The sequence below is a fragment of the Rana temporaria genome, chromosome 4 (assembly GCF_905171775.1).
Source record: "Rana temporaria chromosome 4, aRanTem1.1, whole genome shotgun sequence".
Lineage (NCBI taxonomy): Eukaryota > Metazoa > Chordata > Amphibia > Anura > Ranidae > Rana > Rana temporaria.
The window spans coordinates 422595471-422739649 of record NC_053492.1 but is presented as its reverse complement, the minus strand read 5'-3'; the positions used below and the strand labels follow the sequence as shown (position 1 = coordinate 422739649).

Here is a 144179-nt window from a genome sequence, read left to right as displayed (position 1 = left end):
CGCCTTGCCTCAGATGACATTAAATGCACAACTTGCAATAATTTCACATCAGTTTTTGTACAGTACATGGGACCACCGGGGCTGATCCATGAAAAAATGGAGCAAAAACTGGACCATTGCCTTCACCGTCTAATCAGATGCCTTCCGTAACATTTCCATACAGTCTGATTGTAATAGATAACTGCTTCAGTATAAATGAATCTCCCTCAGACAGGACCCTCTTGCCTTTATTATTTATTTATTTTATCTGGTTGTGTAATATGTTGATGGGGAGAACTGCGCAAAGAAGGTTTTTCACCTTAACCATATCCCGTCTGGCCTATAGCAGAATGCAGAATGGCCTATAGGGGATCAGTTATCCTGACTGGGCGTCATATGATGTCCGGCAGGATAAGTCGCTAGTGCTTGTCCCCGGGGGCAGCCTAGGTAAACAAGGCAAAGCTTACAGTATCTGACAAAAGTGAGTACACCCCTCACATTTTTGTAAATATTTTATTATATCTTTTCATGTGACAACACTGAAGAAATGACACTTTGTTTACAATGTAAAGTAGTGAGTGTACAGCTTGTATAACAGTGTAAATTTGCTGTCCAAGACAATGAAAGAAAGAAAGTTACCGCTCCAGGTGGATTGTGTTAGGATGATCAGTATGGTCTCAGAAGATCAAGGGTGCTGGCAATGCACAAGGCAACAAATGGAAAAATAAAATATGGACAGCCGCACTCCAAAAAAACCTTGATGGTTGTCTTTATTTAAAAAAGGAAAAATGCACTACAAGTCACAGCACACAACACAGGAGTAAAAAAGCTGATGCGTTTCGCACTATAAATTAGTGCTTAAAGGGTCACTAAAGGAAATATTTTTTTTTAGCTAAATAGCTTCCTTTACCTTACTGCAATCCTGGTTTCATGTCCTCATTGTTCGTTTTTGCTTTGATGTTGCTGTAATTCCTCTCTGTTCTGGGCACTTCCTGGTTGTCTGTTTCCTGATCACCACAGTACTGGGAGATTTCTCACTGTGGTCACTAATCAAGGAGGTGTAATTACTGTGTGTCAGCACCAATCCAGTTTTGTTTTACAAAGCATCACTGTCCTCTATTGGCTCTTTGTCTCTGTACATCAGAGAACCAGGAAACAACAGCAAAAACGAAACTAAACTGTAGGTACATTATATGATTGGTTTTTATCTATTTTTAATCATTTTTAAAGGGAATCAGTTAACTAGTATGTCTCTATACCCTGTAAAAAGTCATTTCAGCTAAAAAAAAAATTCCTTTAGTGACCCTTTAACCACTTAAGGACCGCCTCCTGCACATATACGTCAGCAGAATGGCACGGCTGGGCACATGTACATACAGTTACGTGCTGTGCTATTGTCCAGCCGTGGGTCACGGGCGCGCGCCCGCTACCTGGTCCTAAGCTCCGTGACCAGGACCGTGGGACCCGTGGACCCGATTGCCGCTGGAGTCCCGCGATCGGTCCCCGGAGCTGAAGTTCGGGGAGAGCTGTATGTAGACACAGCTTCCCCGTTCTTCACTGTGGCGGCGGCATCGATAGTGTCCCTTTTATAGGGATACACAATGGATGACGTCACATCTACAGCCACAACCCCCTACAGTTGTAAACACACATGAGGTCACACATAACCCCTTCAGCGCCCCCTTGTGGTTAACTCCCAAACTGCAACTGTCATTTTCACAGTAAACAATGCATTTCAAATGCATTTTTTGCTGTGAAAATGACAACGGTCCCAAAAATGTGTCAAAATTGTCCGAAGTGTCCGCCATAATGTCGCAGTCATGAAAAAAATCGCTGATTGCCGCCATTAGTAGTAAAAAAAAATTAATAAAAATGCAATAAAACTATCCCCTATTTTGTAAACGCTATAAATTTTGCGCAAACCAATCGATAAACGCTTATTGCGATTTTTTTTACCAAAAATAGGTAGAAGAATACGTATCATCTTAAACTGAGGGAAAAAAATGTTTTTGTATATATTTTTGGGGGATATTTATTATAGCAAAAAGTAAAAAATATTGATTTTTTTTCAAAATTGACGCTCTATTTTTGTTTATAGCGCAAAAAATAAAAACCGCAGAGGTGATCAAATACCACCAAAAGAAAGCTCTATTAGTGGGAAAAAAAGGACGCCAATTTTGTTTGGGAGCCACGTCGCACGACCGGGCAATTGTCTGTTAAAGCGACGCAGTGCTGAATCGCAAAACCTGGTCGGGTCCTTTAGCTGCATTTTGGTCCGGGTCTTAAGTGGTTAATCATATCTATGATTAAGCACTAATTTATAGTGCAAAACGCATCAGCTATTTTACTCCCGTGTTGTGTGCTGTGACTTGTAGTGCATTTTTCCTTTTTTAAATAAAGACAACCATCAAGGTTTTTTGGAGTGCGGCTGTCCATATTTTCTTTTTCCAATTGTAAATTTGCTGTCCCCTCAAAATAACTCAACACACAGCCACTAATGTGTAAACCACTGGCAACAAAAATGAGTACAACCCTAAATGAAAATGTTCAAATTGTCTATTGTTAAAAAAAAGAAAATGTCCAAATTGGGCCCAATTAGCCCTTTTCCTCTCTGGTGTCATGTGACTTGTTAGTGTTACAAGGTCTTATGTGTGAATGGGGAGCAGGTGTATTAAATTTGGTGTTTTCGCTCTCACTCTCTCATACTGGTCACTGGAAGTTCAACATTGCACCTCATGGCAAAGAACTCTGAGGATCTGAAAAAAAAAATTGTTGCTCTACATAAAGATGTCCTAGGCTATAAGAAGATTAACAAGACCCTGAAACTGAGCTTCAGTACGGTGGCCAAGATTATACAGCGGTTTAACATGACAGGTTCCATGCAGAGGTTGAAGGGGTGGGGGGTTAGTCTGTCAGTGCTGAGACTATACGCCGCACACTGCATCAAACTAGTCTGCATGGCTGTTGTCCCAGAAGGAAGCCTCTTCTAAAGATGATGCACAAGAAAGCCTGCAAACAGTTTGCTGAAGTCAAGTAGACTAAGGACATGGATTACTTGAACCATGTTCTGTGTTCTGATGAGACCAAGATAAACTTATTTGGTTTATGAGTTTTGTTAAGCGTGTGTGGGGGCAACCAGGTGAGGAGTACAAAAGTGAGTACATGCCTAAGTTAAAATGTCCAAATTGGGCCCAGTTAGCCATTTTCCCTCCCCGGTGTCATGTGACTTGTTGGTGTAACAAGGTCTAAGGTGTGAATGGGGAGCAGGTGTGTTAAATTTGGCGTTATCGCTTTCACTCCCTCATACTGGTCACTGGAAGTTCAACATGGCACTTCATGGCAAAGAACTCTGAGGATCTGAAAAAAAAAGAATTGTTGACTACATAAGATGGCCTAGGCTATAAGAACATTGCCAAGACCCTAAAACTGAGCTGCAGCATGGTGACCAAGACCATACAGCGGTTTAACAGGACAGGTTCCACTCAAAACAGGCCTCGCCATGGTCGACCAGAGATGTTGAGTGCACATGCTCAGCATCATATCCAGAGGTTGTCTTTGGGAAATAGACGTATGAGAGCTTCCAGCATTACTGCAGAGGTTGAAGGGGTGGGGGGTCAGCCTGTCAGTGCTCCAACAATACGCTGCACACTGCATCAAATTGGTCTGCATGGCTGTTGTCCCAGAAGGAAGCCTCTTTGAAAGATGATGCACAGGAAAGCCTGCAAACAGTTTGCTGAAGACAAGCAGACTAAGGACATGGATTACTGGAACCATCTCCTGTGGTCTGATGAGACCAAGATAAACGTATTTATTTCAGATGGTGTCAAGCGTGTGTGGCGGCGACCAGGTGAGGAGTACAAAGACAAGTGTGTCTTGCCTACAGTGAAGCATGGTGGTGGGAGTGTCATGGTCTGGGGCTGCATGAGTGCTGCCGATGTTCTGCCGAGCTGGTTCCTCCTATCGAGATGGTTCCCTCCAGAGTGCGCAGGCGCAATCCAAGGCAACGGAGATCTCCGAGCGGGAACAGCTGTAGCCGTGCTCGCTCCCGATGCCTGATTATAGACACGCCGTGAAAAACAACGAGAAAAATTAGAGCATGTTCTTAATTTTTAATGGCCATTTTCACGTCGAGAAAAATGCTCTGGAGCCTACACACGATCGTTTTTAATGACCAACTAAAAAAATAAATTTTTTCACGTCATGAAAAACGGTCGTGTGTACGCGGCTTTTAAGTTTGTTTCACTGCGCGCTGTGTGTTTGTCTGAGGAGCGTGTGTTTGTTCTGTGCACAGAGAGGCCTGAATACCAGCCCCGGCCATGAATGGGCCTTTCTGTCAGGAAATGTATGAGTGAACTCTGGCCGAGAGTCAGGCCTCTTTCATCCCGCAGAATCGGCGCACAGAACACGGCCTGGACAGATGCATAGAAAAGTTACCTCAGAGCTCACATCTCCAGACGGCAACCCGCCAGCAGCTCTCACACTTTAAAATGATTTAATTTCCTTCACGAGAATGAGAGCCAAATTCTGTGACAGGAGGTTTCCGTGCCTCAGACGGGGAGAGACAAAAAAAACTTGGGTGATGCTGTGAACAAATGAACGGTTCCATATGCCCCCACCTCACCTTATTACTAATCATTATATGTGTTTTTGGTGACCGCACAGGCCACAGATAAAAAGCTGTACATAAGTGTCCCTCTTTCTTGTTAAAAAAAACAAGGGTCCCTCATTTTCCAAATTGCCCTGTGCTCCCCCCTATTTACAACAAAATCTACACCTGGCAGGCAGTAGTCTGGGCCTATTCACACCATGCTACAACACAGAATCACACTGTACTAACAATGCACGAAGACTAGTTACCATTATAATCCATGAAGCTGTTCACATTGCATTTGATTAAGGGTCTCCAAACTTTTTACACAACGGGCCAGTTTACTGTCTTTCAAACTTTAGGGAGGCTAGGCTAGACTGTGGCCAGTGGTAGTAGAAAATTACATGGTGTCAGTGGGAGTCAGGTCCCCATCTTTGGCATTAAGGTGGAGAATAGTTCCTCATAGTGGCCCATCATTGATGTCAGTGGGAGGAATAATACCCATTGTTGGTGTCAGTAGGAGGAATAGTGCCCCATCATTGGGTGTTAGCGGGAGAAAACACGTCCCGTCTAGGGTGACCACATTTCCAAACTACCATTCAGGGACACCCCCCTCCCTTCCCAAAAATCAGCTTGTGGTGTAACGAATCACAACACAGTGATTGGACACAAGGACCCAGATTCTCAAAGGGCTTACGACGGCGCAACGCAATGTACTCCGTTGTAAATCCTAATCTGGGCCGTCGTATCTATGCGCCTGATTCTTAGAATCAGTTACGCATAGATAACCATTAGATCCAACAGGCGTAAGGCTCTTACGCTGTCGGTTCTTAAATGCATTTTTTTTTCGCCGATAGGTGTCGCCGTCGTTTTCGCCGTTGTTTTCCCCATCGTGTATGCAAATTAGCAAAATACGCAAATTCCCGAACATACGCGCGGTCGACGCAGTGAAGTTTCGACGTTTACGTTTGATTTGCGCGGCATAAAGTTGCCCCTGCTATATGAGGGACAATCAATGTTAAGTATGGCCGTCGTTCCCGCGTCAAAATTAAAAAATGTACGTCATTTGCGTAAGTCGTCCGTGAATGGGGCTGGACGCCATTTACGATCACGTCGAAACCAAGGACGTCCTTGCGACGTCATTTAGCGCAATGCACGTTGGGAAATTTTAGGGACGGCGCATGCGCATTACGTTCGGCGCGGGAATGCGCCTAATTTAAATGCTCCACGCCCCCTACCCGGCTCATTTGAGTTAGGCGGGCTTGCGCCGGGGGATTTACGCTACGCCGCTACAACTTTACAGGCAAGTTCTTTGTGAATAGAGCACTTGCCTGTAAATCTTGCGGCGGCGTAACGTAAAGCAGATACGTTACGCCCGCACAGTTTTACGCCCAGATACGAGAATCTGGGCCAAGAGGCGGGATTTATGATTTCTCCAATCACAAGCAGGGGGCGGGGATTGTGCTTCTCCAGGCATTCCCGGCCAGGACAAGTACCGTCAGTGAGTAAAGCGGTAATGTGGTGGCCTTTTTTGGGGGAATCAGATTGGCCCGGGGGGGGGGGGGGGGCTGTGTCAGTTTCATTCCGGGACACTGTATTGTCCTGGAATGAAGGTGCCCGGGACAGACCTGCAAAATGCGGGACTGTCCCGGGCAATCCGGGACACGTGGTCACCCTAGTCCCGTCATTGATGTCAGTGGGAAGAATAGTGCCCATCATTGTTGTCAGTGGGAGGAATAGAATGGAAGGAACTATGGGTCACTATTGCTGACAGCGGGGATGAAAAATGTCCCAGGGGTCAGATAAATGCTAATCAATGTTGTGTGTTTGGCTTCCTGTGTGCTTCTTGACGTGATCTCTACGTCTGATCCTGTTTACTGACCTTTGCTTGTTCTTTGACTATCCCTGTCTGCCTGATACCCCTACCTTGGTGTGTTCTCCCATCTATTCCTGTCTGCTCCTTGCCCTGACCTTTGGGCTTATCTTCTGACAACCCCTTGTTGTCCTTGACTGCTACTTCCGCTCTGTCCACCCGAGCTGGTCCATGAGCCTGAGCTGAGTGACCCCAGGGGTCGCAACCTGGAGTCAGCTGAAGCCAAACCCATCCTACTACTAGAGGCTCTGGTGAACACCTGCTGGCTCTTAGACTCCGCACCACGGTGAATCTCATGCTCTAGCTCTCAGTGTGATCTGTGTTGGTGCTCCAGTGGACCTGCTTCCTGAACCACCCAAAGGTCCATCTGCAGCAGCCAGCTGTAGGGTCCACTACCTTAGCGGTGCACTCCTGACCCCAACGGTATGCATTTGTCGCCTGGCCTCAGGTAACCTGACACAATGGAAGGAATACTACCACATTGTTGGTGTCAGTGGAATGAATAGTGCACCACTGTTGGTGTCAGTGCAGGAATTATTGCCCCATTCTTAGTGTCAGTAGGAAGAATAGTGCCCCAAGGGCCAGATTAAACCAAGCAAGGGCCACATCTGACCCCCAGGACACAGTTTAGATACCACTGAATTACAGGGCCATGTGTTGAATTTCTGAAAACATAGGGCCAGATTCAGGTACGACTTACGCCAACGTATCTTCTGATACGCCGCGTAAGTTCTAGGATGCGCCGTCGTATCTATGCGCGTGATTCAGGAAACAAGGTACGCCTGAATTTTGGTTCGATACGACCGACGTAAGTCTCCTACGCCGTCGTATCTTGGGGCATATTTAGGCTGGCCGCAAGGGGCGCTTCCATTGATTTACGCATCGAATATGTAAATGAGCAAGATACGCCGATTCACGAACGTACTTACGCCCGTCGCAGTCATCTACGCCGTTTACGTAAGGCGTACGTCCGGTGTAAGTTTACCCCTCATAAAGCAGGGGTAAGTCATGTTAAGGTATGGACGTCGGAAACGTCGGAACAGCCGTCGTATTTTACTTTGTTTACGTAAGTCGTACGTGAATGGGGCTGGGCGTAGGTTACGTTCACGTCGAAAGCATTGAGCCGTCGTATCTTAGGGAGTATATGCGACAGGATTCTGAGCATGCGCGCGCATGCGCCGTTCATACGGCCATTCATTTACATGGGGTCACGACTCATTTTAATACAACACGCCCACTACCAGCCTACTTTGAATTAGGCGGGCTTACACCGGCCTATTTACTTTACGCTGGCGTAAAAATGGGAGCAAGTGCTTTGTGAATACTCAGCTTGCCTCTCAATGTTACGTCGGCGTATCGCATATGAGATGCGCTACGCCGGCACAAAGATACAACAATGGGCCAGATTCACGTAGAATCGCGGCAGGCGTAACGTATCCTAGATACGTTACACCGCCGCAATTTTTCATCGTAAGTGCCTGATTCACCAAGTACTTGCGATGAAACCTACGCCGGCGGCCTCCGGCGCAAGGCGGGCCAATTTAAATGGGCGTGTGCCATTTAAATTAGGCGCGCTCCCGCACCGGACCTACTGCGCATGCTCCCTTTCTTAACTCCCGCCGTGCTTTGCGCGCCATGACGTCGTTTTTTTGAACGGCGACTTCCGTATTCCCGGACGGCTTACGCAAACAACGTTAAATTTTGAATTTCGGCGCGGGAACGACGGCCATACTTTAGACAGCAATACGCTTGCTGACTAAAGTTAGGGCACCAAAAAAAAACGACTAACTTTGAGACAGGAAACTAGACTAGCGGCGACGTAGCGAACGCGAAAATCCGTCGTGGATCCGCCGTAACTCCTAATTTGCATACCCGACGCTGGTTTACGACGCAAACTCCCCCCAGCGGCGGCCGCGGTACTGCATCCTAAGATCCGACAGTGTAAAACAATTACACCTGTCGGATCTAAGGGATATCTATGCGTAACTGATTCTATGAATCAGTCGCATAGATAGAAACAGAGATAGACGGCGTATCAGGAGAAACGCCGTCGTATCTCATTTGTGAATCTGGCCCAATGTACCTGAATCTGGCCCATTGTTGCAACTTTTATACTTTTGCATAAATGCACTGAAAACGCACTAGCAACACTATATGCATTTTGATTAGTGCGTTGTTCAAGTCAAATCTCCATATTTCCCATGAAATGTTCTAAAATTAAAAGGAAGAAAACATAAAACATTTTGTGCTGTGATAATTGTAACACAATGCATTAAAAGAGAAGTATGGGAATTTTTTTTTTATGTTTATGTTTTTTTTTATGTTAGAATCATACTTACCTAGGTGGATGCAGGATTAGTCCAATGTCCCCCGCCGGCTCTAATGCCGCGTACACACGACCGTTTTTCTTGTTCTAAAAAATTACATCATTAAAAACGATCGTGTGTGGGCTTCAGAGCATTTTTCGGGATTTCTGAAAAATGGGCAATTTTTTTTCGAACATGCTCTATTTTTTCACAACGTTTTTAATGTTGTCGTTTTTCGGGTTGTAAAAAATGGTCGTGTTGGGCTTTAAAGACGTGAAAAATTCGCCCATGCTCATAAGCAAGTTATGAGACGGGAGCGCTCGTTCTGGTAAAACTACCGTTCACAATGGAGTAAGCACATTCATCACGCTGTAACAGACAGAAAAGCGCAAATCGTCTTTTACTAACACAAAATCAGCTAAAGCAGCCCAAAGAGTGGCGTCATCCGAATGGAACTTCCCCTTTATAGTGCCGTCATACGTGTTGTACGTCACCGCGCTTTGCTAGAGCTTTTTTTTTGTTCACGATCGTGTGTAGGCAAGACCGTTTTAACCACTTCTCTACTTTGGGTGTTTTTCAGATTTGGTGTTTACAAGACTAAAACAGTTTTTTTTTCTAGAAAATTACTTAAAACCCACAAACATTATATATTTATTTTTTTCTAACACCCTAGAGAACAAAATGGCGATCATTGCAATACTTTTTGTCACACCATATTTGCGCAGCGGTCCTACAAGCGCACTTTTTTGGGAAAAAAATCACTTTTTTGAATTAAAAAATAACACAGCAATAAATTTGGCCCAATTTTTTTATATATTGTGAAAGATAATGTTACGCCGAGTAAAATGGTACCCAACATGTCACGCTTACAAATTGCGCCCGCTCGTGGCATGGCGTCAAACTTTTACCCCTAAAAATCTCGATAGGCGACGTTTAAAAAAATTCTATAGGTTGCATTTTTTGAGTTACAGAGTAGGTCTAGGGGTATAATTATTGCTCTCGCTCTAACGATCGCGGCGATACCTCACTTGTGTCGTTTGAACACCGTTTTCATATGCGGGCGCTACTCGCGTATGCGTTCGCTTCTGCGCACGAGCTCGTCGGGACGGGGCGCTTTAAAAAAAAAATTTTTTCTTATTTATTTTTATTTATTTTATTATTTTTTACACTGGAAAAAAAAAAATGATCACTTTTATTCCTATTACATCCCTATAAACATCCCTTGTAATAGAAAAAAGCATGACAGGTCCTCTTAAATATTAGATCTGGGGTCAAAAAGACCTCAGATCTCATATTTAGACTAAAATGCAAAAAAAAAAATTTGAAACTGTCATTTTTTCAAATGACAAAAAAAAATGTTTCTTTAAGAGGCTGGGCGGGACTGACGTTTTGACGTCACTTCCGCCCAGCAGAGCTATGGGGACGGGCGAAGGAGATTTTTCCTTCAGTCTCGTCCCCAGTCACCAGCCGAACGGTCCCGATCGCCTCCGCCGCTACCGACGGCTACGGTAAGCGGCGGAGGGCGTGGGAGAGCGGCGGGAGGGGGGCCCCTCTCCTGCCGCCGATAACGGCGATCTCGCGGCGAATCCGCCGCGGAGACCGCCGTTATCGTTAACAGAACCGCTGACACTAAAGATTGATACCTCGGTTGTGGCAGCAGCTGCTGCCGTTACCGAGATATCAATCTTTAAAGTTAGGCCGTATAAAGACGTACGGCGGTTTGGAAGTGGTTAATGATCAAGTTGAAAAAAACTTTGTTTTTTCTAGAGCCTGAAAAACATAGTTTTTTACAAACCAATAAATTATCGTGTGTACGCGGCATAAGGCTGAGAACCTTTGCTCAAGCGATCAAACACCGCCTGAGCAAAGGGCTGATGACTGTCATGTGACCGGATCCTGACCATATGGTCACGATCTTTCCCGAGCCTGAACCAACTCTGTGTCATCAGCTGACAACGGGAACGATCTGCACGCCTGTAATCCACAGGAGAAGTACAGCCAAACAACCTTTGGTTGTACTTCTCCTTTAAAAACAGGCTAAAAAAAATCACATTGCACTTTGAGTAAATGTCAAGTACGATTCTAGCGCAACGGTGTAAACGGACCCTAAGTGCAAGACCAATTTTGCTTTAGCAGGTAAGGGTTTTTGTGGGAACCTACTGTATATTAAAGTGGATGTAAACCCCCCAAAAACATTTTTTTGATGTCACAATGTAGAGTATAAGATTTCCTATCATCTGTGACCAGTCTTGCCACACAGAGTTAATCCAGCTCTGAGCAATCCTCTTTTATTGTTCAGTGAAAATTAACTCTGTGTGGCAAGACTGGGCACAGATGATAGGAAATCCTAGGCTCCATGCACACTAGGAGCAGAAAAAACGTCAACGTTTTTAGCTTGAAAAACGTGGCATAAAAGACGCAAAATGAAAGCATATTGTACAAAGTTTAGGTGAGTCTATGAGAGTTTAGGGGAGTCTATGAGAGTTTAGTTTATAGGCGTTTTTTGCACTACACTCCCCTCTGCAAAAGTCTTTACTCCCACAACACACCTAAAAAAACGTTGCCACTTGACATTCAGAAGAGATAAGAGGAGTTTAGGAGAGACTGGCGTTTTTACAGCTCCTAAACTCCTCCAGGAAACGCGATAGAGAAGGGTTTTTTTTCCTGCCTCTGAACGTCCCTGACAGAAAACGCCTGTAGCAGTCAATAATGTGCAAAGACACATAGAGCACAATAGAAGTGCTTCTAGAGGCAGGAGAAAAAAACGTCAAACGCCTGTAGAATCGACATTTTGTGGGTTTACTTTAAAGCAGTAAAAAAGAACAATGTTGCCTAAAGCAACAGATCCTTTGTTACTTTTAGGTTCCTAATCCGTGTTAGAAGAGTGGTGGCTGGAATTTGATTGGTAGAAATCTAATGATGTCATGGTTGTTCTACGGTTTATTTTTATCTGCAGGTCAAGGCATGTAAGAGAAATCTCATTGGTTGCTGTAGGCAACATCAAACACCTCAGACAATTTCATGGTGTCGTGTTTATCCTCTGGTGCCATGGGCTTGCACAGCATGAGCTCCTGTGAGAGACCGCATAAGCCACATAAGTCCACCCAAAATCATATATCGTTTTTGGTGGATGGTGGAGAGGTAAACCACCGGACAGCCTCCTCCATCCCTCAGGGAATCTATTGGCAAGATCTATGCACACCCGCTGTGCCCATTATGACAGATTTACACCATCCATGCTGAATTTTATATCTATTTTATATTATGAAGAATGTAAAGAAGAGCATGAAACACACAAGGATGACTAGGAATAACCAAAAAACAAAGTTGGAAATTATAGCAGGGAGATTATAGCAGGGAGATTTCAAACCTTGGTGTCCTGGTTTGTTACATTAGTGCCCATGCATTTCTTCCACAATTTAACTCTTCATGCAAAACACCTAAAGGCCCGTACACACGATCGGATATTGTGTGATGGAAGGGTTTTGTCGGATAATCCAACCGTCTGTATGCTCCATCGGACAATTGTTTTCGGAATTTCCGACAACAAATGTTGGCTGTGTATGCTCTCAAATTGTTCGACAACAAATGTGTTCCGTCATTATCCGATCGTGTGTACACAAGTCCGTCGGACTAAAATTAAAAGTACAAACACGCATGCTCTGAACCAATGCTAACCATCAGACAACATTAGCAGAAGTTGCCCAAAGGGTGGCGCTAAAGAGCAGAAAAACCACGTAGTTTCGTGCATGTTGGCTGAAAAGGTTCTGCCGTCTGTATGCAGAACAAGTTCACAGCCAATGCCCTTCCGACAAAATCCAGATGGAAATCTGATCATGTGTACAAGGCTTAAGATAGCAGACATGCATCATTTTATGAAAATACAGCACTCCACAATGCACAGCAGTGTGTTTCTATATGTATATGTTATATGTATACTTTTTCTGCTCACCCAGGTGAGGATGATATTGTGCTCTGCATTCCACATATGTGCAGTGTGCCACTGGGCTTTGGGACCTGCTGGAGACCATTTCCCCATCTGTCCAGCAGAATGGATGGCAGTCGGATGTAAATGGACAGGTGGTCCGTTTACATCTGACCGCCCATACAGTACAGGGATGGACTGGCCATTGGGACTACAGGGAGTTTTCCGGTGGGCCGATGGCTCAGTGGGCTGGCTTCAGTGACAGCGGACCGCTGCCCCCCTCCGCTCCTCTGTCTCTCCCTCCCCGCAGTGATCACCTCCTCTCCCTCCCTGCAGCGCTCACCTGGGGGGAACAAAGAAGCAGGGGGGAGGACAGAGGAGCATGGGGGAGGGGACAGACAGCTGACTCAACAGCTATGGCCTGGGAGTTTCTCACTTCTGCCTAATCTTGTCCCATAAGGGGGGCACCGAACTGATTCCTTGCCCCGGGTGAAATAATGTCTAGCTTCCCCACTGGTACTGACTATAAAAGTACCAGTACCAGCCGTTCTACTCTAATAAAGTAGAACGGTTAGTGGCTAGTGAAGGGGGAGAGGGGGCATGGGTGGCCGGGGGGCTGCGGGATTTGTCCGACCGACATGGGAGAGACCTATCAAAGTGGGTCAGTCTGGATGAAGTCCAGGGCCAAATTTTTGTCCCAGTCAAGCCCTGATACAGTAGAATAGGCTGTGTCTGTGTCCGCTCTGCATAAGTGGAATGGACACAAACCCATCATCCGCCTGCTCAGCGAGGATCAACAGACAGATCCCATTCTGTACAAGCGGATCGCAGGTGGAGCCTGTTTCCACACTGTCCAATCAGCAGGCCAAAAAGGGGGCAGGTCAGTGACCAAGCTGTTTTGTTCCACTTCCCTGGAGATAAGTGAGGCCATCCACCTGGCTGTGCTGTCTGGCAGGCTGAAAGAATCACAAAATTAAATGAACAGATGTACAAATCTTTTGGGAGGTAACAGACCTCCATATCAGCATATACAGCAAGGGGGGAAAAGTGATGATGATGATTTTGTACGTTTGTTCACTGACAAAGAAATGATCAGTCTATAATTTCAAGGGTAGGACTATTTTAACATAGACAGAATAACAACAACAACAACAATCCAGAAAAACACATTTCAAAAAAGTTATAAATTGGTTTGCATTTTAATGAGTGAAATAAGTATTTGACCCCTTCACGAAACATGACTTAGTACTTGGTGGCAAAACCCTTGTTGGCAAACACAGAGGTCAGACGTTTCTTGTAGTTGGCCACCAGGTTTGCACACATCTCAGGAGGGATTTTGTCCCACTCCATTTTGCAGATCCTCTCCAAGTCATTAAAGGGTCACTAAAGGAAAATATTTTTTTAGCTAAATAGCTTCCTTTACCTTACTGCAGTACTGGTTTCATGTCCTCATTGTTCGTTTTTGCTTTGAAGTAGCTGTAATTCTGCTCTGATCTCCACACTTCCTGGTTGCCTGTTTCCTTATAACCATCATACTGGGAGATTTTCATGGTGGTCTAAGCTGTCATTACTGTGTGTCTAAAACTCCTCAGAACCAATCAGATTCATTTTAAAAACAAAACACTGCCCTGGATTTGTTTGTTTTTGTTCTGTGAGTCTTCCCGACTCACCTCTCACCCGGAACTTCATGTATGTCCTTTAAAACCAAAAGTGAAACTAGAGGCACATTATATGATAGTATAAATTCAATTTTTAATCATTTTTAAAAGCAATCAGTTAACTTTTATGTCTCTATACCCAATAAACAGTCATTTCAGCAAAAAAAAAATTTTCCTTTAGTGACCCTTTAAGGTTTCGAGGCTGACGTTTGGTAACTTGAACCTTCAGCTCCCTCCACATATTTTCTATGAGATAAAGGTCTGGAGACCGGCTAGGCCACTCCAGGACTTTAACCCCAAGATTTGATGGTACATGGCCCTGTCCATTGTCCCTTTGATGCAGTGAAGTAGTAATGTCCCCTTTGCAGAAAAACACCCCCAAGCATAATGTTTCCACCTCCATGTTTGACGGTGGTGATGGTGTTCTTGGGGGTCATAGGCAGCATTCCTCCTCCTCCAAGCACAGCGAGTTGATGCCAAAAAGCTTGACTTTGGTCTCATCTGACCACAACACTTTCACCCAGTTCTCCTCGGAATCATTCAGATGTTCATTAGCAAACTTCAGACGGCCTGTACATGTGCTTTCTTCAGCAGGGGGACCTTGCGGGTGCTGCAGGATTTCAGTCCTTCCCGGCGTAGTGTGTTACCAATTGTTTTTTTGGTGACTATGGTCCCAACTGCCTTGAGATCATTGACCAGATTCTCCCATGTAGATCTGGGCTGATTCTTTATCATTCTCATGATCATTGAAACTCCACGAGGTGAGATCTTGCATGGAGCCCCAGAACGAGGGAGATTGACAGTTATTTTGTGTTTCTTCCATTTGCTATTAATCGCACCGACTGTTGTCACCCTCTCACCAAGATGCTTGGTGATGGTCTTGTAGCCCATTCCTGCCTTGTGTAGGTCTACAATCTTGTCTCTGACATCCTTGGACAGCTCTATGGTCTTGGCCATGGTGGAGAGATTGGAATCTGATTGAGTGCTTCAGTGGACAGGTGTCTTATATGCAGGTAACAAGCTTTGATTAGGAGCACTCCCTTTAACCACTTAAGGACCGGACCTATATGCTGCTAAATGACCCAAGGGGTTTTTACAATTCGGCACTGCGTCGCTTTAACAGACAATTGCGCGTTCGTTTGATGTGGCTCCCAAACAAAATTGGCGTCCTTTTTTCCCCACAAATAGAGCTTTCTTTTGGTGGTATTTGATCACCTCTGCGGTTTTTATTTTTTGCGCTATAAACAAAAATAGAGCGACAATTTTGAAAAAAATTCAATATTTTTTACTTTTTGCTATAATAAATATCCCCCAAAAATATATAAAAAAACTTTTTTTTTCCTCAGTTTAGGCCGATACGTATTCTTCTACCTATTTTTGGTGAAAAAATCGCAATAAGCGTTTATCGGTTGGTTTGCGCAAAATTTATAGCGTTTACAAAATTGGGGATAGTTTTATTGCATTTTTATAATTTTTTTACTACTTATGGCGGCGATCTTCGGACAATTTTGACACATTTTTGGGACCAAAAAATGCATTTAAATTGCATTGTTTATTGTGAAAATGACAGTTGCAGTTTGGGAGTTAACCACAGGGGGCGCTGAAGGAGTTTCGTTTCACCTAGTGTGTGTTCACAACTGTAGGGGGGTGTGGCTGTAGGTGTGACGTCATCGATCGTGCCTCCCTATAAAAGGGATCACACGATCGATGCAGCCGCCACAGTGAAGAACGGGGAAGCCGTGTTTACACACGGCTCTCCCCGTTCTTCAGCTCCGGGGACCGATCGCCGCACTCCAGCGGCGATCGGGTCCGCGGGACCCGCGGCCCCGGTCCCGGAGCTTCGGACCGGGTCGCGGGAGCGCGCCCGCGACCCACGGCTGGGTACTAGTACAGGACGTACCTGTACGTACATGTGGCCAGCCGTGCCATTCTGCTGACGTATATGTGCAGGAGGCGGTCCTTAAGTGGTTAAGAGAGTGCTCCTACTGTCAGCTCATTACCTGTATAGAAGACACCTGGAAGCCAGAAATCTTCCTGATTGATAGGGGATCAAATAGTTATTTCACTCATTAAAATGCAAATCAATCGTCGTCTGTGTGTCTGTGTGTCTGTCTGTATTTTGTTTGTTGGGGTTTATTTTGGTTTATTTTATTATTTTATTGTATTTTCCCCTCTGTTTTATCTATTGGGAATTAATACATGGATCCCCGCGCACCTGTTCAGCTCGGGTTTTTTTCTTTTTGTTTTCCTCCTCCGCTGGGGTTGGCCCCTTGACTGGGCCGGATCTCATTGGGCATCTGTGGTCTCTTCTCCTTCAGTTTGGATGAGGAGATTCCTAGTTGTGCGGCTCCCCTTTCTATGTGCCTACGGGCCGTTTTTCGGTCGTTGTTAGGCGCTGGGATGTGGGGGCTCCTTGTTTAGTTGGGTCCTAGGACCCCAGGCTTTTGATGGAGGATGAGTATTCAAGTTGGGGAGGGAGGGCCCTCCCTGCCGGTTCAGTTTTACTATCTTAGAAACGGTACCTTGTTTTTTAGTTGCTCTATTGTGCCCTCCGCACTGTACTGATATATAAGCATTCATGGTGGACCATGTTTACCGTAAGTCGCACCTATGTTTATGTATACATGTTTTTTCCTTTTTTCAATAAATACAGATTATATAAAAAATGCAAATCAATTTATAACTTTTTTGAAATGCGTTTTTCTGGATATTTTTGTTTGTTATTCTGTCTCTCACTGTTAAAATAAACCTACCATTAAAGTTATAGACTCATATAGGGTCAAATACTTTTTCTCTCACTGCATTTGCTTGAGGTTCAGCTTTAAATAGAGTGCAAACTCCTAGTATTATAAGGCAGCTACTGTATAGCTGTGTTCAATAAAGCAAATTAAAGAGAAACCCCGGGATTGCATTGACTGGAAAAAAGAAAAAACATCTTTTAAGTTGTGAAACATTCCCTCGGCACCCAGCGTTAGCCTCCAATTAGCAACAATTAATCCAGAGAGATTCATTGACTTCACTTTACACAGACTTCAACGTGGGAGGTGATGTTTTCCCTGCAACATGAAAACATTAAATCACTATTTTCCAAGAGAGGTGCCCAAACATTTAGCTAACATGTTTTTCCTCACGCCTGTTCCTGACTCCTAACAGCTCTCAGACATTAAACAAAGCACTTTAATCCCGAGCAGCCAATGTCAACAGATACTGCAGTGGTGTTGGAAATAAGGTTTAGAAAAAAAAATGAAGAAGGCTCTCTGGATAAAATATTTTACATAAAAGCCCCAAGCAATTCTAAACTTAAATACAATTACTGGTAATTACCTGTAGCACTACCCCCGAAGGAGCCGCTGGTTGTTTTGGGATCGGCGTATTAAGTCACCCGGCAATGTGTCTAGGGGTGATAGCAGTGAGCCAAAACAGTGAGCGAATGTCCTGACAGTGAATAAAGGTCTTTCCAATGCTTTATTTCCAGACCAACACGGCCAACATCAACATTAAGTAGGAAGAACAGGTTGATGAAAGAAAAGAGGAACCTTGCGGTATCAGGCCTGGATATTAGTTGAGCAGCCCTTGCTCAATAGAGTACCAAGTTATAACTCGTCGCCACTCTCAGACAGAGTGGGTAAAGTGCCCCCAGACAGACGTCTCTCACAAGCCTGGCAGCCGAAGCGTCACTTAGGATTTTCTGGAAGGAACAGGTTTCTCTCACAGACCTGGCTCTAGAGCCTCTGCCACAGGCTAATTACTCTAGGTGAGCTAGATGGATGAACAGAGCGAATCCTCCCAGTGGATTTTTAGCATAGGTCACCGGGTGACAGCAAAGCGTACCTGTCAGCATTCCGGTCGCCAGATCCCCGAATCGGACGGCACCCAGCCTGGAATCCTCTCAATAGAACTGCGAACCCAGTAGATTTCTGGAGTCCCCTTTTACCTCCGGATGAGGGTTTGTGTAGTCTGCAATTTTGGCCTGGTGGGCCGCGCTGGCGTGGTCCATGGATGCGCGCACCCTGAAGGTGGATGCCGCACCTGGAACCGGGACCCCGCAAAGATTTTAGAACACATGACCCCTGACACAGATATACCCCTCCCCAGCATGCCTTGCCAGGGAAAAACTCCTCTAATTGGCTGCTGAGAAGAGCTCACTCTGCCAGAACCCCACTGGTGCCAACTGCTGGCCAGGGATGGTAACGCATCCCTGGAGCACAGACTGACCCAGTGGACCTTTCTGGAATGACAGAAGTCACAATTTAAATACAATTGTGAATGGGAGCAAAATAACTCTCCCATTCCCCACTAACTTTAGCGTAGTGCCCATACTGAAAGTAAGAAGGCGCTACATACCTATAATCTTTCTTGATGTTCTATTGACTCTTGTGTGACGATAGTGAGGTCTGACGAACCCCAAACTGTGTGGAAACAATCAGTCGCACCATGCCACCCTAAATTTCCCCAAAATTTGCAAGTGACTAAAAACTCAATCCAAGTTTAAGCAGCCGCTGCTCAACCGCTTCAGCTCCGAAAGATTTTACCCCCTTCATGACCAGGCCATGTTTTACTTTTTAGCACTGGGCTTTTAACTGGTAATTGCGCTTGTCAAGCGGCGTTGCACCCAAAACACAAATAGCGATTTCTTTTAGTGGTATTTGATCACCACTGGGATTTTTTTATTATATATGTTTTATTAAATAAACAAAAAAAGACCTAAAATTTGGAAAAGAAAAACAATATTTTATACTTTCTGCTAAAAAACATATCCAATAATAATAATAATGATAACAAAAAAAATGTATGGGGCTACATGTCTGTGTAAGTGTATATTGATTGTTTTGTGGGAAAGTTATAGCATCTACAAACTATGGTAAATATACAGGAATTTAATATTTTTTTAATATACTAGTAATGGTGGTGACCAGCAACTTACAGTGGGATTGCGGCGAAAAATCTGACACTAACTGACACTGGGTGGGAGATAGACAAACTGACTGACACTGACATCACACCTGTGACACTAATACAGGGGGTTAACATCTTGGGGTAATCAAGTGGTTAAGTCTGTGCCTAGCAAATGTGTGTAGTATGTGCTGCTTTTTACTAAAATTGAATGGATCCAAAACAGAACTCTTCTGTAAAGTAAAGCTGAAGAAGATAGAGAATAGCAGATTCAGGCGTAATGATAGGAAGCAGTCCTGCTCCCAAACGTAACACTTCTTAGCACCACTCCCGCCGGAGTGGGTTTAATGTACCCGGACAGGCCTCTCTCACTGACCTGGCAGCCGGAGTATCACTCGGACAATTGTAGGAATAAGTCTCTGCCACAGACCCTCCTTGGTGAACTTGAACTTGGGAGAAAGTCTCTGCCACAGACCCCTCTCAATGAGCCTCAGAAAGATACCTCTGCCACAGGTCCCCTCTGGGTTGAATTCTTGGAGATATGCCTCCTTAATCGAGTTACGTCTAGATCTCCTTCAACTTGTAGCCCAGGTACCGACCGACAGGTGATCAATCCCTCGGTGTCCGGCTACCTTGATCCCCGGTGGTTTATCCAGGCCCTTTTGGACCGCCAGCCTCTCAATGGCGCTCCTCAGACCGACTCCCCACCAAACAGCAATACAGCTTGGGATCTTCAAAGGTGGGAACCCAGTCACTCACTGGGTCCCTGTCGCTGTTCAGATGCTCCGGGTCAGCATTGCCCCGGAACAAGGAACACCACGTGGCCCCCCCCCCCCCCCGGCCAGGTAGTGATTGAATACAGTCGAACATAGCCGATCTATGGCACCTGCTGATAAAATCAGTGTGGGGGGTTGCGCAAGTGCCCTGTACCCTGGAGGAGGCAAGTATAATGTAGGCAGGAGTTCCTAAAGAGATGAAACCAGTTTAAGTCACAGTTAACAGAAAGCAGATAAGCTAGATGGACTTAAAGAGGTTGTAATCCTCTAAAAGAAATTCCCCCCTCATTAAAGACATGGAAGACAAAGTCATAATGAGCTAGTATGCTAGTATTCTACCGGGCTTGTGGGCTCCGGCACTGTGATTGGCTGGAACCACGATGACATCACTCCTGCGCATGTGTACGGGAGCCGACGTTCACAGCACGGGCTCTGAAGGAACAGAACACATGGGCCATTCCTTCAGAGTGCATGCATCAGTGATGTTCATAGGTGTGCACAGCCTATTGCATTAGGGTGTGCACCCCAAAGCTCAAACACCACTTGCATGTGTGTATATATATTATATATATATATATCAGTAGGGAAATGGGCGGTGTCAGTAGGGCAGAGATTGGTGTCAGTAGTTCATTTTTATTTTTATTTTTTATTTTTACAATTTTATTTTTTTATAATTTTTTACTATTTTTTTTTTAAATAAAAACTTTTTATTTTAATTTTTTTTTACATTTTTTGCTTTGGTGGGCTTTGGGGAAATATCAAGGGTCTAAACAGATCCCTGATGTCTCACTTTTGAGAGAGAGAAAGGAACTGAGGACAGAGATTCCCCAGTCCCTTTTCTCTGCAGCAAAGCAGCAGGAGGGAATCTGCGCAGCACAGGGTGATTAGGGTGTGCCCAGGCACACCCGGCACACCCTGTGCACACGCCTATGGTGATGTTACTGGCTGCATGCACTGGAAATATCTCCTAAACTGTACAGGTTTAGGAGATATTTTCAATACCTATAGGTAAGCTGTATTATAGGCTTACCTATAGGTAAACATTTGCAGAGGAAGTTTACTTCCTCTTTAAGAAGTATCAAAACAGCCAATTTCCCAGGGTCTTTGAAGGTCCTCTAATAAGGCCCTGAAAAAAATGTCCAAGTCTGAAGAATAGTTTACAGAATACACATCTGTCAACTGGTATACTGATCTATTTTGACTGATCTATTTTGATGTAGCACTACCCCCGAAGGAGCTGCTGGTTTGTTTTGGGTGGCATATTACCTCATGGCTCCTCCGCTACCTAGGGGTGTATGGTGTATATAGCAGTAATGGAATGTCCACGACAGGTGTCTTTTTCTGTGCTCTTTATTACCCAGCCGGGTAAAAACAATAAAACTTGTGATGAATAGTAGAGGTGAAGCAGAAGGAGAAATAGCAGATTCAGGCATAATAGTAGGGAAACAGCCCTGCTTCCAACGACACTTAGTCTTCTTTGCCACTCCAGCCGGAGTGGGTATAGCGTACCTGGACAGGCCTCTCTCACTGACCTGGCAGCCAGAGTATCACTCGGAACTTAGAGGAAAAGTCTCTGCCACAGACCCTCCTTAGGATTGAAATAGCGGAGATAACCCTCCACAAGGATCTCCTTCAGGTAGTTTTCAGGTTACCGACTGACAGGTGACCAACGTCCAACCTCTTAGTACCCTGTTACCTTGATCCCTGGGGGATTGTCGAGACCCTATTGGATCGCCAGCCTCTCTTGGCTTTCCTCAGATGGACTCCCTACCAATCAGCTTCCTCTCACTGGGAACACGCTTGGGATCTTCTCAGGATTGGGGACCCAGCCGATTACTGGGGCCCAGCCACAGCTTTAAATGTTTCCCGGACCAACGTGGTCCCGGAACCAGGAACACAGCGTGGCACGCGCACCCCGGCCAGGAAAGGCCATTTCGCTGGGCGCCGTGATGCAGTCACCCTAAAGGTGGTTGCCGCACTCGAAGAAGAAGCCAGACCAATGGCGTCTGTCTCATAAATACCCTCCCTGGGGAAAAGTACCCAAACCTCGACTCCACTGCTGCCACCTGTCGTCCTGGGGTGGGAACAGCACCCCAACAACGACAGAATGAGCCCACAGTCAGCCAAGCTGAGACAGAGACCCAAATTTGAACAAATCAGCTGAGGCAGAGCTAATTAACTCTCTGACCCCCTCTAAATTTAACTTAGCACCGGTACTTAAGTAACCAGGCGCTACACTGAATTCCCAGAGCCATGCCTTATTCACATTCCATAATGCCTATGGTGATGGAGTTACATACCTAAAAAGTTGTTGCACTAATGTATAGAAAGATACCAATCAGTTAGAAACCAAACACACTTATATTACAAGGTCCAGAAGGCTAATAATACATGTTGGAACTCCTAAGAGAAATATACATAAAATCTACATCATATTTGGTAACTAACAAATCATAATTTTATTCTGCTAACTATGTTAGATTTTGGATTTTTAAACCTTATATATGGGAATATAGATGGACCAAGGATAGATAAAGCGTTCTCTAATTGGACAGGGTAAGGGTTACAAGGTGGTGAGGTCATGCTCTCCACCTCATCCAATCAGAGAACGCTTTGCATTTGTTCAGTAACAACTGGCCTCCTGTGTTCGCAATGCATTAGGCTTGCCACTCAGCACGGGGCCCGAAAACAAGTGGAGATCACTGAAGTAACGGTGTCTACTTCAGTATTTTTCAGATTCCATGGGGTTTGGCCAGGTATGCTATTTATATAATTACATTGGTCCAAGATCAACTATGAAAAAATTTGCCACGATTGAAATTAATCTTTAAAATAGGAAAATAACGCAAGTGCTGCAATGTGTTGTAACAATAAATGGCAGCGTGCATGCACAACAGACATAACCCTAATGCCTATTACTAGTGTAAAGGAGCCTTTGCAGTGACTCTTGCTTTTGACCTTTTCTATCCCATCTAACAATACCTGCCACTTGTTATCGCTTGATATTTGGTAGTCAAAGAAGCTCTAACGTTCACTGACCATACTCCTTCAGGCGTCCCAAAAGGACACTTTAGTTACAAGAACTTTTAGCGCAACCTCTTGACACTAGTGTTGCTCATGAATATTCGTATTGCGACTATTCGGCTCGAATATGGCATATTCGAGTATTCGCGAATATCTCGAATTTCGCGGCCAATATTCGCTATTCCGAATATTCGCATTTTTCAATTTTATTTTTAAAACAGATCACATCCTATCGACGTCTAAAAGCATTGCTGGTATGATTAGAGACCCTGGGCCGAGTAGCTAAGCTGTGGCGATCCTTTTATGTTGCAGAATATTCGCAATCGCGAATATTCGATTTCCGAATATTCGCGAATACTTTCTCCGCCCTTCTTTTGCATCAGAGCCAATCAGAGTTGTCAAAATCTCGCAATCAATTTCGCATTCGCATTAGCGAAATTTCGATAAAATATCACCAATATTCGATTTCCGAATATTCGCGAATACTTTCTCCGCCCTTCTTTTGCATCAGAGCCAATCAGAGTTCTCCTACCACAGTTGTCAAAATATTTCACAACATTTTTTTTTTTGATAAAATATTCAGAATATTCGATTTCCGAATATTCGAGAATACTTTCTCCACCCTTCTTTTGCATCAGAGCCAATCAGAGTTCTCCTACCACAGTTATCAAAAATTCGCAATCATTTTCGCATTCGCATTAGCGAAATTTCGCACATTTCTTTTTTTTTATAAAATATCACGAATATTCGATTTTAGCGAATATTTCACGAATATTCTTCTATATATTCGTGATATATCGCGAAATCGAATATGGCGTATTCCGCTCAACACTACTTGACACATTCTTCGTTTGTCGGTTGCGGGTACAGAGGGCAAAAGCCTGCATCTCATAAAACACAGACTCCTCATTATAAAGTATTTCAAACATTTTATGATGCTTTTTATGTTTTATTTATTAGTTTCTTATTCTTGGCAAAATGCTAATCTCTGCTGGGATTCATGCAGTCATTTGAATAACACAGGATGAAATGCATGTTCTCTGCAAAACACAAACCAGATCCATGTGTTTTACTAAAGCCAGACTTACAAATAGGTCATCATCTTTCTTTGAAGCTGTGTTCTTTTGGAAGGTTATGTATCCCGAAAACAACATGTGGTTTTTACATCTCTACAGAAAAAAAAAGTATTTATACATCTTCAAAGATGTTTGATAAAGCCAGGTAAATATAAAGGCTTGTTTAACTCAACTTCCAGTCTGGTCACTATTTTAATAACTGTTTCTGGCTAAAGAGCCAATCCATCACCTTGAGCTGTTATCAGCTGTATAAAGGAAGGGTTGGGGATAATGGTGATATCATTGGCCAAATATGGTCATTGCTATCCCTGCCCCTTTGCTTACGTGTCTGAGGAATTCCCGCCATGTATGGTAAAGTGCCCTGATGGCAGCGGTTGCTAGGGATGTGGCGGAGGCAAGAACTTGCTGTTTCCTTAGGAACCAGCGATAACAGGAAGCTGTCGTATACAGGGTCGTCTTTAAGGCAGGGCAAAAGGGAAAAATGCCCTAACCCCACTGTTGTGGGGCCCAAAAGAGTTTCTTCATACTTGCCAACTATCCCAGTTTAAATTCCTCTGTTGTCAGGTCACCTGAGTCCTGGTGACAGATGCACCTCGTTGGATCCTACGGCTGACTGCTGCGGATGGAGCTTTAGGTGATTCAGGAGAGCAGGTATTCTGGAGCGCCAACACGGATCACACTGGGAGCTAGAGGATGAGCATTGCCACTGATCACATCCTCCCCTCCCCCAGCACTGCCACGAATCCCAGGAGTCCTTGGATCCATAGGAGTTCTCTATCTATTGATGGGTCCCCTCACCTCCCCAGTCCATGGTGTGCAGGCAATGAGGAGATAATGTGCAGCAACCTCTAGCCATCAATCAGTAAGCAGTAATAATGTGCAGTAACCTCTAGCAATCAATCAGTGAGCAGTATTGATGTACAGTAATCTCTAGCAACCAATCAACAAGCAGAAGTTATGTTCTGTAACTTTTAGCAACTAGTCAGTGAGCTGTAATGTGTGCTGTAACCTCTAGCAGCCAGTCAGTGAGCAATAATGATACGCTGTAACCTCTAGCAATCAATCGCAATCGCTGCCTACTCTGATTCAGTAAACTGATTTTATTTATTTATAAAAATGCTTATTAAGAGCGCAGTCATTACCCAAGGGCCTCGATGCGCTTAGCTGAGTTTAGCTGCAATTTATTGTATGTCTCAGAGCAGGTGGAGAGCAAAATTGCATAGAAAGGGGGGCCCAAGAAAATGTTTGCCTAGGGTCCAATCAATATTAACCACTTGGGATCCGCCTGCCGTCAATTGACGGCTACAGTGCGGATCCCAAAAGCCAAACCGCCGTCAATTGACGGCCGCCCCTTTGGGCGTTCCCCGCGCGCGCTCCAGAGCGCGCTGCGGGGAAAATCTGTGTTGGCCGTGTCCCTCGGACACAGCCAATTACAGATCGCCGCGAACGGCCAATCAGAGTGGCCGTTCGCGAGGCGATCTGTGCGGCCAATGAGAGAGGATCTCATATGTAAACATATGAGATCATCTCTCATTGCCGTTTTACACAGAGACAGCGGTGCTGTCTCTGGAGAGGAGACCGATCTGTGTCTCTTGTACATAGAGACATAGATCGGTCACCCCCCCAGTCACCCCCCCTCCACCTACAGTTAGAACACTAAGCAGGGATACATTTAACCCCTTCCTCACCCCCTAGTGTTAACCCCTTCAATGCCAGTCACATTTATACTGTAATTAGTGCATATTTATAGCACTGATCGCCGTATAAATGTGAATGGCGCCAAAAATGTGTCCGATGTGTCCGCCATAACGTCGCAGTCCATTAAAAATCGCAGATCGCCGCCATTTCTAGTAAAAAAAATAATTAAAAAATAATAATTCTGTCCCCTATTTTGTAAGCGCTATAACTTTTGCGCAAACCAGTCGCTTATTGCGATTTTTTTTTTTTTTTGTTTACCAAAAATATGTAGAAGAATACGTATCGGCCTAAACTGAGAAAAAAAAATGTTATTTTTTTTTTAAATTGGGATATTTATTATAGCAAGAAGTAAAAAATATTGTATTTTTTTCAAAATTGTCTCACTTTTTTGTTTATAGCGCAAAAAATAAAAACCGCACAGGCGATTTAAATACCACCAAAAGAAAGCTCTACTTGTGGGGAAAAAAGGACGTCAATTTTGTTTGGGAGCCACGTCGCACGACCGCGCAATTGTTAGTTAAAGCGATGCAGTGCCGAAAGCTGAAATTTCACCTGGGCAGGAGGGGGGTATATGTGCCCAGTAAGCAAGTGGTTAAAGACGGCCCTGGTTGTATACAATTATGGACAAAAATATTGGCACCCTGCATTTCTGTCAGATAATGCACCATTTTGCCCAGAAAATTGTTGCAATTGCAAATGTTTAGGCATTCTCATGTTTATTTATTTTGTTTGTATTGGTATGACAGAAAAAAGTGGAGAAACAAAAAGCCAAATCTCACACATTACAAAATTTCAAAAATGGACTGGACACAATTATTAATTATTGCCATCCTCAATTTAATATTTGGTAGCACAGCCCTTGGAAAAAATAACTGAAATCAACGATTTCCAGTTATCATCAGCAGCTTTCTTACACCTCTCTACTGGAATTTTTGACCACTCTTCTTTCGCCAACTGCTCCAGATCTCAGATTGGAAGGGTTCCTTTTCCCAACTGCTGTTTTAAAATCTCTCCACAGGTGCTCTATGGGATTTAGATCTGGGGTCATTGCTGGCCAGTTCAGTACTCTCCAGCACTTTGTCGTAAACCATTTCTGGGTGCTTTTTGACATGTGCTTTGGGTCATTGTCCTGCTCTAAGACCCATGACCTCTGACAAAGACCAAACTTTCTGACACTGGGCCCTACCCAGAATTCTTTGGTAGTCTTCAGATTTCATAATGCCATGCGCACAGTCATCCAGTGCCTGAAGAAGCAAAGCAACCCCAAAACATCAGGTGAACCTTCACCATGTTTGACTGTAGGGACTGTATTGTTTCGTTTAAAGGCCACATTTATTTTTCTGAAAACAGTAGAATGATGGGCTTTACTAAAAAGCTGTAATTTTCTTTCGTCTGTCCATAGTACATTCTCCCAAAAGGATTTTGGCTTCTTCATGCAAGGTTTGGCAAACTCCAATCTGGCTTTTTTATGTTTGTGTGTCATCAGTGGGGTCCTCCTGGGTCTCCTACCATAGTGTCCCTTTTCATTTAGATGGCGACATATAGTACGAGTTGACACAGTTGTACCCCGTGCCTGAAGATCAGCATGAGTTTGTCTGGAAGTTGATCAAGGTTCTTTATCCACCATTCCAACAATCTTTTGTTGCAATCTTTGATCAATTTTTCCCTTTCGTCCACGTCCAGGGAGATTAGCTACAGTGCCATGGGCTGTAAACTTCTTGACAATGTTGCGCACAGTGGACACAGGAACATTAAGATCTCTGGAGATGGATTGTAACCTTGAGATTGTCCATGCTTTTCCACAATTTTTGCTGCCCTTTCTCTTCTCCATGCTCCGTGTGGCACACAAAGACACATAACAGAATGGTTGAGTCAAATTTTCACCATTTTACCTGGTTGCCAGTGTGACTTCTATATCGTCATCACCTGTTATCCGACACAGATGAGTTTAATCACCTGTATCAGATAACTTTCTTACAATTTTAAGAAGGTGCTTATAATTTTGTCCAGTCCTTTTTGGAGTTTTGCGTGGAATGTGTCAGATTTGGCTTTTTGTTTCTCCACTTTTTTGTGTCCTACCAATTTTGGCCATGACTGTATAAAAGTGGTAAAAATACTACTTTTATATATATGATGCTTAGCTCCCACCGAACAGGGGACTGGATGGGCTGACCCGTCAGCTTATTTCTAGCCTACCAAGTGTACATGCCCAGACCTTTATCAAAAGCATCAATAGCACTAATAGGCTTCAGGGCCAGACTGAGGGGTAGGCAGAAGAGGCAACTGTCTTGGATGCTTCAGCAGGAATGGGGTGCAAAAAGTACAGGATCTCCCATCTATGCTACTGAAGTAGTTTACAGCTTTTTGGGTGGGGGACACACTTATGCCCCTTACACATGATCGCATTTTCCGATGGCCTAAAATCCAATGGAATTTTTCGCCGGAATTCCATTCAAGCTGTCTTGCATACACACTGTCAGACCAAATTTAGACCGTCCAAAACGCGGTTATCTGCCTCACTTCTTTTTTGATTGATTTCCCCCCTTCCTTCCAATCCCCTCTTCCCTTCCTTCCCCTTTTCCTACCCCTACACCAATCCCCTGTCCCCTCCCCCCTCCCTCTTAACATCTCTTCTTCCTTCCCCTTTCCCATCCCCCTTCCCTCCCCCTCTTCCCCCCCTCCTTGGTACCCATTCCTTCTACCCCCTCCCTCTCCCCCCCTTCTCTATCCTCCTTCTTCCCTCTTTGTTCCTCCTTCTCACTCACATCCCCACATTTATGTTTTAATTCTTCCATCACCCACATGCAGTGATTACGCGTGTTCACACATCCCCCATTTGCTCCAGGTTTGGCTCTGTGGATGTTAATCCATACATTTTTATATCTTATACAATAGACAAGTAGGTCCTTCCATACACGTGTCCCCCCTGGCTACCGTACGGGACCCTGTTTGGTTGCGCCCGCTGTTCTACCGTGGCGGGACTTTTTTAGGTGAGCAGCTCAGCCCGATGTTTCCCCCATTTATATATTATATATTGTTGTTGTTTTTTTAATCCAATTATTGATTTATTATTTAATCATTTTTAGATTTGCTCCTGATGAAGCGGTACACACCGCAAAACTAGTTGAGACTGTCATAACCTTCAACCCATCGTGCTGTTTCCCCCCCCCTGGGGACCTCTATTGTGGTGTTGTAGATGGTTATCATCATTTTAATTTTGTTTTTTCTTTTGTCTGTGCTTTAATAAAATGTATTTTTTGTTTTAAATATTTACTTTCACTTCTTACCTTTGTATCAATACCGTAATAGTCCTATTCCCCCCCCCCCCCTCCCCTTGGTTCTCTGGTTCAGGGACCTTAGATCCAATCTTTCTATATTCTAATCTCAAGGATGATGGTACCTTTTACTATAGTATTTACATATCTTACCCAAGAGGCTTTCATTCAAAACGCGGTGACATAAAACTCTATGACGAGTAGTGTTGAGTGGAATACGCCATATTCGATTTCGCGATATATCACGAATATATAGACGAATATTCGTGAAATATTCGCTAAAATCGAATATTCGTGATATTTTATCAAAAACATTTTTTTTGTGAAATTTCGCTAATGCGAATGCGAAATTGATTGCGAAATTTTGAAACATTCAATTTGACCTGCCCTTTGGAAAAAGTGTGGTTTTATGTAATGGACCCTGCAACTAACAACAAGGTATTAATAAAATAAATACATTATTATATAGATTTGAGGGTTTACTTTGACCAATTTGTATATTGATTAGTTTAATAAATATTGAATAACCATAGATTTGGAAAATACAGATCTCTCCTCTAGACTGACCTGTATTGAGTTAGGTAAAGATCAACCGCACACTGGGGCCCCTGATTCTGTTGAGTTAAAAAAAAGCCAAGTAAACCGTTTACGTTGACATCTCTTAAATGTCTTTATGTTAAACAGTTATTATTCTCATTAAAGAGGTGAAATGCAAATGATGATGACACGGGACAAAAGATGGAAAATTCTTTGAATATGTGATACATTGGAAAAACGCACAGAAACACTCCACTCTCTCCTATGACAACTGTGGTAGGAGAACTCTGATTGGCTCTGATGCAAAAGAAGGGCGGAGAAAGTATTCGCGAATATTCGCAATACGAATATTCGCGATTGCGAATATTCATCAACATAAAAGGATCGCCTCAGCTTAGCTACTCGGCCCAGGGTCTCTAATCATACCAGCAATGCTATTAGACGTCGATGGAGATCACTAGGATGTGATCTGTTTTAAAAATAAATTTGAAAAAATACGACTATTCGGAATAGCGAATTTTGGCCGCGAAATTCGAGTTATTCGCGAATATTCGAATATGCCATATTCGTAACGAATATTCGCAATGCGAATATTCGTGAGCAACACTAATGACGAGCACCGAAAAATTAAGTTCAATGCATCTGAGCATGCGTTGACTTCATTCTGAGCATGCGTGGGTTTTTTTCTCTGTCGGAGGACGATAACAATTTCCTATCTTTTTTTTTCCATCGGAAAAAAATAAAACATGTTTTATTTCTAAACACCGACGGAAAAAAGTCTGATGGGGCCCACACACGATCGGAATTTCCGATGAAAAAAGTCCATCTGACTTTTTTCATCGGAAATTCCGATCGTGTTTACGCGGCATTAGACCTTTTTGCCTTGGGTGTGAAAGAACATTGGGCCAGATTCACAAAAGAGATACGACGGCGTATCTCCTGATACTCCGTCGTATCTCTGTTTCTATCTATGCGACTGATTCATAGAATCAGTTACGCATAGATATCCCTAAGATCCGACAGGTGTTATACACTGTCGGATCTTAGGATGCAGTACCGCGGCCGCCGCTGGGGGGAGTTCGCGTCGTTTGCGTAAGCCGTCCGGGAATACGGAATTACGCTACGCGCGTCGCCGTTCGAAAAAAAATGACGTCACTTCGCGCAAAGCACGGCGGGAGTTAGGAAATGGTGCATGCGCAGTAGGTCCGGCGCGGGCGCGCGCCTAATTTAGATGTTACCCGCCCATTCGATTTGGCCCGTCTTGCGCCGGACGCATTTACGATACACCGCCGCAAGTTTCCAGGTAAGTGCTTTGTGGATCGGGCACTAAACTTGAAAACTTGCGGCGGTGTAACGTAAATGGCTTACGTTACACCAGCGCAAATGTACGTGAATCTGGCCCATTATCCCCGCCACTGTATGGTTTACAAAAGACGGTACCTTTTATATGGACAATGAGAAGACATGAATGAAATACAAACAAGGACAAAGAAGCAACAGCTTGGTTGGACTAGGAAAGAAATCTCCATTAATACAAAACAAGTGTGGGCTCACTTCCAATCCTCCCAGGCAATTTTTAAATTATTGTGCCATCACGAATTTTAACATTTTAACATTTGAAGTCCATTAGTGATAGATATTTGAAAGCGTTCCAGCACTGTTTTCTAGTTAATGCTCCTTTTTTGCTTAAGAAATGAGCCATGCAATCACAGAGATCCGGCCAAATCAATCCCAACAAAACACAGTGGAATTATTTATCAGAAAGTGTATTTCGTAAGAACTGTCCATATTGCCACAGAACTAGCAATCGCATCCAGATTAGCATTGGAGATGAAAAGTAGAACTTGAAGTCAAACTCCAGGGGATTTTTTTTTTTAAATAGATGAGTATAAAGATAAAAACAATAATTGCCATTCTCCCCTCTCAGGCCGGGTACACACGAACAAACATGTACGGTGAAAGCGGTCCGTCGGACCGTTTTCACCGTACATGTCTGCCAGAGGGCTTCTGTACGATGGTTGTACACACCATCGTACAGAAGTCCGCGCGTAAACAATACGCGGGGCGTGTCCGCGGTGTCGCCGCGTCGATGACGCGGTGTCGCCGCGACAATGACGCAGCGACGTGGGCGGCCCGCCTTTAAAATGCTTCCACGCATGCGTCGAAGTCATTCGACGCATGCGAGGGACGGCGGGCGCCTGGACATGTACGGTAGGTCTGTACTGACGACCGTACATGTCCGAGCGGGCAGGATTCCAGCGGACGGTTTTAAAACACGTCCAGGAATATTTGCCCGCTGGGAAAAGGCCCGGCGGGCAAATGTTTGCTGGAATTCGGCCCGCTCGCGCCCACACACGACCGAACATGTATGCTGAAACTGGCCCGCGGACCAGTTTCAGCATACATGTTTGGTCGTGTGTACGGAGCCTTAGGCCCCATACTCACGAGCAAACATGTCTGCTGAAACTGGCCCGCAGGCCAGTTTCAGCAGACATGTTTGGTCGTGTGTGGGCGCGAGCGGGCCGAATTCCAGCAAACATTTGCCCGCCGGGCCTTTTCCCAGCAGACAAATATTCCTGGACTTGTTTTAAAACAGTCCGCTGGAATTCAGCCCGCTCGGACATGTACGGTCGTCAGTACAGACCTACCGTACATGTCCAGGCGCCCGCCGTCCCTCGCATGCGTCGAATGACTTCGACGCATGCGTGGAAGCATTTTAAAGGCGGGCCGCGCACGTCGCCGCGTCATTGTCGCGGCGACACCGCGTCATCGACGCGGCGACACCGCGGACACGCCCCGCGTATTGTTTACGCGCGGACTTCTGTACGATGGTGTGTACAACCATCGTACAGAAGCCCTCTGGCAGACATGTATGGTGAAAACGGTCCGACGGACCGCTTTCACCATACATGTTTGTCCGTGTGTACCCGGCCTAAAAGTAATACTATAGTTTTTTTTTTTTTTTTTTAAATAACAAACATGTCATACTTACCTCCACTGTGTAGTTCGTTTTGCACAGAGTGGCCTCAAACATCCTTTTCTGGGGTCCCACGGCGGCTCTCTCTGCTCCTCCCCGCATCAGATGACCCCCTCTGGAAAGCTCTCTCCAAAGGGGGTTACCTTGCAGGCACGCTCCCGTGTTCAGCATTCGCCATCTCTAGTCGCTGAATGCAGGACTCAGCGCCGCCCCCCCAGCACCCGCTTCATTGGATTTGATTGACAGCAGTGGGAGCCAATGGCTGTGCTGCTATCAATCTATCCAATGAAGAACCAAGAACCCGTGGAGCAATGGTGGGATTGTGCCCACGGAAATTAGGGGGCTCGGGTAAGTAAAATAGGGGGGTTGGGGGGCCGGACACATAGACCCGGATTCACGTAGCACTTACGCCAACGTATCTACAGATACGCCGAGTAAGTGTAAATGTGCGCTGTCGTATCTATGCGCCGTGCCCATAGAACTAGATACGCCTGAAAATAGGCTTCCTCCGACCAATGTAACTTTCCTACGCCGGCTTATCTTGGGTGCATATTTACGCTGGCTGCCTCATTGCAAATATGCAAATGAGGGAGATACGCCGATTCACAAACGTACTTGCTCCCGGCGCAGAAATATACGCCGTTTACGTAAGACGTACGTCCGCCGTAAAGTTATTCCACCTAAAGGAGGCGCATCCCATGCAAAGGTATGGACGATGGAACAGCCGTCGTATTTTACGTTGTTTACGTAGGACTACGTGAATAGGGCTAGGCGTAGGTTACGTTCAGTGATTCGACGTATCTTAGGCCCATTATTTGCATGGGGTCACGGTTCATTTAAATGGATCACGCCCACCGTCCACCTACTTTGAATAAGGCGGGCTTATGCCGAATAATTTACGTTACGCTGGCGCAACGTAGGGAGCGAGTGCTTTGTGAATACTCTGCTTGCCTCTCTGTGTTACGTCGGCGTAGCGCATATGAGATGCGCTACGCCGGCAGAAAGATGCGCCGATCTACCTGAATCCAGCCCATAGGGTGCATTAAGGTGAAAAAACACAAATTATGGTATAACTCTTTTTGCGCATGGTGAGATCCAGTCCTGACATACAGTTGTGTTCAAAATTATTCAACCCCCCAATGCTGTAAAGGGTTTTAGGGAATTTAGTGTACATTTGTAATTGTATTCAGAATGAAATCCTACAAGGACTTCTTAAAGAACCATATGCAACTAAAATGACATCAATTGGTTTTGTAATACAGTAGTAAATGTTTATTTTGTGAATTCTTCATTTACACAATTATTCAACCCCTTAAAGACTACCACTCTGAAGAACAGAGGTTCATTGAAGTGTTTTCAATCAGGTATTGAAAACACCTGTGGATGTCAGGGAGCAGCAATAAAGCCTAATAAGCACCAATCAGGCAGCTTTAAAATGACTGTGATACTCAGCTCCTTCTAGACATTTACTGGTGTGGTTACAAACACGGTGAAGTCAAGAGAATGGTCCGGGAAGACAAGAGAAGAGGTGATTACTCTTCACAGGAAGGGCAATGGCTATAAGAAGATTGCAAAGATGTTAAACACACCAAGAGACACCATAGGAAGCATCATTCGCAAATTCAAGTCAAAGGGCACTGTTGAAACGCTACCTGGTCGTTGGCAGAAAGAAGATGCTGACTTTGACTGCTGAGCGCTACCTGAAGCGTAGAGTGGAGAAAAGTCCCCTTGTGACTGCTGAGGAACTGAGAAAAGATTTGTCAGATATGGGTACTGAAGTTTCTGCTCAGACAATATGGCGCACACTGCGTAATGAAGGCCTCCATGCCAGAACTCCCAGGCGCACCCCCTTGCTGTCTCCAAAGAATAAGAAGAGTCGACTGCAGTATGCAAAAATCATGTGGACAAACCACAGAAGCTTTGGGATTGTGTTCTGTGGACTGATGAAACAAAATTAGAAGTGTTTGGGCCCATGGATCAACGCTATGTTTGGAGGAGGAAGAACAAGGCCTATGATGAAAAGAACACCTTGCCTACTGTGAAGCATGGCGGGGGGTCAATCATGCTTTGGGGCTGTTTTGCTTCTGCAGGTACAGGGAAGCTTCAGCGTGTGCAAGGTACCATGAATTCTCTTCAGTACCAGGAGATAGTGGATAACAATGTGATGCAGTCCGTCACAAACCTGAGGCTTGGGAGACGTTGGACCTTTCAACAGGACAATGATCCCAAGCATACCTCCAAGTCCACTAGAGCATGGTTGCAGATTAAAGGCTGGAACATTTTGGAGTGGCCATCGCAGTCATCAGACTTAAATACGATTGAGAACCTCTGGTGGGAATTAAAGAAAGCAGTTGCAGTGCGCAAGCCTAAGAATGTGACTGAACTGAACATGACGAATGGGCGAAGATACCCGTAGATCGCTGCAAGACACTTGTGTCAAGCTATGCTTCAAGTTTAAAAGCTGTTATAACTGTAAAAGGATGTTGTACTAAGTACTAAGATTGAATGTTAATTGGGGGTTGAATAAAACTGATAATGATGTGAGCACAGAAAAGACATTTGTGGTTATTTCATTATAAATGTTATGTTATATTTGTCTGACCTACACGTGCCTCTTTGATTTAATTGTAAGCAGGATGACAGGATGATCAAAATCAATGTCAAACTGGGCAAAACAATCAATTTCAGTGGGGGTTGAATAATTTTGAATACAACTGTAAGTGGCAAAGCCTTGGCCTGCATCACCCCCAGGAAGGTTGCAGCTTAATATTCTTAAAACCTTATTTCTGCTTATAGTTTGTATCTGTATATGTACATAGGGACAGCCATGTTTGCTGATTATGAAGATAGACTGGACTTTCTGCTTTGCGTTGTTGTGCAGTTTTTATATACTGTTCTTCTCAGGCCCCGTACACACGACCAAACATGTATGCTGAAACTGGTCTGCGGGCCAGTTTCAGCATACATGTTTGGTCGTGTGTAGGCGCGAGTGGGCCGAATTCCAGCAAACATTTGCCCGCCGGGCCTTTTCCCAGCGGGCAAATATTCCTGGACGTGTTTTAAAACCGTCCGCTGGAATCCTGCCCGCTCGGACATGTACGGTCGTCAGTACAGACCTACCGTACATGTCCAGGCGCCCGCCGTCCCTCGCATGCGTCGAATGACTTCGACGCATGCGTGGAAGCCTTTAAATGGCAGGCCCGCCCACGTCTCCGCGTCATCGCCGCGTCATCGTCGCGGCGACGACGCGGACACGCCCCGCATATTGTTTACGCGCGGACTTCTGTACGATGGTTAGTACAACCATCGTACAGAAGCCCTCTGGCAGGCATGTACGGTGAAAACGGTCCGACGGACCGCTTTCATCGTACATGTTTGCTCGTGTGTACCGGGCCTCACAGTAAAAGCATATGAATCACTATGGGTAGATAAAGATGGAGCAAAGTAAAAGTATTCTGCTTTGAGGGAGTGTTTTATCTGATTTGAACTTCGGACTGAGCCGGCCAATAAGGGACCAGTCACTGCACTTGTGTTTGTAAATTTCAACTTGAGCTGTTGGGGTCTGTAAACAACAGTATCTACAGTAGAGAAGCAGCTAAGAGCCTGAAAACTTAAAATCTTTAGCTCCACCTGTTGTTTTAAAACGATAATGCAAATATTAAAGTGGATGTAAACCTGATTCATGAAATTTGACCTGGGACCATCTATAGTGTTTACTTCTCTCTCTCCAAAGCCCTGAGTCACGTGTCTTTCTACTGTTTCGTTCCTATGTTATCAGCATGATAACTTCAGACAAGTTCTTCGAGACGGGAGATAAAAACAGCCTGCAATTTGTGTCGGGGTGGGTTTTAGAAATAGATTAGCAGAGAGCTTGTCTTGTCACAGCACAACTCCCCTATGTTGAGTGGGTGTGTGTTCCTTTCCTCCAATCAGCTGTCACACAGTGTAAGCCAAGAATACACTTCTACAACTGAATGAGGAAGTGAAAATTCTAACCCGATGTAAGAATTCTAAAGGATATAGAAAGGGAAAGACAGCAGATATACATGTAAAACTTATGTTGGGGGGTTTGTTTCATCTCTCTGTGTCATCTGAGACTGTTCACTTCACTGGGTTTATGTGAGGGTTTACATCCACTTTAAATATTTAATATTTAAGTATTTAAAAAAAAAAACATTTCATGAATAAACAAATTATGTACATAACTGTGATACATTCTTTAAAATATATTTCTACATACATGTCATGTAAGTACCTGAGTCTGTCTTGATATCAGCCTCCCCTGTGTAGCTACACTAAAATTAGGAGAGGGAGTGGCAGCATTAGGAGCCAGTCAGGCTCTGCCGCATATACCTGTGCTGACAGGAGGAGAGAGCAAAGTGTTGACTGGGAAAGTTGATTAATTTTCAGTACGTGGCTTCTTAATGCCTAATCAGAAGGCTGCATGTAAGAAAGTGATCATTAAAGTCTTTGTTTCTCCAACATTTCATAATCCTGATATGTGTCTCCTGTACCATTTAGGCTTCATGTACACAGGACAATTCAAAATCTCTCTCTCTCCCTCCAATCCCTTTGTTTTCCTATTAAAACATGACTACACTAAGCATAAAAGCACAGTGTGGTCAGTTCCCTAGCTATGCTGGAAACCCAGCCTGCTCTCCTCCAATAATCAGACTTGTCCTGACATGCCTCCCCCTGCACAGCCATTCACTGGGAAGATCAGTGTGCTTTTGCTTCTCCTCCCTTCATGTCTTATGTAGCTGAGAACAGAGGGAATGTGATTACTTAAAAAAAAAAGGGAAAAAAATTACATTCTATTTCCCGCTTCCCCCCCCTCCCTTTTTATGGTGTGTTTTCCTCCCATGCCCCCCCTCCCCCCATGACTCGGCTCCAGTGAGCGAGAATAGAAGAGTTTAGAGAGACCAGAGAAGACTACTTATTTTTTAACCACTTAAGGACCGCCTCCTGCACATATACGTCGGCAGAATGGCACGGCTGGGCACATGTACGTACAGGTACGTCCTGTACTAGTACCCAGCCGTGGGTCGCAGACGCGTGCCCGCGGCGCGCACGCGCAACCTGGTCCTAAGCTCCATGACCGGGATCGCGGGACCAGCGGACCCGATCGCCGCTGGAGTCCCGCAATCGGTCCCCGGAGCTGAAGAACGGGGAAAGCCGTGTGTAAACACGGCTTCCCCGTTCTTCACTGTGGCGGCTGCATCGATTGTGTGATCCCTTTAAAAATTGTCCGAAGTGTCCGCCATAATGTCGCAGTCACGAAAAAAATCGCTGATCACCGCCATTATTAGTAAAAAAAAAAAAAAAATTATAAAAATGCAATAAAACTATCCCCTATTTTGTAAACGCTATAAATTTTGCGCAAACCAACCGATAAATGCTTATTGCGATTTTTTTTACCAAAAGTAGGTAGAAGAATACGTATCAGCCTAAACTGAGGAAAACATTTTTTTTTTATATATTTTTGGGGGATATTTATTATAGCAAAAAAAAAAATATTGAATTTTTTTCAAAATTGTCGCTCTATTTTTGTTTATAGCGCAAAAACTCAAAACCGCAGAGGTGATCAAATACCTCCAAAAGAAAGCTCTGTTTGTGGGGAAAAAAGGACGCCAATTTTGTTTGGGAGCCACGTCGCACGACCACGCAATTGTCAGTTAAAGCGATGCAGTGCCGAATCGCAAAAAGGGGCAAGGTCCCTTAGCTGCACTTTGGTCCGGGTCTTAAGTGGTTAATAAATACGCAGTGGTCGTATCGAGCTATCTTGGTATTGCACTTAAGAACACGGGAAAATTGTTAATTTGAATTTGTCGATAATTGCCATACTCTTACTGTGGGATCTTCATGGAAGGAGACTTTTCTGATATATCTTTCGCTTTTTACATTTGTACTGTCTTCAAAAAACATTCAATAAAATGTTTATGCAAGGAAAAAAAGGGAAAAAAATATATTTACAGTGGAACCTTGGATTACGAGCATAATCCGTTCCAGAGGAATGCTCATAATCCAAAGCACTCACATAAAGCGAGTTTCCCCATAGAAGTCAATAGAAACAAAAATAATTTGTTCCGCATTGACTTCAATGGCATGCAATACCGCTTGTGGCCAGGGGTGGGGGGCGCCAGAGAGCCTCGGAATGATCGGAAAGGCCAGAGGACAGCTCGGCTGAACTCGGAAAACCCTCGGAAAGGCTTGGGAACGGAGTATTTCTGAGCATTTCCAAACGACTCCCATCGGCTCCGGCGCCCCCGCCTCAGACTAACCGCGATACTGCACACTGCTGTCGCTTGAATCCTGCTCGTTTTGTGAGACAACACTCGCAAACTGAGTCAGGATTTTTTTAAATACAGTGCTCCTATTGCGAAACTCTCGTTAACCGCGTTAACTCGCAATCCAAGGTTTCATTGTATAATATTTTTTATATCTATACACAAATGTTTTGCCTTCCATTTCTATTTTAAACTGAATGGGTTGTTTTACAAGGTGATCATTTACAAACACTTTTAAAGCAGGGTACTGTGGTGATGCCTTCTTAGAGGATGGCTTCCTGCACTCACAGTATGGATTCAATCTTCTGGGTTGAATGACACAGGGCATTACTCAACCTGTAGAACTAAGGGCATCTAGAGGTGGAATTGAAGTAGTGCAGGAGGCAGTGCTGACGAGGAGGTGAGCTATCATTTTTTGTGTTACAACACTTTGGGCATCTTAAAAGAAAAGAGTTGGGCTTTGAGGGAAAACTCAATGAAAATGACTTTGTTTAGCAGATCACTAATTTTCTTTTCTTGTTGCTCCCTCACGTTTATATGAAATTGTCTGGCGTCTGAACCTTGGTTTGTTACACGTGTGCACGAAAGCCACCAAAACCGCTGCAAGTCATTTCTTTGCTATGGCAATCACTTGATTAATGGAATCCATAACAAATGCAGCACATGAACGAGATACAGATGATTCTAATAAAAAATAATATTATTAACTTAAAATGTTGCAGGGCTGTACGGAGGAGAGAGGAGTGGTGGGGCTGGTGAAGTACAAGGCATTCGAGGACAGGCACCAGTCCTGTGTTTTATTCCCTGCGAATTTGGTAGAATCGAGCCCAATGGTTATACCTTAGACTTATGGGGCCAGATCCACAGAAGAATTACGCCGGCGTATCTATTGATACGCCGCGTAATTTCAAAGTTCCCGCGTCGTATCTTTGTTTTGTATCTACAAAACAAGATCCGACTGCATCTGGGCTCGATCCGACTGGCGTTTGTCTTAGTACGTCGTCGGATCGTAGGTGCATTTTTCCAGCGGCCACTAGGTGGCGTTTCCGTCGAATTCCGCGGCGAGTATGCAAATTAGCTAGATACGGCGATCCACGAACGTACGTCCGGCCGGCGCATTTTTTTTTTACGTTGTTTGCGTTCGGCTTTTTCCGGCGTATAGTTACCCCTGCTATATGAGGCGTACTCAATGTTAAGTATGGCCGTCGTTCCAACGTCAAATTTTGTATTTTTTACGTCGTTTGCGTAAGTCGTTCGCGAATACGGCTTTGCGTAGAATGACGTCACCGTCGTAAGCATTGGCTTGTTCCGGGTTAATTTCGAGCATGCGCACTGGGATACCCCAACGGACGGCGCAGTTAAAAAAAACATTATTTACGTCGGGTCACGCCCCCATCACATTGATTTGAATTGCGCGCCCTTACCCCGCCAAAGTTACACTACGCCGCCGTAACTTACGGCGCAAATTCTTTGAGGATAAGGAAATTACGCTGTAAGTTACGGCGGCGTAGTGTATCAGAGATACGCTACGCCGGCCGCAACAATGCGCCGATGTACGTGGATCTGCCCCATGGAGTTTTCAGAGAAAATTTAAGTTTTGTCTGATAGGAGACTGAAAAATCGAATGTCTGCTGATAAATAGGGCCCATTGCAGTGCAGCAAACCTGCGTTGTGTTAAGACAACTCATTGATTTGAATAGCTGCTTTATGCACCACAAAGGACCTAGAATCATACCTACACATTTTTTGTATTGCAACATGTGGTAGCGCATTACCATGCGTTGCATTACAACACAGTTGGGTTGTGAAGGTGTGTTGGGGTGCCATTTGTTACCGTGCAATGATGTAATGGAAATTAAAGTAACATTTGTAATAATTTGGAAATAAAAGTGACAGACAATCTTTCTTCGGCTTCAGCACACATTAAAGAGGAAGTAAACCCTCTAAAGCCTTTCTTTAAAACCAAACCCCTGCAAGAGAAAGGCATAGCATACTAGCTCATTATGAATTACTTACCTGAGATCGAAGCCCCAGAAGCAAATCTTGTTCCTCACCTCCACCGCCGCCATTGATACCCGAGTTACTTCCGGGTATCGCGGCTCCGGCGCTGTGATTGGGAGCCGTCACTAACGGCACGTTGTCTACGGCGTGCCTGCGCCGATGTCTAAGGCATGCATGCGCCGTAGACATCGGTGCAGTCTTTTCTGCAAATATCTCCTAAACCATGTAGGTTTAGGAGATATTTGTTGCACCTACAGATAAGCCTTAATCTAGGCTTACCTGTAGGTTAAAGTGGTCTGTATAGGTTTACAACCACTTTATCGGCTAGTTTACACTTGCTTCAAAACAAGGCTAATCAAAGCCCTGTCACTAAATAAAATGGTCAGCTTACAGTCCTGTTTATACCTTGCTTTTGCTTTGCTTAGGTTTCGCTTCAAAAATTATACCCCCATGTCACTTTAGTGGTGCTTCAAAAGCGATTTCAAAGCCTCCATAGAATTCTATGGCAAAGCTCACTTGAAGCCCCACTGAAGCCTCATCGAAGCCCCACGAAGCCTCACCGAAGCCCCACCAGAGGTTCTTCAGAGCTTCATCAAAGCTCCATCAAAGCCCCAACAAAGCCTCATTGAAGCCTCATCGAAGCACCAAGCAAAAGCAGGTGTAAACAGGACTGTAAGCTAACCATTTTATTTTGTGGCAGGAGCTTTGACTGGCGTTCAGAGAGCTTTAAGTGTAAACTAGACCTAAGAGTGGGCACACAAACCCCTTGACGCTGTAATGCAAATATGCGGCCTTTGGCTTCAAGGGGTTGTAACGGGGTGAAGCCTGCAGCTGTACACATCACCCCGGTACTGTTTTTTAGAGTCGATGGTCGGCTTTCTTGTAATAACAACCGATGTGGCTAAGCTACCGCTCGGCTGTTGTGAGGGGATGTTCCCCCTCTCCCGCCACCTTCTGCTGCTCTGGGGGGCTCTCCCTTCCCCCTGGGAGGCCTCAGCCAGGGCCATTTGAAGGAATTTGGGGGCCCCAAGCATAGAAAAAAAAATGTCACATTTTCAAGTTGAGAAGCGGGGCTTACTGAATTTTTTTAAGTTAAGGCCTGGGGGGGGGGGGGGAATTGCTGCCGAAAACATGACTTAATTTGTTAGGATATCTTACAATCTTCTCTAGCCTGCATACACGTGTATGGGCAGCACTCCTCTCCCCACCATCCAGAATACCGCTATACCCCCGCTCAAGACAGTCTACCTTTATCCTCGGCAGAGCCTAACAAGATGCCAGCCATTGCCGCACCGCTGCTTACTCCTGCGGTCTGGTCGACCGCGCGGAACAGGAGATTCAGTTTGCTGTTCCCGGGCCGGACTGAAAGGAAGTGAACACTCAGTGTGTGCACTTCCTGTCAGTCCGGCCAGGAACAGGAAACTGAATCTCCTGTTCCGCGCGGCCGACCGGACTGCAGGAGGAAGCAGCGGTGCGGCAAGGACCCGCCCTGCTGGGGCCCCTGGCCAGCTTGGGGTCCCTGGCCAGCTCGGGGCCCTAAGCAGTTGTTTGGTTTGCCTGTCGGGTTCCGACGGGCCTGGCCTCAGCCACCAGCCGGAACGTCCGGGAGACCTGAACAATGCCAGTGTTCTGTCATAAGAGCCAACTCGTCAAAATTGCCATTTACGTTACTTCTTTAAAGCATTTTATTAATTTGCAACTAATAATACTTTTTATACTTTTTATTTACAGTGAAACTACTAACACTGATCAAAATAGAAAGATTTTTTTTTCATTTCTTTAAACCTTATCTATAGATTCTGTGGAGAATAATTTTATTTGTGCAAACAATATTGCCAAAGGAAAGCCTGCCTTTGTTATCTAAAGTAATGCAAAGTTATCACTGAAAAAACAGGCCCATAGCTGAAATGTAAAAGTTGCTTTGGTCCATGAGGTGTGTACAATTACTAGAGCTAAAGTGCTTAAAGTGATTGTAAAGGTTAGTTTTTGAAAAAAATAAACATGTTATACCTACCTGCTCTGTGCAAAGGTTTTGCACAGAGCAGCCCCGATCCTCTTCTTCTGGGGTGCCCAGGCTGTGATCCTGGCTCCTGCTCTTCATTAGGTGCCCTCACAAACAGCCGCTTTCCATGGGGGCACACGTGCGGGCACGCTCACGAGTCCTGCTGCTGCGTCCATTGATACAGACAGCAGGACTCGGCCTTGCCCCCCCGCGCCACTGGATTTGATTGACAGCAGAGGGAGCCAATGGCTCCCGCTGCTATGAATCTATCCAATGAGGACAGAGACAGCAGCTGCAGTCACTGGGCTCGTGCACATCGCTGGAGGGGATGGGCTCATGTAAGAAAGAAGGGGGCTCTGGGGGCTGCTGCAGCACAGAAGGTTTTTCACCTTAATGCACATTAAGGTAAAAAACCTGGAGACTACACCCACTTTAAATTCTGTCCAATTTAAAAAAAATATATATATATATATATATATATATATATATATATATATATATATATATATATATTAGTGACACTGTTAAGTTTTTCCTGCTATCCAGAGCTCCATCATAGAGATTTTCCCTCACTTACTCATTCCAGCTAATCCTTAAAGGAGTTGTAAAGGAAAAAAAAAATTGCCTAAAATTAATGTCTGCAAGGTAGACAGACAGAATAGTGTAATGATTCTGTTAAAAAAACTAGTAAATACCTATTAAATTCCTTCATCTATATCACCTCCGGCATTCTAGTTTCTGTTCTCTCATTCACTTCCTGGTTTGCTTTGCTCGTTCATGTAAGAACTACATTTCCCAGTATGCATTGCGGCACGCCCAAGAATTCACACCTCCTTGAAGTCTCTAACACGTAGAGAGCGTCCTGCCGCACAGATGTAGTTCCCAGGAGGGGGTGAGCACGTCACTGACCTCCGCAGTAAAGCCTCCCTTCACTGTGGTCAGTAAAATCAGACAAGCAGGAAGTGAACAGAACAGAGAAGAAATAGAGCAACTTCTGAGCAAAAACGAACAATGAGGAAGTGAAAAGAGGAATGTCTGCAGGTAAAGGATGCTTATTATGAAAAAAAAAAAATCCTTTACAACCCCTTTAATGTAGAAGGGCTATAACCCTTGTCATTTTTTAGGTTTTTTTCCCATTTGTTTTCCCTATGGGGAGATTTCCCTTTAATTTCTGTCCCATAAGCAAAAGAGGAAGTGAGGAAATTCCTGGTTGTCACCAGAACTGGTGTCTCCATTGGAAGACTTCTCTCTATTCTGGTGACAACCCAAAATTGGATATGTTCTGTTACTTTCACTTTTAATGATAATGGTAAATCTTCTTAATGCTGGTATAGACATAAATAAAAACTGACAGGGGTTGTAATCTTCTAAATACTGCCTTTCCTGATGACAACAGATGTCGAAACACGTAGGGCAGAGCCAATGAGTGATGTCATCCCACACAAGCATGCCCCGCTCCCAGACTGAGCTCGCAACTGGTTCTTGGGTGTTGCACAATTACTTGAGAGTTTGATCCCTGTGTCAGGAATGACACAACAGATTGTAAGTGTAATTTCACTGTTTTCATAATAAATTATTTATGGTTTTATGCGATGCGTACTCCTTCCTCTCTTCCCTTATGATGAATGCCATGGAATATCGGTGTGACTGATCTGAAGTGGTGGCAAGTGGGGTCCCACATTTACTATATGAATGCAGATTGGAAACGATTTAATCAGATTTGAACTGTGTATGCTACCACAAGTTTCTTATACAGTACCTTTGTTTGGGTGATTATACGGTTCCCTGAGAGGGTGGAGGACACTGGGTGCATAATCTTTCATTTCTTTTTGCACAACTCTACTACACTATATGATTCAAGCACTTTTTGCAGTTTTTTTACTTTTTTTACATATGATAATTACAATGCCCTGTACACACGATCGGAGTTTCCGTCGCAATAAACTCCGATGGGTTTTTCCGACGGGATTACATTCAAGCTGTCTTGCATACACACGGACACGCCAAATTCCGACCGTCAAAAACACAGTGACGTACAACACTACGACGAGCCTAGAAAAATGAAGTTCAATGCTTCCGACCATGCGTCAAATTGTTTCCGAGAATGCGTGTTTTTTTCTCCGTCAGAGTTCCATACAGACTAATGGAATTTCCGATTAAAAAAAAAATTCCGTCTGAAAAAAGAGAACATGTTCTCTTTCTAACTAACTACCGTATTTATCGGCGTATAACACGCACCCTAACTTTAAGAGGGAAGTTTCAGGAAAAAAACTTCCCACAGCCCCCTGCGTATAACACGTAGGCACAGTTTACCCTCTATTTTCAGGGTAAAAAAGTAAGTGTTATACGCCAATAAATACAGTAACTAAAAAGTCCAATGGGGAATATCCAATGAAAAAATTCCATCTGACTTTTTCCATCGGAAATTCCAAACGTGTGTACGAGGCATTAGAGCAGGGATCGACAAATCCCGGTCGCCAGGTCGCCATGGCGACTAGAAATAGTGTCCTGGCGACTTGGCTTGGAAGGTGGACATCTGGTGGTGAGCCGTTGGTATTACAAGTTATTACCACCAGATGTGAGCTGGCGCCATCTGGTGGTGGCCGTTGGTATTAAAAATTAAGAATTACAAGTTAAACAGCAATTCTAATGTCATTTTTCACTATTTTCACTGCCATCTCCTTCCCTCTAATTAGAACCCCCAAACATTATATATATTTTTTATCCTAACACCCTAGAGAATAAAATGGCGATCGTTGCAATACTTTCTGTCACGCCGTATTTGCGCAGCGGTCTTACAAGCGCACTTTTTTGGGAAAAAATTACACTTTTTTTATTTAAAAATAAGACAACAGTAAAGTTATCCCCTTTTTTTTTTTATATTATGAAAGATAATGTTACGCCGAGTAAATTCATACCCAACATGTCACGCTTCAAAATTGCGTTTGAACACCGTTTACATATGCGGGCGCTGCTCACGTATGTGTTCGCTTCTGCGCGCAAGCTCGTCGGGACAGGGTGCGTTACATTTTTCGTACAGTTTTTACACTTTTATGGACTGTCTAGATTGATGAACTTTCTTTATTGAAGATTTTTCTCTTTATTGAGGAACTTTTCTCTATTGATAAAATTGGATTGTTCCCATTCCATTGCTGAATTTAGACTATACACATATTTCATTGTTTTAGCACTTGTACTTTATAAGGTCAATATAATTTTTATTTTGTATTATTGCACTTTTTGTGAACATATATTTTTCTTTGGACTCACACATTAGTTGATATTATTGGGAGAAGTGTTTTGTTTAGATTTGTATTTAGTTGAGTAACATACAATTTAGGTCTAAATTAGCGGAGCGCAGTTGCTGAGTTGTTTATTGATCTCTCTGCCTTATATCTGACACTAATAATAAAACTGTTTTTCCCTCTAGTTATGAACTCTCTATGGAGAGACTGTGGTCCCTTTCATTGCCGACTTCTCCTTCCGAAAATGCTAGCAGCCTGGCTGGTGTGGTACTTCCATACTTTCTGGGGCACAAACATGGAAACGAAGATCAAGATGGGGATAACTGGCTTCATTCTGTCCACATGTTTGTTCCAGGTCAAATTATTAGAAAATATTAGAACTAGAAACAGCCAGGCAACTAGCATTTGCAGAAATATGTCAGCATTGGCACTGCTTTTATTTCTCTTGGTTTTCATTAAAACCATTGTGCAGATTTGCTTCACCATCCTGCCATCTAGTGGCCACAGTCAGGTTTGCAGGTCTTCCAAATAAAGGTATCAAAATTATTGGTAATCAATACACTGTGGCCCCTGACACCCCTTAATTTTCATATAGGTAGTGCTACAAAGTGTACACTTTACAATTTGGTTGCATGATTCCTTTAGATATAGCAACATTATGTAGTGCAAGAGCCTGTTTGATTAGACATACTGTAGAGACTATAGTGGCGGCTGGTTCTATATTTTTTGTTTTCTCAACAAAAGTGGAGTTACTCTTTAAAGCTCAACTCCAGACACAACAAAATAATAGCCTTGCAATGGGGCTCCCTGGCAGTGCAAGGGAAAATGCTCCTTAGTCTAGGATACGTTGTAATACTTAGCTGATTGGCTCTAGCAGGCTCCCTCCAGTTGTGCGGCTGGTTCTACAAAACATTCTCTCTAATGAGCTCCCAGTCATAGTTGCACGCCTGCTTCCTCCAGAGTTATTAGTCCTGCATTGTACAAAATGACACCAAGGGACCACTAGTGACAATGGGCACAGTGGAAACAATTAAAGGGCACAGTGACATGCCCAGTGGCAACAATGGGCACAGTGGCATCAATGGGCACAGTAGTGACAATGGGCACAGTGGCGAAAAATAAAGGGCACAGTGGTGACAATTAAAGGGCACAGTGGCGACAATTGAGGGGCATAGTGGTGACAATTGGCACAGTGGCGACAATTGAGGGGCACAGTGGCTGCGTTTGATGGCATGGCACAGTGGTGACAATTGATGGCACAGTGGCTGTGTTTGATGGCATGGCACAGTGACTGCGTTTGATAGCATGGCACAGTGACTGCGTTTGGCACGACACAGCGACTGCGTTTGATGGCATGGCACAGTGACTGCATTTGATGGCATGGCGCAGTGAGTGCATTTGATGGCATGGCACAACGGCTGCGTTTGATGGCATGGCACAGTGACTGCATTTGATGGCATGGCACAGCGGCTGCGTTTGATGGCATGGCACAAGTGACTGTGTTTGATGGCATGGCACAGTGGTGCGAATTGTTGGCATAGTGACTGCATTTGATGGCATGGCACAGTGGTGATAATTGATGGCACAGTGGCTGCATTTGATGGCATGGCACAGTGACTGCATTTGATGGCATGGCACAGTGGTGCGAATTGATGGCATAGTGACTGCATTTGATGGCATGGCACAGTGGTGATAATTGATAGCACAGTGACTGCGTTTGATGGCATGGCACAGTGGTGATAATTGATGGCACAGTGGCTGCGTTTGATGGCATGGCACAGTGGTGACAATTGATGCCACAGTGGCTGCGTTTGATGGCATGGCACAGTGACTGCATTTGATGGCATGGCACAGTGGTGACAACTGATGGCACAGTGGCTGCATTTGATGGGCACAGTGAAGCTGCAATTTTTTTCTTTTACGTTTGCGCTCCCCTAAAAATTTTGAGCATCAGCCGCCACTGGACCACTCACAGACCAGAGCTTTGGGGAGAAGAGGAAAGCAAATTGAATATTTTAAAAATGAACTTTCCTTTTCAATCTGCAGCACCAGAGCCTGCTGGAGTGTGGAGTTAGGCTGGAGTTATACATTGTATAATGTAGGGCCAGCCTTAGGCAGGCTAAAAATGGTGCAAATTTCTTTCCTGCAACCACGGGTTGCAGGAAAGAAATTTGCATGATTTCTCCATCAACATAGACAGTGTTGACAGGGAAATTCCTCCTGCTAGAAATTGTCTTCTCCCCAACGGGGCAGGCAGGGGAATCCATCTCTGCCAGGAGAAGACAGTGATTATCACAGCGGCTATAGCAGGCGCTGTAATAATCACAAGCAAATCCAGCAGGCTGGTTGTACCCAAGTTGATTGATCTTTCAGCCTGCCCACTAATAGTTTGAATCTCAGCCGGTTCAGCATTCGAACTGTGTATGGCCGGCCTTAGGGTAGGTAATATGGCTAGTTTCTCTAAAGCAGTGGTTCTCAACCTTCTAGTGCCGTGACCCCCTGATAAAAGTTGTGGGGACCCCTAACCGTAAAATTATTTTTGTAGCATGGGTTGTCAGCACCCAAGGCAAGACAAGTAATTTGCTCTTCTAACCCATGAACATTTAGCGCTCCCTGAGTCCCTTCCACTCGTACAGTATTAAAACCCCTTATGGTACATTTGAGGATGTGCCACTCTTTCTCTTTGTTCTTCTTTCTTTCCCCCGCCCCATCCCCCTCTCTAGCCGTCTTCCGCTCCCTTTTTCTTTGTTGCCCCTCTTTTTCTCTCCCTTCCATGTAATCTCTATTTGTATTACTTCTCTTACCCCTTGGTGGGGGGTTAATAGGATCAGTGGCAGCGCTGGTGGGGAGTTCTGATCCGTCAACTTGGGTGATCTTGATCAAGGTCATCTGCTCATCTGAGAACTGTAGTGGGGACATTTAATGGCAACTATAATCACGGGTAGTGTTACCCGCTGTGTCTCCGGATTCACGGTGTCTTAGACTTTGTGGTGTCTGGTAGCAGTGACACCTATGCCAAAATCAGGAGATAGGGTCTCCTCCAGCCCCTCCCACATTCCTCACGTCAGCTGACCTCTAGTCTCTGCACCCCAGTCATACCGTAAACTGAATGGGCGAATGCGAAGCGGCTGAGTGGGCTCCAGGAACAGCCCAGGATTCAGTGACCCCTGGCAAAATCATTTGACCCCCAAGGGGGTCCCGACCCCCAGGTTGAGAACCACTGCTCTGAAGGCTAAACCTAGCGAGCATTTAACCTTTTCAGGGGGGGGGGAGTCGTTGCAAGGGTAGATTTTGCCTGGGCCTGGGCCGCAGCCTGGCCATACATTATACAATTTTCCTTTAGATTTATGAAAACCATATAATATGAGGTCAAACCTAAACACTTTAAATTTGTAGGCAATCAGGCAGACCCTAGCACTACATAATTAAAGGTAAATATAAAGAAAATTTAATAAGAAAATTGTATAATGTATGGCCGGCCTTTGTGTGATTCCTGGAGTTTGGCTTTAACCCTTTTACCGATAAGACACAGTGTTTTTTTTAATTACACAAGCTGTCAGCTTTCAAATGAAAGCCATTTGGTGACTGTGCAGCAACCTGATCGCTTCCACGCACCCCTGTAAATGCCCCCCCCCCCCCCCCCCCCCACCTCAACCACAAACACCATGGCAGGGGCCACGGGGGGGAGGGGGTTGGGAGATCAGCAATTCCCATTCAATGATCTCCCCTTCCTGCTAATGACCCAGAAGAGAAAGAGAACCTGTCACCAAAACATTTCCCCTTATGTGATAGAAAAATTCTTTTAGTGAAGAAATACAAATAAAGAAAGTGTAAGAATTGAAAGTTACACCCAAACACTTAAACCTTACTGCCCATTTTTTTTTAGCCCCCCCTTACCCCCACATACACATGTGTAGGAATATAAATGGGTGTGTAAGGATTCCTACGCATGAACACGTCAATTACTATACACACGTGACATCATCGTGCATGCCAGTGTGACAGCAATAGTTCTTGGCCCATTATTCTTGGTTGACTGTAAAATGATGACCTGAGGGGCTTTTAAAGTCTCACCTATAGAAACTATAGGGTACCAAATGTTGTTGCCTTTTGATGGAATCGGGCAATTTTAAGCCTTGACATGTTGTGTATCTATTTACTGGGCACAAGCTCCTCTATTATATTTTATCAACAAATTGGGTAATAAATTGTGTTTGTGTGCCATTAAAATAACGTTAGTGTATTTTTTACTAAAAGATTTCATTTTTTTAACCATTGCACCGATATCATGTAACATAAAATCTTGGAATTACTACCATTTTATTCTCTATGATGTCTGCTTTCAGAAAATACGTAACGTTTTGGGGGATTTAAGCAATCTTCAGGCTTAAAAATTTTTTTTAAGCATGTGTGCAAAAAACACAAAAGTGGCTCTGGCAACCAAAGGGTTGAAGTGGTATTAAATGCCCCCAAAAAATAAAAGTAAATTAAGAATGGCTCCCCCGTTTAACATGTATCTACCCTGTCCTTTCAGCCTTGTGGCCTACAGAACACCTTCCCCCATGTTACAGTGATGGGAAGAGAGGTTTTTAAATGTTTCTGTTTTTCTTATTTACAATACATACAATTATATTTATATTTTTAAATACATGTATATAAAAGAAAAGCAAATTATAGAAATAGAGTAAAAAGTTAAATGTGTCACCCTGTATACACTTCATTGGTATAGATTAAAGCTCAATCGGAGGGTGCAATCACACAAAGAGTACACAGAGAAAAAAAATCTCATCGCCTCCTATAAATACAATGGGAAATCTGTAATCTGAGCTGTAGGCTTATAAAAGAGCTGGAAGCGGAAGGGGAAGCAGCTGACGAGGTGGCCGAGTGGTTAAGGCGATGGACTGCTAATCCATTGTGCTCTGCACGCATGGGTTCGAATCCCATCCTCGTCGGATAGTCTTTTCCGACATCTCTCGACATTTTCTCCCACCACTTAGTTGTTCAGGAGCATTAATTTATTATACAGATAAAACTACTCATAGTTAGTATTAGGCAATACTCTATGTTACATTGGGACTGATTTATAAGAACTAGATTCATTATTTCACTTTGGCTGCTCTTATAAAACGACTCAATGTTGCAATTAAAAAAAATGATACAATTATGTAACATTATTTGTTTCATTTGCTGCATTGCAATCTCTGAGCCTTATGGAAGTCAGCCTGTGCACTGAATGAGATGCTTTATGCAGAGCAGAACATTTTGTACATGTGGATTTTAATTGTGAGCTCTTTGGTCCAGTTGTATGGGCAGGAAACAGGGATGACCGGGACTACCGGGAGATTCCTGGTTGGCCGATGGCTCAGTGGGCTGGTCGGAGGTCCATGGCAATCTACCCGTCAATCGCCAACAGCTGGCACCTGACGGGTAGATCGAGATTAGCCAGCATGCAGAGTAGCGCAGGAAGCATGCGTTCTCTCTCAAGTCACGCTGCGGGGAGCAGCTACAGCGTGAATTGAGAGAGAACACGTGCTACTCTGCATGCTGGCTGGTAAACGATGTGCCATGTGCCCTGATGTACTATGTGCCCCGTGTCCTGACTCCTGGTGTGCTATGTGCCCTGATCTGATTTGCCCTTTGTCCTGATGTGCTCCATGCCTTGATGTGCTATGTGCCCTGTGCTCCGTGCCCTGATGTGCTATGTGACCTGATCTGATGTACCCTGTGCCCCGTGTCCTGATGTGCTATGTGCCCTGTGCTCCGTGCCCTGATGTGCTATGTGACCTGATCTGATGTACCCTGTGCCCCGTGTCCTGATGTGCTATGTGCCCTGATCTGATGTGCCCTGTGTCCTGATGTGCTCTGTGCCCTGTGTCCTGATGTGCTCTGTGCCCTTATGTGCTATGTGTCCCATGCCCTGATGTGCTATGTTCCCTGATGTGCTATGTTCCTTGATGTGCTATGTGCCCTGTGCCCTGATGTGCTATGTTCCCGGATGTGCTATGTGCCCTGATGGGCCATGTGCCCTGTGCCCTGATGTGCCCCGATGTGCCGTGATGGGCCCTGATGTGCTGTGCCCTGTACCCTGATGTGATGTGCTGTACCCTGATGTGCTGTACACTGTACCCTGATGTGCTGAGCTTTGTACCGTGCCCTGATGTGCACTGCACCCTGGGGCGAGGGGGGGGCACACTAGCGGCAATTAAATGGGAACACTGGCGGCAATTGATGGGTACAGTAGGTGCATTTGATGGCACAGTCTATGTGGTGACATCACTTCCAGCGCGGCCGAGTCCAGGAGCTGGAATACACACTGTTGTGATATGCTGTTTAATTTCAACTTAATTGTAATTTTTTTAACCCCAAAATAAATACTGCATGTTTTAACCACTTAAGACCCAGACCAATATGCAGGTAAAGGACCAGGCCCCTTTTTGCGATTCGGCACTGCGTCGCTTTAACTGACAATTGCGCAGTCGTGCGACATGGCTCCCAAACAAAATTGGTGTCCTTTTTTTCCCACAAATAGAGCTTTCTTTTGGTGGTATTTGATCACCTCTGCTGTTTTGTTTTTTTTGTGCTATAAACAAAAATAGAGCGACAATTTTGAAAAAAATACAATATTTTTTACTTTTTGCTATACTAAATATCCCCCAAAAATATATATAAAAAAAAGGTTTCCTCACTTTAGGCCGATACGTATTCTTCTACCTATTTCTGGTAAAAAAAAAAATATCACAATAAGCGATTGGTTTGCACAAAATGTATAGCGTTTACAAAATAGGGCATAGTTTTATTGCATTTTTATTAATAATTAATTTTTTTTTACTACTAATGGTGGCGATCAGCGATTTTTTTCGTGACTGTGACATTATGGCGGACACAGACAATTTTGACACATTTTTGGGACCAAAAAGTGCTATAAAAAATGCATTGTTTACTGTGAAAATGACAATTGCAGTTTGGGACTTAACCACTAGGGGGCTCTGAAGGGATTAAGTGTGACCAGGGAACAGACGATCAATGACAGCGCCACTGTGAAGAACGGGGAAGATGTGTTTACACACACCTCTCCCCATTCTTCAGCTCCTGTAACCGATCGCGGGACTCTGGTGGCGATCGCGTCCGCGGGTCCCGCGGTCCCGGAGCTTCGGCCTGGGTCGCGGGTGCGCGCCCACGACCCACGGCTGGGCATTTAACAATCACGTACAGGTACGTGATTGTGCCCAGCCGTGCCTTTCTGCCGACGTATGTCGGCATTAGGCGGTCCTTAAGTGGTTAAATACTACACTATGGAGTCCCCCCCCTTTCCTCTCTATGTTATCCAAGCATTTCAAAATAAGAAAACCTGATCGTAGGTTGATTGAACAGGAAAAGTGATCGCTCAGCCATTGAAGGTTATCAGAAAGGCTTATATTTTAGCCAGATGAGGTGAGAGGCTGGGGGAAACGAGGGCACCAGCACGGGATTGAAGCACTTGCACTTTTTTTGGCATTGGATATGACCACATTATAAAGTGTTTTTTTTGCATTTATGCACCTGGATTTTTATGCACATTGTTTGGACTGTTTCAGAATTTGTCCAGCACAGAGAACTTTTTTGCTAGCTTGTTGGAATTTTGTGGCACAATTTGCTTGTTTGCACAGAAAGGGCTAGATTCAGGTAGGGGGACGTAAGTTTGTGCGGGTGTAGCGTATGTTATTTATGCTACGCCGCCACAATTTAGAGAGGCAAGTGCAGTATTCACAATTTCACTTGCTCTTTCACTTGCTCCCTAAGTTGCGGCGGCATATCGTAAATCTGCTGAATTCAAATTGTCAAGAGGTGGGCGTGTTTTATGTAAATAAAACATGACCCCACGTAAATGACGTTTCTCACGAATGCGACGTGATTAGGAGCATGCGCACTGGGATACGTTCACGGCCAGCGCATGCTCCTAATCGCGTCGCAAATATTCAATGCTTTCGACGTGAACGTAATTTACGCAAAGCCCTATTCGCGAACAACTTACGCAAACAACGTAAAATTTTAAAAATTCGACGCGGGAACGACGTCCATACTTAACATTGGCTATGCCTCATATAGCAGGAGTAACGTTACGCCGGAAAAAGCCTTACGCAAACGACGTAAAAAAATCCGCCAGGCACACGTACATTTCTGAATCGGCGTATCCAGCTCATTTGCATATTCTACGCTGAAATCGACGGAAGCGCCATCTAGCGGCCAGCGTAAATATGCAACTAAGATACGACGCCAGTCGGATCTTAGCCTAATTTCGGCGTATCTTGCTTTCTGAATACAGAAAGAAGATACGCCGGCGCAGCTTTGAATTTACGCGGCGTATCAATAGATACGCCGTCGGAAATTCTTGCTGAATCTAGCCCAAAATGTTTTTGCACATAATCAGTTTTTAAAATGTTTTCAATTTATTTCTATATATGTTTTTTGCACATTATTGCTGCACATTTCCATGCTTGTTTATTGTACTTTTATCTGCATTTGCGTATTTGCACAAAAAGGAACTGAATTTATTGTTTTTTTTGCACCTTTATCTGCATTTATTTTAAAGGAACAGAATCATTATTTGCATAGGAACAGATATTTATTTGCACAGGAACAGTTGTATGACTCCAGTACATTCAGTTCCTTGCCTATTAAACCACAACTTAGTCAACCTGCAACTTTTCAGTTGTGGATCTGAGGAACCAAACATGGCTCCCAACATTCCTTTTTTTTTTGATTTTCCCTACCACTGTTTTTATCGATGCAGTGGACAGGAAGTCAGGACAGTAAACAGGAAATTGTTATATCTTTATAATAACCTCCTTCAATCAGTAAAAGCACAACCTGTCTACTCTCACACCATTAATGTAATAGAAAAAAAAAAGAGGGGTGGTAGGGAAATCGTTATCTGCCATACTGTGCTGCCATCTTGCCTCATTGCAAGGATTCCTCTTGTTCCATTATACAATGTTCATTTCATCTTTAGATAAATGCTACAGTCTTTAAAGTATACAGCATCCTTGATAGTTGGTAGACTTGGGTTGGCTACCAGGATTCATGAAGGTCCACCTCCAGCTTTCATAGTCACCAACTTGAAGACCATCATCCCTTTCACATAAAACCATTTGTGACTGTAACTTAGTCTTGAGTTTGAGTGTGCATTAAGATCCTCTGACTATTTCTCATTCAGACTAGGGTTAGACTTGTGAGTCTCCGAGTCTAGATGAAATTTGTCTTCTGCATCCAGTGATGTCTCCTGGCTTTGAATGGTTCCATATTCCATGCTCTGCATCTGTAAGTGATCCTTCTCTCGGAGGACATTCGTATCTCCAATTTCTTCAATATAAGTACCATCATCCTCTTCATCGCTGTCCTGATTAACGAAAAGTATATTTAGAGAACAATCATGCTTCTGAATAATTACCAGCTTGTATTGGAAGCTTAAAGGGGTTGTAAAGACAAAAATATTTTCCTCTTAAATTAAAGTGTGACAGTAGCTGATGAAGTAAAAAGTAATGTTTAGCATTATAACTAGTTTGATACCTGTTGAAATCGAGCTGTTTTATTCACCTCCGTCACTCCTGAATCATTATTCTTACTGACTTCCTGGTTTGCGGTGCGCATTCATTCTTGCTACATCACGGCCTAATGGGAACTACAGTTCCCATTAGGCTTAGCCTCCATGCCTGTGAGGGATAAGAGAGCATCTTCACGCAGGGCTGTAGTCATAGGGAGGGGGTGAGCACATTCTGCTTTCCACCATGCAAAACGGCTCAGATGCTGGTGGAAAGCAAGAAGAGGAGTGACAGGAAATGGCATTTTCAAACCTGGATTACTGTATTTTGGAGGTCAAAAGGAAAAACGAGGTATGTGATATTTAAATGTTCTTGCTTACAGCAATCAATTGATCTAATAAAAAACAAACCTTTAGTGTTCCTTTAAGCCTCTAATCAGCTTTTTAGGGATGACAAAAGTTGGCCATACACGGGGAGATGGGGCTAAAATAATTTCTCCTTTGAGACAACTTAAGGCCTAATATGCCATATCTGATGATCAGATTGAATAGAGATGGTTGGAAAGACTAGGATCCCAGCTTTAAAGGGGTGTTCCAATCATTTTTTATGTTTATTAAAAGTCAGCAGCTACAAAAAGTGTAGCTGCTGGCTTTTAATAAACATACACTCACCTGCTCCACGTTCCAGCGACGCGCCGGCCGGGGCTCCGCTCCTCCCCCCCCCCTCTCCGGCCGGCGTCTTCATTCCAAGTGTGGGCACCCGGCCGTGACAGCTTTCGGCTTCACGGCCGAGCACCCACTGCGCATGAACGAGCGGCACTGCGCCATCCAATTGGACAGGCGATCGCTTGGGACCTGTCACGTGTCCCAGGCGATCGCCTACAGGGAGGGGCTGCAGAAAGGCGATTAGACTATTCGCCTTAGCAGCCCCTCGGCGGAAGGAGGAAGTGGGACAGGAAGTCCCACTCCTCCTGAAGCCCCCACTCCCCCCCCCCAAAAAAAAAATTACATGCCAAATGTGGCATGTAAGGGGGCGAGGAGTAGATTAAGCGGAAGTTCCACTTTTGGGTGGAACTCCGCTTTAAGCAGCAATGTGACCTTAGAGCGGCCATAATGCTGCTTTTAAAAAAAAAAAAAATCTATAAAATGCATAGAAATGTCCTCTGTCCGCTTGGATCTCCAAGGCAAATAGAATGCAATTCAAATAAATTAAGTAAAAAAAAAAAAAAAAAAAGTCAGCCAGTCACGTGACCTGTCAAAGGTCTAGCATTTTGTAGTTTTCAGTAACCTATGATAGTTTTAAATCCATTTTATTTTACATTTTCTTTTTAATGTCTATAAGATGTATTTAAACAGATGTTTTAGATCTGTTTTTAATTTTTTATATGCTTCTTTTTGACAAATAAACATTTAATATAGGGTTCAATGGCAGAATCTTTTTAACTAAAAACTGCAAACAGAGCTTGTCTTAATAGGTAGGCAGGGAGGGTGATGAAGGAAGAAGGAATATTTGCTCAAAATTATTTATAAGAATGTATTTTTTTTTAGCTCTAAAGGCTTTATTCAGCAATGCAGTTAAGGATAGACAGGTAAACAATTGAAAAATAGCCTATAGCCCCACACCTGCTAGCTAGAAATAAAAATACGAAATATTTTTACTCAACAATTCATATTTAGCCTACCGTACTTTTAAAAAAATAGGTTCTTAAAATTAGTATTTTATGACCATAATGCTTCATATAAAGGAAATATACCACTAAACATTATCTTAAAAAAAAAAAAACACACACATGTATATGATGCATCTTTTTGAAAACAAAGGCCCAGATTCTCGTACGAGTTACGCCGGCGTATCTCCAGATACGCCGTCGTTATTCTGAGTTTGAGGCGTCATATCTATGCGCCTGATTCTTAGAATCAGTTACGCATAGATTTGTATTAGATCCGACCGGCGTAAGTCTCCTACGCCGTCGTATCTTAACTGCATATTTACGCTGGCCGCTAGGGGCGTGTATGCTGGTTTCCGCCTAGAAATATGTAAATCGGCTAGATACGCCAATTCACGAACGTACGCCCGGCCGACCGACGCAGTACAGATACACCGTTTACGTTAGGCTTTTCCCAGCGTAAAGTTACCCCTGCTATATGAGGCGCAGATGAGGCGTAGCAAAGTTAGGTATGGACGTCAGAACAGCGTCAAATTTTTCACGTTTTACATTGTTTGCGTAAGTCGTTCGCGAATAGGGCTGTGCGTCATTTACGTTCACGTCAAAAGCATTGGCTTCTTGCGGGTTAATTTGGAGCATGCGCACTGGGATACTTTCATGGACGGCGCATACGCCGTTCGTAAAAAGCGTCATTTACGTGGGGTCACATTAAATTTACATAACACACGCCCACATCTTCCACATTTGAATTAGGCGGGCTTACGCCGGCTTATTTACGCTACGCCGCCGCAACTTTGGTTTGAGAATACAGCACTTGCCTGACAAAGTTGCGGAGGCGTAACGTAAATAGGATACGTTACGCCCGCACAAAGATACGCGCTTCTACGTGAATCCGGGCCAAAGTTTTCACTTTAGCAGAAACATACAGCATAAGAATGTCTGTGATTGGGCAGTAAAGCAGAAACTTACATTGACAACTCTGAGTATTTTTGTTAATCCTGTGTCAATGTAATGGGTAGCTAATTGGACAATAATGAGGCACAGGAAGTTTAAATGAAGAACCAATCTTCCGAATGCAGGGGTTGGTAAAAATTTGCCTGGAAGAAATCCCTAATGTAACTGGTTGTTCTTTAGGACAACTAGAATTGTGTGCAGGTAGTCAGAGTAGCCTGCATTGCAAACCACGGACACTTTTCTGACTTTTAGATCATCTCAATTTCACTTTAAAACTAGATACAAAACTAAAATAATTTTGCATAAAAAAATATGTTTGAGGCAAATACATATTAAAAAAAATAGGTGGGAGAAGTGGTCCTTGAGTTGTTTTTTTTAGGAAATGGGAAACTCAAGTTAGAAGTTTTCAGTCTGGTGATGTTTATTAATCAGGCAGGAGGTGGGGAAGTGGCACTGATCCTACAGAACTGCAGGTAATGAAAAATGTGGTTACACTCCTTATACTTTATTGCAGGGCTAGGACACGGGGGTGGGCAGGAAGGAAGGCTGCCCCCGGGCCCAGTGGGGATTTTGCTAGAAGGGCTGATCTGGAGGGTGATTTGTACTAGGGGGGTGGATTTGTGTTAGGAAGTTGGATTGGGGGGGGGGAGGGAATTTGTTGTAGTAGGGATGATTGGGGGGGATTTGTGTTAGGTGGAGAGTTTTTATTTGGGGGATATTTTTGACCTGCAAAGGGAATTTGGGCCTAATCCTCAAAAACCCGGCGCAACGTAACTTTTTCCATTTAAGTTACACCGCCGCAAAATCTCTAACGAAGTGCCCGATCCACAAAGCACTTACCTAGAAATTTTGAGCGGTGTAACTTAAATCGGGCCGGCGCAAGGCGTTCCTCTTCTCCAGGGGGCGATTCCCATTTAAATGAGGCGCGCTCTCGCGAAAAATCGCGTCGCGAGCAAGAAAGATCTGTTTTTACAAGGTGTAAACAGTTTACACCTTGTAAAAGACGCCCTAATTTTGCGTTTGCAAAATTAAACTTACGGAGAAAAAACGAAGCTGAAAAGCTTTGTGGATCTCCGCAAGACCTAATTTGCATACCCGAGGCGGCATTTCGACGCGAAATGCCCCCAGCGGCGGATGCGGTACTGCATCCTAAGATCCGACAGTGTAATTCAATTACACATGTCGGATCTTCGTCCTAACTATGGGAAACTGATTCTGTGGATCAGTTCCATAGTTAGGACCAGGGATACGACGGAGTAACAGCAGTTACTCCGTCGTATCTCTTTTGAGGATTTGGCCCTTTATGCTTAGGGGCGAAGTGTGAAGATTAGTGCTTACATTCTTTTGGAGGGGAAGAAGGTGATTTTTGCCAATACATAAAGCTCATACATTTTGAGAGGGAGGCACCATTTGGCAACTTCGCCCTGGGCACTAGATGACCTTGTCCCGGCACTGCTTTGTAGCCATATAACACAGCAGGGACATGTAGAGTATGACAATACACAGTATATATTCATTTACACATCTTTGTCACTGAAAACAGTTTGGCTGAAGGGGACTTTATACATTTTACCTCTTCCTGTGCTCTGTTGTATTCATCAATAGCATACTGATATTTGGGAGAATTTAGACCAAACAGGTTTGCCAGTTTTCCTCCAAGGAAATCACATGCTGCAAAACATAAGACAGAACGTAGCTATGCAGTTACAAACTCCATGTTGCTCAGGGTTTAAAAAGGCAACCAATAGTGAGCTACTGGTAGAGTGTGATCAATAGATAATCAGATGTTAATGTATATACCCTAACTCCCCCCCAATTTCAGATTATTTTGAGGGGAGCAAACAAAGGGATAATGTAACCAGTTGTTGACACAGACTTCTGTAGGCTGTTGAGAAGAATATGTTTGGGCTCTTCTTTGAGATCCATCATTACTGCTTCACAAAAGAAAACAGGGACATTATAGGACTTCTAATTAAAAAATATCACAGCTTTTATTTTGCCCCTCCCCTAGAAAATTTTGTTATTAGAAACCTTATAAACTCCATCTATATCCTCACTGATGTCTATTCCTGCAATGTTGCCACCACCAGTAGTCCCAGTCAGGGCTTTTTTTCAGCGGGAACGCGGGGGAACGCAGTTCCGGCACCTCCTGGACTGACTGTATGTAATGGCAAGGGGTGCTGTGGTGTGATGCAGGGTATTGATGCTCACTGCTGGGGGATCTATTCTAGCTGGAGGGGATCCATTTTTGCAGGGGGGTCTATTGTTGCTGGGGGGTGGGTCTTTTGTTGCTGGGGGATCAGTTGTTGCTGAAAGAGAACTACTGTTGGGGGAAGGGGTCTATTGTCGATAGCTCCAGGAGAGTCTATTAAGGCTGATTGTACTGAGTCTATTGTTGCTGGGGGGTGGATTTTTTTGTGAGTGGTCCATTGTTGTTAGGGGGATCTATTGTTTATGGCTGCAGGAGATCGATTTTACTGATTTTCTTGGTATCATTACCAAATTTCATACAAATTTCTTAGCACCACAGAATTATACTTGGTTCTGTATTGTCTAAAAGGCGTGGTACTGGTAGGTATGAGATGGAAACAAGGGACGGTGCTTGGAGGTGGGTAGGGACAAGGAAGAGGGGTGACTCAGGCCGCATACACACGGTCGGACAAAACCGATGAGAATGGACCGAAGTTCAGTTTCATCGGTCCAAACCGACCGTGTGTATAGCCCATCGGTCTGTTGTCCTTCGGTCCAAAATTTTTAAATCGAACCGATGGATCGCTGCCCGATCGGTCCAAACCGATGGTTAGTACAGAAAGCATCGGTTCAAAACCCGCGCATGCTCAGAATCAAGTCGACGCATGCTTGGAAGCATTGAACTTGAGACCATCAGGCCACTTCTGCGGTGAACCAATGGAAATGGCCCGTCGGACCATTCTCATCGGTTTGGAATGACCGTGTGTACAGGGTCTCAGAAGGAGGTAGTTCCTGCACCTATTGTCTGAGAAAAAAAGCGCTGGTCCTATTTTTATAAATCATATAATCCTCCTTAGGCTTACATCACACTTCTGATCCTATAGCTTGTAAAAACTAAAATACGCAAGATCATCATTCACCTGCTTTTTATACATATATATCGCTTGTTGCAAAAAAATGCTGCAGAATGTAAGTCGCCAGCAAGAGGACGACACCTCGCTTACCCAGCTGCTCTGGGACAGAGGCTTTTGGAGGGGACTGCAGGCTAGCTTCTTGTCTACTGATTGTGGGCCGTGGCTTTTAGGGGAACTCTACTCTTTATGAGGTGTATGCCTGGAGGATCCGTGGAGTTGTCTTGTTACTTTGTATTCAAGTCCATGTCTCCCTAAGACACAAAGACTCTGGGACTCTAGGCCCAGGGGCCATGTATAGGGCCTAGCTTTCTCATTGCTGATAGTGACTGCTTCATACTGTGAGACTCAAAACAGATGGTGATGTCATCAACCCAAGCCACTTGTCTGGGGTCACCTGCTATAATGTGTTTATTGTAAGTAGGTCTAGTGTGCCTTCTAAGGGTCTTTCATCCATTGTTAATCGTGCCAATACACCCATTGTCTGCTAGCAAACTACTGTAGGGGGATATTCTTATACTAATGTGTATTGTACTTTGTGAGCTCGATGCTGGCAAGTCTGACCTGGAATGAGGCCTCCGAGTGTCCAGGTGCACAATTGTTTAAAGTGGAGTTCCACCCATTTTTTTATGTTTGTCTGTGCTGCATGCTCTAATCTCATAGTGTTCAGAATGGACAATTTTTATTTAATTTGTTGCTTGTAAATACCTTTATTTTGTAGTCCTTCATTACTTCCTCCTCCTTATTAGCCTAGGCTATTTGCAAGGGTTTCTGGGATAGGCATCATGTTTCCCAGTAGTCCTTGCAAACCTGACTGAAACCTATTACATTGCTTGTGCACTGAGCATGTGCGAGATATGCAAAGCTGAAATCCAGGAAGTCATACAGTCTGGCTTCATGATGCCCACACTTAAGATGGCCACGGTCTATTTCTAGATTATAAACTATCTAAATGCTGTAACAACCTACCAAAACGGATCTTAGTTTACAGACTAACTTTACTGGAATACATTAAGCTTGTGTATTACAGGGGTATTTATATTTAAAAAGTGAAATTGTGGGTGGAACTCCCCTTTAATTAGTCTAATGTTTATAGTACATGTTGGTTGTCGTCAGGGGGGGGGGGGATGTCCCCCTGTGGGGTATATATTCTGTGTAAGTTTGTTTACTAAGAGTTCCAGTTTTGCAGCTAAACTAGTCCCGACTAGTTATTGGTTGCAATAGGTGGCTATAATATCTGATATCTATGTTCAGACTGAAGAAAGCGGTATACTGAAGGAAGCACTCAAGCGGAGTGTGGGACGGTTCCGTCACCGATGACACCTTGCTTATCCAGCTCTTCTCGGAGAAACAGTTCAGCATTTCATCTCCCTGCTGTGTCTTCTATGGAGTTCCTGTGGGTAGCATCACAATTGGATGGCAGCCTTATTAGGATCTGGTCCTCATGTAGAGTCATATTTATGATACTCCTGAAGTATGTACAGTGTATACTGTTGTACAGGATGCCAGACTTGGAATCATGGTAGAGAAACCACCAAAAAACACAATGGGCTATACTACTGTGGAGGTTACAGGGGCCAATTTCCTTGGCAAGGCTAGCCATGGACATAGCAACATAATTGGTCATGTTAAACAAAAGACAGAAGTCCATCAAGTTCAGCCAAAGAAAGAAAGAAATTAATTAAAAACCATGCATTTTTTAAGGCCCATTTACACCTGTGAGTTGAAGTAGTACACAATCCATATGTTGTTCTGTCGTGCTGCAAAAAATTTTCATGGGCACCCCAGCACACTAAGGCAGCACACCAAAATGCACTACCGTACAATGCACTAGAATGGAAAATTATGAAAAGGGCCCAATAGGCAATTATATACCTGGAAAAAAAAAAATCTTATTGCAGATTACCAATCCTTAAAACTTTCTTTCTTTGGCTTGTACGTGGGGTGCAGCATGGTGCCGCAGCAATATTTCACACAGTCTGGTGTAATAGAAAACAGAGACAGACACCGTCACTTTCCTTTTTACCCTGTCTCTCTGAATATTATTAGCCAAACTGATTGCTGCCCCTGTTCCTCATGACTTCCTCTCCCCTCTGCATTGCCCCTGCGGTTGAGTGCCACCTGCAGTGGAGACAGCAGACTTGCCCCTGCCTAAATGTTTATTTTTCTTTATTGTAACCTGATGATCATAACAGTTAAGCCTTGTACACATGATCGGATATCTGATGGAATCTAATCCAATTTATTTTTTCGTTGGATATCCGATGAAGCTGACTTTCATCAGTCTTGCCTACACACCATCTGTCAAAAGTCCGACCTTGTCCAAACGCGGTGACGTAAAACACTACGACGTGCTGAGAAAAATGAAGTTCAATGCTTCCGAGCACGCGTCGACTTGATTCTGAGCATGCATGGATTTTTGACCAATGGACTTCCACACAGACGATTGTTTTTTTTCTATCGTTTTTTTATCCATAGGAAAATTTTAAAACATGTTCTATTTTTTTTCACCGATGGAAAACAAACCGATGGGGCCCACACACGATCAGGTTGTCCGATGTAAACGGTCCATCGGTCCGTATTTTGGGTGAACCCCCGCTTTAAGCCTCATACGCAGTAGTAGTTCTTTCAACCGTGCTGGCTTGAGCTATTGTGTTCTGACAGGGGGACACCCTTCCCCACCAGAATACTCTGGTCAGCGCGCTCAGCTGAGAGTGCTGATCAGGAGCCAATTGGCAGACCTTTTTTGGTCATTGCCCTTCTGACTGGCTGCCGTGTACTGGCCGATGCCACTGGCTGAGAGTGCTGATCGGGAGCCAATTGGCAGACCTTTTTCGGTCATGGCCCTTCTGACTGGCTGCCGTGTACTGGTCGATGCCATTGGCTGAGAGTGCTGATCAGGAGCCAATTGGCAGACCTTTTTCGGTCATGGCCCTTCTGACTGGCTGCCGTGTACTGGCCGATGCCATTGACTGAGAGTGCTGATCGGGAGCCGATTTGGAGACCTTTTTCGGTCATGCCCCTTCGGACTGGCTCCCGTGTAATGGCCGATGCCGTCCGATTTTTGTTTCCTGTGTACTATGTTTTACTGTGAAGCTGAAATTGGACAATAAACTAACAGCTTCAATTTAGTTTATTGAATGGACAAACTCGCAAAAAAACAAAAACAAAAAAAAACTATGTCAACATTTTAAAAAGCAATTAGATTTTTTTGATGAGTTTCGATTGTGGCAATTTAATTCTCTCCTTTTACAGTCAATTAAAACATTATTTTACATCTTAAATTTGAAAAGGAATGGGTCCTTCAAGAGACAGAAACAGGAACCTAGGCAACTAAGCCTATTGCATGCTGCCAGTACCATTCCTCTAGATCACAGTGAACTAATCACTTCAATAAGCGCTTGTTTTTATTAAGCGATGTGGTTCAGTATGCTGGCCTCGGTATTTATAGGCCGTTTTTGGTAATTACACCACATGCTGCTTTTGAGGTCTGTGTGGAGTTGGCCTTATAGTCAACGGCAAGAAGACCTTGCCATATCCATTTCATAGAGGAAATAAAAAGTACATTAAACATTAGAAATAACCAATTTGGCATTCTACCAAATGGAAGGAGGAAAGTTCAGCAACAGTTCCTCACTATAACAGGCAGCAGTTGAAAAAGTCAGATAACCTATTAGTGGAATGGGTCACGTGGGCACTATGTAATTGCCAAATGTAGCGAGTTCACGTGATCTTCTAAAGCTGAACTGCTAAATGCCCAGAAGAAACGCCTATACAAGAGCTGTTTTCCCAAAGTATTTGTGTTTAAAGGCCCATACACACGATCGGATATTCTGACAACACATGTGACGTGTTTTGTCGGATAATCCGACCGTCTGTATGCTCCATTGGACAATTGTTGTCGGAATTTCTGACAACAAGTGTTGGATAGCCATGCTCTCAAATTGTCCGACAACAAATTTATTCCGTCGTATTATACGGACACAAGTCCGTCGGACTAAAATACAAAGTAAAAACACGCATGCTAGCGCCCAGAGGCGATTCAGTTCGCATGCGCCGCGCTATATACGTTTTTCATTTATTCATGCTCCAAACCAATGCTAACCATTATACATTAGCAGAAGTTGCCCAAAGGGTGGCACTAAAGACCTGAAAAACAACATTGTTTTGTGTATGTTGGCTGAAAAAGTTCTGCCGTCTGTATGAAGAACGTTCACGGCCAACGCCCTTCGGGGAAAAAATCCACGGATTTGTCTGATGGAAGTCCGATCGTGTGTACCAGGCTTTAGTCAACTGAGATTTACACAGCACACCCTTGACTGACAAGGCAGGAGACCTGTTTTTATCTTGCTGCAATTCATGAACACTGAGGCCCCGTACAGACGACCAAACATGTCTGCTGAAACTGGTCCGCGGACCAGTTTCAGCAGACATGTTCGGTCGTGTGTAGGCCCGAGCGGGCAGGATTCCAGCAAACATTTGCCCGCCGGGCCTTTTCCCAGCGGGCAAATATTTCCGGACTTGTTTTAAAACAGCCCGCTGGAATCCTGTCCCCTCGGACATGTTCGGTCGTCTGTACAGACCTACCGTACATGTCCGAGCACCCGCCATCCCTCGCATGCGTCGAATGACTTCGACGCATGCGTGGAAGCATTTAACTGGCAGGGCCGCCCACGTCGCCGCGTCATCGTCGCGGCGATGGCGTGGACACGCCCCGCGTATTGTTTACGCGCGGATTTCTGTATGATGGTGAGTACAGCCACCATACAGAAATCCCCGGGCATACATGTACGGTGAAAACGGTCCGGCGGACCGGTTTCATCGTACATGTATGCTCGTCTATATATAAAAGGTGCAAACGTGAGCGGCCTAGGAATGCACTTCCGGCGCCAAGGAAACCAGATGATTCAACCCGAGTGTGTTGGAGGTGGTAATAAACAGATGTGTATAGTGAAAGCAAAATATGCTGTGAAAAAGGTTATGCCAGAAGTGGTCAAATGGCACAGACTTTGTGAGCAGCTATTTTTAAAAGGGGGGTAAAGCCCTTTCAAGTATATGACAAGTAAAATCAATAAGCGTGAACCGGTGTTCAAATTGATAAAAACAGCGCTAATAAGTGGATAATCATCCAAATAAATAAATAAAATGGTGAAACCTGAATGATACTGATGGTGTGGAAGGTGATCTATAGCTGGTATAAGTGCACCTGGCACCAGATAATGCACCAAAAACTGTGGATAAATCCCAAAGATAATGGGATGTGTGCTTACCACAAAAGAACAAACCTTCAGATCAGACTGGTACTGTATGGGTTAATACTCAAGCAGGGTCATATGTGGAGACAAAAACAATAACATATTCATGGTACAGTAACGCCTGCACAACAGCCCATTAGCCAAGCTGGATGACAAGCCCCTAATGTATGCCCGTACAGTGGTTATGAATGAGTAAAACCAAATAAAAACGAGTTCACCGCCTCTCACTGGTGTCCTCCCGTCCACAGGGGCCGCGCTAGTGCTGCGGATGCGATGGTGTGCTGTGTCCTGGGTACGATTGGATGATGGTGGAGCGCAGTGGAACGCACAAAGACTTCCTGTGTAGCGCTGTGTAGCCACGCCCTGACGCGTTTCGTCACTTCCGACTTCAACTGAGGGCGTGGCTACGTGGCGCCGTCAATATCCCTTTATACCCATGTAGCGAACGGCTATTGGATGAATCATCTCTGCCTGTTGGATCTGATTGGTGCTACTTAATCCGGATGTCAGGCAGGACATCAGCCAGGGCTAATGTTGGGTTTAAAAAGAGTATATATCGGGGGAGTCTGAAATTATAAACTTTAATGTGATCAAACATATTTGACCTAATGGAATAAAAAGAGATCTGTGACCTCATTGTTAAAAAAACGTACTATTTGCTGTATTGTCTTAATAGAGCAACGTGGCAGAGTAGTACTGAGTGGGTTTATTCTATATTTTTATAAAAAAACGAGCAGAAGTATAAAATGTCAGCAAAGACTAAGAAGGAGCAGATATTTAATGGTATAATAAGCTTATTTTGTTGTTACGACGTAGAAGTAAAACTTGCTATTTTATTATTATGGAGTGATAGAGGGACGCACATGAGATTGGAGATATCCAATTACTATGGGTGGGCGTGTCTAACTACCCAAATTTACATCGCGGGGATAGCACTGACAAGCTGTGTAGGGCTAAATAGAGATTTTAAATGTGTAGTTTTATGTGAGGAGTATCATATGTATCTCACATAGGTCGCATATACTATAAGTGTGTTTTATTGACCATAAGGTGTTATCTGTTGTTTCCGATAGATAATAGTTATAAGTGCTCGCACACGGAGGTCATAGGTCATCGGGTCAGTGTTATAATAACGCTAGATCACACCCATAACTGTGCATCAATGGTTGGAAACATGTTTTAGGTCTACATACTGAATCAGCGTTCAAAGATTAATCGTGTCTATAGAGAAAACGAATGTTTCTTTTTTTCTTCTTTTTCCCATATCTTCAAACCCCAGAAGTGGCGGCTTCAAGTGTATATCACAGAAGACATTTTCCATGACCCGGATTAGTCATATCTGGCGTGTATGGGTCATATACATGTGTTTAGGCATAAGGAGATATGCGCACATATATATTTCTATAAATGAGTATTTGAAGAGAGTTGGTATAAATATAAATAAAATTAGAATAAATAGATATATCTATAGGTATAGACACATAAAAAATTCCTAAAAATACATATATAAAAAAATCAATTAATTAATTAAAAAATATATATGTATAATATTATGTAAATATATATAAAAGATATATATATAAAATAGAGAATAATGGTTTAAAATATATAAGAGAGGGGAAGTCATATCAAATAAAATTCACTCGGATGGATGTAAAAATTACATATAAAATATGTAAAAAATACCCTTGCATAAAAAAGATTGATAAAAGGATTAAAAATCACTGTATCTTTTTTATATATAAAAAACTATGTGCAAGAGGGAGCGGATATGAGAGGAGGGGGTCTTCGGTGGTCATTCATAGACCATGTAGCATATAGGAGAGAATGTCATACTGTGGAGATGGGAGGAGCCAATATCAATGATCACTAATGAAGCAGTTTATGTCCAATTCTATGTTTAACCCTTTTGGAGCCAGAGTTCCTGCTGAATATATACATTCCGTCTCACGTTTGGATAGCTCCCTGACTTGATTACAGCCCCTCCAGGGTGGTTCAAGGTGGTCTATGCCCCAAAATTTCAAGCCGGCAGGGTTCCGGTTGTGGTGTAACATAAAATGGAGTGACACATTGTGATCTTTATATCCTAATTTGATATTGGCAATGTGTTCAGCTAATCAGATTTTTAGCTTTCTTTTGGTCCTTCCAATATACATCAAGTGACAGGGACATTCGAGCATGTAAACCACATAGGTAGTATTACATGTAATAAAAGATTTTATTGGGAACTGGATGTTGTTAGACGTAGAGGTAAACGTGTCAATATAGTTCCTTAGTCTGTCAGCTTCTTTGCAAGGGAGGCATTTTTTGCAAGGAAAAAAGCCATCTTTATCCCAAAAAGTTGGGTTTTTTTTTGGAGGGGGGGTTTAATCCTGCCTGACATCCGGATTAAGTAGCACCAATCAGATCCAACAGGCAGAGATGATTCATCCAATAGCCGTTCGCTACATGGGTATAAAGGGATATTGACGGCGCCACGTAGCCACGCCCTCAGTTGAAGTCGGAAGTGACGAAACGCGTCAGGGCGTGGCTACACAGCGCTACACAGGAAGTCTTTGTGCGTTCCACTGCGCTCCACCATCATCCAATCGTACCCAGGACACAGCACACCATCGCATCCGCAGCACTAGCGCGGCCCCTGTGGACGGGAGGACACCAGTGAGAGGCGGTGAACTCGTTTTTATTTGGTTTTACTCATTCATAACCACTGTACGGGCATACATTAGGGGCTTGTCATCCAGCTTGGCTAATGGGCTGTTGTGCAGGCGTTACTGTACCATGAATATGTTATTGTTTTTGTCTCCACATATGACCCTGCTTGAGTATTAACCCATACAGTACCAGTCTGATCTGAAGGTTTGTTCTTTTGTGGTAAGCACACATCCCATTATCTTTGGGATTTATCCACAGTTTTTGGTGCATTATCTGGTGCCAGGTGCACTTATACCAGCTATAGATCACCTTCCACACCATCAGTATCATTCAGGTTTCACCATTTTATTTATTTATTTGGATGATTATCCACTTATTAGCGCTGTTTTTATCAATTTGAACACCGGTTCACGCTTATTGATTTTACTTGTCATGTATGCTCGTCTGTACGCGGCCTTACAGGTCTTCTTCCATCCCCCCAACCTGTTATTGGACAGTAAGGCTCCATGCACACTGAAGCTGATAAACTGCAGTTTATTGGCGTTTTGGCTTTTTTTTTAATAAACTGAACTCTATGTTAGCCTATGTGCCCATGCACACTTGGGCGTTTTTTAGTGTTAATGAGCTTTGGAGTTTATTGGCTTTTTTCTGAACGCCCGAAATTTGTGTTCAAAGTGCCGTTTTTTGGCGGAAAAAAACCCTGAAAAACGCTGAAAAAAGGTGCCAGCGTTTTTTAATCCATTAAAAAAAAAAAAAAAGCTGCACTGAAAAACGCTGATTAAAGCTATTGCAAACATGCTAAAAAACTTTGAAAGAGAACTTTTTAGAGCTTTTATCAGCTTCAGTGTGCATGGAGGAACAGAAGACTGTTTAACTCATCTTTCTGTCATTTTACGCTCTGTCAGTATGTCACTTTTTATCACATGACCACTGCAGTGCATCCGACTTAGACTTATTCTCCCACTTCTCCCTGATACAAAGTCAAATTCAGGTACTTACACTACATACATTGAAAAAAACAAACAAATACATTTACACTTGTATTATTTAATACAGAGCTGCATTAATGGAATATGTATAGCTCTCAGGCCCCGTACACACGGCCGAGGAACTCGACGTGCCAAACACGTCGAGTTCAGGGATGAAGCCGCCGAGGAGCTCGGCGGGCCGCCTTCTCCCATAGAACAACGAGAAAATAGAGAACATGTTCTCTATTTTCTCGTCGAGCTCCTCGGCGGCTCCATCGAGCCAAAACTGTACAGACGACAGAGTTTCTCGGCAGAATCCGGCTTTGACCGAGTTTCTCGCCGAATTCTGCCGAGAAACTCTGTCGTGTGTACGAGGCCTCATATCTGCTTGGAGTTCAGCTTTAATTTGCACTCAAAAACTTGTGAAATGGTTCCAAATGAGGCAAAACTTTACCAATCTCATCACTTACTATAAAAGGTGGTGGTTGCAACCCGAACTATCCAGAACTGTACGTATGTGATCCAGCTCATCTGCGTCTACCAAAAAAAACAGAACAAGAAAATTGTTACTGGGTGAAATAACAGTTCCTAGAATTCCATGCAGGTGGAGTATTGTCCATCTGTACTGCTGGGTCTAACCAGACACCGGTGTAAACATTAGTCTGGCAAATAGTGCATTTTCAGTGAGGACACACATTAAAATTTTGGTCCAGGTTATATTTTGGAACATCAAAGTATATCTAAACCCAAAAATACAATTGTAATAAATTGCACTTTACTAAACCTTAGATGTGGTGGCTGAGTTTCCTTTTTTTCGCCTGGTGTTTTGGTCATTAACACACTTCCTGTCATTGGGTAGCTATACTCACTCCACTGTATCCCTGGAGGAACAGTGTAGCAACCTTTGGACAGCAGCATTGTCAACTTGTGTAGAGGATGGTGTTAGATGGACTAGTATATATTTTTTACATTTTAACTATATAAACAAAAGCGGACCGCTGTAAGCACACCTGCCGGTGGGAAATGGTTTGTTTCAATTTTCTATCCTCCACTTTTGCTGGACATTTTGGTCTGTAAAGAAAGTTGAAAAATAAAAGACTTATTGGCCGATCACCAGGTAAAATAATGTTAAGGGGGCTCAGAAAAACAAAAACTGCTGTGATATATAAGAAGGCCAATATGGTGGAATGAGTCTATGGGAGGAGCCCGGAGGGTAATTAAAGCGGAGGTTCACCCAAAAATCCACTTTTTGACATTAGCTGTAGCATACTGCTAACATCTGCAGTACGCTGTTTTTTTTTTTTTTTTACTTGTACTTATCGTTATATGAGCCCTTGTTTTCTGGCTCCGAGTGGGGAATCCTGCAGGGAATGGGTGTTTCTAAGCAAAGAGGAGTTGATTGACGGCTGCTAAGGTGCGTCTTGGCCTCTGTTTAATCTTCAACTGCCATGATGTTGCACATGTGATCAGTTATGACACCAGCCATTGGATGGTTTGACAGTTTGGTTGAGAGCACAACCAATGTGACAGTTAGCATTCCCGCCATGCCAGGAATGTAACTGCTTTTTCAAACTGTTAAATTGATGGGTTTACTTCCGCTTTAAGGATGCTGGAAAGTTCATTTTGAGGGTGAACCTCCGCTTTAAGCAGCCCACTCACACATGCGCTTTGTCGGTTCATGTATGCCCCCTTTTCTTGGCAGACTGACCATACCACCAAGGCACACTTCAGGTTTATTTATGTTGTAAGTCTTGTCGCGTGTTTATGTGATCCACATCTCTCTCGGTCAAAGGACCACGACCATAAAAAATAAAAAAAGTATGACCAAAGCTTTTTTGGCCATACTTTTCTTGTGGGCTACAGGAGTACACTTACCGTATTTTTCGTGCCATAAGGCGCACCGGGTTATAAGGCGCAATATCATTGATCAACTGCTAACGGGTTTATTTTCATACATAAAGCGCACCGGGTTATAAAGCGCATTAAATTAAACAAAGCTCTGATAAGTCAAACTTTAGTCAAATCTTTATTCAGCTTTTTCACAATAACTCTCAACATTGTTCAATTGTAACACATAAAATACAAAACAATACACTGACTGACTTTTTTAGTTTATTCCTCTACCACAAATCCATCAAATTCTTCATCTTCAGTGTCTGAGTTTAACAGTTGGGCGATTTCGGCATCAAGCATGCCCGGATCCCTCTCATCATTTTCAGAGTCAGTCTCGTTGCTGTTTCTTAGCTGTTCAGTGATGATTCCGGCCTTCCTGAAAGCTCGGATGACACTGGAGACTGATACCTTCGCCCAGGCATCCACTGGCAGATAGTGGCGTAACTTGCCCGGCGTTGCCTTCCTGTCTTGGTGAATGTGTGTTCACCTTCTGTAATCCAATGCTTCCACGCAGCTCGCAATTTAACTTTAAACGACCTGTTGACACCAATATCCAACGGCTGGAGTTCTTTGGTTAATCCACCCGGAATAATGGCAAGCACCGAATTTGTTTTCTTCACTTGGGCTTTGACAGTGTCAGCCAGATGGAGTCGCAGATCAATAGGGACGGAGATTTGTGGAAAAAGCCATCCGGTCTCTTGACGTAAACCTCTCTCAGCCACTCACTCATCTTCTCCTCGTCCATCCAGCCCTTTGGGTTAGCCTTTAAAATGACGCCAACCGGAAACTTTTCTTTTGGCAAAGTCTTCCTCTTGAAAATTACCATGGGTGGTAGTTTTTGGCCATTAGCCTGGCAACCGAGAACTACAGTAAAGGATGACTTCTCGTTTCCTGTAGTGCGTATAGATACCGTACTAGTCCCAGTTTACTCAACAGTATGGTTTACGGGGATATCAAAGGTGAGGGGGACCTCGTCCATGTTGGTGATGTGTTCTGGCCGGATCTTCTTTTCATTGATCTTGTTCGTGCAGTAGGTGCGGAAAATGGACAGCTTTTCTTCGTAATCCTTTGGCAGTTGCTGTGAGATAGTAGTTCTTGTGCGGATGGAGGGATTACGCCTTTTCATAAAACGAAAGCACCAAGAGGGACCTCCTCGAAAGCCGTTGATCTCCCATGTCGCGTGCGATCGCTGTTGCTTTGAGTCAAATAGAGACCGTAGAGACGCTTCTACCTGCGGTTCTCTGTTCAATAACCGACTGTTCAATTTTGTCCTCCAACTGTGGCCATCTCGCTTTGTTCCCTCGGAAACTCAGTTTGGTCTTCTTTACCTGGCGCAGGGCGTCTTCTTGCTTCCTCCACTTCCGTACCATTGATTCATTAATGTTGAATTCTCCCGCAGCTGCTCTATTTCCATGTTGTACTGCGTGACTGATAGCGTTAAGTTTGAAATCTGCTTCGTAAGCATGTCTCTTAACAGGAGCCATTTTTGGGGCAGCAGGTATAGAAAATTAATGAATGAATGAATGCACACACCTCCTGACTACGATGGCCGTAATGCTCAATCCAAGCAGCTTCGTAGCTTACCAAGGCTGTGCTAAAACATGTTGACAGATTTTTGAGCGCCGTGTACCACATAAAAACGGTTCTAGGACAGAAAGCACAACCATACATTAGGCCCACCGCATTTTAAGGCGCACTGTCGATTTTTGAGAAAATTAAAAGGATTTTAAGTGCGCCTTATCGTCCGAAAAATACGGTACTTTTTTTCTCCTGTGAACTAGAGTCAGCTTATAGTGCAATATTGCTCAATATTAGCAGAGCCGTACCAGGTTCAGGAAGGATCTGACAATATCGTTGGGGTCCACCCTGCTACCTAATTGACAGCTGGCTCCACCTTTCAGCACATTACAGAGCGAAAGCCAGCTGTACCAACCTCCCCTCCAGGACTGGTGCTGCAGTGTGCACTGGAGGAGCAGAGTGGAGAGCAGTGACTGACAGTCATGGCTCTCCAGGTAGAGCAGACGGAGAGCTGAGTGATCAGTGGTCATGAGATCGCTTAGTTCTTAATATTAGAGTCAGTGTGGGAGAGATGCAGCAACACACAGATCCTTGTTCCATTCTAGTTTGGTCAGTTTGCATCTTCTGTCCATCAAACTTACAGGACAGGACTAAGCAGACTGGGTCAGAATGATATTCATACCGTGTCCACATTCCGAAAGTCGATCCTCTGATCTTCCTCCTCTTCCTCCTCCTCTTCTTCCTCTGTGCTGTACTCTTCCATCACCTCTCCACTGGCAAAATGGATTATCCTTCTGGGGAGTCTCTTCTTCTCCGTGTCTGCCAGCTCCTCTTCCTTCTGTCAGATAAATGCACATAGACACTGAGATTGGAGGCCAATATATTTCAATATTATAGGTCACCAAGTTTGAAAAGCAAAAATACCTTTATCCAACACTCCTTTAGATCTACCACTAACTATGTAGTGCAAGCGACTGCCCAATATGCTACAAACTGAATAGATTGATTGACCGCATACTACATACAAATTTAGGTAAATTTTAAAGAAATTGTGCCGAGATTATTCAATTAAATTGTATAGTGTATGGCCAGTTTAGGGGGTTACCAAATGCACCACAACCTGATTGTACAATCACATCTGTGATAAATCTACAAATGAGCACTTGCAAACAATCAATTAATCACAGAATAAAATATCAAACAAGTCAACACACATGGTATTCTTCTGGACAGTTAGATGGACTGAAAATAATGAAAGTATAATCTATCAGTCATAGATCTTACGATGGACATATATTGATCATTCAATGCAGCTAAACTGAACACATTAAATTCAAATCATAAACCAAAATTCACATTATTTGATCAATTCGCTATCGACAAATTTTGCCAAGTCTATTGGCTGTGGCGGATATTTCCTGATTGTTTCTGGACAGGCAAAAAAAATATCTGCATGCAGGTAAAGAACCAATCAGAACACAGATTTATTTGATTGATTGTACAGATTTACAATAGCTCTCATTTTCAGTCAATCACAAAGTGCAAAACGATACAGTATGGTCCGGAGTCACATACATTGGCGCAAATTTATGCCAGCGTAGTGTATCTAATATACGCTACGCCGACGTCGCGCAGAGAGACAAGCACCGAATTCACAAAGCACTTGCCTCCCACACTGCGCTGGGTTCCCTCGGCGTAAGCCGTCGTAGGTGGAAGTGGGCGTTAGCCATGCTAATGATGCGTGACCCCATGCAAATGATGGGCTGAGTACAATAAGTTACTTAAAACGAACGACGCATGCGCCGTCCCGTGGACGTATCCCAGTGCGCATGCTCAGAATCACGTCGGAACTACTCCCTAAGATACAACGGATCACTGCCTATGACGTGAACGTAACCTACGCCGAGCCCTATTCACGTACTACGTAAACGGCGTAAAATACGACGGCTGTGTTCCCTGGTCCATACCTTTGCATGGGTTGCGCCTCATATATTGGAAATAACTTTATGCCGGACGTACGTTCGTGAATCGGCGTATCTCCCTCATTTGCATATGTGCATAGAAAAATCAATAGGAGCGGCAAATGCGCCCAGCGTAAATATGCGCCCACAATACGACGGCGTAGGCAAGTAGGCGTAGGCGTAGGCGTATCTCAGGATGTGGGCAAGGCGCATAGATACGACGGCGCATAAATACACTTACGTGGCGTATCTCGAGGTACGTCGGCGTAAGTGCTTTGTGAACCTGGGCCTATGTGCTTTGTTGTTCCATAATGTCAATGGAAATCACACCCCAAAATCACCAAAAGTAGTACAGAAACTACTTTTGGGAATCAGTGTGTAACCAGGGCTTAGTCACCATTCACATCGAAGCAATTTGACATGTCAAATTGCATGGAAAAAAAAAAAAAATCGCAGTCTGTTGCCGGCAAAGACACTGTCCCAATTGATGCAACGCCTACTTTGTGGCACCGCACCGATTTGCAAAAGTAGTTCCTGCACTATTTTTGGCAATTTAAATAGCCATCTATGCATGAGAACCCGCACAGATGTTTTTCACATCGCCCCGCACTCGCACTGAAATGCAGGTTTGAAAACGTGCGAATTCAGCTGAATTTAAAACCCGCCTTTAGTGTAAACGTGGGCTGAAAGCTGATCTCCAGGTATGATCATAAAGCAGAGTGCCACCCAAAAAAGAGATTTTTAATACAGCTTACCTGTAAAATCTTTTTCTTGGAGTACATCACGGGACACAGAGCGGCATTCATTACTATATGGGTTATATGGAGTACCTTCAGGTGTAGACACTGGCAATCTCAAACAGGAAATGCCCCTCCCTATATAACCCCCTCCCATAGGAGGAGTACCTCAGTTTTGTAGCAAGCAGTATGCCTCCCAAAATGGTCCTCAAAAAAGAGGGGTGGGAGCTCTGTGTCCCGTGATGTACTCCAAGAAAAAGATTTTACAGGTAAGCTGTATTAAAAATCTCTTTTTCTTTATCGTACATCACGGGACACAGAGCGGCATTCATTACTATATGGGATGTCCCAAAGCAATGCTTACAATGAGGGGAGGGAGAACATCTCCAAGACAAAAGGATTTAATTTAGAGATATACTCAAATCATAATAAATCCAACTTAGTTGAGAAAAATAATTTTTAAATTTTAAATTTAACTCAAAAAAGAGGAGCCCCCGGAATCCGAGGGTCTCAAACTGCAGCCTGCAGCACTGCCTGCCCGAAGGCAGTATCAGTATTCCTTCTTACGTCCAACTTGTAGAATTTTGTAAACGTGTGGACAGAAGACCAGGTTGCCGCCTTGCAAACTTGAGCCATAGAGATCTGGTGGTGTGCTGCCCAGGAGGCGCCCATGGCTCTAGTAGAATGAGCCTTTAATGATACTGGAGGAGGCAACCCTTTCAAGCCGTAGGCCTGAGTGATTAATTGCTTAATCCACCTAGAAATGGTGGACTTTGCAGCTGCCTGCCCCTTCTTGGGCCCATCCGGTAGAATGAACAGCACATCTGTTTTCCGGATCTTCTTTGTAGCTTTAAGATAGGCCTTCATGGCCCTGACAATATCCAAGGTATGCAGCAACCCTTCCTTTCTGGAAGTAGGTTTAGGGAAGAAGGATGGTAATACCAAATCCTGGTTCAAATGAAAACTGGATATGACCTTCGGTAGGAAGGAAGGATGAGGGCGGAGAACGACCCTGTCCTTATGAAAAACAAGATATGGTTCCTTACAGGATAAGGCCGCCAGCTCCGAAACTCTTCTTGCGGAAACTATGGCAACCAAAAATACTAACTTCCTTGTCAGTAGAACCAAAGGAATATCAGCCAACGGCTCAAACGGTTGTTTCTGTAAACTTGACAGAACAAGATTTAAATCCCACGGACAAAGCGGGGATTTAACTGGAGGTCTAATACGTAAGACCCCTTGAAGGAAGGTCTTAACCAGCGAGTGGGTGGCCAGCGGCCGCTGAAACCACACTGACAGAGCAGAAATCTGTCCTTTGATTGTGCTTAATGCCAATCCTTTATCCACTCCTAGCTGGAGAAAACTTAATACTCTATCGATGGTAAATTTGCGAGAAAGCCATCGCTTGGACTCACACCAGCCTACATAGGCCTTCCAGACCCTGTAATAAATCACCCTAGAGACCGGTTTCCTGGCTCTGATTAGGGTAGAGATTACTTTCTGAGACAGACCTCTACCCCTGAGAATCAGGGATTCAGCTTCCAGGCCGTCAAATTTAGATGCCGTAAGGCAGGGTGGAGGATCGGACCTTGCGATAGCAGGTCTGGCCGTAGAGGAAGAGTCCAAGGGTCTCCCACTACCATCCTTAAGATTAGTGAGTACCATGCCCTTCTGGGCCATGCTGGAGCTACCAGGATGACTGGTATGTGCTCCACCCGGATCCTGCGCAGCAGGCGGGGTAGTAACTGGAGCGGGGGAAACGCATAAAGAAGTTTGAACTGATGCCAAGGGCAAACCAACGCATCGGTTCCGCAGGCCATCGGATCCCTTGAGCGGGATATGAACCTGTCTAGTTTCTTGTTGAGTCTCGATGCCATGATATCCACGTCCGGCACTCCCCATCTTTGGCAGAGTGCTTGAAAGACTTGTGGATGCAGAGACCATTCCCCCGGCCATAGAGTCTGGCGGCTTAAGAAGTCCGCCTGAAAGTTGTCCACTCCTGGAATGAATATTGCCGATATGCAGGGCACATGAGCCTCTGCCCATAGGAGAATCAAGCTCACCTCTCTCTGAGCGGCTTGACTCCTGGTTCCCCCTTGGTGATTTATGTATGCCACGGCCGTGGCATTGTCTGATTGAATTCTCACCGGGAACCCCTGCAATTTTGACGTCCAAGCCCTGAGGGCTAGTCGAGCAGCTCTGAGCTCCAAGATGTTGATGGGCAACTGCTTCTCTGGCTTTGCCCAAGTACCTTGGCGAGTGCAACCATCCAAAATTGCTCCCCAGCCCGTCAGGCTGGCGTCTGTGGTCACTATCTTCCAAGCCACTGGGCTGAAAGACTTCCCTTTCAGTAGATTCTGAGGGTCTAACCACCAACACAGACTTTGTCGGACTCTTGATGAGAGTGGCAACGGGATATCCAAGGCCTGTGGCCTTCTGCTCCATGCTGACAGGATGGCTGCCTGTAGGATGCGAGTGTGGCTCTGGGCGTATGGTACCGCCTCGAATGTGGCCACCATCTTGCCTAGTAACCTCATACATAGGCGAATAGTCGGTTCTTTCTTGCTTAGAACCAGTAGGATTAATTCCTTGATGGCTTTTACCTTCCTCAGAGGTAGGAACACTCCTTGTTGTTCTGTGTCTAATCTCATGCCGAGATATTCCAACTGCCTTGTGGGCTGGAAAGCTGACTTTTCTCGATTTAGGACCCAGCCGAACCTCTCGAGGTATTGGACCGTGAGGGCCACTGCTCGCTCCAAGCCGGGAGACGAGTGGTCTATGACTAGGAGGTCGTCCAGGTATGCTAGGATCGTGACCCCTTGGATCCTTAGCTTGGCTAGGATCGGAGCTAGGACCTTCGTGAACACCCGGGGGGCCGTAGCCAACCCGAAGGGAAGCGCCACGAATTGGAAGTGACGCGAAGCCACCATGAAGCGTAGATATCTTTGATTTGGCTGATAAATTGGAACATGAAGGTAGGCATCCTTTATGTCTATGGACGCCATGAAGTCGTCCTTCTGGAGTGTGGCAGCTGCTGACCGCACGGATTCCATCCGAAATGAGCGGATCTTTAGATATGCATTTACCATCTTTAGGTCCAAAATTGGCCTGACATCTCCATTGGGGATGATGAATAGGTTGGAGTAGAAACCCAGCCCCTGTTCCAGGCTGGCCGGAATCCGAGGCGGATCGTTTGGAATCCTCGACTCCTGGAAATGAGGAGGAGGAAACCTTAGGAAATCTAATTTGTAGCCTGTGGCCACGGAAGACCGTACCCACTCGTCGGGAATGCTGGCTTCCCAAATCTCTGAAAAGAGTCACAGCCTTCCCCCCACCTTCGTGGGTGGGGGCGCCCCTTCATAAGGTTGGCTTGGGGGCTGGTTTTGCTGGTTTGCGAAACCACTGCCTTTTGCCTCTAACAGCCTGTCCTTGTGATTTGCTGTTGAAGCCGAAGTTTGCTTTTGCAGGAGGCCGTCGATACTGCTTGGCATTAGAGGGCCCCTGCCCAGGGGAATACTGTCGTTTAAACGCAGGCCCCTGAACCTTCTTCTTAGTTGGCAAGAGAGTACTCTTGCCGTTTGAAATGGTCTGAATGTATTTATCTAGGTCTTCTCCGAAGAGTCGTCCTCCATGGAAGGGGAACCCTACCAGGAGCTTCTTGCATGGGGGCTCAGCCTCCCAGCTTTTTAACCATAAGAGTCTTCTCATATGGATAAGGGATAACGATAAACGTGACGCTTGCTGGATAGAATCCTTGATTGCGTCTACCGTAAAACATATGGCCTTAGGGACATCCGAAAATTCTTCTGCCTGCTGGGCAGGAATAAGTTTAAGCATCTGCTTAAATTGATCCGATAATGCTTGAGCGACCCCAATCGCAGCCACAGCTGGCTGTACTACTGCCCCTGCAGTAGTGAAGGAGTTCTTAAGTAGTGCTTCCAAGCGCTTATCAACTGGATCCTTGAACACCTGTATGTTTTCTACAGGGCATGTTAACGATTTGTTAACACATGAGATGGCTGCGTCCACTGCAGGAGTAGCCCATCTTTTGGAAAATTTTTCTTCCATAGGATATAGGACAGAGAACTTCTTAGGTGGTAAGAAGATCTTATCTGGCTTGTTCCAATCTTGGAACAAAACTCCCTCTAATAGAGGATGGATCGGAAACACAGCATTGCTTTGAGGCGCCCTCAGTGAACCCAAAGCTGAAACCGTCGATACCTGGAGATCTGGTACTGGCAAGTTGAATGCCCTATGGACCAAGTCCGACAATCCTTGAATCCACCAGCTCTCCCTCAGGGAGACTGCCCCAGACTCCTCTGTATCCGGATCTTCGATCCCTGAACCTACTTGGTCCTTGTCCAAGAGGTCGTCCAATTCCCCTGAGGAAAGGACCTCCTCTTCTGAGGGTCCGCGCTCGGGCGACGGAGATCTATTCCGCTTACTGCCCCGCATAGCTGCGGCTATCATTTTACCCATGCTTTTCTGCATCTCTTTTAAAGAGGTGAGTAATACCTCCTCCGTGACCATCTTAGGGTTGGACTGACCCGCGTCAGCTCCAGCCCCAGATCCCGATGGCCCCAAGGCTCCCTGTGGGGAAAGCAGCGGCATAGCATTGTCCGAGACCTCAGACTCTCTGGGGGAATCCCCACCTCTTGTACCCTTGTTTTTTGATGCCATGGTACAATACCGAGGTACACCTGCTACTTATTGGTACCTGGGACTTATAAATAGTTAAATGCCCAAACACCTGTTTGGGGGATAAAAAATGCTTCCTCTCCCCTAGATGACACTTCTCTTTTTTTTTTTTTTTTTCAAAAAAAAATCTTTTTTTTTTTTTTTTTTTCAAATCTAGGAAAGAAAAAACATTCTGTCCCCCTGAGTAGTATTGCAAGAAAAACTATGAGATGGAAAAGAAACAGCCTATTCCTAGGCTTGAAAACAGTCTTTCTGAAGACTGCAATATTCTTTCTGGCCACTGTGTGTCCTCGGCGCCCCGTGCTTGCCGTTCTGGTCTTTCCTCCTCAGTTCCAAAGTATTGAATGAGCTATATGGAACAAACAAGGAAGGGCCGCCCCTTCCTTAAGCCACTGACCCGCCCTTCCCCCCCAGCAATCTCAAACAGGAAATGCCCCTCCCGACAGGGGGGGGGTGGGGTTGGGAGGAAGGGACTTCTCTGCTCCAGCAAACTGCAGCCATGAGGAGGTCAGCGTTTTGCCTGCTTTGCAGGCCGTGAGGAGGAAGACTGAATGGAGCATCGCCTGGAGGCTTGCAGGTAAGCACAGCTCTCTGACACACACATATATTTTTATATAACACAGGCCCCACTCAATGCTTTTCCAACACTACAAGGGAGGTCACATCTTATGGGGAATAATACATATAGAGCCATCCTATCTTTATGATATGTGACTAGTTTGCCAGATGCAGTGCATAACTTTAGGCATGTCCCCTGTGACCCCCCAGAAAAAACCTGCTAAGAACCAAGTTCCGCAAGTTTTCCCCTCACTTACCTGCTCCATGCCGCAGGACTTTGCCAAGCAAGAGGCCCAATCTTCCCCCATCTCGGTGGGGATGTCTAGACCTTCAGGCCCTGGGTTCCTATGAAGGATCCACTGTCCTGGGCCCATATAGCACTCTGGCAACAGAAACATTAGGCACCCAAAGGTTTCTAAGTTCTGGGCCCAGGGTCCAGCTCTCTAAAAAGAAAAGCATTATGGGCTATACCCCAAGGGTTTGGGGTCCGGTTACTGACCACTTTAGCGCTGAGGCTTTTTTGGACAGAACCGGTTAGCTCACCTAATCCCAAGGATGTGGAGGCAAGCTAAACCATGACTAACACCTAAGACACTGGCGGAAAAACTGAGGTACTCCTCCTATGGGAGGGGGTTATATAGGGAGGGGCATTTCCTGTTTGAGATTGCCAGTGTCTACACCTGAAGGTACTCCATATAACCCATATAGTAATGAATGCCGCTCTGTGTCCCGTGATGTACGATAAAGAAAGTGGAAGCTCCCCTCATCAATTTCCTCCCCTCCTTTGGTGCCACATTTATCACCTTTTGGAGGGGGGGGCTTTTTGGGGAGCGGATACCAGTCAAAAACAGGTATCCGCTCCCACTTCCGCGTAAGGGCGCCCCTGCAACCTATGTAATTTCCCCCCGCTGCCTTCTGGGAGACACACACACACAGGTCCTATAAGACAACGGGACCATTCAGAAAGCGCAGCGCGACTCATGCATGCACAGTAGGAAACCTCAAGGCTTCACTTCCTGTTTCCCTTAGTAAGGATGCCTGCGCCTGCACCCAGAGCCAATGGATGGCTCGGCTTCGGGTGCTGACATCGCAGGCACCCTGGACAGGCAAGTGTCATAGCTGCTGACTTAAAAATGTTCCCCCCAGGCTGGAACTTCGCTTTGGAGGCCTTGTTCACACATGGCACACTACAGTATACACCTGTAGTGCCTGGTTACTAGCTCTGACCAGGCTGATTTGTTTAAACTTGGGTCTCTGTCTCAGCTTGGCTGTGCTGTGGGCTCATTCTGTCGCTTCTGGGGTGCTGATTCCACCCCAGGACAACAGGTGGCAGCAGTGGAGTCGAGGTTTAGGTGCTTTTCCCCAGCAGCCTATCAGGAGGGGTTTTCCTCGCTGTGCATGCTGGGTGAGGGTAATTATGGGGCAGACACCATTGACCTGGGTCTTCTTCCAATGTGGCACCCACCTTTAGGGTGACCACATCACTGAGCCCTGGCGAAATGGCCTTCCAGACCGGGGGGGCGCGTGCCACGTGGTGTTCCTGGTTCCAGGACCACGTTGAGACTCAGCGAGACTGCACGGACACAGCCGATGCTCCCAATCTGCATATCTGTCCATACGGGTGTGTGTCCCTGATTGCAGACAGTATGAGAATGGAGATCGGGACCCGCACCCACAAAGATTTGGGAGCATCGGCTGTATCCATGCCGATCAGGGGCGGACTGACAACTCATGGGGCCCCCGGGTAATAGGAGATTATGGGGCCCCCGGGCAATAGGAGATTATGGGGCCACACAGTACTGTATACACACACATATAAAGTATACATACACAGACACACAATATACACACAGTATACATACACACACTGAGAAGGTACTGGAGAGGCGGGGCAGCTATAATCTTGGGATTTTTAGACCAAAAAGATGTCGGTAAGGGACATTTCAGGGACAGATGTAAACAAAACACAGATTTTTACATACTGTCCCTGGTTTTACTGAGGCTGGCCACCCTGATCGGGCCCCCTAGTGGCATGGGGCACTCGGCTGTGCCCGAGAGCCCGAATGGTCAGTCCGCCCCTGGTCCCGATTGACATCATCCGCCGTCAGCTGGAGTCGGGGAATACACTTTTACAAACTGTCAACTTTCAGACAACTGTCTCTGTGATAAAAGTTCATCTAATCCCTTGCTGGGCCTGCTGTCCAATAGGGTTCTTAGCTTGACTGCAAAAGAAAAGAAGCAAAGAGCAATTCATAAAAGGTACACCTGCGCCTAAAGGGCGACTGTAACTCACCATTATGGCATTCCCGTCAGACATGTCTGCAGTCTAGTATTTCTTTTTTCTTCCTAAAGTCAGGTGGAAAAACAAGAAAATCAAGATGTGGGAGGATAACTAGTAACAAAGTTCCTGGGGGAGGAGAGAGGACAATGTGAGGTTGGCATACAGGTTGTTACAATACGATTATGCATACCAACCACTGAGACTGGACATGCAAAGTGTGACATGTTTGGATGGCTTAAAGCTGAACTCCGGCTTAAACTTTCAAGTAAATATATTCCTCAACACAAATGATATCAAATGAAGTCAACAACCTTATGTGCACCAAATCCAGATATTACCTGGTAAAAGTAGTAGTGACATCATCACTGTGCTGTGTATAGCAGAGCTGTGGGAGAGACCCAGCAGTCCCACCCACTACAGGCTGTCTGCAAAAACTACAGGAGGGGCGGAGACAAGACCAGTCACCCTGCACAAGCAGAGAGAGCAGCAGTGACCGGTCTTTATTACAGATAAATACTGCACAGAGGGAATGTTTCACACTGGATTACTGCACAGATCTGGAGGAAATAAACAAAAGCACACCAAGAGTCAAGTAAGAATACACGTGTCATTGACTTGACAAGTATAATTTTTATGTAAAAATTACTTTCTTTCAATAAACTAGTTTTAAAAAAATAAAATAATTACACATGTCTCGGTTATTTAGACAATGGGCTCCATTCATAAAGCACTATCCACCACTTTAAGATCAGCGGTAAAATATCTCATAGTGTATTTCAAAAAAATAGTTGCAACTGATTAACTACTTGACCACCAGGCCTATTTTGGCACTTCTCTCCTTCATGTAAAAATCACTATTTTTTTGCTAGAAAATTAATCAGAACCCCCAAACATTATATATATTTTTTAGCAGAAATCCTAGGGAATAAAATGGCAGCCATTGCAACTTTTTTTCCCTCGCACAGTATTTGCGCAATAATTTTTCAAACACCTTTTTTTGGGAAAAAAAAGCGGTTTAATGAATTAAAAAATAACAAAACAGTAAAGTTAGCCCAATTTTTTTGTATAATGTGAAAGATGATGTTACGCCGAGTAAATTGATACCTAACATGTCACGCTTTAAAATTGCACACACTCATGGAATGGCGCCAAACTTTGGTACTTCAAAATCTCCATAGGCGACGCTTTAAATTTTTTTACAGGTTACTATTTTCGAGTTACAGAGGAGGTCTAGTGCTAGAATTGTTGCACACGCTCTAACGCACGCGACGATACCTCATATGTGGGGTTTGAACGGTGTTTACATATGTGGGCGGGACTTGCATGCGTGTTCATTCTGCGCGCGAGCTACCGGGGACAGGGGCGTTTTAAAAAATATATATTTCATTTTATTTTTATTTTACTTAATTTCTTTATTTTTACACTTTTATTTTTATTTTATTTAATTTTTTTATCACTTTTATTCCTATTACAAGGAATGTAAACATCCCTTGTAATAGGAATAGTGTGTGACAGGTCCTCTTTATGGAGAGATGTGGGGTCAATAAGACCCCACATCTTTCCTCCAGGCTTACAAGCATGAAATCGGTGAAAAAACATTCACCGATCTCACACCGACAGCCGCGATTGTGGCTTTGATTACTTAAGGGGAAGCGGGCGTGACGTCATAACGTCGCGCCCGGGCCTCCGACGGTCATAGAGATGACTGTGACCGTCTGGTCACCAGTCATCTCTATGGTTCTTCAGCGAGCGCCGGCCGATTCGCTCTCTGGGCCCCCGATGGCACGGGAGAGCCCGGAGAAGCACCGGATGGCGGCGGGAGGGGGGGGACGTCCCCTCTCGCTGCCTATAAGAACGATCAAGCGGCGGAACTGCCGCTTTGATCGTTCTTATTGTGCACAGAATCGCCGGCTGAAGACGGTGATATCTTAATGATGCCTGTAGCTGCAGGCTTCATTCAGATATCACCGCACAAAGTCGAGGACGTATATTCTCGTACTGCGGTGGGCAAGTAGTTAAAAAACACTACTAAAATAGTAGTGGAAGCTTGCAGAATTTTAAACGCTGCCAGTTACCGCATCCTTAACAACTACAACTCATCTGCTGTCAGCGGGATTCCCCGCTGACAGCAGAATGTAAACAAAGGAAGAGCCAGAATAAATAAATTGAAAACAAAACAGCATGGGGGTCCCACCCAATCCATACCAGGCCCTTTGGGTCTGGTATGGATTTGTAGGGGATCTCCATTCCCCCCTCCCAAAAAAAAAACGCATTGGGTTCCCCCAAAATCCATACCAGATCCTTATTCGATTATGCAGCCCGGGAGGCCAGGATAGAAGGGGGGGTAGTTCCCCCCACCCTTAACCATACCAGGCCACATGTGCTAACAATAGGGGGTGGGTGCTTGGAGGGGTATCCCCCCCCCTCAAGGCACCTCGTCCCTTATATTGGTGAAGGCAAGGGCCTTTTCGCCACAACCCCACAACCCTGGCCCGGTGGTTGTGGGGATGCGGGGGTGACTTATTGGTATCTGTAAGCCCCTTTACCAAGGTGGGTCCCCAGATTCCGACCCCCCCCCCATGTGACAGAGTATGGTGGGGTATATATTACCCCTACTCATTTACCAGATAAATAGGCAAAGTAAATAAAAATGAAGAGACCGTTTTTGACGAGTCCGTTATTAAAAAAAAAGCTGTTTTCCATGTAACAGAGAAGCCTGGCACCAATGACATAACATTCTTCTGCCAAATGTTATTGAATTGACACCGCCCTTCACTGACACGTTTCAAAATTACAGGTTTAGTCATAGAGATGAAGGTGGTCCGGGGAAAAGATATTTAAATACCAACTTTAACCATTTATCTATGAAGATACGTTTATAAACGGCACGTGATTAAAGCAAACTCACGGCTGCTGCTGCTGCATCCATGAGCTTGGCACCAGCTTTAACAGCCGGCGAAGGCGATTCAGATAAAAGTGATCCAGGTGGCTCTAGAGCTTTTAATGGGGCACTCTCAAAGTGCCCCCCCCCCCTCTTCTCTGTTGGCAGGTTCACACTATATTCGGTGCAAATTCACAGCGAATTCGGCACTGCATCTAAATCGCAACCCGTTCGTGTGAAACGTTTGCGAAGTGTATGTTAACGAGACCCCGCAATCATTTTGCAAAAGGCAGCGTGATTTGCAGAATTGGATCGCATGGATGCAATTTAAGCTATACAAATCTATGGCTCAAATCGCACCCCTGAGACACCGCAGACACTTTGCACAGGAATGTTACATGTGGTTTCTCGCACCGCAGCAGTGTGAACCTCAACCCAGGCTGTATTTTTCCTGAAAATATGCAGTTTGATAACTAGCTGCTCAAATATTGTGCGACATTAAAAATTGCAACCACCACCATTTTATTCTCCAGGGTCTCTACTTTTAGAAAACATCATTTTTGGGGAGGTTACAGTAATTTCTAGCAAAAAAAAGAAAAGAAAAACACAGATTTAACATATGTGCAAAAAACTAAAAAGTTGCCCCAGTAGGCAAGTGGTTAATCAACACTCATGACTTTTCTTAAAGCGGTGGTTCCCCCTTAAAAACAACTTTTTTTTATTCCACTGCCCCCCCACATTACAATCGAATTAAGGCTCTTATTTTTTTTTTTTTGCTGCTGTACATACCTTGATACAGCATCTTCACCCGTCCCGCGGGAGTGGGCGTTCCTCACATGCTGTTGATTGACGTTTTGCCCAAAAACGAGCTCTCCCCTGTCGCGTAAGCCACGTCACGGTTGGCGAAAGGAGCCGAACGGCGATGCGCATGCGCAGTATAGCGCCGACTCGCCGTTCGGCTCCTTTCGCCAACCGTGACGCGGCTTACGCGACAGGGGAGAGCTCGTTTTTGGGCAAAACGTCAATCAACAGCATGTGAGGAACGCCCACTCCCGCGGGACTCGCAACCCGGATGCACGGGTGAAGATGCTGTATCAAGGTATGTACAGCAGCAAAAAAAAAAATAAGAGCCTTAATTCGATTGTAATGTGGGGGGGCAGTGGAATAAAAAAAAGTTGTTTTTAAGGGGGAACCACCGCTTTAAGTGGATAAATATATGTATGACTGCAAGTACATAGTTATTCTTGCTCTAAGGCTATGGATTCCATGTAGGCACCAGCAATTGTTTTCAATATTTATGTGGTGCTTACAGGAATCCATAGCCTTAGAGCAAGAATAATTATCTACTTACATTCATACATATATTTGCTATGTGTCCCTTTAGGAAAAAGTAATGTTTGTTGATTGAAGGCTGTTAAAGACATTATAAATATTCCTACCTGTACCTCGTGTTTTTCACCTTCGTAACATGTGCATTGATCATGTAGTTTCATGGTGTTATTTGTTGCTCTGTACGCACATCCTATAGTAGAGTAAATCTTCATATTTCTATGTCAGAAGTTTCAAACATGAGGCGTGTGGCATATCACTGCACACGTTAATGCATGACCCCTGTCTGTAGTCTAAGAACTGACACTTCCTGTGAAGAAACTACATATCCCACAATTCCTGGGCAGGGCCTTCTTATCGCATGGGCGCCCCTGGGCCAGTGGTTAATTTTGGTTTTGTGCTGCCCAAGGCAAGACTGAAAACAGGCGCGCACCCCCCACATCTAAATCTGTCCCATCCCAGCCATTTTAAACTTGCGCACGCCTGTGCAAGGGCTACAAAGGACATACATTTTACTATCCATAGTTGATGCTTTAAAAGCCTCTACAGGTTACCACTTTAGATTTACAGAGGCGGTCTAGTGCTAGAATTACTGCCCATGGTCTGATGTTCGCGGTGATACCTCACATGTGTGGGATGACCACTGTTTGCAAGCGTGCAGGACTGATACACGCGTGCGTTTGTGAGCATGGGAGGATGGGGGCACTTAAATCTTTTTATTTTATTTTGATAAAAAAAAAAAAAAAAAAAAAAAAAAAGAATTTAACACTGTTGCTTTATTTTATTTTTTTATCGCTGTCACAAGAAATGTAAACATCTTTGTGACAGCGATAGGCAGTGAAAGGTCCTCTTTTTGGAGAGATCTCAGATCCCTCCTCTGCATTGAAAGTATTCAAAAACACCAAGATCTGTGATTTTGAATGCTTGTGATTTTTCAAAACTGCTGCTGATGATTCCAGAGTAAACAGACAGTGATGTCATGTTATGGCTTCCGGTCTACTGTTACAAACAGCCAAGCAAAGCTGATCCTGGTGATCTGCTGATATGGTTCCTCCTATCGATATGGTTCCCCTTTTGACTGCGCAGGCGCAATCCGAGCCGACGGAAATCACTGAACCTGAGCAGCTGTAGCAAGAGGTCCAGGGCGGCGTGCAATTTGCTTTAAGTGGCCAGTCAGCCTCACGTCCTCGCTTCGCTCGGACAGCTCGCTGCGCTCGCTCAGCCTCCTTGCTCTTTTTTTAACATCCTCCAATCCACGGGAATGTTTTTTTTTTATGTCACAATGTAGAGAATAAGATTTCCTATCATCTGTGCCCAGTCTTGCCACACAGAGTTAATCCAGCTCTGAGCAATCCTCTTTTGATTGTTCAGTGAAATAAAACCGACTTCCAGATAAAGACCAAAGTCCTTGCTTGAGTTACAGTTTATTTACATATCTCGTGCACTAGCTTGCAGACATGCACAGCTTATTGTCTATGTATATTCTGATGGCTGTTTACACTGAACTGTGGATCACCCCATATTTTGAAAACATTTAATCAAAACACAGGAAAGACAGCCAATCCTGGGAGAGCTGGACGGGAGAGGAGAGGAGGAGAGGGGAGGGGATGTGAATTGTGCACTTTACAGATGCTGTGCATGTCTGCAAGCTAGTGCACGAGATATGTAAATAACCTGTGACTCAAGGAAAGAATTTGGTCTTTATCTGGAAGTCTGTTTTATTTCACTGAACAATAAAAAGAGGATTGCTCAGCGCTGGATTAACTCTGTATGGCAAGACTGGGCACAGACGATAGGAAATCTTATTCTCTACATTGTGACATAAAAAAAAAGTTTTGGGTTTACATCCACTTTAAGGAATGAGCCTTGATGCCACCCGAGGTTCAGAGATTTCCGTGGGCTTCGTCTCATCTGCGCCTGCGCAGTGAAGCAGGGAACCATCTCGATAGTGGAACTAGATCGACAAGACACTGGCTTTGCTTGGCTGTCTGGCCAGCCAGTGGCTCGGGTCTCCTGGTGGGATGGGAGAGCCTCGGAAGGCAGTGGGGTGACGATATGTCGCCTCCTCACATCTGCTTTAGCCCCCTGCATTGCACACGGTTGCGGGGAAGTTGCAGCACGGCCCCTTTTATTTGAATGGGTTGCATTCTGCGCGCCAAATGCAACTGGGTGTATAATTCTTGCCGCATAGATCATCATGTATTCCGCTTGGCCCCGCAGGAGCCGCGGCTCTGCCGGAATAGTGCGGCGCTGACTGTATGAGTGTCGCTCACTGTGCATTGCTGTGCAGGCCTTACACACAAACACAATCATCTCTGCAGGCAGCGTTTTCTGTGTAAGAATTGGATTGGCTGATTCCGCTGCCTGCCAGACCCCGCCAATCCCTATTGTGAATACCGTGCCGGCCAATGAGGTGCTGAGCGCAGTTAGGGTTGCCACCTCATCCCTTTAAACCCGAACACATAGTAATTACACAGGTTCTGGGGCTAATTTAATGTCGATAAGGCACCAAGTGAGTTTAATTAGCAGCACCTTAATCAGCCAGAGAACCTGTGTAATTAATATGTTTTCGCTTTTAAAGGGATGAGGTGGCAACCCTAAGCGCAGTGTGCCACCCGCCTCTACACAACATGATGTCATTCCCTCCTCCAGTCCCACCCACAACAGAGGGGCCTGCGCAGTCCTACACGGTGTGGAGGTGAGAAGGTACTGTATGGCCTGTAATAAGCATTGCTGCCTGTAGATAGACAGAATACAGTCTGCAGTCATATTCAGAGTTCCCTGTAGTCAGTATTATGGCATGTAAAATATATAACACCAGGGCTTTTTTTCAGGGGGAACTTGGGGGAACTCAGTTCCACCACCTCTGGCTCAGACCCTTTGGTGCCTTCTCACCACAATCACTTGTAAACACCGAAGTCTGGTTTCTGTGTTTACAAGTGGCAGCTTTGTAACCCCCTGAACTCTGCACTCTGTATGTAATGCAATTTTGGTATTTACTGCCCCTTTAAGATCCTTCTACTGTTTGTGAAATCTGAACGGGTCGTGGTTGAGTTCCTGCACCTATTTTCTGAGAAAAAAAGCACTGTATAACACAATGCATATAACAGGTGCAAAGATTTCTAAAGCGCATTCAGTGCAATCAATAGTGTATGAACAATATAGGAAATCAATAGCAAAATATTACATAAAAAAGAAATATGTAAATAATGAAATAAAATATGTACTAATTAAAGAGCAATAAGTGCACTAATTAAAGTGCAAAACCTAAAAATCAGCTAGAGATGAATTTCAAACATAAATACCAGTGCAATATTTAAAAAGGGTGCAGATCTCTGCAAAAAATCATATGGGTCTGAAGTCCATTTAATGATGATCAAACACCCATCACCAAAGTAAAAATAGAGGCTTACCAGAAAGATTGCAACCCCTCCCCCCTTACTCAGGGAAGTCATACAGCACTTGACTGGATCTCTGATCCACTGAAGAAAAGCCCAGCTGCTCTCTCAGGTGTCCTTAACCACTTAACCCCCGGACCATATTGCTGGTCAAAGACCAGAGCACTTTTTGCGATTCGGCACTGCGTCGCTTTAACTGGCAATTGCGCGGTCGTGCGACGTGACTCCTAAACAAAATTGGCGTCCTTTTTTTCCCACAAATAGAGATTTCTTTTGGTGGTATTTGATCACCTCTGTGGTTTTTCGTTTTTGCGCTATAAACAAAAATAGAGCAACAATTTTGAAAAAAAATTATATTTTTTACTTTTTGCTATAATAAATATCCCCCAAAAATATATAAAAAAACAATTTTTTTCATCAGTTTAGGCCGATACGTATTCTTCTACATATTTTTCGTAAAAAAAAATCACAATAAACGTGTATTGATTGGTTTGCGCAAAAGTTATAGCGTTTACAAAATAGGGGGTAGTTTTATAGCATATTTATTGATAATTTTTTTTTACTAGTAATGGTGGACACTTTGGACACATTTTTGGGACCATTGGCATTTTTATAGTGATCAGTGCTATAAAAATGCATTGGATTACTATAAAAATGCCACTGGCAGGGAAGGGGTTAACACTAGGGGGCAGGGAAGGGGTTAAGTATGTTCCCTGGGTGTGTTCTAACTGTAGGGGGGGTGGCCTCACTAGGGGAAATGACTGATCGCTGTTCATACATTGTATGAACAGACGGTCAGGCATTTCTCCCCTGACAGGACCGGGAGCTGTGTAATGAGCAATCGCGGGTGCCCGGCGGCGATCGCGCCCGACAGGCACACGCACCGGAGTCAGGGACGAGCCCCTAGTGGCCGCGTAAAGAGCCGACGTATAGCTACGGGCTCTCGCGCAGGGGAGCCGACCTGCCACCGTATAACTGCAGCGGCTGGTTGGCAAGTAGTTTATTGGTAAACCAAAAAGCTCTCAACTAAGGATGAGCTCCAGCGTGTTCGCATAGTACACGTGTAGAGCCCGCCAGGAAGTCTGCACGGCGCTGTGCTAATCACAGCCAGGGAGACATTTCCCGGACTGCGGGCTTGTAGTCCAACCAGAAGTAGCGGTTCAGCCGGATGGGGAACCAGCTGTGGTTGGAGGTTGAGGGGAAGCTGTCTAAGGTTGCTGTATATATATGTTAATTCGCGCTGAATATTAACTTTAGAAAATGCAAATCGTGCTGATAAGTGATTAAAAAGAAACTATCAAGTGTCAAATTAATAGGCAAAAACGATACAAGTAAAGTCCAATTGCATAAATATACACCAGTGGTTTTCAATGAAACAACACCCAGATCAGTGTGATGATTGAAGGAAGGTGTGATGTGATCTCAAACAACGTGCTCCTGCTTCACAAGTAGATACGCCTCTTCCACATTAACCACAACTCATGGAAAATAAAAGAGAGATACTCACATAGCGCAGCTGAGTGTAAAACAATACAAAGAGGATAAATGGTCTCTAACAATGGCACACTCACGAATCCACCGATTAAAAGCCGCATATAGCAACAATACACCGATCCTTCATTAAGCCGCTCAGCTCATATGATGTTTCCTCTCCTCATTCGAATCCTAGATCGAATCCTAGATCCGTCCCGCTCGTAACTCCTCCCCCACGCGTTACGTCAATAGTCACTTGACTTAGTCATGGGTCACTCCCTGTCCGCTCTACGCTGGTATTATTTATAGTCAGCATAGGAATCAGGCAGAGACGGGATTGGTAGTGAGGGAGTGTTAGACATCTTACATCATTGCAAGCATAAACGAAGGATCATACACTGTTCATTAACATAGTGCATGTAGGCAATTTAATACAAAGAATAATAATTACTATAGTAATTAAAAACATTTAAAAATCCAAGAACATCTTAGTGGCGTTATTAAACTGTGAAAGTCGATAGATCGGAGAATTATCTACTAGCAACTGCCGATGTGTCCTCGCTCTACACGGTTATTAACCATATAGAGGCGATTCAAGCATCAAAATGGGCACTAACTAAATTTGGGTCACTTGTGTCTAAGCAAAATAGGTTTGTGTTAAGATGTTTGGCATTCGGCCTACAACACAACTATTTTTGGCACAGACAGAAGTACTATCGGCAATTGAATGGCATTGGCATGGGGGCCAAATACGCACCTAGTGTTGCCAATGTCTTCATGGCAGAGTGGGAGGAAACAGCTATCTACGAGGACCTACCGGATCAATTAATACTCTACAAGAGATTTATTGATGATTGTATTCTTATATGGAGGGGTGATACTGAATCTTTAATCCAATTTTTTAACAAATTAAATTTAAACCAGAAAAATATTGTACTTACATATACTATCGATGAAAAAACTATACAATTTCTGGATTTAGAAATTACACTTGAAGCAGATTTGATTACCACAAAAACGTATTTCAAACCGGTCGAACGGAATAGCTATATACCGGTTGATAGCTGCCACCATGACCCATGGCTAATAAACATCCCGAAAGGCCAATTGGTTAGAATCCGCAGGAATTGTACCGATTCACAGACTTTTTTGGAGCAAGCTAAAATGATTGGGGAAAAGTTTGTGAACAAAGGATACGATGACAGTTTCATACAGACACAAATCCAAAATGTGTTAGAAATACCCAGAGAGACATTAATAGAAGATAGGATAAAAAATAAAGCTATGGATGATCAAGTACCAATTATTTTAAATTATAACGTACAACATAAACAACTGGAAACCATCTTCAAAAGGCATTGGTCTATATTACAGGCTGATAAACAACTACAATGTATACTGCCTAGTATGCCCAGAATAATATATAGACGTGCCCCTTCTCTGAGGGACTTGGTGGCAAAGAATATACCTGATCCTCCCACCAAATCCAATACTCTAACCTTCTTCCAAGGAAAAGGTTTCTTTCCTTGTAAAAGGTGCTTTGCTTGCAAAAAGACCAATTTCAATGGACATAAATGCTCCAGTTTTGTGTCCAATGTTACACAAAAAGAATACCAAATTAAAGATCTAATAACATGTAGAACGGAGGGAGTAGTGTATGCTTTACAATGCTCATGCTCCCTTCAATATATTGGCCGCACAAAAAGGCCCTTGTGGAAACGTCTTAGGGAACATGTGCAAAATATTGAAAAGGGCTTCCCTAAACATAATGTGTCACGACACTTTGACCTGTGCCACCATAGGGATCCCAAAGAATTAAAATTTTGGGCTATCGCTAAATATAACCCACATTGGAGGGGGAGCCACATGGTACGGACATTGAGTCAAACTGAATCAAAATGGATTCATGAGATGAGATCATTGTCGCCCAATGGGTTAAATATTGAATTTGACCTCAATTGTTTCATCTCTGACTATTAAGTATGTACTAGTTTTTTAACGTGATGATTCTTTATATATATATTTTATATATTGGTTATTTTTACATATATTCCTCCTTTTACAAAATATTTTAATTCTAGAATATTTTATTTTTAAATGGTATGTTGTTATTTATAATAGTATATATTAATGTACTTTATAGATATTTTATATTGTAATTATATCTGCTCATTGATTGATGTAGTGCAGCATGTGCTGGAGTTTGTAAGTGCTGTATTTACTGTGGCCACTTGGCTGCTATGCATATAAGCATATCCTCAGTTTAATAACGCCACTAAGATGTTCTTGGATTTTTAAATGTTTTTAATTACTATAGTAATTATTATTCTTTGTATTAAATTGCCTACATGCACTATGTTAATGAACAGTGTATGATCCTTCGTTTATGCTTGCAATGATGTAAGATGTCTAACACTCCCTCACTACCAATCCCGTCTCTGCCTGATTCCTATGCTGACTATAAATAATACCAGCGTAGAGCGGACAGGGAGTGACCCATGACTAAGTCAAGTGACCATTGACGTAACGCGTGGGGGAGGAGTTACGAGCGGGACGGATCTAGGATTCGATCTAGGATTCGAATGAGGAGAGGAAACATCATATGAGCTGAGCGGCTTAATGAAGGATCGGTGTATTGTTGCTATATGCGGCTTTTAATCGGTGGATTCGTGAGTGTGCCATTGTTAGAGACCATTTATCCTCTTTGTATTGTTTTACACTCAGCTGCGCTATGAGAGTATCTCTCTTTTATTTTCCATGAGTTGTGGTTAATGTGGAAGAGGCGTATCTACTTGTGAAGCAGGAGCACGTTGTTTGAGATCACATCACACCTTCCTTCAATCATCACACTGATCTGGGTGTTGTTTCATTGAAAACCACTGGTGTATATTTATGCAATTGGACTTTACTTGTATCGTTTTTGCCTATTAATTTGACACTTGATAGTTTCTTTTTAATCACTTATCAGCACGATTTGCATTTTCTAAAGTTAATATTCAGCGCGAATTAACATATATATACATTGTACCATTTTTGTTTGACCTACATTACTTTTTTGCTGCGTTTATTATTTGGTAATTTTGTTAAATGCTCTATAATTTGATATTTAATTAGCGCTGTAGTACCATATTTTTACATGTCTAAGGTTGCTACTTTTTATTCAAGCCAAACCTGAACACTTTAGCGGTGCACAGCAATTTTTTTTTCTTTTTTAATATACTTTATTGCAGTGGTTTCAAAACTGCGACCCAGGGGCCAGATGTGGCCCTTTTCTTGCTTTTATCCAGTCCTTGGGACACTATTCCTCTCACTGATATGAGACACTATTCTGCCAACTGACAACAACAATCGGGCACCATTTCTCCCACTGACACCAACACAATAAAATTCCTGCCAATGATACCAACAATGGGGCATTATTCCTCCCCCTAATACCAATTGTGGTGATGTTTTTAACAACAAGGTTGGTTTTTATTAAGGCATAAGTGGTACAAGGCATAATACAAAAACAACAGCAGTAGTAACAGTCAGGAACCAGAAGGTATACACGGAACATAGCACTAGGCAGGTCAAAGGCACGTGTCAACATACAGTTAATTATAGTAAACGTGACCAGGGGAGAGGATAAGGGGACGGGAAGGGGGGGGGTGAGGGGGGAGAGGGGGGAGAGGGGGGAGGGAGTGGGGGGGAAGAGGGGGGAAGAAAAAGGCAGGGCAGGGAAAAAAAACATCACGCATTGAAGAACACTTCTTCAGGGCTGGTTCAAAGAGGATTAGTCCACGGGCCCCACACATGCTCAAACTTCAAAGGACAACCCCTGTTCAAGTACGTGAGCTTATACAGATGCAGGACAGCATTTACTGCATCCATCCATGCTCCTACCGTGGGGGGAGCCCTAGAGGTCCATTTAAGCAGAATCGCCTTTTTGGCGTAAAAAAACAACAACGACATCAATAGCTTGGTACACCTAGGTCTCTGCTCATCATCATGTACCCCCAATAGCGCCAGCTCTGGGGAGACTGGGAGATTCAGGTGGAGACAGACGTTAATGGTCTCAAAAACGGCGGACCAGAAGTCCATCAGCTTAGGACAGGTCCAAAACATATGAATATAGGTACCCTCTGAAGTGAAGCATCGAGGACAGTTCGGAGAACGCTGCGGATAGATCCCATGCAGTCTCTGAGGAGTGAAATACACCCTGTGCAGGAAATTAGCCTGTTTCAGTTTATCCCTAGAGGAGCTCACCAACCTATAGCTGTCTTCAAAACAATCCTCCCATGTTTCCCTGTCCAGGGACGGGACATCCACCTCCCACTTCCTCCACAGGGCATCTAACTTAGGAGAGTCCTTACTGAGGATCGTTAGGTAGAGAGTGGACAGAGCCTTCCTCAGAGAGCTCTGAGCCAACAAGTCCTCGACCACATCGGCCCAAAGAACAGGAGGTGTGGGGAACTGGGCCCGGAAGGCATGTCGCAGCTGGTAGTAGCGGAAAAGCATACAGGGCGGGAGTCCAAACCGACTGGTCAGGGCTGAAAAGGAAAGCAGGGACCCACCAGAGACAACATCCCGCAACAGTTTAATGCCCCTGTGGGCCCACAGCTGCGGGTCCGGCAGGGTACGAAAGTGTTTAAGAGAAGGGTTCCCCCACAATGGGGTGAAGGGAGACCACTGGCCCGGGGACAGAAAGCGACGCCTAGCCACCCCCCACACCCGCAGCGTAGTCCTAGAAGGGCTCGGCAACAGGGGGTACTCAGAGGACCCCCGGTAGACCAGATTATCAAGCTCGGTAAGGGACCCCACTATAGCCGCCTCCAAACAGACAGCTGCATTGGCCCTGGACTGCTCAAACCACCACCGCACCATAACCAGCACAGCCGCCCAGTAGTACACTAATAGGTTGGGCAGGGCCAGCCCCCCCAAAACTAACAGGTAACTGAAGGGTGGATCTGGCCAACCGACGGGATGAACCCCGCCACAGAAAAGAGCCAATACAGCTATCCAAGTCTTTAAAAAAAGAAGGGGCTATCCACACAGGGCAGTTCCTAAAAAAAATAATTACATTTGGGTAGTAAATCATCTTCAAGACGTTTATGCGCCCAAGGAGGTTCAACGGCAAGTTACTCCAGCGCGAGCAGTGATCCCTAAGTCTTTCAATTGTGGTGATGTTTACTCCCACTGATGCCAGGAAAAAGTCCACTCCTGGCACAGTTCGGTCCCAAGTCTGAAGGACAATAAACTGGCCCTTTGTTTAGAAAGTTTGGAGACCCCTGCTCTATAGGATAATAGACCTCTGCCGGGTTAGCCCCCCCCATATAAAAAAAATTTACTTTTTTTTATGCAGTTTGTTAGATCTTTGTTAGATCAGGTTAGATCAATCATTGTTTGCGTTAGATCACACACAGAAGAAGCAATATTAACAGTTATTTGCTGGGGGGGCTAACCCGTCATCAGCCCCCCCTTATCAAATTTTCTGGCCAAAAATCATTCAGGCTAATAGATATTCATTAGATCCGGTAAGATCAAGTGTTTTTAACGTTAGATCTCATATAATTAGGGACTTATTAAGTGATTAATGAGGGGGGGCTGCCCCCCCCTTATCATTTTTTTAACCAAAAATCATTCAGGCTAATAGATATTCGTTAGATCCGGTAAGATCAAGTGGTTTTAACGTTAGATCTCACATCGTTTCCGAGATATTCCACATAAAAAAATAGATTTTAGGTGGTACATATGCATGGACATATGGACGGGTTGGCCCCCCCTTATCAAATTTTCTGGCCGAAAATCATTTAGGCTAATAGATATTCGTTAGATCCGGTAAGATCAAGTGGTTTTAACGTTAGATCTCACATCATTTCAGAGATATTCCACATACAAATACAGATATTGGGTGTATACAAGGACTAATGAGGGGGGGCTGGCCCCCCCATATCATTTTTTTTTACCAAAAATCATTCAGGCTAATAGATATTCGTTAGATCCGGTAAGATCAAGTGGTTTTAACGTTAGATCTCATATAATTAGGGACTTATTAAGTGATTAATGAGGGGGGGCTGGCCCCCCCTTATCATTTTTTTTGGCCAAAAATCATTCAGGCTAATAGATATTCGTTAGATCCGGTAAGATCAAGTGTTTTTAACGTTAGATCTCATATAATAAGGGACTTATTAAGTGATTAATGAGGGGGGGCTGGCCCCCCCTTATCATTTTTTTTTTACCAAAAATCATTCAGGCTAATAGATATTCGTTAGATCCGGTAAGATCAAGTGTTTTTAACGTTAGATCTCATATAATTAGGGACTTATTAAGTGATTAATGAGGGGGGCTGGCACCCCCTTATCAATTTTTTTGGCCAAAAATCATTCCGGCTAATAGATATTCGTTAGATCCGGTAAGATCAAGTGGTTTTAACGTTAGATCTCACATCATTTCCGAGATATTCCACATAAAAAAATTGATTTTAGGTGGTACATATGCATGGACATATGGACGGGTTGGCCCCCCCTTATCAAATTTTCTGGCCGAAAATTATTCAGGCTAATAGATATTCGTTAGATCCGGTAAGATCAAGTGGTTTTAACGTTAGATCTCATATAATTAGGGACTTATTAAGTGATTAATGAGGGGGGGATGGCCCCCCCTTATCAATTATTTTGGCCAAAAATCATTCCGGCTAATAGATATTCGTTAGATCCGGTAAGATCAAGTGGTTTTAACGTTAGATCTCACATCATTTCAGAGATATTCCACATACAAATACAGATATTGGGTGTATACAAGGACTAATGAGGGGGGGCTGGCCCCCCCTTATCAATTTTTTGGCCAAAAATCATTCAGGCTAATAGATATTCGTTAGATCCGGTAAGATCAAGTGGTTTTAACGTTAGATCTCACATAATTTCCGAGATATTCCACATAAAAAAAATGATTTTAGGTGGTACATATGCATGGACATATGGACGGGTTGGCCCCCCCTTATCAAATTTTCTGGCCAAAAATCATTCAGGCTAATAGATATTCGGCTAGAATAAGGCTTACCTATAGGTAGTGGAAATATCTCCTAAACGTGCGCCGTTTAGGAGTTATTTCACTTGTAGTCCGCCGCAAATGTTAACGGTGCATGCGTGGGGAAGAAACTAAACTTAAGCCTCGTACACACGCACGGTTTTCTCAGCAAGAACCAGCAAGAAAACTGCTGGTAGAGCTTTTTTGCCGAGTAAACCGAGCGTGTATACGAGGCTTAGAGGTTTCTCGTCAAGAAAACTGCCCAGAATCTAGACGAGAAAAATAGAGAACCTGCTCTGTATTTTCTCGTTGTGAGATTCTCTGCAGTGTTTTCCTGCCCAGAATCCCGAGCGTGTGTATACTTACCTCTCCATGGAAACCCGCCCATGCTCGAAATGACTTTGACGCATGCGTGTTAGCTTCCAAGGCATAGGCAGGGTGAAGCAAGATGGTGGCAACGGCATCGAATGTGACGAGCGCATGCTCATCGTAGTCGATGACGTCACCGCGTTCGTGCCATTCAAAAGAACGGCGGTTCTTTTGAATGATGTCTGTACACTCGGCCGGCAAGAGATTCTTGCCAGGAATCTCTTTAGGAAAAACAATGTTTTCCATGTGTACAGGACTTAAGTGCCGTTTCTTCCCTAGCCTGTGCTGTGAATTGCAGCTCTCGTGCGCATGCTTGGGAGTGACATCATGCAGCTCCAGCGAATCACAGCGCCAGAGTCCGCAGCCCGGAAGTAAGAGGAGACAGAAGATGGACGCTTCCTGCAGTGGGGACATCGCTGGATTCTTTTGCAAGTAAGTGTCACATAATGGGCTGATATGCTTTACATTTGCAGGCTGTTCATGTAGCAAAAGAGGAAGTAAAACCCATCAGAGTTTACTTCCTCTTTAAGTGACCCTTCTCTACAGAGACTTCTATGACAGGCACCTCAAGCACCTGCCATTGCAGAAGTTATAAGAGCTGGAGATATGGAGCATTGTGACTCAGAACTCCCCCTATGATGGCTATCTACTGGACAAGCTGACCTTCGATCCCTCCGTGGCTGGGAAAGCCAAGACTTTTGACACTGGCAGTGGTCTGTCCTCGCCCACCAGGGGCCAGTAAGAGTTCTCTTGTCATAGGGACCAATACTGATCTTCTCAGAAGGCTGTTGACACCTCTTTGTCTGGAGCCGAGCACTTCAACTACAAGTGTGCACCCCATGCTGAGACAAGCCTACCAGCGCCTGGTACAAGAACAGAAGGCCCCAGCTAAAGTAGTGGGAAAGATCTGGCACTTGGACCGGTGTGAGAAAGTGTTACAGCCTGGTAAAGTGGCCTGTTTACTAACATATGTCAAGCTAAATTGGAAGCAACCAGGCCATTTCATTGTCCTTGAAGTGGACAGACAGAGAGAAAACATGGCAGTGGAGATAATTCCGAGGTGGTTTCAACCAAAGGGTTGCAAAGAAGTCTCTCCAGTGAAAATGCCGGCTCAGATGTTGCTGGGACAAGTGAATTCGGACACCCCAGCCCTGCCGTCTGATTTGGTGGGGGGAGCAAAGGATGGGATCTCTGTGGAAGAGTTCTATCCAAAGAATGCTCCTCTTTTGCCTGAATGGAAAGAAAGGGCCAAGACTCAGCTCCTGAGATGGCAGGCTGCATTCTCCAAGAGTGAATTTGATGTGGGGTGTGCAAAAAGTGCCCAATACTGGATCCATCTGAGGCTGTGTATTGACTACCGGACGCTAAACTAAAGGCCCATTCATGACCAATATACCACCCCAAGGATAGAAGATGCCTTGCAGAGCCTGTCAGGAGCGATATGGTTCAGCATGCTGGATTTAAAGAGTCGGTATTACCAAACTCCCATGCACCCTGAGGAGACCATTTTCATTACCCCAGAGGGGATCTTTAAATTCTACCGTATGCATCAAGGCCTGTTTGGTGCCCCAGCCACCTTCCAAAGGCTAATGGAGAAGACTGTGGGTGACATGAAACTAATCGAGGTGTTGGTGTACTTAGACGACATCATCGTTTTCGGCAAGACCCTGGAAGAGCACGAAGAGCATCTGGAGAGGTCCTGAAGAGGGGGTTGAAGCTGTCTCTGGAAAAGTCCCAGTTTTATCTTCACCCCAACATATGTGGAATATCTTGGAAATTATGTGAGATCTAACGTTAAAACCACTTGATCTTACCGGATCTAACGAATATCTATTAGCCTAAATGATTTTCGGCCAAAAAAAATGATAAGGGGGGGCCAACCCGTCCATATGTCCATGCATATGTACCACCTAAAATCTATTTTTTTTTATGTGGAATATCTCGGAAACGATGTGAGATCTAACGTTAAAACCATTTGATCTTACCGGATCTAATGAATATCTATTAGCCTGAATGATTTTTGGTAAAAAAAAATGATAAGGGGGGGCCAGCCCCCCCTCATTAATCACTTAATAAGTCCCTAATTATATGAGATCTAACGTTAAAACCACTTGATCTTACCGGATCTAACGAATATCTATTAGCCTGAATGATTTTTGGTCAAAAAAAATGATAAGGGGGGGCCAGCCCCCCTCATTAATCACTTAATAAGTCCCTAATTATATGAGATCTAACGTTAAAACCACTTGATCTTACCGGATCTAACGAATATCTATTAGCCTGAATGATTTTTGGCCAAAACAAATGATAAGGGGGGGCCAGCCCCCCCTCATTAATCACTTAAGTCCCTAATTATATGAGATCTAACGTTAAAACCACTTGATCTTACCGGATCTAAAGAATATCTATTAGCCTGAATGATTTTTGGCCAAAAATATTGATAAGGGGGGGCCAGCCCCCCCTCATTAGTCCTTGTATACACCCAATATCTGTATTTGTATGTGGAATATCTCTGAAATGATGTGAGATCTAACGTTAAAACCACTTGATCTTACCGGATCTAACGAATATCTATTAGCCTAAATGATTTTCGGCCAGAAAATTTGATAAGGGGGGGCCAACCCGTCCATATGTCCATGCATCACCTAAAATCTATTTTTTTATGTGGAATATCTCGGAAACGATGTGAGATCTAACGTTAAAACCACTTGATCTTACCGGATCTAACGAATATCTATTAGCCTGAATGATTTTTGGTTAAAAAAAATGATAAGGGGGGGCCAGCCCCCCCTCATTAATCACTTAATAAGTCCCTAATTATATGAGATCTAACGTTAAAAACACTTGATCTTACCGGATCTAACGAATATCTATTAGCCTGAATGATTTTTGGCCAGAAAATTTGATAATGACGGGTTAGCCCCCCCCAGCAAATAACTGTTAATATTGCTTCTTCTGTGTGTGATCTAACGCAAACAATGATTGATCTAACCTGATCTAACAAAGATCTAACAAACTGCATAAAAAAAAGTAAATTTTTTTTTATATGGGGGGGACCTGAGACACATTTGGCACTCCAAGGAGAATAGTAATGCAGTGTGCATAGTGCCCCCTCACCCTCCTGTCAGGCCCTGTTCCATATTACCTTCATGTCTGAAAAAAGATGTGTCCAGATTTCAGGGGGACTGAAACCCAGACACATGATTCAAAACATTGCCTGTCTGGGTGAATCCTGCACAGTTGGCAACCCTAAAGCTGTCACCACCAAGGGACCATTCACCTTGTCACCACTATGAGTAAGCTGAGGACTTCTCATTAGGCGGGGATTGTGAAGAAGTGGAAAAAACCTCAGCAAGTGCCAGGGGCGTACCTAGAGCATTTGGCACCCGGGGCGGCTCTCATATCTGGCACCCCCCACTTTAAAATTTAAAAACACCCCACTGTGCCCCCTGCATACCTCTGCATCCTTTAATATCTATTTGTCAATACTTTGTACCCCATCTCCACAACATTACACAGCCCTCCTCCCCGCAGCTCTGGACACCTTTACATTACACAGCACCTTGCACCCCTTTACATTACAAAACCCTACACCTCTGGACCCCTTTACATTACAAAACCCCCTGCACCTCTGGACCCCTTTACATTGCAAAACCCCCTGCACCTCTGGACCCCTTTACATTACACAGCACCCTGCACCTCTTTACATTACAAAACCCCCTGCACCTCTGGACTCCTTTACATTACACAGCACCATGCACCCCTTTACATTACACAGCCCCCTGCACCTCTAAATCCCTTTACATTACACAGCACCCCTTTACATTACACAACCCCCTGCACCTCTAAATTCCTTTAGATTACACAGCATCCTGCATCTTTGGACCCCTTTACATTACAAAACCCTCTGGACCCCTTTACATTAAAAAAACCTCTGCACCTCTAAATGCCTTTACATTACACAGCACCCTGCACCTCTGGACCCCTTTACATTACTAAACCCCCTGCACCTCTGGACTCCTTTACATTACACAGCATCACTTTACATTACACAACCCCCTGCACCTCTGGACTCCACTACATTACACAGCACCCTGCACCTCTGGACCCCTGCACATTACACAGCCCCCACAGCTCTGGACAGCCTGCACATTCCCCCCCCCCAGCTCTGGACAGCCTGCACAAAACCCCCCCCTACAGCTCTGGACCCCCTGCACAATACCCCCCACACACAGCTCTGGACCCCCTGCACAATACCCCCCACACACAGCTTTGGACCCCCTGCGGCCGCCTGACACCCCCCCAGTGTGTGACACCCAGGGCGAATGCCCCCCCCCCCCCTAGTTAGTACGACACTGGCAACTGCAAAGTCAGGGACCCAGCGGGACAGCAGTGAGTACCAAGCCAGAGACCTAGCGTGTCCGCAGGGGTGAAGCTTGGAAAGTATCTGTGAGTGCCAAGTAAAAGTGCTAACAGTAAAAGAGCTCAGGGGATCCAGTGGCTATTGGATCCAAAGTCTAGTGAAAGACTGGGAGTTCATTGAGTTAAGACCCACAGTGAGTGATTGTGGAGTAAGAGGAGAACTGTTTGTGTTGCAAATAGTTGAATACAATTGCCGTTAGTACCTACTACAAGATTGTCGCCATAGGAGACAGCAGTCCTACCTATACAGAAGTGATGTCCGGCTGGAGGCCTTTACCTGTATTGCTGTCTTTCTATAGAAGTCTCGGAGTCTGCTAATTATCATTTCATCAGCTTAAGGGTGTCCTGGTCCTAACCCTTTCTCCCCCAGTTCTGTTCATGAGGCAATACATTTTTTTTTGCATTCTAAAAGTGTCTGGCACCCACCATTTCATCTCGCATTACACCCACCATGACTTGTCACCCACTCTACACAGAAGGATGTCAGCTGTCCCTAACTCTGAAGGTCACCATTAGGCCTCAAGGGCCCTGGGACTCTGCTACAGGTACTTAACCCACCTACAGGTGAAACTCAAAAAATTTGAATATTGTGCAAAAGTTCATTTATTTCACTAATGCAACTTAAAAATTTGAAACTAATATATGAGATATGCTCAATACATGCAAAGCAAGATAGTTCAGGCCGTGATTTGTCATAATTGTGATGATTATGGCTTACAGCTCATGAAAACGCCAAATCCACAATCTCAGAATATTTGAATATTGTGAAAAGGTGCAATATTCTAGGCTCAAAGTGTCTCACTCTAATCAGCTAATTAAGCCATAACACCTACAAAGTGTTCCTGAGCCTTTAAATGGTCTCTCAGTTTGGTTCAGTTGGAATCACAATCATGGGAAAGACTACTGACCTGACAGTTGTGCAGAAAACCATCATTGACACCCTCCATAAGGAGGGAAAGCCTCAAAAGGTAATTGCAAAAGAAGTTGGATGTTCCCAAAGTGCTGTATCAAAGCACATTAATAGAAAGTAATGCGGAAGGGAAAAGTGTGAAGGAAAAAGGTGCACAAGCAGCAGAGATGACCGCAGCCTGGAGTGGATTGTCAGGAAAAGGCCATTCAAAAGTGTTGGGAACTTTCACAAGGAGTGGACTGAGGCTGGAGTCAGTGCATCAAGAGCCTCCACACACAGACGGATCCTGGACATGGGCTTCAAATGTCGTATTTCTCTTGTCAAGCCACTCCTGAACAACAAACAATGTCAGAAGCGTCTTACCTGGGCTAAAGAAAAACAGACCGGGTCTGTGGCTCAGTGGTCCAAAGCCCTCTTTTCTGATGAGAGCAAATTTTGCATCTTATTTGGTAACCAAGGACCCCGAGTATGGAGGAAGAATGGAGAGGCACACACTGCAAGATGCTTGAAGTCCAGTGTGAAGTTTCCACAGTCTGCATTGATTTGGGAGCCATGTCATCTGCTGGTGTTGGTCCGCTGTGCTTCATTAAGTCCGGGGTCACCGCAGCCGTCTACCAGGAGATTTTGGGGAACTTCATGCTTCCTTCCACAAACAAGCTCTATGGGGATGCCGACTTAATTTTCCAGCAGGACTTGGCACCTGCCCACACTGCCAAAAGCACCAAAACCTGGTTCAATGACCGTGGGATTACTGTGCTTGATTGGCCAGCAAACTCACCTGACCTGAACCCCATAGAGAATCTATGGGGCATTGCCAAGAGAAAGATGAGAGACATGAGACCAAACAGTGCAGAAGAGCTGAAGGCCGCTATTAAAGCATCCTGGTCTTCCATAACACCTCAGCAGTGCCACAGGCTGATAGCTTCCATGCCACGCCGCATTGAGGCAGTAATTGCTGCAAAAGGGGCCCAAACCAAGTACTGAGTACATATGCATGCTTCTACTTTTCAGAGGTCCGATATTGTTCTATGTACAAGCCTTGTTTTATTGCAAGTAGCTGGTCTTGCCTAGGGCAATAAATAGTCTAGCACTGGCCCTGCTTGTCATGCGGTGGGACTGCACTGGAATAGCCGCCCAACAAGCGCCACCACATGTTGTATGAATGTACAACTCCAACTCCAAAGAAGTTGGAATGTTCTGTACAATCTACATGTAAAACAGAATGCAATGATTTGCAAATCTCAAAAACTCATATTTTATGTAAAACTGAAAGCTCTAATAAATATATGTTTCAGTGGATTAACTATTTACACTTAAATTCTTGACAGTAGGTGCATAAATTGAGGCAGGCTGGCAGGGGCCCCAGTGCATTACTTTGCTGAGGGGCCCATGATGCTATTAACCACCTTATGACCGCCCTATTGTAGCTTCACTGCTACAGGACGACACTGTGCACAGAATCACATATATATATACACACATGATCCCACACTTCTGGTTCGGGGTGCGAATGCGCGATCCTGGTGGCTTGCTCCTGCTGCGATTATGCACAGCGGGAGTCGATCAGCTCCATCTGAAAAAAAGAGAACATGTTCTCTTTCTAAGTCTGTCGGAAATTCAGATGGAAAAAGTCCGATGGGGCACACACACGGTCGGAATATCCGATGAAAAAATTCAGTCTGACTTTTTCAATCGGAAATTCCGACCGTGTGTACGTGGCATAAGTGAGGAGAAATCCCAAAATGTTGAATTGCAATTAGAACAAGTTCTGGTGACAACTATCTAAGATGGGAGTTTCCCTCACTTTGGGGAGATTTTCTCTCCTGTTACACCTCTGGGACAGGAAGTGAAGGGAAATGTCCCCAACAGGTCACAGAAATCATAAACCCTGACATGGGGATTTGTCCAAAAAGTAAGAAAATGTTTTGGTTATCATTTAACATTTTAAATACCTGAAATATGAGTTTTGGCGGACTGTCCCTCGAAGACGTGTAAAGAAGACAAGAAGGCAAATTACCTGTATAGTCTCTGGTCTGATCTCAGCAGCTCATGCTCCAAGTTATTACACGTAGATGGTGTATAAGTATGTCAGCAGTGTTGTCCTCTCCTGACGGCGCTCAGTGCAGTATGATCCTGGGCTGGACTATTGTTTAGTTTTAGGGCAGATCTGCATTTCTTGTACATACTCCTTATTAGAACCCAGTCCTGGCACACGGGAAAGGGAGTTACATGTAAACTGTTTGCAGAGCTTAAATAATGTGATTAGAGAGATAGTATGAGAGCTGGACTGGGCTTAAAGGGAAACGTATTAATTTTTGAAGTCTGCCACTATGTTTTATTATTTTTAAAGCCTTCTTTTAAAGTATAGCATATATATATCTATATATATCTATATATATCTATATATATATATATATATATATATATACACTGTGTGCATATGTGTATATATATATATATATATATATATATATATATATATATATATATATATATATATATATATATATATATATATATATATATATATATATATATATATATATATATATATCGAGAGAGATCGAGAGAGAGAGAGACTCATCAGCCACTTTATTAGGTACACCTGTTCAATGGCTTGGTTACACAAATTGCCATTTACATGGTTGTTGGTACCAGACAGGCTGGTCTGAGTATTTAACCACTTGACCATTGGGCACTTAAAACCCCTTAATAACCAGACCAATTTTCAGCTTTCGGTGCTCTCACAATTTGAATGATAATTACTCAGTCATACAACATTGTACCCAAATGAAATTTTCGTCCTTTTTTTCCACACAAAGCTTTCTTTTGGTGGTATTTAATCACCGTTGGGTTTTTTATTTTTTGCGCTATAAGAGAAAAAAGACTGAAAATTCTGTAAAAAAAAATAAATTTTCTTTGTTTCTGTTATAAAATTTAGCAAATTAGTATTTTTTCTTCATTCTTTTGCATAATGATGAAATATGAAGTTACACCGAGTAAAAAGATACCCAACATGTCACCCTTCAAAATTGCACACGCTCGTGGAATGGCGCCAAACTTCGCTACTTAAAAATCCCCATAGGCGACGTTTTTACTATTTTTACTGGTTACATGTTTTTAGTTACAGAGGAGGTCTAGGGCCAAAATTATTGCTCTTGCTCTAACGTTCGCAGCGATACCTCACATGTGTGGCTTGAACACAGTTTTCATATGTGGGCGGGACTTACGTGTGCGTTCGCTTCTGCATGCGAGCACACGGGGACAGGGGCGCTTTAAAAAATATATATATTTTATCGTTCACTTTACTTTATTTTAGTTTGACACGTTTTTCCGCAAAAAATAATAAATAAAAAACGGGTATTGCAGAGTATTGCGGGGTATTGCAGAGTATTGCGGGGTATTGCAGAGTATTGCGGGGTATTGCAGAGTATTGCGGGGTATTGCGAGGTATTGCAGAGTATTGCGGGGTATTGCAGAGTATTGCGGGGTATTGCAGAGTATTGAAGAGTATTGCAGGGTATTGCAGGGTATTGCAGAGTATTGCAGGGTATTGCAGAGTATTGGACGTCCTCCCAGAGTTAAGGAACCGCCTTGTAGCCGTAATTCGGCTATGGGGCGGTGATTAAGCGGTTAAAAAAAACTGCTGAGCTACTGGAATTTTCACACACAACAACCATCTCTAGGGTTTACAGAGAATGGTCCGAAAAATAGAAAATATCCAGTGAGTGGCAGTTGTGTGGACAAAAATGCCTTGTTGATGTCAGAGTAGATTAGGCAGACTGGTTCAAGATGATAGAAAGGCAACAGTAACTCAAATAACCACTCGTTACAACCAAGGTATGCAAAATACCATCTCTGAACGCAAAACACGTCGAACTTTGAAGCAGATGGGCTACAGCAGCAGAAGACCACAGCGGATGACACTCCTGTTAGCTAAGAACAGAAATCTGAGGCTACAATTTGAACAGGCTCACCAAAATTGCACAATAGAAAATTGGAAAAACTTTGCTTGGTCTGATGAGTCTCGATTTCAGCTGCGACATTCAGATGGTAAAGTCAGAATTTGGCGTAAACAACATGAAAGCATGGATCCATCCTGCCTTGTATCAATGGTTCAGGCTGGTGGTGGTGTGGAAATATTTTCTTGCCACACTTTGGGGCCCTTTAGTATCAATTGAGCATCGTTTAAATGCCACTGCCTACCTAAATATTGACCATGTTCATCCCTTTATGACTACAGTTTACTCATCTTCTGATCTTCCAGCAGGATAATGCACCATGTCACAAAGCTCAAAAGCGTGTCACTTGCCACGTCGCCTGCCACCAGGAGTCCCTCCTTACATGAGGCGTCCCCAGCGGAGTCCCTCCTTACATGAGGCGTCCCCAGCGGAGTCCCTCCTTACATGAGGCGTCCCCAGCGGAGTCCCTCCTTACATGAGGCGTCCCCAGCGGAGTCCCTCCTTAAATGAGGCGTCCCCAGCGGAGTCCCTCCTTAAATGAGGCGTCCCCAGCGGAGTCCCTCCTTACATCAGGCGTCCCCAGCGGAGTCCCTTCTTACATCAGGCGTCCCCAGTGGAGTCCCTCTTTACATCAGGCGTCCCAGTGGAGTCCCTCCTAACATCAGGCATCCCCAGCGGAGTCCCTTCTTACATCAGGCATCCCCAGAGGAGTCCCTCCTTACATCAGGCATCCCCAGCGGAGTCCCTCCTTACATCAGGTGTCCCAGCGGAGTCCCTCCTAACATCAGGCGTCCCCAGCGGAGTCCCTCCTTACATCAGGCGTCCCCAGCGGAGTCCCTCCTTACATCAGGCATCCCCAGCGGAGTCCCTCCTTACATCAGGCATCCCCAGCGGAGTCCCTCCTTACATCAGGCGTCCCCAGCGGAGTCCCTCCTTACATCAGGCGTCCCCAGCGGAGTCCCTCCTTACATCAGGCGTCCCCAGCGGAGTCCCTCCTTACATCAGGCGTCCCCAGCGGAGTCCCTCCTTACATCAGGCGTCCCCAGCGGAGTCCCTCCTTACATCAGGCGTCCCAGCGGAGTCCCTCCTAACATCAGGCTTCCCCAGCGGAGTCCCTCCTTACATCAGGCATCCCCAGCGGAGTCCCTCCTTACATCAGGCTTCCCCAGCGGAGTCCCTCCTTACATCAGGCATCCCCAGCGGAGTCCCTCCTTACATCAGGCTTCCCCAGCGGAGTCCCTCCTTACATCAGGCATCCCCAGCGGAGTCCCTCCTTACATCAGGCATCCCCAGCGGAGTCCCTCCTTACATCAGGCATCCCCAGCGGAGTCCCTTCTTACATCAGGCATCCCCAGCGGAGTCCCTTCTTACATCAGGCATCCCCAGAGGAGTCCCTCCTTACATCAGGCATCCCCAGCGGAGTCCCTCCTTACATCAGGTGTCCCAGCGGAGTCCCTCCTAACATCAGGCGTCCCAGCGGAGTCCCTCCTTACATCAGGCGTCCCCAGCGGAGTCCCTCCTTACATCAGGCGTCCCCAGCGGAGTCCCTCCTTACATCAGGCGTCCCCAGCGGAGTCCCTCCTTACATCAGGCGTCCCCAGCGGAGTCCCTCCTTACATCAGGCGTCCCCAGCGGAGTCCCTCCTTACATCAGGCGTCCCCAGCGGAGTCCCTCCTTACATCAGGCGTCCCCAGCGGAGTCCCTCCTTACATCAGGCGTCCCAGCGGAGTCCCTCCTAACATCAGGCTTCCCCAGCGGAGTCCCTCCTTACATCAGGCATCCCCAGCGGAGTCCCTCCTTACATCAGGCTTCCCCAGCGGAGTCCCTCCTTACATCAGGCATCCCCAGCGGAGTCCCTCCTTACATCAGGCTTCCCCAGCGGAGTCCCTCCTTACATCAGGCATCCCCAGCGGAGTCCCTCCTTACATCAGGCATCCCCAGCGGAGTCCCTCCTTACATCAGGCATCCCCAGCGGAGTCCCTCCTTACATCAGGCATCCCCAGCGGAGTCCCTCCTTACATCAGACTTCCCCAGCGGAGTCCCTCCTTACATCAGGCATCCCCAGTGGAGTCCCTCCTTACATCAGGCTTCCCCAGCGGAGTCCCTCCTTACATCAGGCATCCCCAGCGGAGTCCCTCCTTACATCAGGCTTCCCCAGCGGAGTCCCTACTTACATCAGGCTTCCCCAGCGGAGTCCCTCCTTACATCAGGCTTCCCCAGCGGAGTCCCTCCTAACATCAGGCTTCCCCAGCGGAGTCCCTCCTAACATCAGACTTCCCCAGCGGAGTCCCTCCTTACATCAGGCATCCCCAGCGGAGTCCCTCCTAACATCAGACTTCCCCAGCGGAGTCCCTCCTTACATCAGGCATCCCCAGCGGAGTCCCTCCTAACATCAGGCTTCCCCAGCGGAGTCCCTCCTTACATCAGGAGTGCTTCTTTACATCAGGTGTCCCCAGCGGAGTCCATCTTTACATCAGGCCTCCCCAGCGGAGTCCCTTCTTACATCAGGTGTCCCCAGCGGAGCCCCTCCTTACATCAGGTGTCCCCAGCGGAGTCCCTCCTTACATCAGGCCTCCCCAGCGGAGTCCCTCCTTACATCAGGCCTCCCCAGCGGAGTCCCTCCTTACATCAGGCCTCCCCAGCGGAGTCCCTCCTTACATCAGGTGTCCCCAGGCAGCGGAGTCCCTCCTTACATCAGGCGTCCCCAGCGGAGTCCCTCCTTACATCAGGCGTCCCAGCGGAGTCCCTCCTTACATCAGGCATCCCAGCGGAGTCCCTCCTTACATCAGGTGTCCCCAGGCAGCGGAGTCCCTTGGCTCTTTCTCTCAAAGACCAGTGTTGTGCCAACATTGATTTCCCCCAGAAAACTTGTTTCCCCTGGCTCTCGGCTGGCTCTTGGCTAAGATTGGAACTCCGCCACTCCAGCCTACTGCACTGCAGCTCTTCCCACTCTCCCTTGCAATGTTATTCGGTCGTCTACCTTCGCCCGTGCGTTTTCATGGTCTCAGTACAGGGGGTCTCAGTACAGTTCATGTTCCCAAAAAAAACAGGGGGTGCGGACGGGGGCGGGGCGGTAGACGGTCGATTAACGTTGCAAGGGAAAGTGGGAGGAGTTGCAGTGCAGAGGGCTGGAGGGGCGGAGTTCAGATCTAAGCTGAGCTGAGAGCTAGGGGGAAACACTAAAGACCTTGCGACGGTGGCGGCAGCCATATTTTTGAAGCCAAAAACAGTCCTGATTTCTCGGGACAAAAGCAAAATCCTGGAATTTTAAGCGGGACGGCCTCCGATCGGGACGAGGTTCCCAAAATCGGGATTGTCCCAGAAAAATCGGGATTGTCCCAGAAAAATCGGGACTGTTGGCAAGTATGGTTTTATAAGTTCTTTTCCAAGAACCTCATGTAAGTATAAGAATTTGGTAAAAGCTATTGATTAAGGCACTTTCGTTTTGTTTTATAGCATCGCAGGTTGGAGGATGTTTGGGTAACGGGTGGAGCCCAAAATCAACAGTACAAGCTTAGGGGAGAGAACATATATATATATATATATATATATATATATATATATATATATATATATATATATATATATATATATATATATATATATATATATATATATATATATATATATATATATATATATATATATATATATATATAGCTTTTTATGTTCCTACCTCTTCTGTTCATGCCAGCAATAAAGCTATCCTTATCTGTCTCCGTGCAAAGTACTTTATTAAAACATTTGTCTATGTTTCTTAATTACAAAATATGGCCTGTAGGTGTCAGTGTCGCTTTACTAAAAAGCTGTTTAGCCATTGCCTGCTATAGAAGGTAGGTGGGGAGGAGACATCTGGTGGCTAGAAGATGCATTTCATTTATGGGATATCAATTTTTATTTATAGACTGTATGGATCCTGGCAAGCTGTGGAATAACTATTAAAGTCTTTCATAGCTACACAGGGAGATAGATATCATAATCGTAACATACAACATCAACTGATTTCTTCAAGATTATCCAGCAATTTCCGAAAGCAAAATTACTGCATTGTTGCTTCAACAGTGTCACAGCTCAATTCTGGAATTTTATTAAAAGTTTGAAAGTTGATTCAAGGCAGTGGCGTCACTAGGGTTGGTGTCACCCGGTGCGGTAAAACATGGTGTCACCCCCCCCCCCTCTGTCTAGACTGCCCAGCACCAAGCAGGCAGCGCACGGGCACGGGGCGCACCCCAAACCAGCCCCTGTAAATGATAGTATAGGGCAGTATAGTGGCAGGTTAGGGTAGTATAGAGTGGTATAGTGGCGGGTTGGTGTAGTGGGGTGTTATAGGACAGGTTAAGGTGGTATAGGGCATGTTGGGGTGATATAGGGTAGTTTGGGGTGGTGTAGGGCAAGTTAGGGTTGCATAGGGCAGGTTGGGGTGGTATAGGGAAAGTTAGGGTGGTACAGGGCAGGTTGGGGTGGTATAGTGCAAGTTAGGGTGGCATAGGGCAAGTTGGGATGGCATGGGAAAGGTTGGGGTGGTACAGGGCAAGTTAGGGTGGCATTGGGCAGGTTGGGGTGGTATAGGGCAAGTTATGGTGGCATAGGGCAGATTGGGGTGGTACAGGGCAAGTTAGGGTGGCACAGGGCAAGTTGAGGTGGCATGGGAAAGTTTGGGGTGGTACAGGGCAGGCTGGGGTGGTACAGGGCAGGCTGTGGTGGCACAGGGCAGGCTGGGTGGTACAGGGCAGGCTGGGTGATACAGGGAAGGCTGGGGTGGTACAGGGAAGGCTGGGGTGGCACAGAGCAGGCTGGGGTGGTACAGGGCAGGCTGGGATTGCACAGGGCAGGCTGGGCATGTCAGCTAAAAAAAAAAAAAAAAACGGGATGATGTCACCCCTCTAGCGGGTGTCACCCGGTGTGGACCGCACCCCCCGCACCCCCCTAGCAACGCCTCTGACAAGGAGAAATTATAAAGAAACAAGAAGCTGCCTTCTCCCAAAGTCGATACATTTTTCTTAAAGCTGGCTATAGATGGATAGAAATTTTAACGAAAATTCTTAGGAAAAGGTTTTAAGAAAGTTTGTTTTTGTGGGTCAAATCAACGTTCGTTTTTTTAACTACAGTGCCAGGAGGGAAAATGTTACTTGTACAAACAAATTTCTAACATTATATGTGATTTTTATTTGGTAAAGTCCATTCATTCCAAAATCGAATGTTAAAAGCAATCGAAATCTTTCGAACGACAAACGAATGTTCTGAGAATGTTCATACAAATTTTCTTAAGCCTGTTCCTAAGAATTTTCATATGAAATTCTATCAATCTATGATAAGCTTTTTTTTTTGCTGCCCCCTTTACCCTTTAAATTCATGGTTACCTCCAGGGGTCAAGTCCTGGGGAAAAAAGTGTGTGAACTCCCACCCAAGATCCACTCCCCCACCAAAAAAAAAAAAATGATACACTCATATGCATAATTACTAAACCACATGTTTTAATTACTAGAAGCAAGTTCTTTCTAAATCCCGCGATAACTCGCGGCAGACCTCCGCAATGTCTCCTGGGAACAATGACAAAAGCTCCCAGGAGACATCGCAGCATCGAGGAAGTGACGGAATACCCGCACACTACGCGATGAATTCATATACAGGAAGCGGCCAGTAACATAAAGGATTACTAAGGTTCACCTGCCCCTGACAGTGACTCGAGCTGGGCATCGCCGCTTAGTGAAGGATTGGCTCGGGCGGCTCGGCTGCACTCGGCTGCTCTAGTCCTGCAAAGGGAACTGCATTCCTGCTGTGAAAAAAGTGCAGGGACTCTGTTCCCACGCGTTCCCGCAGGACTTGAGCCCTGGTTACCTCTTTACACATACCCCCCCCCTCGCTTTTGTTCTTTCTCTCTCCTTCTTCCCCTTCTCTACAGCTATGACCCGCTTTCACCCTCTAACCCTTTGCAACCCCTATACCATGTTCATACCTTCTAACTACCTTCCCCTTTGCACTCACCTCTACCCTGTCATAATTGTATTTATTTTTTTAACATAAGTTTCTTATTGAGTTTCTAAAGTTGCAAAAAAAAAAAAAAAACACTGTACATTTATGCAGAAAAAAAAGTGTACAAAAAAACAAAAAATTTAAATTGCTTAAATCAATTCACACAGCCTCATAGTCTTATTAACCGGAACTTTGTCCCACATATGATACAATATAAGCATTTGTTGGAACAAAGTGCATAGCAAGCAACATAAAAAGGCCTGGACGTCCAAAAAAGACAGCAGGATGCTCTCTATGGTAAAGAAAAACCCATTCACAATATCCAGATAAGTGGACACTCACCAGGAGGTGGGCGTATCATTGTCAAAGTCTACAATCAAGAGAAGACTTCACGAGAGCAAATACAAAGGGTTCACCACAAGGAGCAAACCATTCATAAGCCTGAAGAATGGAAAAGCCAGATTCGATTTTGCCAAAAAACATCTTAAAAAGCCAGACCAGTTCTGGAAAAGCATTCTTTGGACGGATGAAACTAAGAATAATCTGTACCAGAATGACGGGAGGAAAAAAGTATAGAGAAGACTTGGAACAGCTCATGATCCAAAGCACACAACATCATCTGTAAAACATTGGAGGCAGTGTGATGGCATGGACATGCATGACTTGTGTGGAACTCCGACGGAGAAAAAAACACACATGCTCAGAATCAAGTCGACGCATACTAGCGAGCATTGAACTTTTTTTCTCGGTTCGTCAAAGTGTTTTACGTCACTGCGTTTTGGACGGTCAGAATTTGGTCTGACAGTGTGTATGCAAGACAGCTTGAACGGAATTCCTGACGGAAAATTCCATCGGATTTTATCCCATCGGAAATTCTGATCGTGTGTACAGGGCATTATAGATGGCCTCAAACTCCTGACAGCCCTCATATGTGGGTAGTAAAAGTTGATTTTGTCATCTATCTTTGGCTTTCTGATATCAAGAGCAGGAGACACTATTAATTGCTATGTATTATGTAGAAGTCAATTTAGTCCTGTCTGGTTATCATACATTATGTGAAGCAAACAGCATCTGAGCAGCATGGCTTAGTTATAGATAGTTGCAGGGCCACCATCAGGGGGGTACAGGCAGTACACCTGTAAGGGGCCCGGAGGTTCCCAGGGCCCCGGATGGCAACCCCCCTTTTTTTTTTTTTTTTTTATAAAAAAAAATGTTTTATACACATATATATATATATATATATATATATGTGTATATATATATATATATATAATTAGGTCCCCAGGGCCCCCGGATGGCAACCCCCCCTTTTTTATAAAAAAATAAGAAAAATTATATATATATATATTATATATCTCTTTTTATTTAAGGGCTCAGAGGTCCCCAAGGCCCCATGTGGCAACCCCCCCCTTTTCTTTTCTTTTTTCATAAATGTTTTTTTTTTTTATTAAGAGGTCCCCAGGGCCCTGGATGGCAACCCCACTTTTTTTATGTATTTTTTTTATAAATGTTTATTTTTTTTTATTTTTTTATATATATTTTTTAATTTATTTTTTAATTGAAGGGCCCAGAGGTTTATTTTTTTATTTTTATTAAAGGGCCCAGAGGTTTTTCTAAAGCAGCCCCCCCCCCCCGCTTCTCAAGGGGCCCCAAAATTTGGATAGAAATTTTGGATAGGAATTCAACTTTTTCCTGGATTTGTTGAAATGACTTGAGCTTATCTGAGGTATACAACTGGTGAATGTCTTTATACCTCAGTAAAGGCAGTTTTGTGCTCTAGGGACAGTGAGGAATTTGAAGAGTAGGTTTAGACCAAATGTGGTTGTTAGGAAAATCTAGTCTAGTAATTCTTAAACAAAAAAGCAAGGAAGGTGAGGAGTAATGCAGTGCCCTGGTTAAAGGCAATGAAGCATCTAATATATAATATTGAGAAAATTCAAATGAGAGAGCAATGGTGGCCTCGGTGGCAGAGCAGACGTTATCTGATTTTGGCAGTAGCCAGTCATGTATATTAATAAGCTGAGCTGCTAAATAATGGTAGTTTGGAGAGGCCAGGCCTCCCATCTGTTGTGGGAGACACAATGGGCCAAATCCACAGCCAGCGGCGGAAATTACGTTTTTCAAAACTTATGTCATTTAAGTTACGGCGCCTTAAGTTGGTGTCGTAAGTGCCGTATCCACAGCGCATTTGCGCACAAAATAGCGCATACGTAACTTAAATTCCGAGGCGTAAGGCGGGGTTATTGCAAGTGGGAAGGAAGTGGGCGTGCTTCATTGTAATGAGCCGTGACCCCATGCAAATGAAGGGCCGGCCGTACTGCGCATGCGCGCATGAATCTGCTGCTCACTGGGCATGTGCAGAACTTTGCTCAGCGCAATCAGTGAGATAGGTAAAAGGCCAAGCATACTTAGTTTGAGGATCGCCCTGTGTGTAAATAGCCCCAGTCAAACACACTTCCCTTGCAAAAGTATTTCCCTGTGTTCCCTTCCTAGAGCAAGTTGCTTCTGCTCTGAACGTTTGTCAGCGTTTGTTGGTGAGTTGTGTGTGATAGAGAAGTTTTGGAGGAGTATTAGATTGTAGTTGGTGTTTGTTTCTGATAAGTGTATTTTTTGTTTGATTGTTTCTGCTAAGTGTTTTTTTTTTTTTTTTTTCTGCTTGGATTTTGTGTTTGTTTTTTGTGTGCTTGTTTTTGACTTTGTAGTAGCTGTCTGCTTGTGTGTGTATTTTTGTTTGTTTGTTGTGTGTGTATTTTTGTTTGTTTGTCCTGTGAGTTTCTTGTTGCTGAGTGGTGTCTGTGATGGCACCCAAGCACAGGAAGCTTAATTTTACACATGTGGAGAAGCAAATCCTTGCTAGGTCCATCGTCCTATATGGGCGATATTTACATGGGCCTGAGAGCCGGAACACCTCCCCGGCCCAAAGGAAGAAGATATACCAAAAAATTACAGATCAGATAAATGCGGCAGGGGGGGAGACGAGGACCCCCGCTGGCATCCAGAAAAAGATTAATGATCTGAGGAGCGTGGTCCGCAATAAGGTGGCAAAGCTCACTGCCCATAGGAGGGGCACTGGAGGAGGGGGACCATGCCCCATCCGGCTGACTGAGGAGGAATGGGCAGTGGCCCGGTGTTTCCAGCCAGAGCAGGTGGTGGGCCTGCGTGGCTTTGACTCTGATGTTCCTGTGAGGCCAGGTAAGTTTTTTGTTTTTCTATCTGGTGATTAGCATGTGTGGGTGGGGGAAGGGAAGATGTGCCAAGTGTGTGGAACCCTTAAACCTGTGATTGTTTGGTGTCCTCCACAGATGACCAGGAGATTGCTGGCCCATCAGGCCAGGAGGATGCTGGGCCATCAGGCCAGGCTGCTGCACCACCCCAAGGACAGGAGGCTGCTGAGGAGTCCCCAGGGGAGGGGAGGGGCCAAACCTCCCCTCATGAGGGGGAGGAGGATGAGGGGGAGGAGGATGAGGGGGTGGAAGAAGAAAATCTGCAGCTTGGCAGGGAAATCCTTCTTGGCTCTGAGCTAATGACATTTGAGGATACCCTTGAGGCTACCCCAGAGCCTACCCCAGAGGCTACCCCAGAGGCTGGAAGCAGTCAGGCCACCATCAGGGGTAGCCCCTCCCACTCCTCCCCCAACAGGCTGCAAACCACAAGGATCACTCTCTCCCCTCCTCCAGAGCCACAAGCCTCAGGGGCAGGCAGGATGGCGACCCAGGAGACCAGGGGGGTGTTTGAGTGTCTGCCGGCCAGTCTGCAGAAGGACAATGCCCGGCAGACCCGCACTCTGGGTGAGATTCAAAAAAATCTGACCAAGATGGAGCACAGCCTGGGTGCAATGAGGGAGTCACTCGGTGATGTGGCCACAAACTCTTTGGAGGTCATCACATGTTTGTGGGACCTGAAGACCGCCACAACAGGCGTGGCCCAGGAGGTGACTGCCCTGACCCAGGCTGTGCAGGACAATACCCGGGCTGTGCAGGACAATACCCAGGCTGGCCAGGCCAATACGGCTGCCATCATTGGCTGTCTGAACAGGATAGCAGTGGCCTTGGAGGGCAGGCCAGCAGGAGGAGAGACACCAGGGGAGGCTCCTTCTTCCCCTGCTCACCCCCCCCATGAAGATACTCCCTCCCCTGCTCACTCACCCCCCCATGAAGATACTCCCTCCCCTGCTAACACCCCCCGTGAAGATCCTCCATTTGGCCGTGCCCGTGGCCGTGGACGTGCCCGTGCCCTTGGGCAGCCCAGACGGAGCACTCGCCGCCGGAATTAATTAGCAGGGGTACTTTTGATTTTTTTTTTCAATTTTTTTTTTTATGATTTTGTTTATTATACTGTACTTATGATTTGGTTTATGTGTGTGAATAATGTGTGAATGTGGGGGGGTGGCATTCCTGATAAAATAAGGGTGTCACCCTCAGTTTTGGTGGAGAAGGGATCCCCAGGACCAGGGAGAAGTGATCCCAGGTTCCTGAATGGTGTATGAATGCACAGTGACATAATTGGAGCCGTGGAGTATCTCGAGATACGCCGCGTAAGTCTATCTATACGCCGTCTTATCTATGCGCCGTGTCCACAATCTGAGATACGCCTGAAAATAGGCTGCATACGACCGCCGTAACTTTCCTACGCCAGCATATCGTGGGCGCATATTTACGCTGGCCACAAGGGGCGCTCCCATTGATTTTCTATGCACATATGCAAATGAGGGAGATATGCCGATTCACAAACTTACTTGCACCCGGCGCATAATATACGCGGTTTGCGTAAGGCGTACGTCCGGCGTAAAGTTATTCCACATATAGGAGGCGCAACTCATGCAAAGGTATGGACCAGGGAACAGAGCCGTCGTATTTTACGTTGTTTACGTAGTACGTGAATAGGGCAGGGCGTAGGTTACGTTCACGTCGTAGGCAGTGATCCGGTGTATCTTAGGGAGTAGTTCCGACGTGATTCTGCGCATGCGCACTGGGTTGCGTCCACGGGACGGCGCATGTGCCGTGCGTTATTCGTATCTTTATGACGCTCAGTCCATCATTTACATGGGGTCACGCCTCATTAGCATGGCTCACGCCCACTTCCACCTACGCTGGCTTACCCCGAGGAAACCCAGCGTAGATTTGGGGGCGAGTGCTTTGCGAATCCAGTGCTTGCATCTGTGCGCCGCGTCGGCGTAGCGTATATTAGATACGCTACGCCTGCATAAATATGCGCCGATGTATGTGAATCCGGGCCATAGTAAGCATGTTTACAAGTCTCAGAGCTAAAGGGACATTGAGGGAATATTTGTCAAGACAGAGAGTTGTACCTGGACTACAAACAACCAAGACAATGAGTTGGATTTACAAACTATAAAAAATTATAAAATAAACCCCCTCACCTGTTTGAAAAATATAAACACTGGGAACCTCTATCGACCCAAGGAATGGCACAAGGCCTGGTCTGCCATAGCTAAATGTTTTTTCAAAACAACGACATTGAAGGCGGCCTACAAGGTCCTTTTGAGGTGGTACTTGGTCTCAGCCCATATTGCAGGTTTGAACCCATCATGAAGTGACAGATGCTTCAGGGTCTGTGGCCAACGCAGTGATGCACTTCATATCTGGTGGTCCTGCCCACGTCTAACAAGATTTTGGTCCAGAGTCTTTGGGCTCCTGTATACCCTATTTCATATACCTAAAGACGCTAAACTTGTCCTACTGCATTGCCCAATTCAGGGCCTATTCTCGTATGAGCAGCTTGCAACTTACCTATTCATTGCCACCAAACACGTTATCGCTAAGGCTTGGAAGACATCTTCTGTATCGTTGGCAGTGGTAAAGAACAATCTGACCACCATGTTGATTAACGGAAACATGTCGAGTATTCGACATGATTCCCATGCTAAACTTCTGAAAGTGTGGGCTTCCTGGTGGTCCTATACTCTCCACACTCTGCATCTGACCAGTCTGGGTATCTTATATTGGGAGATATTACCACCCAAGCCTGCAGGACCCATTTTCTCTATCCTTCCCTCTACTTTCCAACTTCCCCTGTTTGGGAACCACTCCCGCCTTTTTTTCCGTTTTTTTGTTTCTCCTTCTTCTTCTTTCTGTTTTCTCTTGTTTCCCACTCCTCTTCCTCAATGACCAGCTGGCCCGTTTGCCCCTCTTGTTTCCTCATGGTATGCCCCTAGGCCTTCAGGGTTAGTCAACTTGTCAACTTATGTGGACCTATAGCTCCATCCACGAGGTCGGTTAGTTGATGTTGTGATTACTAAAATGTTTATTTGCACAAGATATTACTCATGCCTATAGGTCTTGTTTCCTGTTCATTGTTGCATAACCCATGCGTGGGTGATCAGCTCTCTTGTTATTTAAACCTGCAACAATAAAAATGATTGTACCAGGAAAATATAAACACAAAAAATATCAGAAAGCCGCAGCGCACAAAGCTACCACCTTTATAGGATAGCAATACCAAAATTGCCACGCTATAAATAGCATTAAATGCAAATTCAATTAACAACACTGCAATAATATATGCATACATGGATTATAAAAGCATATCTCCAATATGAATCAGACGTGCCAAATAATAATGTGATGAACACATACTAATATAAAAATAAGACCAAATAGTGTTCTCTGTCTTAAAATTCAAGGTCTCCTTTATTAAAAATATAGAATCACACTCACAGAGTAAATACAATTAATTGTGGCACGTTAAATCACAGAGCAGGGCTTACTGCCCAATGCCTCTTCCAGCTGACAGCTCCAGTATCACACAAGTTGAGCTGCTGCTGTTGGAAGAAAAACCACCTCTCTGGAAATAGCTCCTCCAACTGGGTCCTGTAAAAAATGGCAGTAGGTCCAAACGGAACCAGGCCCTTATATAGACCTATAACTGGGTTCCAGAACCTTCCCTGAATCACCTGATCTCTGCTAACCAACCACTGCCCTTATCTTCCCTAACCTCCAGAACCCACTGACCCAGCTGATCTCACTAACTAATCAACATTAACCCCTAAAATCCTTCACTCACTTAAACTGACTGACTTTCCGACCTGAAGCCTGACCCCTCAATGACCCTTACCTTCCACTAAATTAAACCAGCTGCCCATGCTGTGGACCCATAAGGAAAGGAAAGCCTAAATGGCTACTCTCTTTCCTTTCCCATGGGACCACAGGCATTATGCACTAACCCAAAACAAGCATGCAAAGAGGAATAAACAAACTACAACGGAAATCTTTCAAATATTTATTAGAGATTAAAACATAACATTCCATACATTAAATTCATATATATACTTTGGAATTTATTTTGGCCACGGCCTGATTCACTGGTTTTAATAAACAAGGTAATAATTCATCAAATCATACAACATACTCATAAATGTATATAAGTCCATTGATTAACATTCCATCACCATCCACAGCCCAGCCACTGAGACTCGAGCTGTTTTAACATCACACTTGAAATTTATTTCCAACTCTCCCAAACGACAGAAGGGGAGGGGTACTCAGCCCCCCCTTCTGTCCCCACCACCCCAGACTGCGGCCGCCTCTATGCATGTTTGAAGATTCATATTGAAAATATCAAGGCCAATATCTGACAGATGTACCCCATCTGTCCTATAAAGGCCCTGACAACCGCCCTCCAATTCAAAATGCCTAAAGGAAAAACCCAACCCGGAGGCCAAAAACTTCTCAATAGCTTTATTAATTCGCTTACGCACTTTCTCTAACGGTCTGAAAACTGTAGATTCCAACCAACGCAAACGTGGAATTATCTTGGAAATAATCAAAACTGTATTCGGGGAAACCGATTTCAAAAACTTAAAAGCATCCTTCATATTGTTAAGTAGATCGTACGTTCTCAACCTACCAATATCGTTACCCCCGATGTGAAGAACCAGTATGTCTGGAGGAGGAAAATGTGCGTATAACCTGCCCAACTCAAAAATCAAATCATCCCATACCATTCCTCTGCGACCATACCAATTGATGCTGAAAGTAGAAGGGTCCAAGCCCAGGTTCTCAGAATAAGTTCTGCTTGCTGCTCTCTTCTGTGCCCAAAAAACAAAAGAATGGCCTATGATCCAAACAGACTGCTGAAAACCTGACATAAATTAACACATTAATAAGGGCGAATGTATAGCCTAAAAGCATCCGATTTCCACCTCCCAATTTTCTTAATGGCACTCTCTTCAAGACCAATCCTAGCGGCCTCCGTGGCCGCTCCGATTCGAAATGAATGAGATGTAATCTTGACCTCACCAAGACGACTGCGTGAAATACACTTTTTAAGGACCGATGAGAATTGGTAAACAGATACCGGGGAACCATCCCTGTGGATAAACAATAAAACATTATTTGGCGGGCGGACCCGCAAATACTCCTTTAGTTTAACTATCGGGCAAATCTCATCCACTACGTACCTTTTCATGAAATCCATGCGCCTACTCCTAATGAATCTGTTTTGCTGTACCTTATAAACAACCTTAAATTATCCTCCAAAAATGATACCTCGGACAATAAGATTCCCGAGGCGTCATTGGATGACGGAAGTAATTCGGAAATTCTAAAGGCACCAAAAAATGTGATAACAAAAATAGCACTGAACAAAATTGCTTCATACTCTGAAAAACAAACAGCTGAAGTAGCCGCGCAAAGCTGTGATAAAATAGCTGGGGTAACAGGTGACCTTGCATCCCTCCTAAAAGAACCTCTCCTATACCCCTTCAAAACCTGCCTGATTGAGAAAAAACTATGGCAAGGAGGCAGATGAAAAAGGCGCAAGAAAAAGGAAACTCCAGAGAGTGTCTTACTAATGTGGGACCACGAGAGGCGCCTCTGAATCAGAGAACCCAGAAACAATATTACTAAATCTTCTGAATAGTCTGACACAGAAAGCCGTAAAGAAGTTAAAAAGGCTGACCATAAAAATCAAGATGAAACATAGCTTTTCCATGTAGAAAGAGCCACAGAGTTTTTAAAGCACTGTAACATTAAATTAGAGCCCATAGATGGGAAGGACAACTCATTCCCACTGGATCTGCCCCTGGGAGTAACTCGAAAAACCGGTCCATCTGTAGGCGAGAAAGAGCATCAGCAGTGTTATTAGTCTTGCCAGGAATGTATTTAGCTTTTAACCATGTGTTCCATTTTAAACAAAGAAAAACCAAATGACGCAAGTAAGATACCACCGGAGGAGTTTTAGATGACAATGTGTTCACTGCAAACAAGACTCCTTTGTTGTCCGTACTCACCAATATTCTTCTATTCGAGAAAAATTTCCCCCATACTTCTAGTGCTACGATCACCGGAAATAATTCTAGCAGAACAATGTTTCTAGGGAAACCATGCGTAACCCACCTATCGGGCCAAGAGTCTGCACACCAGTGGTTCCCCCAGACTGCCCCGAAACCAACCGAACCTGCTGCATCAGTTTCTAGGAGAAAATCGCTGTCCAAAATAAACTATTGCTGCCATAATGTTTTACCATTAAAATTTTCCAAGAACTTCAACCATACTGAAAGGTCTTGTTTGATGTCAGTTGTAAGCCTAATGTGTGCAGTTGGGTTCTTCAGACCTGACATGGCTGAGTAAAGCCTACGAGAAAACACTCTACCCATGGGTAAGACTCTGGAAGCAAAGGCTAACTGACCTAGGAGAGATTGCAACTCTTTTAGCGTCACTTTCCTCTTTCTAAGAAATAAATTCAACACCTGTGATAACTTGTAGATCTTGTCATCTGGCAACCTTAATTCCATGTTGGCAGAATCTATAGTTATACCTAAAAAATTAATGCATGTTGTGGGAACAACAGTCTTATCCTGTACCAGAGGGACCCCAAAACGGCTGCATACCTGTATGAATGCTGTCAGCAGGGTTGAGCAATCCGCTGAACCCCCTGGCCCCAAGAATAAAAAATCGTCTAAATAATGAATCAACTGATCGGAACCTGCTACCGTGCCGACCACCCAATCCAAAAAAGTTGAGAACGCTTCAAAGTAAAAACAAGAAATTGAACATCCCATATGCAACGCTTTATCAAAATAAAATTTTTCTTCAAAATAAATACCCAAGGAATTAAAACCCTCCGGGTGCAAAGTGAGTAAACGAAATGCTGATTGTATGTCCGCTTTGGACATCAATGCGTTCTTCCCTAAAATGCGAAGTTTGTCAATCGCCAAGTCGAATGAAGAATATGATACGGATATGTCATCCGAATCAATTTGATCGTTGAGGGAACTGCCAAACGGAAATGATAAGTGGTGGATCAAACGGAACTCAAAAGGCTCTTTTTTAGGAACCAAACCTAATGGAGAAATTCTAAAGTTCATAAATGGGGGGTGGTCAAAAGGGCCTTCCATCCTACCTGCTTTTACCTCTTTTAAAAGCTTTGTTCTTACCAACCAGGGTGCATCATTGACAGATTTAAATTTTTTTACTATTGTGCAACCATTCCCTTCAAACTGCGGCAAAGGGAAACCCTCGGAAAAACCCCTAGTTAGTAACAAAGCCATCCTCTTGTTTGGGTATATTTGCAACCAAGGGAGCATGTTTGAGAGTATCACTGGGGTAACCGCTTTTAGGAAAACCTTCTCTTGTGTTTGCCTGTAGTTTCCGAAAACATTTTGAAATTGGGTGATTTCCTGCACAAAAAGCGCATTCATGTTTGTATTTGCATGCATTTAACCATTTACAATGAGAGTCATTGAAAGCGTAGCATAGGCCTTTTTTTTAAGCACTATTAGCCGAAGGCTGAGGAGCTGCGGCTGTGCCTGGCCGGGAGAAAAACAGTTTCTGAGGCAAAAATAAATTAAACCAGAGACCAACATCCTTAGATCCCCATTGTAATGACGGTTGGACTGACAGTTTTTGCCTGAAAGCCTCATCCTATGTTAACCATGCTAAACCACTGAAGCTCCTATAAGCTTCTAAGATTATGTCAATGTGCTGGAATAATAGTGGGCTTTTCTCAGGGTACTTCTCACATAATATGCTGGCATAGATGACAAAAGCCTGTAACCAAACATAGAATGACTTAATCACTGGTTTCCGCTCATCCGACTTCTCCTCCCTCCTATCAAACCTTAGATTATCCCTGGAGGCAGGAGGAAGAATCGTGCACAAATCAATAAATTCCTCCCTCCATATTTTTTCTTTCATGCTTAAATTTAAAGCGGTGGTTCACCCTTATTAACATCTTTTTAGCATAAAATGAGGCATAGTAGCGCGAGCTACAGTATGCCTGTCTTTATTTTTTTAGTCCCGTACTCACAGTGTAATCGTAGAGACAAGATTCCGACTCCCCGCGGGGAATGGGCATTCCTATGGAGAGGGAAGGTGATTGACGGCCGGCTCTGGCACGTCACGCTCCCCGAAGACAGCCGGAACAGGTCTCATCTCTTCACGGCGCTATACGGCGCCTGCGCACAGACTATGCGAAGGCGCCGTGAAGCGCCAAGTCCTATTTCGGGTATTTCCGGAGAAGCGTGACGTGCCATAGCCGGCCGTCAATCATGCTCCCTCTCCATAGGAACGCCCATTCCCCGAGGGGGGTCGGAATCTTGTCTCTACGATTACACTGTCAGTACGGGACTAAAAAAATAAAGACAGGCATACTGTAGCTCGCGCTACTATGCCTCATTTTATGCTAGAAGAAAAAAAAAAAAATTTTATTAATAGGGTGAACCCCCGCTTTAAGTGGAAACCCAGAGGTGACAGGAGACAAGGCATGCATTCTTTTACACTGCCTTCTGACATGCTTTTAGCTGCACAATCCTTTGGCATCATACAGACAGGCTGAGACACAGGGAGGAGATCAGCTGACCAAACCCCAGCTTCTTTAACCTCTGAAGTAAACTTAGCTCTCATAACAGTTAACAATTGATCAATTGATGAAGATAGATTAGACAATTGGGATGCTGTAAAGCACTCACCCCCTGCACCCTGAGCAGGACGAACTCCAGGGGCTGATGGCACCTCACACCGCACAGGTATACTGTCGGCTTGCTGCTCTTTGCGCTGTGCAGGCAGGTTTGTCACCCTGTAACCTCCTCTGCCGCCTCTGCGGACCGTTTGGCTGCTCTCAGATGTTCCAGGCTGCGGTGAAATCTCCCTGGCTGGCGTTGCTGCGCTCCTGCCTTTCCGTCCGCGCCCCAACGGGGGCGCTGCTGGGCTCTGGCTCTGCTCCCTGCAAGAAAAAGAAAAACCATCCAGGCTACCATTGTTGGACCTGGGCGGAGCGGGACTCATGCTCCTCCTAAGGGACCGCCTCCTTTTGCTGGTTCTCGTCTCCGCGCCACCCTCTTCATAGACGTCATCAGACCTCGCGAGTTCAGGAACGGCAACCGCTGGACACGCCGCTCCATCCAGATGACATGGCTGCTGCTGGGGTGAGATTGCTCCGCTGGGACCCGCTGCCGACTCCGAAACCGCATTGCTGCCGCTGGTTTGCTGGGGATCCACAGGTAGGGATAAACAGTGGCAAATCCACTCTTCTCCACCCGCATGTTTTGCTCTGGTTAGTAGTTGGTGTAGCAGGGCTTCCATCGTGAGGGTGTAGGTGGGGAGCTCCTCCGGCTGGGTCCTGTAAAAAATGGCAGCAGGTCCAAACGGAACCAGGCCCTTATATAGGCCTAAAACTGGGTTCCAGAACCTTCCCTGAATCACCTGACCTCTGCTAACCAACCACTGCCCTTATCTTGCCTAACCTCCAGAACCCACTGACCCAGCTGATCTCACTAACTAATCAACATTAACCCCTAAAAACCTTCACTCAGTTAAACTGACTGACTTTCTGACCTGAAGCCTGACCCCTCAATGACCCTTACCTTCAACTAAATTAAACCAGCTGCCCATGCCGTGGACCCATAAGGAAAGGAGAGCCTAAATGGCTACTCTCTTTCCTTTCCCATTCCTTTGAACTTCATGTGTTTATGGTGGAGCTGGTTACATTGGAAGACAAGGGTTACAGCTAAGATAAGGTGACCAGATTTTTAAAATGAAATCCGGGGACATATTTTTTCTTTACAGTAATGGCAACAATCAGCGACTCTCTGCCCGTCGCCACCCGCCTCACAGCCTCTCAAGTCTTACTCTCCGGGCCCCCCGGCTACTACTGGATGGGGAGTGGAGGAAGATCACTCCGCCAGTGAAGGCAAGGAGATAGGCGGGTGGCTGGCCAGGATTTGAGCCAAGGCAGAAGAACATGCGAGCAAAGCTGAATAAATATTCCCTCTGCTCCGACCAGCACATTATCATCAGAAAGGGGCACAGAAAATGGGAAAAATACAACCCCCCTATGCTAGTAGGCACGGCGGAGCGGGGGTGTGTAATTCTAATTTTTTTATTTTAATTCTGCATTGATTGTCTTTGAAATTGCCCCTGCCCCCTATTAAATCCAATCTGGGGACAAAACCAGGGACAGACTTGGTCCGGGGACAGTGTCCTCAATCAGGGGACTGTCCCCTGAAACTGGTGATGTCTGGTCACCCTAAGCTAAGAACCCATTACCTTATGCTGGTCCCGATTATTAAGGGGAACACGCATTTAATCTTTAAGGGTCTATCATTTAAGGTGAGTGGCCATCTTTTCCTTTGGTGGTGGATATATTACACTAGCATGGTGGATTTCAAGTGGTGTACATATGAATAATCACAGTGGGCCAGATTCAGATAGAGATACGACGGCGTATCTCCTGATACGCCATCGTATCTCTGAGTTCCGTTGGTCGGATCTATGCGGCTGATTCATAGAATCAGTTACGCATAGATCTCCCTAAGATCCGCCAGGTGTAAGTGAGCTGGCCGCTAGGTGGCGCTTCCGTTTGTATACGCGAGGAATATGCAAACGAGGAGTTACGCCGATTCAGAAACGAACGACCGCCCGGCGCTTTTTTTTTACGTCGTTTGCGTTCGGCTTTTTCCGGTGGATAGTTACCCCTGCTATATGCGGCGTATCCTATGTTAAGTATGGCCGTCGTTCCCGGGTCGAATTTTGAATTTTTTACGTTGTTTGCGTAAGTCGTTTGCAAATACGGATGGACGTCATTTACGTTCACGCCGAAACCAATGACGTCCTAGCGACGTCATTTGGAGCAATGCACGCTGGGAAATTTAGCGGATGGCGCATGCGCCGTTCGTTCGGCGCGGGGACGCCTGATTTAAATTTTACACTCCCCCTAGCCGCGGAATTTGAATTCCGCTAGGGGATTTACGATACGCCGCCGCAACTTTTCAGGCAAGTGCTTTCTGAATTAAGCAATTAATTAATTAACTTGCGGCGGCGTAACGTAAATCAGATAGGTTACGCGGATCTAAAGATCTGCTAACCTATCTGAATCTAGCCCAAGGTTTGTTATTTTCTTCATTGGAGCACATTTTAGACACATTTAGGTAGATTCACGTACAGATGCCTAAACTTGCGGCGGCGTAGCTTAGCGTGTTTAGGCTACGCCGCCGTAAGTTAGCTAGGCAAGTACATGATTCACAATATACTTGCCTGCTAAGTTACGGTGGCGTAGCCTAAAGTGGGCAGGCGTAAGGGCGCCAAATTCAAATGTGTTTAAGGGGGGCGTGTTTTATGTTAATATCTTACGTTTTTGACGTTTTTCTTTTACTGCGCATGCGCCGGGCGCCTACATTTCCCAGTGTGCATTGTGGCTAAGTACGCCGCACGGGCCTATTGATTTTGACGTGGACGTAAATCGCTATTCGTGGACGACTTACGCAAACGTCGTAACAATTTTGAATCTGGAAGCGGGAACGGCGGCCATACTTTAACATTACTATTCCACCTAATAGATGGAATAACTTTAGGCCTGATAATGCCTTACGGAAACGGCGTAAATGTACTGCGGCGGCCGGGCGTACGTTCGTGAATCGGCGTATCTACTAATTTACGTATTCTACGCTGACCACAATGGAAGCGCCACTTAGCGGCCATCCGAAATATTGCAACCTAAGATAGGACGGCGCAAGCCGTCGTATCTTAGATATGTTTAAGCGTATCTCTGATTGAGAATACGCTTAAACATAAGTCGGCGTAGATTCTGAGTTAGGTCGGCTTATCTACTGATAAGCCGGCCTAACTCTTACTGAATCTACCTAATTAGCAGTTGATGGGCTGACATTTTATGGAGTTTATTATTAGTTTACATATAATATTATTTATTTGTTGTGCACCTTTGATTCAAATTGTATATAGCATGTATACATATAGTATTATTGCAGTGTTGTTAACTGAATTAGCATTTTACACTATTTATAGTGTGGTCCTTTTTGGTATTGCAATGAGTTGGATTTACACCTGGAAAGGGACAATACAGGTTACACGGAAATGGCATCAGACATTTGGATATTGATATTCTTCTTATCAGATAACCTTAAACAATTGGTTCCTTTAAGCTAGTGCATTGTTGGTTCACTTACCTTTTCCTTTGATTTCCCTTCTAATTTTTTTTTCTTTGTCTGAATTTCTTACTTCCTGTTTCTCCTCAGTAAGCTTGCCACCATCATCCGAGCCGTTCTGGCTGGGGGATAGTCAGCGTCTACATCCCTGCGGGGTGACGCCACTGGCGTAGGAAGGGGGGGCAGGGGGTGCTGTGGCCCCGGGCGCGACATTTAGGGGGGCGACTTTCCGTGCCTCCTCCTAATTTTAATTTCCAGTGTCACCGCGACACGGATGTCCGGAGCGGCCAGCGGCCACCATGTGTAATGTCCAGCGCTCTGTGATTGGGCATATGGGGGTCATGTGAGGAGTGGGGCTGGAAGTCCCGCCTCCGCACATGACCGCCATACGTCCAATCGCAGAGCGCCGGGAAAGTCTGAAAATGGCGGTGGCCGGCGGGAGACGCCAGGCTCTGAAAGTGTGAGCCGCCGGCGCCGTCTTCCCCTCCGCTCTGGTGCGCTGCGGTACGGCGCTGCCACTGTGTGGAGGGAGTTGCAGCATGGAGCGGGCTGCGGATGGATGGTGCTGGCGGCCGGCGGGGAAGAGAGTCGGGACTCCGTCCTGACTCCTGAGGAGAGTCCTGGAGGAGTCTCTGGAGAAGAACAGACAAAGGTAAGGAGGACTCAGAGGATGGACTTATACTGTAGGAGTTAGGTGGGTCAGTGTAGGTGTCAGGGTCAGTGTCAGTGCAGGTGTCGGGTCAGTGCAGGGGTCAGTGTCAGTGCAGGGGTCAGTGTCAGTGCAGGGGTCAGTGTCAGTGCAGGGGTCGGGTCAGTGCAGGGGTCAGTGTCAGTGCAGGGGTCAGTGCAGGGGTCCGTGTCAGTGCAGGGGTCAGTGTTAGTGCAGGGGTCAGTGTCAGTGCAGGGGTCAGTGTCAGTGCAGGGGTCAGTGCAGGTGTCCGGGTCAGTGCAGGGGTCCGGGTCAGTGCAGGTGTCGGGTCAGTGCAGGGGTCAGTGTCAGTGCAGGGGTCAGTGTCAGTGCAGGTGTCAGTGCAGGGGTCAGTGTCAGTGCAGGGGTCAGTGTAGGGGTCAGTGTCAGGTGTCGGGTCAGTGCCTGACGAAGAGGTCCTGCGTGGCCTCGAAACGTTGCTCTTTTGGATCAACAGATATGCATTAAATTTTTGGACGTTTTTTTAAGATGATCCCTGGTGTGCTGGCGAATATATATATAGGGTCAGTGCAGGTGTCGCCCCCCTAAATGTCGCGCCCGGGGCCACAACACCCCCTGCCCCCCCTTCCTACGCCAGTGGCGTCACCCCGCAGGGATGTAGACGCTGACTATCCTCCAGCCAGAACTGCTCGGATGATGGTGGCAAGCTTACTGAGGAGAAACAGGAAGTAAGAAATTCAGACAAAGAAAAAAAAAATTAGAAGGGAAATCAAAGGAAAAGGTAAGTGAACCAACAATGCACTAGCTTAAAGGAACCAATTGTTTAAGGTTATCTGATAAGAAGAATATCAATATCCAAATGTCTGATGCCATTTCCGTGTAAGGCTGGGTTCACACTACGGTTTTCCCGTCCGTCAGCCGCATACGATTTATATGAAAAAACGTATGCGGCTGAAACGGACGGGAACGTATGGAACCGCACACATGTGCGTTTTCCATTGACATTAATGTTAAAGGAAAAAGTATGCGGTTGCCATACTGTTTTAAAAACGACCGCAAAACCGTGGTTGAACACGGTTTTGGGTACGTTTAAAAAACGTTTTGCCAGCAAATCGTACGCACCCGGATGCATCCGAGTGCATACGATTTGCAATGCATTCTCTATCTATACGTTTTCCCGTCCGGGCCCGTACGTTTTCAATACTGAAATCGTATGCGGCTGACGGACGGGAAAACCGTAGTGTGAACCCAGCCTAACCTGTATTGTCCCTTTCCAGGTGTAAATCCAACTCATTGCAATACCAAAAAGGACCACACTATAAATAGTGTAAAATGCTAATTCAGTTAACAACACTGCAATAATACTATATGTATACATGCTATATACAATTTGAATCAAAGGTGCACAACAAATAAATAATATTATATGTAAACTAATAATAAACTCCATAAAATGTCAGCCCATCAACTGCTAATTAGGTAGATTCAGTAAGAGTTAGGCCGGCTTATCAGTAGATAAGCCGACCTAACTCAGAATCTACGCCGACTTATGTTTAAGCGTATTCTCAATCAGAGATACGCTTAAACATATCTAAGATACGACGGCTTGCGCCGTCCTATCTTAGGTTGCAATATTTCAATATTTCAGAAAGCACTTGCCTGAAAAGTTGCGGCGGCGTATCTTAAATCCCCTAGCGGAATTCAAATTCCGCGGCTAGGGGGAGTGTAAAATTTAAATCAGGCGTCCCCGCGCCGAACGAACGGCGCATGCGCCATCCGCTAAATTTCCCAGCGTGCATTGCTCCAAATGATGTCGCTAGGACGTCATTGGTTTCGGCGTGAACGTAAATGACGTCCATCCGTATTTGCAAACGACTTACGCAAACAACGTAAAAAATTCAAAATTCGACCCGGGAACGACGGCCATACTTAACATAGGATACGCCGCATATAGCAGGGGTAACTATCCGCCGGAAAAAGCCGAACGCAAACGACGTAAAAAAAAAGCGCCGGGCGGTCGTTCGTTTCTGAATCGGCGTAACTCCTCATTTGCATATTCCTTGCGTATACAAACGGAAGCGCCACCTTGCGGCCAGCGGGAGATTGCAGCCTAAGATCCGACGGTGTAAGTCACTTACACCTGGCGGATCTTAGGGAGATCTATGCGTAACTGGTTCTATGAATCAGTCGCATAGACCCGACCAACGGAACTCAGAGATACGACGGCGTATCAGGAGATACGCCGTCGTATCTCTATCTGAATCTGGCCCACTGTGATTAATCATATGTACACCACTTGAAATCCACCATGCTAGTGTAATATATCCACCACCAAAGGAAAAGATTTTTTTCTGTTGAAAAGCCTGTGGCGTGCAAAACACAACCCAAAAACTCCACCCGGTGCAGGAAAAATGTGCACACACATAAAGAGGTGCAACAAAAAACTGTGACGGGTGCATCGTCAAGTGGTCCTCCGAAGAGGACCCAGCTCTGATCCCCCGGGGCGTTAGGCTCCTGGCAGGGAAAAGAGTAAACTGTGGTCCATACAGCCGAAGCCATATGGACCCATCTTGGTCCAAGCAGCCGAAGCCACAAGGACCCAACATCCTCAGAGGGACTGCCGAAACAGAACCCTCCTCGGTGAGGCTCCCCCGAAGGGAGACCCCATGAGAGCCGGCGAACTTAGCCAGAAGGCCGGGTCCACCAACTCCCAAGACTTTCAGAGCGGGTCCGAGGACCTGCACCCTACTCATCACACATAAAGTGCAGTGCACCAAACAAAAAAGTGACAAAACAGACAAACACGGGGAAAATAAAAAAAGAAAGTGGGGAGAAGGAAGATGGGAGAGTGAGGAAAAGTGACCAATGTGCTATACATTGGCCGGCCCTCCGGCCAGGAAACAAAAATTCCACTGGTCCTAGCCAAAAGGCCGGGCCCTAGCGGCAGGTGTCAAAAAGGTGTGTGTGGAGATCAGTGACCTGAAGGTGCCACACGGTGAGTGCCCCTCAAACACTCGTGCAATGTATGGCACCCCTGGACTGCCACTCCAGGGGCACAATCTCCACGGGCTTTTCAACGGTCCCTAGCCCCCGGTCCGGACCGGCAGCACCCTTCCCAGCCAGGAAGGTGGGAGAAGAGGTTGGGGAGAGCCTACTGACGCAGACTCCACCCACAACCCCTAACTCTCCCACCTAATCACATTCTGGAAGTACTACCCGCTCCTTCCCGGTTAAAGGAGAAGCAAGGGTTCCCTCCAGAACAACTGACTGGGGCAGTTACCACCAAATCCAGGCCAACGGCCAGGGACCCGGCCTCTTGGCTTCGACCTCATGCCTCTCTGTCCAAATCAGAAGGCTTCCACCTCCACACCAACAGGCTTAGCGTCCGCCGACTGCCATCCCTTTCCCCCTGCCACAGGGTACCGGGGACAGTCAGCTTAGCACCACCTATTGGCAACTGATAAGAACAGATACTACACTTGATCTTAGCCAAAAGGCCGAGAAGCACAAACCAAAGGAAAAGATAGCCACTCACCTTAAATGATAGACCCTTGAAGATTAAATGCGTGTTCCCCTTAACAATCGGGACCAGCATAAGGTAATGGGTTCTTAGCTTAGGGTGACCAGACATCCCCAGTTTCAGGGGACAGTCCCCTGATTGAGGACACTGTCCCCGGACCAAGTCTGTCCCTGGTTTTGTCCCAGATTGGATTTATTAGGGGGCAGGGGCAATTTCAAAGACAATCAATGCAGAATTAAAATAAAAAAATTAGAATTACACACCCCTGCTCCGCCGTGCCTACTAGCATAGGGGGGTTGTATTTTTCCCATTTTCTGTGCCCCTTTCTGATGATAATGTGCTGGTCGGAGCGGAGGGAATATTTATTCAGCTTCGCTCGCATGTTCTTCTGCCTTGGCTCAAATCCTGGCCAGCCACCCGCCTATCTCCTTGCCTTCACTGGCGGAGTGATCTTCCTCCACTCCCCATCCAGTAGTAGCCGGGGCCCGAAGAGTAAGACTTGAGAGGCTGTGAGGCGGGTGGCGACGGGCAGAGAGTCGCTGATTGTTGCCATTACTAGTAAAGAAAAAATATGTCCCCGGATTTCATTTTAAAAATCTGGTCACCTTTTCTTAGCTGTAACCCTTGTCTTCCAATGTAACCAGCTCCACCATAAACACATGAAGTTCAAAGGAATGGGAAAGGAAAGAGAGTAGCCATTTAGGCTCTCCTTTCCTTATGGGTCCACGGCATGGGCAGCTGGTTTCATTTAGTTGAAGGTAAGGGGTCCGTGTCAGTGCAGGTGTCGGGTCAGTGCAGGGGTCCGTGTCAGTGCAGCGGTCAGTGCAGGGGTCAGTGTCAGTGCAGGTGTCGGGTCAGTGCAGGGGTCTGTGTCAGTGCAGGTGTCGGGTTAGTGCAGGGGTCCGTGTCAGTGCAGGTGTCGGGTCAGTGAAGGGGTCAGTGTCAGTGCAGGGGTTGGGTCAGTGCAGGGGTCAGTGTCAGTGCAGGTGTCAGTGCAGGGGTCAGTGCAGGGGTCAGTGCAGGGGTCAGTGTCAGTGCAGGGGTCAGTGTCAGTGCAGGGGTCAGTGTCAGTGCAGGGGTCAGTGTCAGTGCAGGGGTCAGTGTCAGTGCAGGTGTCGGGTCAGTGCAGGTGTCGGGTCGGTGCAGGGGTCCATGTCAGTGCAGGTGTCAGTGTCAGTGCAGGGGTCCGTGTCAGTGCAGGGGTCAGTGCAGGGGTCAGTGTCAGTGCAGGTGTCAGTGCAGGGGTCCGTGTCAGTGCAGGGGTCCGTGTCAGTGCAGGGGTCAGTGTCAGTGCAGGGGTCAGTGTAGGTGCAGGGGTCAGTGTAGGGGTCAGTGCAGGTGTCAGTGTCAGTGTAGGTGTCAGTGTCAGTGCAGGGGTCAGTGCAGGTGTCAGTGTAGGGGTCAGGTCAGTGTCAGTGTAGGTGTCAGTGTAGGGGTCAGGTCAGTGTAGGTGTTTTTAAAAAAGCTCCAAAATATTTAGGTCCCCCACGTTTATGCACATATAACCGTGTCAGTGCAGGTGTCGGGTCAGTGCAGGGGTCAGTGTCAGTGCAGGGGTCAGTGTCAGTGCAGGTGTCAGTGTAGGTGTCAGTGTCGGGGTCAGTGTCGGGGTCAGTGTAGGGGTCAGTGCAGGTGTCAGTGTCAGTGCAGGGGTCAGTGCAGGTGTCAGGTCAGTGTCAGTGTAGGTGTCAGTGTAGGGGTCAGGTCAGTGTAGGTGTTTTTAAAAAAGCTCCAAAATATTTAAGTCCCCCACGTTTATGCACATATAACCGTGGATGTTTATATTAGGGGGGGGGGGCGGAAAAAAATCCGCCCCGGGCGCCCATGACTCTGGTTACGCCACTGGGTGACGCTATGTACATCCATTAAGGCTATATATATTATATATTTTTTGGGCATATTTATTATAGCATAAAGTAAAAAATATTGCTTTTTTTTCAAAATTGTGAATCTTTTTTTGTTTATAGCGCAAAAAATAAAAAATGCAGAGGTGATCAAATACCACCAAATCAAAGGTCTATTTGTGGGAAATAAAGGACATTAATTTTGTTTGGGTACGAGGTCGCACGACTGCACAATTGTCAGTTAAAGCAACGCCATGCCCCATCGCAAAAAAATGGCCTGGTCAGGAAGGGGGTAAGTCCTTCTGGAGCTGAAGTGGTTAACTACCAGCACACTCCCAATTTCGAGCTGTGCCCACTTATTCTGCATTTCTAGAACTAGAGACCCATGTTTGTTTTCTTTGTCTGAATTTCTCACTTCCTGTTCCACCTCAGTAAGGTGTTCAGTAAGCTGTTCTGGCTGACTAACCCCTAGCCAGATGATGGGGTCAGGCTTACTGAGAAAAAACAGGAAGTGAGAAATTCAGACAAAGAAAAAAACATTTAGAAGGGAAATCGAAGGAAAGGGTAAGTGAACCAACAATGCACTAGCTTAAAGTGGGGTTCCAACCACAATTAGCATTTTTTAAATGTATGTCCTTTCATCATGCGTTTTTATGATATAAATCCGGTCACTTACTATTTTACAATCCGCCACCGCTCTGCATAGTTATTCAAAAAAGATAGTTTATAAAACTATGTCCACACCGTTGTCATTTTGCTTGTGGGCATTGTGAAGCCCACAAGCACTTCCTGTAAGTCTTGGATGGGGAGTGATAATTGGATAGCGCATTGCATCCTGGGAAATTATGACACACATTTCCCAGGAGCATTAGAGGGAGATGATGTCAGGATCCTAGGTGATTCCAAAGGCAGATTTCGTGGGACCGCATAGCAACAGGCATTTCCATTCTTTTTTTTGTTTTTTTTGTTATTTTGTTTTTTAGGTCCAATAATGAAAAAAAAATTTGGGATGGAAACTCCACTTTAAATGAACCTATTTAGAAAATAAAAAACAACCCCTTTAAATACATTTTTATTTATTTCATCATTCTGTAGTCCAGGGGTCTCAAAGTACCGGCCCGCGGGCCGCAACCGGCAGTGCGGGGAGTTCCGCGGAAGTGTAGATGCAGAGTAGCGCAGGAAGCGTCTGTCATAAGTTCACTTGTCTCTCATGTCACGCTTGCTACTCCCCGGCGGCCCCCCCCCTCTCTTCTCGTCCATCCCCAGTTGCTTGTGACATCATTTGAGATGGACGAGAAGAGAGGGGGGAGGGGCCGCCGGGGAGTAGCAGCGTGACATGAGAGACAAGTGAACTGATGACAGACGCTTCCTGCGCTGCTCTGCATCTACACTTCCGCGGCACTGCCTGCGGGCCATTTAAAACCGGTCCGTTACTTTGCTGACCTGTGCCCTGATGTGCTACCATGTGCCCTCATGTGCCCTGATTGTGTCCTGATGTGCTCCCTTGTGCCCTGATTGTGCCCTGATGTGCTCTCATGTGCCCTGGTGTGCCCTGATGTGCTCTCATGTGCCCTGATTGTGCCCTCATGTGCCCTGATTGTGTCCTGATGTGCTCCCATGTGCCCTGATGTGCTCCCATGTGCCCTGGTGTACCCTGATGTGCCCCATGTACCCTCATGTGCCCCAATGTGCCATGTGCCCTATGTACCCTGATGTGCCTCATGTACCCTGATGTGCTGGGCTCTGTACATCAGGGTACCCTGTGCCCTGTACCCTGATGTGCCATGTGCCCTGTCCTGATGTGCTGTGCCCTGATGTGCTGGGCTCTGTACATCAGGGTACCCTGTGCCCTGTACCCTGATGTGCCATGTGCCCTGTCCTGATGTGCTGTGCCCTGATGTGCTGGGCTCTGTACATCAGGGTACCCTGTGCCCTGTACCCTGATGTGCCATGTGCCCTGTCCTGATGTGCTGTGCCCTGATGTGCTCTCATGTGCCCCATGTTCCCTGATTGTGCCCTGATGTGCTCCCATGTGCCCTGATGTGCCCTGATTGTGCCCTGATGTGCTCTCATGTGCCCTAATTGTGCCCTGATATGCTCGGATTGTGCCCCATGTGCCCTGATGTGGCCCATGTACCCTAGGGTTGCCACCTTTTTCTTCAAGCCATACCCGAACACTTTTGCGACTCAGGGCAATTTTTCGTTGTTGCAGTAAACACTAAAGGGTTATAAAAGACCTGGGACACGTTTGGGTGCCCCAAGGAGAGAAGTAACATAGTGCACAGAGCGCACCAGTGGGTGTGGCCAAATTGCTCTTTCTGACACCATCACCCCACCCTTCCCTGACGCCAAACCTGCTCCTAAACAGCCGCCAGCATCGGAAACAGATTTGTGTTTGACTATCTCGGTTACTTGGGGAACCACAGCCTGGTGTGAATAATGTGCCCGGGATTCAGGTGGACTGAAACCTGGACATATGATTCAAAACCCGGACTGTCCGGGTGAATCCTGGACAGGTGGCAACTCTAATGTACCCTGATGTGCCATGGGGCACATGGGAGCACATCAGGGCACAATCAGGGAACATGGGGCACACCAGGGCACATGGGGCACAGCACATCAGGACAGGGCACATGGCACATCAGGGTACAGGACATGGCACATTAGGGCACAGCACAGCTGGACAGAGCACATGGCACATCAGGGTACAGGGCACATGAAACAGCACATCAGGGTACAAAGCCCAGCACATCAGGGCTGATTTTGCAAAGAATTGTGGGAAAAAATGACAACTTCAAAAAACTCACCGTGCCTCTTTCTAAATACCTTGGAATGTCTTATTTCTAGAAAGGGGTCAATTGGGGGGCATTTGTACTTTTCTGGTTTGTTAGGGTCTCAAGAAATGAGATAGGCCATCAGTACTTCAGGTGTGATCAATTTTCAGAGATTGGCACCATAGCTTGTGGTGGACTCTATAACTTTCACAAAGACCAAATAATATGCATCAATTTGTACTTATTTTAGTGATGTCGCGAACCTAAAATTTCGCGTTCGCGAATGGCGATTGCGAACTTGCGCATATGTTCGCGAATGAGCGAACCGGGCGAACCGCCATAGACTTCAATGGGCAGGCGAATTTTAAAACCCACAGGGACTCTTTCTGGCCACAATAATGATGGAAAAGTTGTTTCAAGGGGACTAACACCTGGACTGTGGCATGCCAGAGGGGGATCCATGGCAGAACTCCCATGGAAAATTACATAGTTGTCGCAGAGTCCGTTTTTAATCCATAAAGGGCATAAATCACCTAACATTCATAAATTGTTTGGAATAACGTGCTTTAAAACATCAAACATCATAATGTTATATAGATCAGGTAGTGTAAGGCTTAGGGTTAGGGTTAGGGTTACAGATAGGGTTAGGGTAACAGATAGGGTTAGGGTTACAGATAGGGTTAGGGGAACAGGGTTAGGGTTAGGGTAACAGATAGGGGTAGGGTTAGGGTAACAGATAGGGTTAGGGTTACAGATAGGGTTAGGGTTAGGGGAACAGGGTTAGGGTAACAGGTAGGGTTAGGGTTAGGGTAACAGATAAGGTTAGGGTAGGGTTAGGATTAGGGTAACAGATAGGGTTAGGGTTACAGATAGGGTTAGGGGAACAGGGTTAGGGTTAGGATAACAGATAGGGTTAGGGTAACAGATAGGGTTAGGGTTACAGATAGGGTTAGGGTTAGGGGAACAGGGTGAGGGTTAGGGTAACAGATAGGGTTAGGGTAGGGTTAGGGTAACAGATAGGGTAGGGTTAGGGTTAGGATTAGGGTAACAGATAGGGTTAGGTTAGGGTTAGGGTTACAGTCTGTAACCCTAACCCTATCTGTAACCCTAACCCTATCTGTAACCCTAACCCTATCTGTAACCATCACCCTATCTGTAACCCTAACCCTAACCCTATCTGTAACCCTAACCCTGTCTGTAATAGGGTTAGGGTTCACAGTGACAGACCAAACTCTGACAGATCAAACTCCCCATTTAACGCACCGCAAACACCTGCAAACAGTCCATTTACACAACCGCAAACTCCCCATTTACACAAGGTTGGATACCAAGCTAGCCATGTTATGTACTGTGCCACCAAGATAGATGAGTGGTGGGTGGCACTGGGCACAATATACGCTGTACCCCTGACACATGCTGGCAGCCAGGCAACTGACTACAATTATATTGCAGTAATAAATTTTGTTTTAAATGTTATGTACTGTGCCACCAAGATAGATGAGTGGTGAGTGGCACTGGGCACAGTTTACGCTGTACCCTAACACACGCTGCCAGCCAGGCAACTGACTACTATTCTATTGCAGTAAAACAATTTTTTTTAATGTTATGTACTGTGCCACCAAGATAGATGAGTGGTGGGTGGCACTGGGCACAGTGTACGCTGTGATCCTGACACACACGCTGCCTTCCTAGCAGGCAACTGCAATTAGATTACAGAGAAAAAAAAAGCAGACTGATATACTAGCCCTAAAAAGGACTATTTGGGGTGCTGTCCTTACAGCAGAGATCAGATGAGTCTTTCAGGACTGGAGTGGACACTGAAAACACTAGCCTAGCTATAGATTTGCCTATAAATTCAGCAGCAGCAAAACTCTCCCTCCTCTAACTAAGAATGCAGGTTCAGAATGAATCTAAAATGGATGCTGCACGAGAGGTGGGAGGGTCAGGGAGGGAGGGTATGCTGCTGATTGGCTGGAATGTGTCTGCTGACTGTGAGGTGGAGTGTCAAAATTTGCTCAATGTTAATTAATAGGAGGCGGATCGAACAGCGCATATGTTCACGCGCATCGGCGAACGCGCAAAAAACGCCGCAAATTATTCGCCGGCAAACAGTTCTGTACATCTCTACTTATTTTTACCAAAGATATGTAGCAGTATACATTTTGGCCAAAATTTATGAAGAAAAATTGCTAATTAGCAAAATTTTATAACAGAAGCGAAGAAAAATATTTATTTTTTTACAGAATTTTCAGTCGTTTTTATTTTATAGCGCAAAAAAAAAAAACCCAACAGTGATTAAATACCACCAAAAGAAAGCTCTATTTGTGTGAAAAAAAGGACAAAAATTTCATATGGGTACAATGTTGTATGACTGAGTAATTGTCATTCAAAATGTGAGAGCACCGAAAGCTGAAAATTGGTGTGGTTAGGAAGGGGGTTTAAAGCGGAGGTTCACCCAAAAAACAAGTATATAACATTACATTCTCTATGGGTAAAAAATAAGCTGCACTGCATATGTAGTACTATTCAAATAAAACAATAATACTTTGCTGAATAAAACTTGTGCACACAAAATCACCTGTGCAAACACAAATTAGTGATATTGATAAATTAATATTGGATCAGTGTATTATAACAATAGTCCATAAGAATCCAATTCCCGTGTTATCCAAGGTTATCTTAAGAAAAAATGCCAAACATGTCCAAGGAAACCGTGTCTGATAGCAGGATAGATAAGACCCTCCACCTCTTATCTCCTATCTGCTTACCGACTCCAGTTGATCTGTAATGAATGAGATCTCATACGCGTGTGGCTTAGCAGCCCTGCTTTAAACTGCCTGGAGTTTCCTGGAGCTTCTTGTATATATGTTCCGCCTTAGTATTCTCAAGCAAGTCCCTCCACGTTAGATGGCCCAAAAGGAAAAAAGATGCTAACATAGAGTAGTACTGTAACTTAAAATTGATTTGATAAAACAGGTTGCACTCACATGTCAGTAGAATAAAAGTTGCGTGTAGTAATAATTATAGCCGGCCGGCTCTCACTATCCACCCGTCCTTCCGGATGGCAGCGAGGTGTACAATGGTGACGTCAGCACGCCGCTCCTCCCTACGCCGTTTCGTCAAATCGATGACTTTTTCCAGGGGCACGAGCGGCGTGCTGACTCACCACTTCTTATTCGTTTGCAACGCCCAGGACCACCCAGCTCTGAGATCCAGGAATCACGGGTGTGGATCCGCCATCTTTAGATAGGGATCCCTGCCAATATTAATGTATAATACATATTGGGATTAAAATACATCATTAACGGTCGACTGTCGGGACACTAAATTCATTGACAGTGTACTCCATTCACATGAAAATGGTCGACCTTAAAAAGTAATGATCTGAGCAATGTCTCATTCGACCGGACAGAGGTAGCGATTCTCTCGTCAGATCGACTGACTATCGCAAAACAGATCCAAATTAAAACTATATATTTTATTTAAAATTAGATAAAACAGGTTAGCAGCGGCATCCGGGGAGCACATCCAGGGACCCATCGGTCCAAGGGGGGGGACTGGGCACGCACCTAGCAGCAGAGGGGGGACCAGTGAGGAATCCACTACCGCCGTCGCAGCACAGGGGGTGGGGCTACGGGCCGTGATGGCTCCCATGCCTCGCCGCCGGTGGGGGATCGGCGCTATCCTGGGAGCAAACCTGGGGACCCTTCAGTCCTGCCGGTAACAACACACATGCTGCAGCCAAGGGAGGGCAGACTGGTCAGTCTCTTCTCCGCGGCCGGAGCTCGGGGGCAGGGCTATGGGCCGTGATGGCGCCCATGCCTCGCCGCCTGTGGGGATCGGCGCCATCCCAGGAGCAAACCTGGGGACCCATCTGTCCTACCGGTAACGACACACATGCTGCAGCCAAGGGAGGGCAGACTGGTCTTCTCCGTGGCCGGACCTCGGGGGGGCGGGGCTACGGGCGCAATGGCACCAGTACCTCGTGCGGGTGCTGTGTGCATGTGGGGGGGAGCATTGCCTGTCCCATCTAGAGGGGGGAACTGCGGTACGGCTGTCCCCCCCCCCCTTTGGATGTGGCTGGGGGGGTTTCTGGAGGAGACCGAGGGAGGGTGGATGTCTGCGAGCCCGACCAACCGGGGGATCCTGGGCACAGCGATGTGGCGAGGGGGGGGCACATAGCTGCAGAGACCCACGGCCTCTAGGCTTGCTTCGCCTGGGGGGCTGATGACGCCGGGGCGGCCGTTTCCTGTGGCACGCTCGGCAGGAGACGGCTCGGTCCAGAGGAGAAAAAAAAACACCAAGATTGGGCGCCTACGGGGGAACCAGGAATTACGGCCGAGGGGGACATGTCCGGGGAGTCTGTTTAGTTTCAAATGTTCTTACAAGG

General features: G+C 45.2%; 1 protein-coding gene, 1 non-coding gene and 1 pseudogene across 4 annotated transcripts; 1 reads left to right on the top strand and 2 right to left on the bottom strand.

The window, feature by feature from the left end:
* The first annotated feature begins 50990 nt into the window (after positions 1 to 50990).
* Positions 50991 to 51072, top strand: TRNAS-GCU. The gene has a single exon. It is a non-coding gene; the product is annotated as a tRNA-Ser (tRNA).
* A 3631-nt stretch (positions 51073 to 54703) lies between these two features.
* On the bottom strand, positions 54704 to 107826 carry FAM177B (family with sequence similarity 177 member B). 3 transcript variants are annotated; one of them, XM_040351370.1, is made up of 6 exons: positions 107685 to 107826; positions 83893 to 83945; positions 74328 to 74483; positions 70705 to 70771; positions 59832 to 59929; positions 54704 to 55496 (listed from the first exon to the last, which is right to left on the bottom strand). In XM_040351370.1, the coding sequence occupies exons 2-6, from the start codon at positions 83914 to 83916 to the stop codon at positions 55299 to 55301; spliced, it is 543 nt and encodes a 180-aa protein (XP_040207304.1). In that variant the 5' UTR covers positions 83917 to 83945; positions 107685 to 107826; the 3' UTR covers positions 54704 to 55298. The 3 variants fall into 3 exon arrangements, with proteins under 3 accessions (XP_040207304.1, XP_040207303.1, XP_040207302.1); XM_040351369.1 differs by lacking the exon at positions 107685 to 107826 and adding an exon at positions 91504 to 91584; XM_040351368.1 differs by lacking the exons at positions 83893 to 83945; positions 107685 to 107826 and adding an exon at positions 91504 to 91608.
* Positions 107827 to 135029: 27203 nt separating this feature from the next.
* LOC120938714 lies at positions 135030 to 135160 on the bottom strand (annotated as a pseudogene).
* Positions 135161 to 144179: the final 9019 nt, after the last annotated feature.

Excerpts from the sequence above, each read along its gene's own strand:
- FAM177B (XM_040351368.1), bottom strand. The coding sequence starts at position 91,545 with ATGACTTCCCTGAGTAAGGGGGGAGGGGTTGCAATCTTTCTG. Across the intron at positions 74,484-91,503 it reads GAGGGGTTGCAATCTTTCTG|AAGGAAGAGGAGCTGGCAGA; the intron begins GTAAGCCTCTAT and ends TTTATCTGACAG. Across the intron at positions 59,930-70,704 it reads TGCAACCACCACCTTTTATA|CATGTGATTTCCTTGGAGGA; the intron begins GTAAGTGATGAG and ends TATGTTTTGCAG.